This window comes from Gobio gobio (genome assembly GCF_949357685.1).
Source record: "Gobio gobio genome assembly, chromosome: 21".
Classification (NCBI taxonomy): domain Eukaryota; kingdom Metazoa; phylum Chordata; class Actinopteri; order Cypriniformes; family Gobionidae; genus Gobio; species Gobio gobio.
The window spans coordinates 12,519,643-12,652,044 of NC_137117.1; the positions used below are offsets into that span (position 1 = coordinate 12,519,643).

Consider the following 132,402-nt stretch of genomic DNA (forward strand, 5'->3'; position numbering starts at 1 on the left):
AACAGAATGAAAAGTGTTTCGCATCTCACACTAGAGACACACATCATATCTTATACAATGATCAATCACAATAATAAAAACAAATGTGTTGCCAAAGGGTTCTGAGTTAACTTTTGTTTGGATACTAGGGTGCTTTGGGTGGTTTCTTACTGGATCAAGTCAAAATAGTGATATTCTGGTCCCTAAATATGGTTTGGGTGCCGCTACAATGTATGTCTGATTTTTTTTCCATCCGTTTTATCAACCACAAGGCAAAAGTCATACGTCTGACTGCTTACAAAAGTAACAGCGCACCTCTCCTCAACAACACATATAGGGTAATTTGTCCATAGCACAAGGAGTTATGCACCTTCAATTTAGTTTACTTAGTTCTTTAATTTAAGGTTGATTATTTTAGTGTCACTAACTAAATACATAGAGACAGACAGACAGATTGTTGACACTGTTTTTTACAGTATTGTGCTGCTATGTGGTTGCTATAGTGCTCTGGGTGGATACCAGGGTGCCAGTTGCTAAGATGTTTTGAGCATGTTGCTTTGAGGTTGTTGCGGGGTTTCAGCACATTTTCTGTGCACTAAATGGTTTCTAGAATGTTCCTAAGTGGTAGTTAGGGTGTTCCGGCAGTTGCCAGGGTGTTGTTATGCAGCTGCTATGGTGTTCTGGATGGATGGATGGATGGATGGATGGATGGATGGATGGAGGGATGGATGGATGGAGGGATGGATGGATGGAGGGATGGATGGATGGAGAGACAGACAGAACGATGGTTGGAGAGATGGAGAAATGGAAAGCCAGTCGGATGGATGGATGGATGGATGGATGGATGGAGAGATAGAGAGACAGACAGAACAATGGATGGATGGATGGATGGAGAGATAGAGAGACAGGGAATGATGGATGGATGGATGGATGGATGGAGAGATAGACAGACAGAATGATGCATGGATGAATGGAGAGATAGAGAGACAGAGAATGATGGATGGATGGAGAGATAGACAGACAGAACGATGGATGGATAGATGGAGAGATAAAGAGACAGACAGAACGATGGATGGATGGATGGATGGATGGATGGAGAGATAAAGAGACAGAATGATGGATGAATGGATGGATGGAGAGATAGAGACAGACAGAACGATGGATGGATAAATGGAGAGATAGAGAGACAGACAGAACGATGGATGGATGGAGAGATAGAGAGATAGAGACAGATAGAATGATGAATGGATGGATGGATGGATGGATGGATGGAGAGATAGAGAGACAGACAGAACGATGGATGGATGGAGAGATAGAGACACACAGACAGAATGATGGATGGACAGATGGAGAAATGGAGAGCCAGATGGATGGATAGATGGATGGAGAGATAGAGAGACAGACAGAACGATGGATGGAAGGAGAAATAGAGAGACAGACAGAACCATGGATGGAGAGATAGAGAGACAGACAGAACGATGGATGGATGGATGGATGGAGAGATGGAGACAGACTGAACGATGCATGGATGGATGGAGAGAGAGAGACAGAGAACGATGGATGGATGGAGAGATAGAGACAGACAGAACGATAAATGCTTGGATGGAGAGATAGAGAGAGACAGACAGAATGATGGATGGATGGATGGATGGAGAAAGAGACAGACAGAACGATGGATGTATGGATGTATGGATGGAGAGATAAAGAGACAGACAGAACGATGGATGGATGGATGGATGGATGGATGGATGGATGGAGAGATGGAGAGTTAGACAGACAGAACGATGATGGATGGATGGAGAGATAGAGACAGACAGAACGATGGATGGATGGATGGATGGAGAGATGGAGACAGACTGAACGATGCATGGATGGATGGAGAGATAGAGAGACAGAGAACGATGGATGGATGGAGAGATAGAGACAGACAGAACGATAAATGCTTGGATGGAGAGATAGAGAGAGACAGACAGAATGATGGATGGATGGATGGATGGAGAAAGAGACAGACAGAACGATGGATGTATGGATGTATGGATGGAGAGATAAAGAGACAGACAGAACGATGGATGGATGGATGGATGGATGGAGAGATGGAGAGTTAGACAGACAGAACGATGATGGATGGATGGAGAGATAGAGACAGACAGAACGATGGATGGATAGATGGAGAGATAGAGAGACAGACAGAACGATGGATGGATGGAGGGAGAGATAGAGACAGACAGAACGATGGATGGATGGATGGATGGAGAGATAGAGACAGACAGAACGATGGATGGATGGATGGAGAGATAGAGAGACAGACAGAATGATAGATGGATGGATGGATGGATGGAGAGAGAGAGACAGACAGAATGATGGATGGAGAGACAGACAAAATGATGGATGGAGAGACAGACGGATGGATGGAACAATAGATGGATAGATCGAACGATAGATCGATAGATAGATAAATAGAACGATAGATAGAACGATAGAACGATAGAACGATAGAACGATAGATAGAACGATAGATAGAACGATAGATAGATAGATAGATAGAACGATAGAACGATAGATAGATAGATAGATAGATAGATAGATAGATAGATAGATAGATAGATAGATAGATAGATAGATAGATAGATAGATAGATAGATAGATAGATAGATAGATAGATAGATAGATAGATAGATAGATAGATAGATAGATAGATAGATAGACAGATAGTACTGCTGCACAAACACTGTAATTATTAATTCCAAAAATTCCAAACATGCTTTTGGAAGGAGAATCTCAAAGCGACAGCATGAGAAAGGTCCAAGAAGAGAGTGTGATAGAAATATAAAGCGGGACACTGATGATTCCTCGCTTCTTTTAAGAGCCAAATTTGCTCCAGAACAGAAAATGAATCACGCAAACAACAAAGGCTGAGACAGTGTGATTCACCAGAGGCAGTTTGTGCCAGCTAATAACTCCTAACATTCATTAAAGCTGAGTGCAGCCAAGAGAAGATGATCACAGAAACACACTGTGGGAATACAATATGGCTTCTTTGCACAGTGTATTATCACTGTGTATTATTCAGAGGAGGAGAAAGGGATGAGGAGAGATTAGGGGAAAGATAGAAAGAACAAAAGAGGAAACGGCAGTAGGAGAAATGAACGTAAAAGGAGGCAGAGAGCAAAAGACAGGCAGAAAGAGTGTGTTCATGTAGGAGGGAGAGAGGGAGAGCGAGAGGAAGATGTATTGTGTGTCTTCAAGCTGTATTTTTCTGCTGTGATTTCGCGGCGTACTGATGCAGAAGGCTCTGAACTTTAAATGAAATATTAAACACGTGGATTTTGAAGAGAGAATCTGTAGGGAAGGCGGACAGAAGCAGTGACACTCTATAGACAGGCCGAAGCCCTCTGAAAGAAACGAAACACAGATTATCATTATCTCTGGCGGTGATAACAGTCAACGGCACCATAATCCAATATATAATCATGACACGCTCTTTACACCGTAATCGCTTGATGGTGCGAGCTTCTCAGAGGGCACACGGCAGTCAATCTTTGTAGCGGTCGCCATCAAATGATCATTGTTTGGAATAAATATCATTATACTGTATGAGTATACTTTAGGGCACATCACTAGTCTCAAGGATGAATTGCATTAATATTTCACAATATTACGTTTTTTACTGTATTTTTGATCAAATAAATGCAGCATTGGTGAGCAGAAGAGACTTATTTTAAAAACATTTTACAGTGTTTAAATAAAACTGCAAAATCCTGGACAAATCCTTTATCTGGTTAAGGATATTTTCATATTATATACTGCATATGTTCACAAGTTTAAGACTTCTTTAATGTTTTTGAAATAAGTCTCTTCTGCACACCAAGTCTGTTTTTTTATCAAAACAGTAAAAACAGTAATATCGTGAAATATTATAACAATTTATAATAACTGTTTTCCATGGAAACTTGTTTCCGCCACTGAATAAAAAATTGCAACTTTTTCTCTCAAAATTTTGACTTTTTTTCTTAAAATTGCATGATATAAATTTGCAATCGCAAGTTATAAAGTCATTATTGTGAGAAAAAAGTAATAAATGCAAAATATAAACTCGCAACTGAGAGAAAGGGTCAGAATTGCAAGAAAAAGTCATAATTACGGGAAAAAAGTCAGACTTGTAAGCGAAAATAAGTCAGAATTACCAGATTTAAATTCGTAACTGCGAGAAAAAGTTTGAATTACAAGAAAAAGGTCAAATTATGAAATATAAACTCGCAACTGAGAGAAAAGGTCACAATTGCGAGAAAAAACTCATAATTACGGGAAAAAAGTCAGACTTGTGAGCGAAAAAAGTCAGAATTGAGAGATATAAACTCGTAACTGCGAGAAAAAGTCAGAATAGCGAGAGAAGTCTGAATTGTGAGAAAAAAGTCAGATTTACGAGATATAAATTTGCAACTGTGAGAAAAAGTTCGAATTACAAGAAAAAGGTCAAATTATGAAATATAAACTCGCAACTGAGAGAAAAGGTCAGAATTGCAAGAAAAAAGACATAATTACGGGAAAAAAGTCAGAATTGCGAGATATAAACTTGTTACTGCGAGAAAAAGTTAGAATTAAGTGAAAAGTCAGAATTACAAGAAAAAAGTCAAAATTGTTTTAAGTTTGTTTAAATTTTGTTTTTGCTAATGCTGCTTGCCAGTTAGCAAAAAGTGTGTGAATGGTTTTGGCAAGCACGTAAATACTGTCTCTCTTCTTCTTCTGTGTGACGAGCGAGTGTCAGAAGAGTAAAGTGGCGCAACACCACCTTGTGTACCAGGAGCGCCATCTACTGAATTTGCACGTTTACTCTGCGCATCGCCAGTGAAAATCACTTGGGTGTGAACACTCAAGACGTGCTGAAAAACTTAACGAAAAACGCTGGCGATAAGCGCACAATATATATTTGTCCCGGTGTGTACAGGCTTTTAGAAAGATTGAAAACTAATGAGAATTCTGTTCTCCTTTTTGAGTGGTCTCTTCAAAGATATCTGATCCTCTCACCCAAAACCCTTTTGTTCTGGTCTGAGTATATAAAAACGAAGGGTAACAGATCTGCCATTTGGGGAAAATTCTGTAACCAGAGCCCCAATGCAGTCTGTGTCAGTGTCTTTGAGGCACTCACAAATTTCGTTTAACTTACAAATTTAATGAAGTCAGATAAAATTGGAGTCAGATAAAATATTATTCATGGAGTCAGAATTAAAATTAGATATCAATAAATTAAGGGAACTTCACAGAAATGCTGAAAAGGCTTACACGCAGAATTCCTTCGACCGAGCCGTTGGATTCCGTTTTTGGGCCGACGGATTGACCCTTACAGAAGTAAGAATTGTGAGAAAAAAAAGTCAGAATTAAGATATATAAACTCGCAACTGCAAAAAAAAGTCAGAATTACAAGGAAAAAAAGTCAAAATTGTGAGATAAGTCACAATAATTATTTAAATTGTTTTATTCTGTTGCGGAAACAAGCTTCCATAGTTTTCTATTTGAATATATTTTTAAATGTAATTTATTCAGAGTCACATGATGCAAAATATAAACTCGCAACTGAGAGAAAGGGTCAGAATTGAGAGAAAAAGTCATACTGCAAGAACTGCAAGAAAAATTTTGAATTACGAGAAAAGTCTGAATTACGAGAAAAAATCTGAATATAAACTCGCAACTGCAAGAAAAAGTCAGAATTACAAGGGAAAAAGTCAGAGCTGTGAGAAAAAAATCTGAATTACAAAGAAAAAAGTCAGAATTATGAGAAAAAAGTCAGAATTACGTGAGAAAAAAGTAAATTGCGAAAAACATTCGGAATTACGAGATATAAATTTGCCATTGCTGGGAAAAAGTCAGAGATATTAAGTCATAATTGCTTGATATAAATTGAATTATGAGAAAAAAAGTCAGAATTGTGAGATAAATCACAATAATTGTTTAAATTGTTTTATTCCATTGCGGAAACAAGCTTCCATAATTTTCTATTTGAATATATTTTTAAATGTAATTTATTCAGAGTCACATGATGCAAAATATAAACTCGCAACTGAGAGAAAGGGTCAGAATTGTGAGAAAAAGTCATAATTACAGGAAAAAAGTCAGACTTGTGAGCGAAAAAAGTCTTTATGAGATATAAATTCGCAACTGCGAGAAAAAGTTTGAATTACAAGAAAAAAGGTCAAATAATGAAATATAAACTCGCAACTGAGAGAAAAGGTCAGAATTGCAAGAAAAAATAGTTTCGGGGAAAAAGTCAGACTTGTGAGCGAAAAAAAAGTCAGAATTACAAGGAAAAAAAGTCCGATTTACGAGAAAAGTCAGAATTGTGAGGGGAAAAAAAGTCAGAGTTAAGAGATATAATCTTGCAACTGCGAGAAAAAGTTAGAATTACGTGAAAAGTCTGAATTACGAGAAAAAAAAGTCAGAAATGTGGGAAAACAGATACGAGATATAAACTCGCAACTGCAAAAAAAAGTCAGAATCACAAGGAAAAAAGTCAAAATTGTGAGAAAAAAAGTGTAAGGATCGGTTTTACTGCTAAAACAAAAGCCCCCCTTCAATGGGACAATAAAACTCACTAATCTGGAGAGATCTCACAGAAAGACTGTGGGACATCAACCTGCCCAAACTTAGATTATATCCTTCAGAAATAATCTATATGCTGATTTGTGCACATGAAACATTTCGTTACCAATGTTGAAAACTGAAACTGTGATACATTTTTTTCAGGATTCTTTAATAGAAAGTTCAGAAGAACAGCATTTATTTGAAGGAGAAATCTTTTATAGCGTTATAAATGTCTTTACGGTCACTTTTGTTTTAGATCATTGTACAATTATTAAACACATTATAGAATGGATTTTATAATTTAATATTAAAAATCTAGGCCTGGGACAAGGGAAAACAATAAAATCCATAAAAGTAATTTGAAAGGCAGCAAAAATAAATGATGAAGGGATGGTAAAGTTTCCAAAAAACAATTGACCCTCAGGACATTAAAGTGTCTAAAGCTGAAGAAACACCCACATTTGACAGGTTTAAAGATTAAAGGCCAAACTACGATTTGCTTCTTGATAGTCAGCAATCTTATTAGAGGTTAATTTTTTCCAGAAGAGGCAGAAACAGAACGTTTTAAACACATAAATGTATTTTGTCAAGTGTTAGAGTAGCTACATTAGTCTAAAAGCTAACAAACACGCACTAAAAGCCACAAAACTTCAATTCCACGAGGTCCCCGAGAGGACAAAAAGTCTTCTCTGCGTCTTTGTTGTTGCAAACAATGCTGCGTGTTTCCTTGTTTCAGACTAACGAGGCGGAAAGCGAGCAAGCGAGAGGCGCTCCGGAACCAAACCCGGCAATTCCAACAAACACGAGCATTCTAATCTTTCCTGTAAACTTCAGAACGTTTAGACAAACCCGAAAAGGATGCCTGGAGTCACTCACAGACAAGACTGTTGGTTGGCATCTGTATTTTTTATCAGGGAAGCATTTTTTTCCTTCCTATTTTTAGGCATTTATGGTTCCATGAAGAACCTTTAATATCCATGGAATCTTTTCATTCCACAAAAGCTTCTTTATATTTGAAAAAGGGTGCTTTAGATTATTAAAATGTTCTTCACATTAAGAAAAAAAAAAAAAAACTGAAAGGTTCTTAAATGGTAGTGGTGTTCAAATGGCGTACCACCGTCCGGTTTCTGACCTGGATCCATCTGGACCACGGGACATAATTTCACACTTTTACCAGATTAAAGGTGCAGTGTGTAATATTTATGAGAATCTATTGACAGAAATGCAATATAAGGGCAAAATATTTCACACCTACCTTGTTTGGTCCGTATTTTCTGAATTTTCAGTTTGGTCCGAATCAAAATTACAGGTGTGAAACCTCCCCCGTACCACGGTCCGGACCAAACAGATTAAATTTGGTCCGATGAAAAGAGGTAGCCTCGGTCTGGATCAAACTGAACAAAGGTTCGGTTCGTTTCTAGTGTGAAAGCATTTTCTGTATGGTTCGTACTTTCAGACCATTTAAAGGAAGTTCCTGTTTATTTTTTATATTTTAATTATATTTTTAAATTTCATCTAGGCTACATTGATTATGAAAAGTGAAAAGATGCGCAATCTGTCAGAAAACACAAGGTCAGAAATGAATTAGAAAGAAATTTTGTATGAATTGCTTAGAAAGCCTTTCTTTAATGTGAATTTCGCTTTGTATAAATTGTATCTTAATTTTAATCAATGTTTCATCAGATAATTGCCTGAATTTAATAAATAAGAAACAAATAATCTATAGCAGACAATAATCGCGGGAGCGATCACATGCTTTGCACATGAACTGGAGCGCGTCTCAAATAAACCAGGCTACTTGTCTCACAAACATGAGAAATATGTGTATATAAAGCTTGAAATGTCCACTTTTAAACGTAACGAAAAGAAAATAGTCAAGCAATGCGCACTGTTCAATAGTGACAACGATATGCATCCGTTCATTCATTCATTCTTGTCAAAGACGCTGACGTCAGACGCACGTCCGTTTACAAACCAATCAATGTCCAGATGCAGCCCACATAGATGATGACGAGTGGACGCAAGTGTGTCATGTAAAGTTCTTTAGTGCGCTCGCATAATTGCAATGTGAAACCAAACCAAAACTAACCGAATGTATAAAATGTATCAAAACATGAACTTCGGTTTGGACCTTGGTGCGGACTTTCAGGTGTGAAAACGCCCTAATACACATAACTATGTTTTCAGTGGTGTATAAAGACCAAGCGGCAACCTCCCGCAGTTTCTCTTGAAGCAATACGGAAGTGACTTAAACTGCAATTCATCGACTGGCCACTAGGGACAGGCTCCAGAAGGGAGCAGAATCTGATTGAGCCCCATGTTAAAATGCCCAACTTTACAGCAGATTAAAACATGTTTACAGTCTGGGACAAATTGTGGTTTTGGTCTATACGGCTAATTTTGCCCTTCATGACAACTGTGAGGGGGGTGAATTTTTTTATAACTCATTCGTTTACATTATATAAAGCCATAAAGTTCTGCATAATTAAGGGCGTGGCCACTTTGAGTGACAGGTGGATAGCCGTTTATCTGCTGTCTGTTAGTCATCGCGTCACCTCAGCTCCGCCCATGTCCCGCCTCTTTGCCCATTTTCTATTATCCGGGAGTGACGCGTGATGTCGTGCTGCCAAGATGGCAACAGCCAGCTCATCCCTACTTTACGCATCAAAACTGCTCTTCAGAATCCTATGGGTGACTTCACGGACACTACGTCCATATTTTTTTACAGTCTATGATGAAGACCTTACATTATGATCCGTTATGTTTTTATTACCTTAGAATGAGGCATTTCTATCTCCATACACCACGGGTCCCCTTACAGTGAAGCCGCCATTTTGCACCACAATGTTTCTACAGTAGCCCTAAACGGACAAACTGCTCTACAGAGCGCTAGACACTCTCTGCTGTCTCAGATGACGACATCTTTGTCCTGTGTCGGCCACCATAGCTTCTCTATGTGCTTCGAAAGGGAGGGGTGAGCGGTGGGGTGGTTGCAATTCGACCATGGCGGATTCACTATTTTACATGGCAGAATTTGCGAGCGGAAAGATTGAATGCAGAGCGGAATTATATATTTTTTTATATTTGCCATGTTTGTGTGCTGTGTGTGTAATAAGCAGAGTGTACACACATTGTGCACCTGCCTATAGACGCATATTACTAACGCACCCTTTAAATAACACAAAAAATACTGCACTATTGACTTTAGACCCAGTTTGTGTTGGTCAATCGTTTTCAGTTCCTCAAAATAGCAACACACCAACAATGCGCCTGAACACACCTGGTTTTCAGACCAGCAGCCCATGGGTGAACAGATGGGCGCGAGTGCATTTGATATTTAAACAATGTGACGCTGGACGTGAAAATAATAACTGCGTCGGGCTGAAACTAGCAGAAAACACTTGTCGCGCATGCGCCGCATTGTGCCGGGTGTATGATAGCGCCCATAGCCTTTTGTTTGACAACGTTATCAAACAGCTAATAATGTGTTGCTAATGTTACAAAAACCATGTTCCTGTTTGCCATCTCAGTCTGCCTTTAAAAAATCAGCATCCTTAGAAATGCTTTGAACATCATAGTACATCAGTGGAGAAAGACATATAGTTCATCATAACATCGTAATATACACTCACCTAAAGGATTATTAGGAACACCTGTTCAATTTCTCATTAATGCAATTATCTAATCAACCAATCACATGGCAGTTGCTTCAATGCATTTAGGGGTGTGGTCCTGGTCAAGACAATCTCCTGAACTCCAAACTGAATGTCATAATTAAGCAATTTTGAGCATGGCATGGTTGTTGGTGCCAGAGTATTTCACAATCCTCTCAGTTACTGGGATTTTCACGCACAACCATTTCTAGGGTTTACAAAGAATGGTGTGAAAAGGGAAAAGCATCCAGTATGCGGCAGTCCTGTGGGCGAAAATGCCTTGTTGATGCAAGAGGTCAGAGGAGAATGGGCCGACTGATTCAAGCTGATAGAAGAGTAACTTTGACTGAAATAACCACTCGTTACAACCGAGGTATGCAGCAAAGCATTTGTGAAGCCACAACACGCACAACCTTGAGGCGGATGGGCTACAACAGCAGAAGACCCCACCGGGTACCACTCATCTCCACTACAAATAGGAAAAAGAGGCTACAATTTGCATGAGCTCACCAAAATTGGACAGTTGAAGACAGGAAAAATGTTGCCTGGTCTGATGAGTCTCGATTTCTGTTGAGACATTCAGATGGTAGAGTCAGAATTTGGCGTAAACAGAATGAGAACATGGATCCATCATGCCTTGTTACCACTGTGCAGGCTGGTGGTGGTGGTGTAATGGTGTGGGGGATGTTTTTGTCTTGTGCACACTTTAGGCCCCTTAGTGCCAATTGGGGATCATTTAAATGCCACGGCCTACCTGAGCATTGTTTCTGACCATGTCCATCCCTTTATGACCACCATGTACCCATCCTCTGATGGCTACTTCCAGCAGGATAATGCACCATGTCACAAAGCTCGAATCATTTCAAATTGGTTTCTTGAACATGACAATGAGTTCACTGTACTAAAATGGCCCCCACAGTCACCAGATCTCAACCCAATAGAGCATCTTTGGGATGTGGTGGAACGGGAGCTTCGTGCCCTGGATGTGCATCCCACAAATCTCCATCAACTGCAAGATGCTATCCTATCAATATGGGCCAACATTTCTAAAGAATGCTTTCAGCACCTTGTTGAATCAATGCCATGTAGAATTAAGGCAGTTCTGAAGGCGAAAGGGGGTCAAACACAGTATTAGTGTGGTGTTCCTAATAATCCTTTAGGTAAGTGTACATCATAATTCACTTGCTATATTGCTAAATGTACAAATTTTTCATATCAACAGAAAAATATACCGGGAAATATACCAATTTCTCTGGGTCTCTGACCCTCGACGCATGTGGCAGGGCATCCAGGCCATCAGTGACTACAAACCCCCCCCACTCCACCCCCGCAGCCACTGATGTCAACTTCCTGAACGAGCTAAATCACTTTTATGCTCGCTTTGAAAGAGAAAACAGAGAAACTGCCACCAAGCTCAAACCCTCAGCTGACCCACCAATCACACTCTCCTCCACAGATGTCTGCAAGGCACTGAGCCAGATCAGCGCGCACAAGGCTGCTGGACCAGACAACATCCCTGGTCGTGTTCTCAGGGCATGTGCGGAGCAGCTCGCTGAGGTTTTTACAGACATTTTCAACCTGTCTCTTGCCCAAGCAGCTGTACCTTCATGCTTTAAACGCACTTCCATTGTGCCAGTGCCAAAACACTCTAACCCGAGGTGCCCTAATGACTACCGCCCTGTAGCACTCACACCCATCGTCATGAAGTGCTTTGAGCGGCTGGTCCTGGAACACCTAAAAGACTCTCTACCATCCACATTGGACTCACACCAGTTTGCCTACCGCAGCAATAGGAGCACAGAGGATGCCGTTTCCATGGCACTGCACTCCGTGCTCACTCACCTGGACAATAAAAACACTTACGCACGCATGCTGTTTGTTGACTTCAGCTCAGCATTCAACACTGTCATCCCAACCAAGTTAATAGCCAAACTTGGAGACCTGGGCATCAACACCTCAATGTGTAACTGGATTTTGGACTTCCTAACTGACAGACCCCAGAATGTTCGATCAGGATTCACCTGCTCCACATCCATCACTCTTAACACTGGTGTACCACAGGGCTGTGTGCTAAGCCCGTTTCTCTACTCCCTCTTCACCGCCGACTGCAAGCCTGTGTATGGATCTAATTCTATCGTCAAGTTTGCGGACGACACAGCGGTGATTGGACTCATCAGCAACAACGATGAGACTGCCTATAGGGAGGAGATCCAGCACCTGGCCACATGGTGCACCGAAAATAACCTGCTCCTCAACACCACCAAAACGAAGGAGCTCATCGTGGACTTCAGGAAGGAGTCAAGAGGCACACACGACACCATCCACATCAATGGAATGGCTGTTGAACGTGTCTCCAGTTTCAAATTCCTGGGGATCCACATCTCGGCGGACATGTCGTGGACGACCAACACCTCCAGCCTGGTCAAGAAGGCTCACCAGCGCCTCTTCTTCCTGAGGACACTGAGGAAGAATCAGCTCTCCTCGGCTATCCTGGTGAACTTCTATCGCTGCGCAATAGAAAGCATCCTGACCAACTGTGTGGCAGTATGGTATGGGAGCTGCTCTGTTGCGAAGTGCAAGGCACTGCAGCGGGTGGTGAAAACTGCCCAGCGCATCACAGGGACTCCACTACCTGCCATCGAGCACATCCAGTGGAAACGCTGCCTGCATCAAGCTCGCAGCATCCTCAAGGACTCCTCTCACCCAGCCCACAGAGTGTTTTCTCTCCTGCCCTCCGGCAGGCGTTTCAGGATCCACCGGACCAGGACCAGCAGACTAAAGAACAGTTTTTTCCCCAGCGCTGTCTCCTTACTGAACTCAAACCCCCGCTGATCCACTTCCCTCATATACTGATAACTCTCCTACCTCACATCCACCTTCACTTTGTTATTTGCACTACCGACTGTTTATTACAGTCACAACTGTTTACTTATGCATTTTGCACTACCACACCGTAACTGGATGATGCTCATGCTGCCGACTGTTATTTACAGTACCAACTGTTTACATCTGTATTTTGCACCGTACTTCTAACTGTAATATGCAATCACTTCCACTGCACTTTTACACTTTTTTCAGATAGCTTCTGTCCATAATTTATTGCACTACCTTAATCCACTGCCATATTCCTCATTTTAGCCTAACATATCATTGTATACCTCTATCTGTAAAATTCTGTTTATAGTAATAGCCATCTGTATATTATATTATATTCATAGTACATATCCACCTGTAAATTCTGTTTATAGTAATAACCATCTGTATATTATTCACTGTACATATTCACCTGTAAATTCTGTTTATAGTAATAACCATCTCTCTATTTATAGATATATTTATATATACTTCCATGTACCATTTACCATTACATCCATGTCCTGCACTTATGCAAACGTTGTATATCCTGCACTTGCTGCTATTGCACTTCTGGTTAGACCTAAACTGCATTTCGTTGCCTTGTACTTGTACTTGTGTAATGACAATAAAGTTGAATCTAATCTAATCTAATTTAAACTGGTTTCTCTTGAGACTCCCCTGCTTGAGAGCATAGTTAATGATATGCTAAAGCCCGCCCACACATTGACGTGATTGGTTACAAGGTAGTTTGAGTCTTTAGATCACTGCATTTTTACAAGTATAGGTCTCTGCAGGTTAGTAATAGGAGTTACCAGATCAGTGGGCGTGGCCAAAAACAGAGGGCCGTTTTCCACTTTGTTACCTGATTTGCCATGTCAATGTGTGGATAGGGTTTAGGGGTGGGGTCGGGTGAAGGGGATCATTTTCATTGCGTGATTTATAAACACCCATCAATTTGAATTTTTTTTAGCAACGCCCACTTTTGTTCCGCAGAGACCTCATACTCCATTTTTAAGGGGGAAATACTCAGCGATTGTGTTGACTGATGAATGTGCACATGGTTTGTCTTAAAGCATAAAACACCACATAGACATATAAATAACATTTTAAAAAGTATTTTCACCACAGGGGGACTTTAAGAGTGCTATCAGGTTTTTTGCAGGTGTTTTATAAGCTCTGAGCAGTTCTGGGTGGTGATTTATATCGGCAAAATGAGCAGAACTGTTGAACTTGGAGAGCCACGTTGAGTTACGAGTCTCAGGCTCGCGCCAACTCACTGGACCTCTCTTGCTCAGAGGTGACTCAGACGCTGTGAATGGCTCCGGGCTTTGTTTACTCACTCGCTCACGCATTTATTAAAGTCGACAGATATGGACTGACAGAAACCCATAAGCCTTATCAAATCCACAGTCACTCACACTCACCTCTCAAACTTTGATATCTCACACACACAGCACATACCGCAATCGTCCTATCTTCATAGACACCGACAAATATTTCATCCGCACGTACACACACAGATGCTTCCCACCCCCATGACACCAAACACACTTTCATATCTCTCCTTCAAACACACAGCGCAGAGGTTTTTTAGCACTTTGAGAGAGCTGCACGGAGAATGAAAGCAGCCGTGGAGCACGGGTCAGTGGGCACAAGGCTTGTTTGAGAGATTCAGCGACACTTTTCACAACACTGTGAATCAGCTCCTGCTGAGAGTCGGGACACACCAGGACACAACGTCCGTAACAAAGGCCAGACCTGGAAATAAACCGCAGCATCCCAAGAGACATGCAGGATATAAGGTTAAGATGCTCAGTGACTTCACTCTGTGATCACTGTTAGATCTTATAGAGCGGATCACTGAAGGATCATCATACACAATCACTGGCCCAAAAATACACAATTCAGATGGCTTCCTAATCTAATGCACCTGATTTAACCCATTAGAAAAGCCTACATGATCTGATTTTTTTTCCTTTACGGCAAAGAAGTTTAATCAGCAGGGACCGTATTCATAACGCTATTTTCAACCACGCAGCTCCAATTTCAATTTCTATTTCAGTGGAGAAACACCAAAATTTGCATACTTATTTGTCTAAATTATGTTTGCATTTCAAATCTGGAATAAAATCTGGCAACAACGGCATTATATATTGTGCTTCTAAGCTTAACCTCTTAAGCTCTGGGACCATTTTTGGGATTTCTGCCTGGATTTGGCCTACCCAAATTGAAAAGCTTCCCATACCCACATACAGAGGTCTCTAAATACACAATTTTGGTGTCATTTTACAGGAAACCCATTGAAGTTTCATAAAACACTGGTAAATAAACATGTAAGTATGCGTTGTCTAAGCTGTAATAACCCAAAAAAAGAGGTGCTTTTTGACTTTTTGGTTATAAATTCATTCTTGAAAATGTGTAACTCAGGCCCTGTGTGCTCTAGCATCCTGCATACAGTTTGGGCTGTTTCCGCTAGATTCCAGAAAATAGTTGAAAAAATAATTTTGTCTGTATCATGTTGTGTGCAAGATTTTCCAGACGGAAATTACATAAAAAAAACAATAAGTAAGATTTACTTCATTTTTCTTTGTCAAGTTTTTGCATGCATATTTTTAAGTAAATCTCACATATGGAATTGAGTAAACTCTAAAAACTCTAAATAAGTAATTTATTAAGTAATTTATTTATTAAGTAAATAACACAATAGATATTGTGTAGATACCATATCAACATAATAGAAGTAGCGCAGCACCTGAACACAGAGACCTCAATACTTGGTACACAGTGACGGTAACATTCGATGGATCGTTTTTGAGTATGAATGTGTCATTTTGAGTAGAAAATGAATTCCAAATGCCACAAAATGGCAAGTTACTAAACCTAACAGCAAAAGCAACGATAAAACAGTGTAAGTAAAGCTGGAAAACAGCTAAAAAACAACCTTATTAATTATTCAAGCCCCAGTGCATGATGGGAACACCAGTACCAGAGAAATTGAGTAGTTTTACTTAATTTTATAATGTTGATATTTACGCTTTAATTTCTACAAGCTCGAATTGAGTACAAATCTGGAATTCACTTACTTTTATTAATTCTTGCCTGAACTATCTTTTTCATGTAGAAATTACGTTTTTTCTGTAGTATTTACATAGATTCACAAAATCATTTGTATCATGCGCATGCACTTTCTAGAGTAAACAAACAGGCGATTGACTCTTTAAATTGTAAGACGGGACCTAACACTCAATAGCCCTCATTTATCAAAAGTGCGTACACCAAATTTCCAGCGTACACCTGGCGTACACCCAAAACCACGGTGACTTTGAGATTTATCAATATGGACGTTGGCATACGGCACGCTCAAATCCTACGCCAGCTCAGGAGGTGGTGTACGCACGTTTTGAGTTAGTGCAAAAATGCAGAAAAACAATTCCTAACACCACAAAACGCACTGACAAAGATATGCTATATTATGACCCACTGTAAAAAAACAACAACAACAACTAAAGCCCTATCCACACGGGATAAGTAGGCTATTATCTGGGGACCTCGTGTGATTTAGAAATTACTCCCCCACATCTGAGTTTTGCGTGGCGCATTCGCACGGGATAAGTTGTGATTTTACTCGAATTTACTGACTTATCTCCCGGATATGATGTAAAGACTTGAAAATGTTTTTTTCGTTATAGATATAGCTGTATGAAATTATAAACAGTCGTATCGATATCATTTTTATTGTTTTATAGTAATAAAAATAATTTCGTTCAGTTAAAGAACAGACGCAATTAAAAACGTAACTGAGCAATAACAATATACGACGGATTCAGTTTCAAAGCTAAATGTAAAAGTGCCCATTTAAGCGAGTTGTCATTATACTGTTCTGTTTTTGTGTTTTTCATTAAGAATAATATTAAACACACCATTCAAGCAATTTACTCCCAAATTGGTGATCATTCTAAAGTGAAAGTATATCCGCGCGGCCGCACGGGAAGTCATAACGTGCGCATTATATGCAGCCTAGCTCCATTCTTCATGAAAGATAAAGATAGAAATGCGCACAGGACACAAAGACCTTGCAAAAATATACGATCTGCCTAATCCCGGCCAAATCACAGAGATGCCGATTCGCACGGGACTATATTATCACAGGACCTCTGTGTTTGGCGAAATATGGTAGGTCATTTGCGGGGGAATACATTACATATTACAGACATGGCCGATTCGCACGGGATTAAGATCACAGACATTCTCTGCAATTATTACAAATCACCAGAGGTCCCCAGATAATAGGATACTAATCCCGTGCGAATAGGGATATAGGCTAGTAATTATAAACTTCAGTGTTTATTTTTGTGCAACATGGACTTCAATATTTAATTTGTGTGACTTTACCAAAGCATTTGATTTGTAGCTCCTCCATGGACTGCCACCTTAACGTGGTGGAGGGGTTTGAGTACCCGAATGACCCTAGGAGCTATGTTGTCCGGGGCTATATGCCCCTGGTAGGGTCTCCCAAGGCAAACAGGTCCTAGGCGACGGGTCAGACTAAGAGCAGTCCACAAACCCCTTATGATGACAAAAAGAAGGAGGACCGTGACGTCGCCCGGTATGGCGCAGCCGGGGCCCCACCCTGGAGCCAGGCCTGGGGTTGGGGCTCGTATGCGAGCGCCTGGTGGCCGGGCCTTCCCCCACGGGGTCCGGCCGGGCTCAGCCCGAAGGAGCGACGTGGGGACACCTTCCCGTGGGCCCACCACTCACGGGAGGGACCGTAAGGGGCCGGTGCAAAGCGAATCGGGCGGCAGTCGAAGGCGGGGGCCTAGACGACCCGATCCCTGGACACGGAAACTGGCTCTTGGGACATGGAATGTCACCTCGCTGGCGGGGAAAGAGCCTGAGCTTGTGCGTGAGGTTGAGAGGTTCCGACTAGAGATAGTCGGAATCACCTCCACGCATGGCTTGGGCTCTGGAACCACACTCCTCGAGAGGGGATGGACTCTTTACCACTCTGGAGTTGCCCATGGTGAGAGGCGACGGGCTGGTGTGGGTTTGCTTATAGCCCCCCAGCTCTGCTGCCATGTGTTGGAGTTTACCCCGGTGAACGAGAGGGTCGTTTCCCTGCGGCTTCGGCTCGGGGATAGGTCTCTCACTGTCGTTTGTGCCTATGGGCCGAACGGCAGTGCGGAGTACCCGGCCTTCTTGGTGTCCCTGGGAGGGGTGCTGGAAAGTGCTCCGACTGGGGACTCCGTCGTTCTACTGGGAGACTTCAACGCCCACGTGGGCAACGACAGTGAAACCTGGAGGGGCGTGATTGGGAGGAACGGCCCCCCTGATCTGAACCCGAGTGGTGTTCAGTTATTGGACTTCTGTGCTAGTTACAGTTTGTCCATAACGAACACCATGTTCAAGCATAAGGGTGTCCATCAGTGCACATGGCACCAGGACACTAGGTCGTAGGTCAATGATCGACTTTGTGGTCGTTTCATCTGATCTGCGGCCGTATGTCTTGGACACTCGGGTGAAGAGAGGGGCGGAGCTGTCAACTGATCACCACCTGGTGGTGAGTTGGATCCGATGGCGGGGGAGGAAGCTGGATAGACTCGGTAGACCCAAACGTACTGTGAGGGTCTGCTGGGAACGTTTGGCCGAGTCTCCTGTCAGAGAGATCTTCAACTCCTGCCTCCGGCAGAGCTTCGACCGGATCCCGAGGGAGGCTGGAGATATTGAGTCCGAGTGGACCATGTTCTCCACCTCCATTGTCAAAGCGGCTGCTCGGAGCTGTGGACGCAAGGTCTCCGGTGCCTGTCGAGGCGGCAATCCCCGAACCCGGTGGTGGACACCGGAAGTAAGGGATGCCGTCAAGCTGAAGAAGGAGTCCTATCGGGCCTGGCTGGCTTGTGGGACTCCTGAGGCAGCTGACAGGTACCGACAGGCTAAACGGACTGCAGCCCGGGTGGTCGTGGAGGCAAAAACTCGGGCCTGGGAGGAGTTCGGTGAGGCCATGGAAAAAGACTATCGGCTGGCCTCGAAGAGATTCTGGCAAACCGTCCGGCGCCTCAGGAGGGGGAAGCAGTGCCCTACCAACGCTGTTTACAGTGGCGATGGGCGGCTGTTGACCTCGACTGGGGATGTTGTCGGACGGTGGAAGGAATACTTCGAGGATCTCCTCAATCCCGCCGTCACGTCTTCCATTGAGGAAGCAGAGGCTGGGGGCTCAGAGGAGGACTCGTCCATCACCCGGGCTGAAGTCACCGAGGTGGTCAAGAAACTCCTCGGTGGCAAGGCACCGGGGGTGGATGAGATCCGCCCTGAGTACCTCAAGTCTCTGGATGTTGTGGGGCTGTCTTGGCTGACACGCCTCTGCAGCATCGCGTGGCGGTCGGGGACAGTGCCTCTGGGATGGCAGACCGGGGTGGTGGTCCCTCTTTTTAAGAAGGGGGACCGGAGGGTGTGTTCCAACTATAGGGGGATCACACTTCTCAGCCTCCCCAGGAAAGTCTATGCCAGGGTACTGGAGAGGAGAATCCGGCCGATAGTGGAACCTCGGATTCAGGAGGAACAGTGTGGTTTTCGTCCTGGTCGCGGAACACTGGACCAGCTCTATACCCTCTACAGGGTGCTGGAGGGTTCATGGGAGTTTGCCCAACCAGTCCACATTTGTTTTGTGGATTTGGAGAAGGCATTCGACTGTGTCCCTCGCGGCATCCTGTGGAGGGTGCTGGGGGAGTATGGGGTCCGGGGTCCTTTGCTGAGGGCTGTCTGGTCCCTGTATGACCGAAGCAGGAGTTTGGTCCGCATTGCCGGCAGTAAGTCAGACTTGTTCCCGGTGCATGTTGGACTCCGGCAGGGCTGCCCTTTGTCGCCGGTTCTGTTCATAATTTTTATGGACAGAATTTCTAGGCGCAGCCAAGGGCCGGAGGGTGTCAGGTTTGGGGACCACACGGTTTCGTCTCTGCTCTTTGCGGATGACGTTGTCGTGTTGGCCCCTTCTAACCAGGACCTTCAGCATGCATTGGGACGGTTTGCAGCCGAGTGTGAAGCGGCTGGGATGGGGATCAGCACCTCCAAATCCGAGGCCATGGTCCTCAGTCGGAAAAGGGTGGCTTGCCCACTCCAGGTTGGTGGAGAGTTCCTGCCCCAAGTGGAGGAGTTTAAGTATCTAGGGGTCTTGTTCACGAGTGAGGGGAGGATGGAACGGGAGATTGACAGACGGATCGGTGCAGCTTCTGCAGTAATGCGGTCGATGTACCGGTCTGTCGTGGTGAAGAAAGAGCTAAGCCGTAAGGCGAAGCTCTCGATTTACCGGTCAATCTACGTTCCTACTCTCACCTATGGTCATGAGCTTTGGGTCATGACCGAAAGGACAAGATCCCGGATACAGGCGGCCGAAATGAGCTTTCTCCGCAGGGTGGCTGGGCGCTCCCTTAGAGATAGGTTGAGGAGCTCAGTCACTCGGGAGGAACTCGGAGTAGAGCCGCTGCTCCTCCACATCGAGAGGGGACAGCTGAGGTGGCTCGGGCATCTGTTCCGGATGCCTCCTGAACGCCTTCCCGGGAAGGTGTTTCGGGCATGTCCAACCGGGAGGAGGCCCCGGGGAAGACCGAGGACACGCTGGAGGGACTATGTCTCCCGGCTGGCCTTGGAACGCCTCGGTGTCCCCCCGGAAGAGCTAGAGGAAGTGTCTAGGGAGAGGGAAGTCTGGGCATCTCGGCTTAGACTGCTGCCCCCGCGACCCGGCCCCGGATAAGCGGAAGAAGATGGATGGATGGATGGATGGATGGCATATGTATTCCTCCAGTTGCGAGCCTGTGCGCTTTACCTGATGTTGGTTAGGCCCGGCAGCTGCGCATGGACTGGGACTGAAAATAATTCAGACTGAAAAAATAATAAAAATGACATTCTTCTTCTTTTAAATAATAATAATAAAATAAATAATAATAATAACGACATTCTTCTTCTAAATAACAAGCGTCATTAATAATACAAATCATAATAATAATAAGAATCTTACAAATTGTCATGCAATTATTAATGTGAATGAATGGTACTCCACATCACATCATCATCACTATTGTACACCCCAATACATGTGACGTGATACGAAATTAAATGCTAATTATTTCAAAACACGTGCTGTAAAATAATGAATTGTGTTAGGTAATTTCTCATCCAAACAGCTATTTAAACTGGATTTCCACCGTAGACCTTTTTGTGGGCGCCTTTAATCCCACTCTTTAAACTCCCAAATAAAACAATTTTGTTTTTTTCCACTTCCCTGGTGATGGTCTCGATCTCCACGTCAGAGAAGTGTCGCTTCTTTGCCGTCTTCCGTGTGTCCATGGCGTAAAATGAGGGTGTGGGGGAGGCAGAGACTTGAATATATAGGGGCGTGTTATTCTAATGACGACCGTTTTCAGCCGCGGCATTTATCAAAGGCAGGTATTGCGTACGCCTGGATTTCAGAGGTGCGCACAGCTTCATAAATCAGGCGGTGAGAGGAGTGTAAGCATAATCTTACGCCAATATATACGCCCGTTTCTACGCAAGATTGATAAATGAGGGCCAATATGAATTCAATTTACACCGTTCAAAAATGTGGGGTCTGTAATGCTGCGTTCACACCAAACGCGAATAGAGCGTCTGGCGCGAGTGATTTCAATGTTAAGTCAATGGAAAGGCGCGTTGACGCGCGTCTGGAGGTCCCGCGGCGCGGAAGGCGCGTTTCGCGCGGCGCGAAGGACGCAAATCCGCCTCATTCGCGCGTCCAGTTCGCAAGAATGACGTGAATTGGATGCGAATTGAGCGTCTTGCGCGATACGCGCGTTACACGCGAATGGTGCATTTGTGCATTCACGCGTTTGAAGCGAATTCGCGTCTGACGCCCGAGTTGAAACATTTGAACTTTGGCGTCAATTCGCGCCGCGTTAACCAATCAGGAGCCTGCTTGCTGCTGTCACGTGGTAAAGTGACGTCATGAGAAACCGCATAATTAAAAAATAGTACTATTGTGTCACAAAATCTAGTTTTAAGACTTTTTCAGGTGAGAAAGTAGTTGTTTAAAGCTCAAATCTGTGGTTTATTTATAAAGAGAGCGCCTATTTAAAAAAAAAAAGCTATCACCGGCCAATCACCGCTCATAACCCCGGCGAGAGATGCCTTTCCTCGGCCAGTCCTTCTGCCGTTTGCCGCTGGCTCTGATGTCCTGTAGTGGTGCATCTTGTGTAGATCTAACGGCCGATCTTTGCTCTCATGAATCTATATTTTGTTGTCTGCCAAATAGTTTTGACTGAGGGCAAAGAGAAGTTTCATAACTTTATATTTTAAGGATATTTAAATATACATGCAGTGAAGATAATGTAGGAGTTGCCTGGACCACATCTGTGTGGCTATTAATGCTTAATATACATGTTTAATGAAAATGAAAAGAGGCAGAGTGATGTTTTATGACATATTTCTCCTGGAGTGCCTTGAACGCGCGTCAATTTCGCTTCCAGCGCTCGATTTCTACGCGCGTCCAACTCGCTGCGGACGCGTGAATGCATTCAAAATGTTTGCGCGTGAAACTAGACGCGTTAGACACGATTTTTACACTCTATTCACGTTTGGTGTGAACGCAGCATTAGATTAATGTTTTTGAAAGAAGTCTCTTCTGCTCACCGCATTTATTTGATCAAAAATACAGAAAAAACTTTAATATTGCACTGTTGTATAACTGATTTCTAATATAAAATGTAATTTATTCCTGTGATCAAAGCTGAATTTTCAGCATCATCCAGAGCCGTATAGACACGACAACTCCATTGACTCCAATGGAACGTTTTTTTTACAGCAATGGCGGCTCGTGGACCCTCTCAATAGTTCCCAGAAGTCGTGGCTGCGAAGACCGTTTGTGGTGCACTTTTAAAAGGTAAAAAGTTTAAAAATAAAGATTGTATATTATCGGTACATCTGACTCAAATTTAACTTGTGTATTAAAGCATGCTAGTTGCTCTCTAAGGCCACATCCACACAAAGCCAGAGCTTTCCCGATCTTTTTTTCCCCTCGTCTCAAGAAATATCTACGTACACATGAAACCACTGAAACCGACTCAAAACGATGCAGTATACATGCCAGGCCAGTATGTGGCGCTGTAATTCTGCCACAGAAATCCACTAAAAACGGAGAAGAAGAGTTGTGGCTAGAAGGAGTACAGCAATGGTAGGAAGTGAGGCAAAATCTCACGATAAATTAACAATAAATAAATTGTGTTTTATTAAAGGTCCCATGGCATGGCATTTTTCTATTATTTTATAGTGTTTCCTGAGGTGTACTTATATTGTTAGTATGATTTTTACATCATAAAATGTCATAATTTAGAAATAAAAGGCATTTTTTCTATACTGCTGTTTGCCCTGTGGCTGACTGCCCTGCTTCAAGAGGCGTGTCTGCTGTGAGACTTCAGGAAAAACGCCCACTGTTGTGATTGGCTGACATCTTTGCATTTTAAATGAGCGGAGGGGGCGTGGTTTAACGAGGCACGAGCAGGCACGAGTCTGCCAGAGACAGATGGACCTGTGTTCACTTCACATCAGTTCTCTCAGCATGTCTCAGTTCAGGGTGAACTGTTGTAGTTACTAGAATATACTTCAGGTTATTAGTTTATTTCTAGTCAGAGGGGCTGTCACTCATGTCAGAAAGTTAGTAAATTATGGATCAGCGCTGACTCGAGACGCGAACCGTTTAGAACGATTCAGTCCGATTTGGTGAACTGGTTCGGTTCACTAAAAAGAACCGATTCAAAAGAATGATTCGTTCGCGAACCGGACATCACGGAGACGGAGCGATTGCTAACAAAGTTATTTATAGTAACTACTGAGTTATGAGAGCGTTGTCTGTCAGCGCGAGTTTATTGTGTTTGTATCTGAGAGTTCTGAATAAACACGAGTCCCAGTCACACCGAGTCCTCTTCATCATTATTCTACCAACTTTGTAACACATGCAATGTACCATTACAGCGAGATGAACGAGTTAGTAAGTTTGATTAAAGCATTATTTCTAGATATGTTCCAATCATATGAATAGCGTCAGTGATGCGCATTGAGTAACTTACACAGCGCAAACAAAGACACAACAGCAGTAATCGAATGTAATCCAGTTTATTGTGGGGAAAGCTGGCTAGCCTAGCCCAGATACCCTCACGCTTACCCCCCTTCTGCTTAATCTCACGCCGCGTTTGGTGCCTCCGCTGTGGGCCAGATGCAGTACTGGGGGTCGGGGATGTTGAAGGCCGAGCTTCGGCGTGTGTGAGGTTTATCTCTAAAGATGTTACTGCTGATGTTAAACAGAAAAGACTGTATGCACATTTTAGAACAGATAGACGCGACGAGGACGTACAAAACACTGACTCACAAGATAGAAAACACGAAAACACCGTTCTGTCGGGAGAGAGAGAAGCCGCAGCGTGTGCACGAATAATAAATAATTAGCTACACATCAGAAATCAATGATCACAGATCAGAAGGAACTGAAGAAAGACTTCTGTTTTCATTTGTACATCCAAACACTGAGAAACTGCCAGTTCACTCGTTCACAAGTAACGTTAATGATCTCGAGTGTTTGCATGGGCGTGGCAGATTCTCTGGGCGGGGGAAAGGGAGGAAACCGTTCCTGCTTGGACGTCAAACCAGGAGGCTTCAGGATTGGCTAGTCTGGCCTGTCATTTTCTCAAAGGCAGAGAGAGACAGCCAGAACTCGGGTTTACACCGATCAACATTTCTATCCACTTGGGGACAATATTCAGGCTAGGGGAACTCATATTAATGTTGAAATACCTCATAAAATGAAAATTTCATGCCATGGGACCTTTAACGCCTATACCTACCCCAACCCTAAACCTACACTCTAAAAAATGCTGGGTTAAGAGTAACCCAAGTTGGGCTGAAAATGGACTAACCCAGCAATTGGGTTGTTTTAACCCAGAGATTGGGTTGTTTTAACTCAGCAATTGGGTTGTTTTAAGCAAACATTTAACCCAAGCGCTGGGTTAAAACAACCCAATTGCTGGGTTAGTCCATTTTCAACCCAACTTGGGTTATTCTTAACCCAGCATTTTTTAGAGTGTACGGATTGGCTGTACACACGAAAACGCAAGGGTGTCGGTTTCAGACTTATCCACTCTGTGACCCGGTTTCAAATAATAACAGTTTCAGGCTCCCAAAACACCGGATCCATGTGGACGAAACGCTGATACGATACAAAATGTTTTACATATACAGCTAAACGTCTCTGTGTGGACGGGGCCTTAATTAGTAGTTTTAGGGGATGTTATCAGATAAAGGATTAGGCTAGGATAGGTTATTGGATAAAGTTAGTAGTGCATAACAAACCACCAACTGCCAATTCATTGTAAAAACCTGTTATATTAATGCAGTTTTATCTATTGATGTGTAATTAGAGGAAAAGACTTCTAAACAGGGGTTAAACATAACATTGGGATGAGTGATAGTGGTGGGTGGAAGTGGCAAAATGAGAATATCCATTTTACACCTTATTAAATGTGCAATAAAGAAAAATCCTTATTTTAGGATGCATATTTGAGTAAGCAAAACCTTATGGGTGGAGGTTTCTAGGCATTGTGATTCTGTTGACTAGTTACCTGTTTCAGCTCAGCCGATTTTTGTATTGATTGTAAAGGGAGAGGGAAGTTTATAATGAGATAAAACCATTTAAAAAAAGGGTTGTTTAAAGGGTTAGTTCACCCAAAAATGAAAATTAGCCCATATTTTACTCACCCTCAAGTCATCCTACACTCTAAAAAAAAAGGCTCGTAATCATAGGGGAACCTTTTTTAGTGCTATATAGCACCAATTTTGGTGCTTCAGTGGTTCTTCAGCGGTTCTTCAGAGGTGCTATATAGCACCTTAGTCAAAGAACCGGTGAAGAACCTCTGAAGAACCGCTGAAGAACCTCTGAAGAACCGCTGAAGAACCACTGAAGCACCAAAATTGGTGCTATATAGCACTAAAAAAGGTTCCCCTATGATTACGAGCCAAGAACCATTTTTGGTGCAATATAGAACCTTTTTTTTTTTAGAGTGTAGGTGTATATGACATTCTTCTTTCAGACGAATAATATCGGAGTTATATTAAAAATGTCCTGACTCTTCCAAGCTTTATAATGGCAGTGACTTGTTGGGTCATTTTTGAAGTCCATAAAAGTGCATCTATCCATCATATAACTGCTCCACACGGCTCCGGGGGCCTTCTGAAGCGAAGCGAGGCGTTTGTGTAAGAAAAATATCCATATTTAAAACTTTATAGACTAAAATAACTCGCTTCTGATGGTCAGCGACAAGTCGACTTACGCTTAAAGAGTAAACCCTGTATTTATTGACTTTAAATCCCTTCCTGGAACTATTTGAAGTCTACACGAATCACGAGACGATCAAGCATTTTGAACTTCCGTTGCCGTAACTCTCTCTCTATACGGCTCTGGCATCATTACTCCAGTCTTCAGTGTCACATGATCCTTCAGAAATCAATCATTCGAATATGCTGATTTGCTGCAGGATTCTTTGATGAATATTTAAAACAGAGATCTTTTGAAACACAAATGTCTTTACTCTCACTTTTGATCAATTCAATGCATCCTTGCTGAAAAAAAAGAAAAGAAAAATGAATGAATGAATGCCTTTTTCTACTGGCCCCAAACTTTTGAACGGTAGTTTATGTTAGTTAAATGTGTGTCAAATAATAGGTCGTCGTCTGTCTGATAGACACCATTTCTGTTAATACGGCATTAAAAATGAATTCATTATTTTTCAAACATTATTAGAAATGTCAAAATTATCCTTTTAACTTAATGTGTCTTAAAAGATTAGTTAAATGTTTTACCTCATCATTTTTAACATGGTTAACATGATTTTTAACATGGCTTAAGTTAAGTTGGCCCCCCTCAATATTTTATTTTTAGGCTTTTTTTGTCTTTTATTATATAGGACAGTGGGGGAAGAGAGAGAAAAAAGAAGAACAGGATCAGAAAATGAACATGCAAGCCGTATTTGAACCAGCATTTCTGTGATCATGCAATTCTTATATGTGCAAATGAGCGCATCGGCTGAATTCAGAATACCATACTCTATGATTTATGCCATGTCTATATATGTCAGATATAGTAACATCCATATGCTAGCATGTTCTCAAACCACTGTATATCACTGTGTGACATTATAACTGATTAATTCTCTTCTGTGGAATGAAAGAGAGCGTATCTCTTTAAAGCTGTCAGACGACTACATGAATTGAATTGACTTAATTATATATGTTATTTTATATGATGTAATAATTAAACAAATCAATTAAGATAGCTGAATAAAAAAATACATTGGAACTTCATTGGAACTAAATACCCGTCTCCCAAGCAAATTTATGAATGAGATGCAATTATTAGAGTTTGAGCCGCTAATTGCATTGAAACAACTTTTCATCTATAGTTATTCTGGCAGGCTGCACAATGTGACCAGTTTAGTCCGATTAGCGAACAAATGGCTCATATGAGCTGGTTCTTTTTTTGTGAATCAAACGTATACAGCGCAATCATGGTATTCTGATTCCCGAACAAATTAATCATACGGCACAGTTCTTTATAGTTAATCAAATACACACAGTGGCAGCACAACCATGCCACTCTCTGATTGCCGAATGAATGACTCTACACTCTAAAAAATGCTGGGTTAAAAATAACCCAAGTTGGGGTTGAAAATGGACTAACCCAGCAATTGGCTTGTTTTAACCCAGCGGTTGGGTTAAATGTTTGCTTAAAACAACCCAATTGCTGGGTTAGTCCATTTTCAACCCAACTTGGGTTATTTTTAACCAATCATTTTTTAGAGTGTAATGAGCCGGTTCTTATAGGTGAATCAAAAATAGTGGGCCCTATTTTAACGATCTAAGCTCATGGTCTGAAGCTCATGGCGCAGGTGCACTTACACTCTTAAAAATAAAGGTTCTTTGACGGGGTGTATGATTCCATGAATAACCTTTAATATCCAAAGAACCTTTCCATTGCACAAAAGGTTCTTTTGTAGCGCAGAAAGGTTGCCTGGCTATCACCAGACCAAGCTCAATTTAAGATTGAACATTAGTCTGGGGAGTCTGCTATGTATTTTCTACTGCACAAGAGGCGTGATAAACGAGCATAAATTAAAGGACAACTTCGGTGAAAAATTAACCTAGGGGTAATTAACACATGGTTACCGAGTAGATCGTTCTCGCTATACGCTAGTATATGGGGCATAGTACAAGTAAAATTAAATCGCTAGTTAACACTAACAAGGCTCAAAATAGCCTCACACTAACACGGTAGCATAATGAGGGTCCCTACATGCAAACCGAAGCATTAAGAACTTTGTAAGTGTACAAACAGTTAAATAAGAAGATACTTTATAAAGACAGTGCATTACGCGTATACAGACAGGAGCCATCTTGGAAAACAGTCTTGACAAGTCGAGCCACGAACACTGCTAAGTGATGAACTGTGACTTGGAATGTGTGAAACTGTGACTCATATGGTTCGTTGTTTTCGGAAGAAAGCACTGAACGCAACAGAGAAAATAAATACATACAAATATTTTTTTTTAAAAACTGAACGCAACAGAGACTAGTGCTTCCAAAGGATACACACTAAAGAGATGGCGGATTATTCAACCGTGGCTTGACTTGTCCAAGATGGTCTGTATACGCGTAATGTACTGTCTTCATAAAGTATCTTCTTATTAAACTGTTTGTACACTTACAAAGTTCTCAATGCTTCGGTTTGCATGTAGGGACCCTCATTCTGCAACCGTGTTAGTGTGAGGCTATTTTGAGCCTTGTTAGTGGTATTAACTAGCGATTTAATTGGACTTATTCTGTGCCCCATATACTAGCGTTATAAGCTAATCTGTTTTTAGAGATAAAACTCTTTACATTCGATTTTCATGAAAACGCATCCCAGAGAACGATCTACTCGGTAACCATGTGTTAATTACCCCTAGGTTCATTTTTCACCGGAGTTGTCCTTTAAATGACTCTGTAAGCCATTGGAAAGTCCTTCAACCAATCAGACCACAAGAGGCGTGATCAACGGGCAACGACCCATTGCTTCTCTATCCGTCATCGTGTTAAACCTGCCAATAGCGTGCCAGGTGGATAAGCCAGTCTGTGATTGGCTCCCGCAAAAGTGTAACAGAAGCAGTAGAAGTGAATGTACAGGTTTCCAGACTGAGCTGCAGGGCGAAATCAAATCGCCGGCAGATCAGGCTGGGTTTACCCAGTCTAGCAGGAAAGGTTCTTTAGACTATAAAATAGTTAGTAAAAATGGTTCTTCCGGGAACCAAAAATGGTTCTTCAATGGAATCGCTGTGAAAACCCCTTTTTGGTTCTTCCTGGCACCTTTATTTTTAAGGGTGTAGGGCATGTCCGAATCCACTTTTTCTAGTTTAACGGCGGAAAAAAACAGTCTGCGCGCCAGACGCATGGTCAAAAAGGGTTGTACCTAGTCTCTTAATAAGTCATGTGTGTGTTTTGGCCGTAACTTGCAATAAACCAATCAGAGTCTCATCTCCCATTCCCTTTAAAAGCCAGTTGTGCTCGCACCATGGCGGATTCGCTGTTTACATGGTGGAATTTGCGCGCGGAAAAACCGAACACTTCTCCAGAGAGGAATCCTTTATTTTTAATATTTAAAAATGTTTGTGTGCTGTTGCTGCTGTGTGTTTAATAAGCGGAGTGTATGCTCGTGTGCCCCCGCCTATAGACACATATTACTAACGCACCCTTTAAATAACACAAAAAATACTGCACTACTGACTTTAGACCAGGTTTGTGTTGGTCAATCATTTTCAGTTGCCTCAAAATAGCAACACGCCAACAATGCGCCTGAACACATCTGGTTTTCAGACCAGCACCACGTCCATGGGTGAACAGATGGGCGCGAGTGCATTTTTTATTTAAACAACGTGGCATTGGACGTGAAAATGATAACTGCGTCGAGCTGAAACTAGCAGAAAACACTTGTGTCGTGCCTGGTGTCGCATTGCGCCGGGTGAATGATAGGGTCCATAGATGCAACCAATGCAGTACCCCAAACCATTGACTCTTCTTTTAATTTATAGTTTAAACCACAATTTAGTGGTTTGTTATCAGTGCTAAGGGACACTCAAAAAGCTGGGTCCAGTACTGCTTCTTTTAATTAGAAATCCAGGGGAACAAATGGGAAAAAATATATCAGTGTAATGCTCTGGCATGTTTTTTTTTTTAATTATCCAATTTTAATTAGCTATTTGAAACTGCTTTTAGGCTGTAATTTTTAAGCATGACCATGTGGGTCATGCCCAGTTTTTATATTTTTATATTTAATATTAGTTGAGCAGGATTAGGTGTTAATGGAGTTTTTATTCTATGATTTTTACTTGATATGCTACATTGAAGCAAACTTTATTATATTACAAACTTTATAAACTTAAAAAAAAACTGGGTGACCAAGGGCAGTGAATTAAACAGCCCAATATGCATAATTTAATGGTTTTAAAATGAGCAGAAATCAACAACCGCAACTAATCTTAGACCAGCCTGATCACCTCATTAATCAAAACAGCAATAAGTGCTGGTTAGTCTATGAAAGACCCTGTTTTCCTTCATAACATGAAGTCAGTGTGAATTGTATTGTAAACATAATAACATAAATGCATTACCATTTCATCTTCAGATGCAAATATCTTCTTCATATTCAAGACAGCAAATTCACTATAAATTTGAGAGATGGTGCACTCTCATAGTAATTGGATGCAGTGGTTGCGGATTCAAGATTACAATCAAATGGAAAGATGAGACAAATTCATCACTCCATTTGGTTTTAAACATTTTTTTCACTGTCAAGCCGCTGTTGGCTTTGATCACAAACCTATGGGGCTAATATAGAGTTTAAAGGCACAATATGTACACTCTGGGTTAAAAACAACCCAAGTTGGGTTGAAAAGGGACTACCCAGCAATTGGGTTGTTTTAACTCAAATATTGGGTTGTTTTAAGCAAACATTTAACCCAACCGCTGGGTTAAAACAAGCGGCAACCTCCCGTAGTTTCTCTTGAAGTCAATACGGAAGTGACATATACTGCAATTCATCGTTTGGCCGCTAGGGACTCCCAGAAAGGGAGCAGAATCTCATTGAGCCCCATGTTAAAATGCCCAACTTAACAGCAGATTAAAACATGTTTACAGTCTGGTACAAATTGTGGTTTTGGTCTATATGGCTAAGTTTGGCCTTCATGACAACCCTTCGTGAGGGGGGTGAATTTTAAAAAAAATGTGTTTACATTATATAAAGCATTAAAGTTCTGCATAATTAAAGGCATGGCCACTTTGAGTGACAGATAGATAGCCATTTATCTGCTGTCTGTTAGTCATCGCCTCTCTTCAGCTCCGCCCACGTCCCGCCTCTTTGCCCATTTTCTGTTATCCGGGAGTGACACGCGATGACGCGCTGCCAAGATGGCAACGGCCATCTCGTCCCTACTTTGCGCTTCAGAACGGCTCATCAGAATCCTATGGGCGACGTCACGGACACTACGTCCATATTTTTTACAGTCTATGGGTTAAAACAACCCATGTACTGGGTTAAAACAACCCAATTGCTTAGTCTAGTCTAGTCTAGTCTAGCCAATTGCTTAACCCAGCATTTTTTAGAGTGTAAGATTTTTGGATTAAAATATCCCTAAACCACTAGAACCAACACATTCTCACTCCCAACTTGTCACATATTGACGTCGCTCAGGGTACTCCATTGATTTCAATGAGAAACCTTTGGCGTCATACACAGACGCGTTGGGCATGGGAATGTTATCGTCATGATGAAATTATATATAGATATTTGAGGTCTCTTACCCCCGTAGTTGTCCACAAAACTTCAGTACCGACACTTAGAAATAAAAGACAGGGAAAGCAATAAAGGGCATTGCTAACAACACATCCAGCCAGCCACCTACGTTTCTCATAACAAGCGCGTGGAGCTCCGAGTGCAGCTGCGTCCTGTCACTGGCCTGCTGCTGGATTTGTAAATCGCGTTGGTCCGGTTCGGGATCCGTTATCCTATTTTTTCTTCCAACGAACGCCTTGTGAAAGAATTTGGTTTAACTGCTGCCATCTCTACGAAAGTGATCATCCTCCTAACAAGGTTTTAGCGGAGTCGGAGTGACGTCGCCCGCGCACTTTCGCTTTAGTGGCCAAGAGCGTAAAGTTGAATGACAGGTGACGAGAACCAATCAGATTGGATAAAATAACACGCATCCAATTCTGATTCGCCAGGGACGCAGCGGCCTGCGTCCGGAGGAGGATCTTTAAGAAACCAATTAGAGACCAGCTTCAGGTCACATGCTGCCCGTATATTTTTGGACTCAGATAGACATCCATTTGTCCGGCGTCCCGCACGCATGAAACATATTGAAGAACATATAAAATAGTTAACCCATCAAAGCCAGTTTTTATTAAATGCTGAGGCTCTTACTAACAGCCGGCACATCGTATGAGTAAACTATTTTATTTTTATTTCACTTTTATATCATTTTTGTATACATGTATATTTCTGGAATTTTGATGGGGGCGGCGCCCCAGCGCCCTCTATTGACCAGCCGCCACAGCTCAAATGTATCTAATATGATAAAACAGCTCTGCGTTATCCCACGCACGCATGAGAGGAAGAAGCTTAAGTGTCGACTGTGGCATAATAAAAGCGCTGCGAGATCAAGGTGTCATCAAACTACGCCTTTGTTTTGAATAAGCGACCTCAAGCGGTGAAAAACTACATATTGTGCCTTTAAAGTATGCAGAAACAAGTCTTGTGTTATACATCTTTTCAAGGCAGAACGAGATAAAAAAGCAAATTTTTGCAAGAGAAACAAACAACAGGTGGTTTGATTGCTTGTGATTAGAGAGACTGATTCAGGGTGCAGATGAACACAAGTCAATCTATAACTCAAGCACAACAAATATGATACGCCGCAATATTCAACTAACATTATTACACATTTCTAGGGAAATAATCCATTTTGCAAAATTCTGACTGGGGATGCAATTTATGCGGCTAAGTAATTGTGCACGTCATGACTCTCTAGTGTACGACTGATAAGATCGCATCCCAATCAGACCGAGTATAATACAGCAGACGCAAGTCAGTCCCTCATGTGTCATCTTCTGTCATCACGCCCACAGTCTCCAAACCACCTCTCGCATCTTTGAGCTGCCAATCAATTACAGCAATAAGACCGCATCCGCAGCATGAATAGAATGTGTGTAATAAGCTCGCTGCGGCTAACAACTGGACAGAAGTGCAGTCAGGAAAATAGGACAAAAAGCAGGAGAGAAATAAAACATGAATCCATTTCAAAAGGTTACATCATGTCACACACAGACCTGAACGCCCACATCTCTTCTCTTCATGCTGGTTTGTCTGACTGCGGACGTGGAAACAGCACTTGTGATGTTAGCAAACAGAGCACTGCGTGTCATTAGAGCAACTAATGGACAGCGTGTGTGCACGCTGACAGGGATATAAAGAGCCCGCACCACCACTCTTTGATCTTCACAGCAAAATAGATATTGCATTCAAAAGTTATTCTCAGAAACAGAGTACATGGGGTTGGAATTAGACTAGAACAGAGAACTCTAGACGAGACTAGAAAATGACAGACTACTCTGAAATAAAAGTGGAATAGATTAACTAGTTTAGATCAAATAGACCGGCTAGACTAGAATATAGTAAACCAGACTAGACTAGACAAGAGTAATAAAATAAAGCAGATTAGATTATCAGAATAGAATAGAATATAACAGAATAGCATAAAATAGAACATAACAGAGTAAACCAGACTAGACTAGACAAGAGTAATAAAATATAGCAGATAAGATGATCAGAATAGAATAAATAGAATAGAATAGAACATAACAGAATAGAATACAATAGAACACTAGGCGAGACTAGAATATGACAGACTACTCTAGAATAGAGCATAACGGAATATACTAGACTAGACTAAACCAGAACAAATTAGATAACTAGAATGGAAAGAGTTCAATAGACTAGACTAGAATAGATTAGAATAAAATCGAGTAGTAAAATACAGTAGATTAGATTACAACAGAATAGAATATCTTAAACCGAACAGGACAGCACATTCAAGTGGACTAGGAAGACTACAAGACTAGGAAATAAAGTAAATTAGACTAAAACAAATAGACTGGGCCAGATTATAAAGCTATCTGAATAGACTAGACTAGAACAGATTATTAAAATACAGCAGACGATTGCAATTGAAATAAGAGTAACAAAAGTATATCAGGTTAGATTATCAGAATAGAATAGAATAGAATAGAATAGAATAGAATAGAATAGAATAGAATAGAATAGAATAGAATAGAATAGAATAGAATAGAATAGAATAGAACAGAACATTAGAGTGGAGTAGAGAGGATATGATCCTTCATAGAATGGAATAGAACAGTAAAGTGGAGTAGATTAGACTAGACTAGAACAGAACATAACAGAGTACACCAGACTAGACTAGACAAGAGTGATACAATATAGCAGATTAGATCATCAGAATAGGATAGAATAGAACACTAGAATATGTCAGACTATTCTAGAATAAAACGTCACGGAATATACTAGACTAGACTGGACTAGAACAAATTAGATGACTAGAATGGAAAGAGTTCAATAGGCTAGACTAGACTAGAATAGATTAGAATTAGTTGTAAAATAAAGTAGATTAGATTACAACAGAATATATCCTAACCCGAACAGAACAGCACATTAAAGTGGAATAGATACCAGTATATAGACAATAGAAATAAAGTAAAATATACTAAAACTAATAGACTGGGTCAGATTATAAAACTATCTGAATAGACTAGACTAGACTAGAACATATTATTAAAATACAGCAGATGATTACAATAGAATAGAATGCAATACAATAGAACACTAGACGAGACCAGAATATGACTGACTACTCTAGAATAGAACATAACGGAATATACTAGACTAGACTGGACCAGAACAAATTAGATGACTAGAATGGGAAGTGTTCAATAGGCTAGACTAGAATAGATTAGAATAAAATTGTGCAGTAAAATACAGTAGATTAGATTACAACAGAATAGAATATCTTAATAGAATATCTTAAATGTGCACGGCCGTTCAGGCATTGATAACGGAGCGGTGCGGAGCAAAGCGAGCGTTCTCAATGAATTCCTATGAAAGTTAAGCTTCCATAGGCATGAACTGATAACGTGCCAGACTGGACATGCACTGTGAAAGACTCTGAGGCCGTGAATGAATGCCCGTGCGGCCGTGCTCATTTCAGTTTCAGTTTAGAATTAGCGCCAATTCCGGGGCGGGTTGCTTGAATTGTGGGTTCATTAGCCTATTATTCTTAATGAAAAACACAACAACAAAACGGTACAATGACAAACTCACTTAAATACTCAACTCAACTCATTTTATTTATAAAGCACTTTCAAAGCCATTAAAATGGAACAAAGTGCTGTCCATAAGTGATAAAAATAGTAAAAAACACATATAGAGCAATAGGATGAGAAATCATACCAAGATGAAATAACAGCACATAACACCACGAAAATCATACAATCGATCACTCACAGTTCTCAGACCCAATCAAATGCCATTTGCTTGAAAGAATAAGTAAGTCTTCAAGTCTGTTTTAAAAACCAGCTGATTGGTGGAGAGGAGACTGAGGGATGATACCAATTGTATATATATATATATGGGGATGATTAGGAGGCCATGATGGACAGGGGCCAATGGGCAAATTTTGGCCAGGATGCCGGGGTTACACCCCTACTCTTTGACCTAATGACCACAGAGAGTCAGGACCTCGGTTTAACGTCTCATCCGAAGGACGGTGCATGTTACAGTATAGTGTCCCCATCACTACTGGGGCGTTCGGACCCACACAGACCACAGGGTGAGCGCCCCCTGCTGGCCTCACTAACACCTCTTCCAGCACACACCTAGTTTTCCCAATTTGGTCTCCCATCCAGGTACTAACCAGGCTCAGCCCTGCTTAGCTTCAGTGGGAAACCAGTCTTGGGCTACAGGGTGATATGGCTGCTGGTCTGTTCTCTAACTGAACTAAATGATTGTATTACTATAAAGATGAAAATGATGGTGCCCTGGTGTAACCGGTAGGCGTGGCTTGGGAGTGGCCTCATAGGGTAGCGAAGCAAGTGCATTATAAATGACCCAATTTAAATACACATTCATCTTTCCAGCGGTCAAGTATCCCTTTAAATTACAACAGAACAGAACAGGACAGTAGAGTGAAGTAGACTACAGCAGACAGACTAGATTCGACTTGGTTTTTGATGTGCTCTGGAGCAGAGCTGGGTGTGTGACTCACTTTGAGTGAAGCGCGGCGGGTTGTCATTGACGTCACTGAGGTGCACAGTGAGAGTGGTGGTCCCTGTCAGACCCCCTTGATGGCCGCCCATGTCTCTTGCCTGGAGCATCACCTGGTACTGCGCCTGAGCTTCTCTGTCCATATCTGGGACCGCCGTGCGCACTATACCTACAGAGACACACACAGAGAGAGACAGAGACAGGAGCCGATCACTCACAGCATTTCTCACTTTGGCAATACTGAACCATTTCTATGCCAGTAAGAAAATTAGGTTAAACTGAAGTGAATTAAAAGGTATCACATCGAACATCCTACACCATCACACAGCTGGAGCAGAATACAGATCTGACTGCTTGACTGATGGACCAAACCAATCTGACAGTAGATGGAACAGTCACTTCTGCTTAAGTACCAGTACCGCGTTTCCTCTGAATTTATTGTACATACATTTTTGTGACCAAGATAATGTTATTTAGCTGACACTGATGAATCAGCAGAAATTACTTCAGAATGTTGACAGAATGTATTGTGTGCCACTGTTTTCCAGTAAAAATATGTATTTACAGGGTTAAAATATATAATAAATTGTCGGCTCCGGGGGGTTAATAAAGGCCTTCTGAAGCGAATCGATGCGTTTGTGTAAGAAAAATATCCATATTTAAAACTTTATAAAGTAAATTATCTAGCTTCCGGCCAATCGCCTTCTGTATTCAACTTACAGAAAAACTGTAACTCCTCTCGCAGTTCAAAATTCTTACGCTACATCTGACGACATTGCACACCAGTTATGTTTTTTTTTCGAACTGGCGGAAGCTAGCAGCCTGGATGCCAGTCGCACTTAGCCCCGCCCACAACATTTGAGGTCGGGAAGTTCGGTCTGGACTTGATCCGTTGTGGAGCAACTATGCCCGAACAGGAGCTGTTCGGACCAATCAAATTGTCAGGGTGGGCTTTATACGATGATGGACAGATGATCAACAGTAACGTAACCATCCCCGTCACCAAAGAGCGCTAGGGTTGAATTTCTAAACGGAGAACTTGTTTGTATGCATTCATCTTTTCTATTTCTCTCAAAAATGATGATCATGTTCATGGGCGTCGGAAAAATTGTATGTGGGTGGGACAAGACCCACCCACTTTTTACGATCAATGATATTGGACCCACTCACTTTTATCGTCTCTTACATTCAGCTCATGTCTGTTTACCTACCCCTAATCGATAAACACTTATTATTAAACACATATTAGATGCTTTATTTCCACTTTTCTAATATTTTCTTATTTTTTATTGAAAATAAATGCCTTTCTGATTTGATATGTGATGGGAAAACGGAGAAGATTGAGTTCGGCGAAAGCCGGACTCGAACCTCGGGTCGATTTGTGACTCTCAATGATATGGCGATTTCCGTAATTTTGTCTTTCCGAACTATACGTTTAGCAAGTAAAGCGGTATATTTGTACTTAATGTAATTGGCATCTACTCCAGTAAAAAAATTCTGAGGACCCATCCACATTTTTTTTGCTTCCGACGCCCATGATCATGTTGGTAAGTACTCCGTGTATCCTTAAATTATTTTTACAACACCGGCAAAGATAATTTAAACTCATCTTCTTCTTCTACTTCTTTCAGCGTGTGTGCAGTTGAGTTCTGTTGGCAACTATGCGTCGCTCCGTTGCTCTGATTGGTTGTAGGTCTATCCAATTGAGTGAAGAGGCATTTTCTTTCTTGGTTCGGGTGAAACACGCCCCATAATCACAGCCCAATGGATCAGCATCAGACTCGTTTTCTGACTAGAATTGAGTATGAGGACGTCAGGATAGTGTGCAGCAGTTATTTGATGTATAGATGCACTTTTATGGACTTCAAAAACGAAGCAACATTCACTGCCATTATAAAGCTTGGAAGAGCCAGGACATTTTTAATAGAACTCAGATTGTATCCGTCTGAAAGAAGAATGTCATATACACCTGACTTGAGGGTGACTAAATCATGGGCTATTTTTTCATTTTTGGGTAAACTAACCCTTTAAGTATTTTACTTGTACTGAATGTAGGCTCACAGATGCACTAGTCCTCAACATCTAAAACATATGCCAGTGATTATAAGAAACAGTTGATTTGTGAGAAGAGTAATCACATATTTATTTTCTAAAGTTGAAGTACTGAGCACTTCAATATGGCAATAAATCAAGGTCGACACATCCTCTTAAGCGTCTACAAACACTCAAGTCTAAGCTAAGCTCGAGTGCTCATAAAGGGCATAAGTAAACCAAAATCATTCAAAAAGGTCTCTTCAATGTAACAGATAAATAAAAGTGTTACGAAGAATTAAATAGTCAACTGAACGTGCTGGTTTCGGTCTCATCACCGGCAGCAGCCACGTCCTCATCTCATATATGAAATAAACATGATTCACAACTACCTGCTAATGCACTTACATTTGCTTTGAGTAGCCATGTAGAAAAAATTGGTCGAGTAAGGGCAAAAAGCACAAAATATAGTACCATCAATTCCCTGTAGATGGCGATATTGCTTCTTTTGCAACAGAAATAAATCGCTGCAGAAGAAGTTAGGTGCCATGCAAAACTTATGCTGCGTCCTAGTTCGAATATATCAGTCCTAAATAGTATTCAAAATTAGAATTAGTGCATCCCAAATCATAGTATGTAGAAATGAGTATTCCAAAGATACTCAGATGGTCTACTTTTTCCGGTTAGAATCCGAAGTGCAGATCGGTGCACACTATAACGGCTAATATTGCTAATTAATAACGGCTCAACCCATTGCGTGTTGGACAAGGATTTGATTAGAACTACAAAAAAGGATAAAAAGTGTTAAAAACTACAAACAATGGCCTATGTGCGAGTCTGACGGTTAAGTAGAGAGGTTTAGATTAAGGAGTTTGAGTGATTAATCATCAGTATCTAACCTGACGAAAATATATTTATTCAATGTTATCCACATTATATTTCACCTGCAGCAGCATTGTGAACTTTTATAAAAGATACGTTTGGCCATTAACTTTTAAATGCATTATTATATTCAGATTGTGCACACATAAGGAGAGACTCTGCATTAAAAGACCCCCAACTGGCAGATCAACCTGCTACTGCACTTCTCTCCGAAACGGTCGGGAATTAAATTAAATTGAATGTGGAAGATTTTAACTGTGACAAGATGATTGACAGGGCAGTTTAAACGGTGACAGGATGCACGTAACTAAGTGACAGAGCTGTCTGTTGAAGATGACGAATTAGTGTCCAAAACAAATTACTGTGCCAAAAGCTTTCCTACTCTTCTGCAACACACTCAAAAGTATGTACTTTTTCTTCACAAAAAGAGTACATACTTTTAGGGCGTAGTATAAGTTGGTGAATTGGGGCGCAGCCTTAATTATTTAATGCATTACTCATTACAAATGTAATGGAGTAAAGAGTACATATACCTCTTCAAAATGTAGTCAAATAGAGAATACAAGTCAAAGTACAACAGTAGCAAAAAAGATACTTGAGTACAGTGACTAATTACATTTGCTCAAATACTTTACACTACTGTGCACTCATATAATGGGGACTGTTCATTTGCTCACTGCAATGATCAAGCCCGACTGAAATGATCAAGCCCGACTGAGCTGTGGTGTTTTTAATTATCACTCAGCCTTATTCTTGCACTACAAATGAGTACATACACACTCATAATATGATTATAATGGGATTTTGGCTTTACCACAAGCTTTACCACATGTAAACATAATACTCCATTTAAACAAATGTGATTCATAATCGTAGTAACCATAATCGCAGTATTAACCCTCTGAGGCTCTTTGGTCATTACTGACCCGATTTTTTTTTCAATAAAATGTTTTAAAAATTGTAGCTTCATTGGAATGGTCCGAAACTTTGTGACTTTATTGGTACTTGGTATATGAACGCCCCAAAAAATTGGGGACAGGATTTGAAAAGTCTAAGTGGTCGTAAAAAAAATAGTCACACTTTTAGCTTTTGGAATGGCACGCGTTAATTTGTGTGTGCGTGTGTTTTTGTGTGTATAAGTGTGTGTGTGAGTTTTTTTGTCTGTTTTGCACTCTTGATGTTTTAGAGATTCACCCCTTCACTGTTGAGTCATTTTTTTCTGCATCCTGGCTGATTTGTAGATTGTATGCACAAAAAAACTAATTTCCCATTCATTTCCTATGGGGGTAATTTTTGACCCGAAGGTCCTGAGTGTGACTTTTTTTTTTTACGACCACTTAGACTTTTCAAATCCTGTCCCCAATTGTTTTGGGTGTTCATATACCAAGTACCAATAAAGTCACCAAGTTTTGGACCATTCCGATGAAGCTACAATTTTTTAATTATAAAATGCAAGATCCACTATAGTGGTAAAAATGTGCTATTGGGTGATAAAAATGCTCAATGTGTCCACCGGATAGCACCGAGCTCATTTAAAAAAATTGCTTTCATGAGGCCTAGGCTTGACTCTAAAATGAAATACAGCTTTAATAAAAATAAAAAAAAAGAATATATATACATATTTTTTTTATTTTCAATTTGAAAAAAATTGGGTCAAAATTATTGCATAAATATTCATTATAAATCATAAAATTATCTCAAAACAAAAAGAAAAAATATTATTGAACAAAAATATATTTCATTGATTTTACTCTAATCTTTTTTATCTTAATCCCCCCCTCCGGGTCATTTTTGACCCGAAGGTCCTGAGTGTGACCCATAAATGAAGAACCCCAGAGGGCTCTGACCAAAGTGTACATGCTCAGACGTACAAGGATGCTGTGTGTTGTTCACACAACTTCATGAAAGAAATCTGTGACATTACTCTGAAGTTTTCCTTCTACTTTCCTTCGAATCCAGCTTGGAGAGGGTCGAGTAGGACCGGTTACATTTGGTGCCGTTGACCCGGATGCAGGTGAGTGTAACGAGTGTATCTTACTTGTTTTGCCAGTAAGATATTCGTGTATATTTACATTTATGCAGACTTACAGTGCCCTTATTACAGGGACAATCCCCCTGGAGCAACATGGAGTAAAGTGCCTTGCTCAAGGACACACTGGTGGTGACCCTCATCCGCTGGGATCGAACCAGCAACCTTCTGCATATCAGTTCCATGGTTTAACCCACTGGACCACCATCTCACATAAACCTCACTCCCCTTGCCTCAAGAGGCGCGAGAGACTGTGGTCTTTAATGTCCCACTACATTTTCAACTAAATATCCAAATAAATGTAATTACTAAACTAAATTAAATACATCATCTAAATTACTGATCTGCCCACATTGTCACTGTATGATAATTGAAATGAGCTAGATGACATCACCGTTTTCTCCAGAGCGGCTGTACAGCCGAATCAAATTCTGTTGCATTATTTTCCTGTTTAACACTGTGAAGCTGCTTTGAAACAATCTGCATTGTAAAAAGTGCTATATAAATAAAGTTGACTTGACTTGTTAGTGCACCCGCCTCTCACGTCGGAGACCCCAGTTCAAATCCCGGATGGGAGTGAGGTTTAGGGGGGTGAGTGTAACGGGCATAGGGCAATAAGAGCTGTGCGTGTAAACCTCACTCCCCTGGCCTCAAGAGGCGTGAGAGACTGCGGCCAGAGACCCCAATTCGAATCCCACTCAGAACGGGTTTTCGTTTCAAAACGCTCTCCGTCCACACTAGCGTTTTCCAAAAGTTCCTCATCCACACTGAAACGTCAGTACACGCCATCTTACTTCACATGCGTAAAAGCTCACTGAGATGATACAGACATCATAAAGTTATCACACAATTGTTCTGGCAGGATCATTTTATTTAGCAAAATATCTCACCATTCATGCGCCCAGGTCGCACTCGGTCAACCATTATTATGTTTGGTCTAAAACACAACTCCACTCGTGTTTTGCTGCAGGACAGCAAATGCGAGTAGATATGAAGTACCGGTATGTAACATATTTTAGCAACTGTGTGAAAGTGAATAGCACATAACTGGCACAATAGCGGTGTAAACATACAAATCTATTTGTACAATATGCGTCACATGACTAAACATGCGTCATTGTTTTCAAATACCTCCGTCTTCACAGTCCACACTGCGACGCAAAGACGGCGTTTTCAAATTTATCCGCTTTGGAGAGAGTTTTCAAAAAGCAAATTTTCCGTTGACTTAAAACGTCACCTCAGTGTGGATGGAAGGCCAAAACGGAGAGAAAAAGATGCATTTTCAAATGTGTTTAATGATGCTTTTGATGCCAACAACCCTGGTTCGAATCCTGCTCGAAGCAGGTCGAGAAGGACCGGTTATATTCGGTGCCGTGACCCGGATGGGGGTGAGGTTCAGGGGGGTGAGTGTAACGGACTTAGACCAGTAAGAGCTGTGCATGTAAACCTCACTCCCCTGGCCTCAAGATGCATGTTAACGACTGTGGTCTTTAGTCTCCTTGTTGGTGCGCCTGCTCCCACTAAGGCGCCTGCCTTTGACCCCGGTTCAAATCCCGCTCAGAGTGGGTAGAGTAGAACCGGTTACACATAGAAATGTGTTTTGCATTTGAAAGGAGATTAAAAAAATGGCCAGTAACACACCTAGTTCATCATTTGTGCTGTGCATATGTGAATAATGCAGCTAAAAATAACCACACTACTTAGCATAATCAGAATAATGAAAATAGCATGTAAACCGGAGAGAAGAGGATTGCTTGTGTAATGTAAACATCTTTCTGCGATAAATTGCATTATAGGTGCATATTTGAACATAGTCATTTGTTAAGAGTTGAGTGAATGTGTTTAATGATGTTTTTGGACCACAGCCCAATAGTCAATAACCCTTTACATAAAAATTAGAAACATTGCATTTTACAGAATATACCAGAACACACACCTGACTGTGGGTCCACAGTGAAGTACTGCTGGCCTTGAATCACTGAATAAACCAGTTTGGCACTGCTCCCATAGGTTGGGTCATCAGCATCTGTGGCTGTCACTTGAATAACCGACGTGCCTAGGGAAAGAGAGAGACGAAATAAGAGATATTTTTGACAAAGTCATGGTTCAATAAGCATGTGACCCTCCATCTTTTCTTCCAAACACTGCTCTCCCAGTGACAGCAGTCAGAGGGCATTTGCGTGCGTGCAGCCGAGCGCAGTACCGATGTTGGCCATCTCAGGCACGGTGGCGCTGTACGGGCCGCCCTGGAACACAGGTGGGTTATCGTTGATGTCTTGAACGCGGATGATGAACTGGGAGGATGGCTCCAGGGCTCGGCCGGTCTGTCGGTCTGTTGCTGTGGCCATAAGGCGGTACTGGTCCTTCTCCTCGCGGTCTAAGGGCTTGGTGACGTGGATATTCCCTGTCCTGCTGTCAATCACGAACACCGAGCCGGCCCCTTCACCTTTTAAAATGTATTTCGTTCGGCCATCACCCCTGTCCACACTCGAATGAAGCTGGAGGAATGAATAAAAGGTAGAAAAACACAAAAAATATGCTAAGAAATTCACAAAATGATCAGCAACGATGAAGCCTGTATAGTATAAAAGGTACTCATAATGATACATGATACATATTGTATTACAATATATATATTTTAAAAGTAATAAATTGGTTGAAGACTTTAGCTAATCAATATATTTTTGCACAAATTATTTATGTAAAACTTGTTCAAACACATAATATTCCTGACAGCTCAAAGAATTAGTATCATGAAAAGATGAAAATGATATATTAATATTTATTAAAGCAAGGCTATTTCAAGATATTTTATACTGTATGTGGGCTCATTTAATTCAATATTATGATCGATCAAGTCTCTCTCAATATAATATTAAATATACTATTACTGTTGGCACATACATTCAAAATTTTGAGGGCGTACGATTTTTATGTTGTTGTTGAAAGAAATTAATCAAATGTATTCAGCAAGGGCACATTCAATTTATCAAAACTGACAGTAAAAGACCAGTTTTGGGGGTAATGCATTACAAGTAATGTGAGTTATGTAATCGGATTACTTTTTCAAGTAACTAGTAAAGTAACACATTATTTTAAAATTTGCCACAAAATATCGGAGTTACTTGTTATATTGTTGGATTTGCCATGTATTGACTGACAGCTCTCCTGTCCCCATGTTGAGAGAAATCGTGAGTAAGTGCAGAGGTGTTGTGTGTGCTGTGTGAACATGATGCTAATTGTAGATTTAGACTAAATGTGAACATGCATTTACTCATATCACTTGCACAAAAACAGATTTAGTGTTCCTGCATGTTACGCAAACCTGCAATAATTAAATATGTTAACACAAATACAATGTCACGAGTGGCTGACAACACACACACAACAAAGGAGATTAAAGGTGCACTATGTAACATTTTTGCAGTAAAATATCCAAAACTAGGCCAGTGTTATATATTTTGTTCAGTTGAGTACTTACAAAATCACAAATGTTTTCAACTATTTGTAAATCATGAGAAAATTGCTATTTTAACCAAGGAACCGGGACGTGTGAGGGAGTCGCCTGTCGATGGCGTCATACCTGCGTTACCCTCGGTTTCCGGTTTTATTCTAAAGTGTCCAAGCCGCTGAGTGAACACACAGAGTAACGTCATAGCATCATTTTCAACACACTCAGATGTATCGAATATGATAAACAGAGCTGCGTTACCTCATACTCGTGACCGGAAAAGCGGAGATGGCGCCTGCGACTGTGGCATAATAAAAGTCCCGCCAGCGACTGTGTCATAATAAAAGTCCAGCTGCTCGCGAGGCGTTTGTTGCCTTCATCTTATTAACAATCGCTCCAGCGAACTTGCTCAGCTCCACAACACTCGGTGTTCATACTACAGTGACGTTAATAATCACATCCATGAACATGATTTCTGCCAGAGTCCTATCCTGATTATTTTCCACTGGCTGTGAGGTGAAGACCACACGTTTCAAGATTCTGAGCTCAAACGTGGCGTCATCAAACTATGCCTTTGTTTTGAACAGGCGACCTCTAGCGGACGGAAAAGTTACATAGTGCACCTTTAAGGAAATAATAGTCTTTTAATAATGAATGCAACTCAGAACACAACCACATTAAACATACAGGACAAGGAACTAAGAATAACCCAGGGTTTATAAACACAAGAGGCAATCAGAGTAGAAACTGAACAGGTGTGGAGAATTAATTAGCAAATCAATGAGACTAATTAGTGAACTAAGGCAATCAGAATCACAGAAACTGAGCATACATGTTACACATACTTTATGTATTTAATCTCACTTTATTAACCAATGTCTTTGCTGCTGACCTTCGATGATCCAATTTAACCATACTAATCAGCAAAAATTACTGTAGATAAACATCACATTTGTGTTTGATTGTTTGGCTGAAATAAGAGTGTTGGGCTGTGTCTGAAATCGCCCTCATAACAGCCATTTATACTGGTGTCCGAAACCATTGTGGATGTTATTGAGTGCACTCATTCAATCCAACAATGCACCGCAATAACGATGCTGCGTTCCAGTTGTTTTTTTTTATCATGCCCTTCACTTGCTAACTTCCCTCCATCTTGTTCACTCAGATGTGTGTCATTGCTTACGTTGTATGAGTGCCCATTACTGGCGGAACCTTTGCAATGGACTGAACTGGAACGTCCTACGCCCTTGATCACTTGGAACCCACTATGGAGTTGATTTATTATTTCCTTTTTTTTTCCTTTACGAAATTGTTTAAAGCAGCATTCTATATGTATATATAGGTGTGTTTGGGTTGTTCCCTTCCCTCATCCACTTCACAAAGTGGAACGCACTTCAAAATGGCGGCAGGGATTCCCCCGAGGGGAAGTGCTTAGGGAAGTTCGCAAGTGCGTGTCTAAAAGTAGAGTGGAACGTAGCCTGGGTGTACAACTGATGTACGCTCAACAGCTAGAGAATACACATAATACACTGAGAGTCATGTGCCGAATTAATTCCCGTGTCTGACCATAAGATGGTGCCCACAGCTGAATCATCCATCCATCCATCAATCCGTTTTCCAAATCATACAAGTATCAATTCCTTTTTAATCGATTATTAAATTGTTTAATTAAGGTTTATACATAGTTTCAATGACAGAGTTCAAGATATATCTTTTCATTACTACTGGAGCTGCCAGTTTGCTAAATTTTAAATAGTCAGTAAACATCAAGCACAAACTATGCAAAAGCGTCAGCCCTTCCGGCGCACTCAGTGTACGATTTCACACACTCGTTTTCATTCACAACCTCACTCAAGTGATCTATATTAGTGGGCGATTTCGGACACATCTTTGAACTCTCTCGATCCAGAATGGCAGCACAGCTGAAAGGTTTATTTGAGCGGCAACCTCTACTGTACAGACGTAAATTTGCATTTCCTCCAGCCTGAGACTTCATTTCACTTTTGGTGTGAAAGGGTTTTTTCATTTGCCAAAAATAGAACTTTTGTTTTAAAAAAACTAGACAAACAAACAAGTAAGCCCGGTGAGAAAAAGTAACGCCAAAGTAATGTAACAAATTGCTTTCCATAAAAAGTAACACGATTAGTTACTATTTAGGATGAAATGCAATATTCAAGATTCAAGATTTCAAGATTCAAGAGTTTTATTTGTCACATACACAGTTATATACACAATATACAACTGGCAGTGAAATGTAAACAGGTCCGCTCCATGGACAGTGCAAATAACAGTTACAAGAAATTAAATAGAAATAGAATAAAATTAGAATAAAAAGTATTAACATAAGTAGAATTATAAATAAATCAAGTTAAGATAAAAATAGGAAATAAGATAAAAATAAAAATATAAAAAATATGTGGATATGATAAGTGAGATAAACTGTAGACTTAAAAATAAGTGGTTAACATAAAATATATAATATGTATATATAAAGAAGTATAATGTGCAAGGTTTATTACAGGTTGTTACGCAGTAACAATAGGGACGTAAAGTGCAGTGCAATTGCAGTATGTGGATGTTAATGTTAAAAGACTGGATGTTTATGTGTGTGCGGGGGTGAAGTGAAGTCACGTGACTGAGTTCAGGAGTCTGATGGCCTGGGGGAAGAAACTCCTCCTGAGTCTTTCAGTCTTTGCCATCAGGCTACGGAAGCGCTTACCAGATGGCAGCAGGGTGAAGTGAGAGTTTGCAGGGTGATTAATGTCTCTGATGATTTTAGTAGCTCTACCTCTGCAGCGTTTGGTGAAGATGTCCTGCAGAGACGGGAGAGCTGAGCCTGAGATGCGCTCGGATAAGCGCACCACTCTTTGCAGGGCTTTGCAGTCGTGACTGGTGCTGTTCCCGTACCACGCTGTGATGCACTGAGTCAGGACACTTTCTATCGCCCCTCGATAGAAAGTTTTCAGGATGGCTGGTGAAACCCTGAATTTCCTCAGCTGGCGCAGGTGGTACAGTCTTTGCCTGGCTTTTTTCACCTGTGTCTGGATGTGTGTAGTCCAGGTCAGATCCTCGGAGATGTTCACACCCAGGTATTTGAAGCTGCTCACTCTCTCTACCGGTGTCCCGCTGATCATGAGAGGGGAGTATGACCGATGCTGTCTCTTCCTGAAGTCCACAATCAGTTCTTTGGTCTTGTTAACATTCAGAGAGAGACAGTTGTCCTGGCACCATGATGTCAGTTGCTCCACTTCGTCCAAGTATGCCGTCTCATTGTTGTTGGAGATGAGACCCAGGACAACAGTATCATCAGCAAACTTGATGATAGAGGTGGAGCTGTGTGTGGACAAACAGTCATGGGTGTAGAGAGAGTAGAGCAGGGGACTCAGCACACAGCCCTGTGGAGCTCCAACACTCAGGGTGATGGAGGTGGAGGTGAACTGGCCTACTCTCACCGCCTGGGGTCTGCCAGTGAGGAAATCTTCAATCCAGAGGCAGAGAGAAGAATTCAGGCCTAGATCCAGGAGTTTGTGTGTTAGCTTAATGGGAACTATGGTGTTAAAGGCTGAGCTATAGTCAATAAATAGCAGCCTGACATAGTTCCCACTTTTGCTGTCGATGTGAGTGAGGCAGGAGTGAAGGACGTGAGAAATGGCATCTTCAGTCGATCTATTGGGACGATAGGCAAACTGAAGAGGGTCCAAAGTGTCAGGAATGGAGGAGCAAATGTTGTTTTTAATGAGTCTCTCAAAGACCTTCATGACTAAAGATGTGAGAGCCACTGGACGATAGTCATTTAGGCAAGAGGGTTTACTGATCTTAGGTACAGGGATGATGGAGGATCGTTTGAAGGAGGTGGGGACAACAGATGTAGCAAGGGACTCGTTGAATATGGATGTAAAGAGCCCTGCGAGCTGATCAGCACAGGAGCGCAGAACACGACCTGAAATACCATCCGGCCCAGCAGCTTTCCTGACATCCACACGTTTGAGTGCCCTCCGAACCTCGTCCTCCGAGACAGAGATCACGTGACCGTTGCTGCTCTGAGGGACTCTCTCTGACGCGTCACTCGCCGGAGTCGCGCTGCCGCGATTACCATCAAAGCGAGCGTAGAAAGAGTTTAACTCGTTCACCAGTAACGGATCAGCTCTCACCTCTGCAGAGGATTTAGTTCCAAAAGCACAGATGGTTCTCAGTCCCTGCCACATCCGCCGGGAGTCGTTGAGTTGGAAATGAGATTCCACTCGGTCTTTATAGCGGAGTTTTGCGGCTTTAACGGCGCGCCGGAGGGCGTAACATGAAGCTTTGTACTCCCTCATATCCCCCGTTAGGAGACCGGCATTGTAAGCGGTGGTGCGCGAGTTTACTGCAGTGCGAATTGAACTGTCCACCCACGGTTTCTGATTAGGGAAGGACGTTATAGTTATTGTTTGTGTGGCTTGCTCTGTCAGTGTGTTAATAAAGCAGAGCGCCACTTCTGTGAACTCGCTGACGTCTTCAGAACTCGCGCGGAACATGTCCCAGTCGACGTCATCAAGAGCTGCCTGTAGCGTGATCTCTGAATGGGATGACCAGCGTTTGACTTCCCTCCTCACCGGGGGCTCTTGAACGAGCCTTTGTTTATATTCCGGTGTGAGGAAAATGGCGGCATGGTCCGATTTGCCAAAAGCTGGCTGTGAACGAGCTTTGTAGGCGTTCTTAAACGGAGAGTAGCAATGATCCAGTGTGTTTGCTCCTCGTGTGGGACAGGAGACATGCTGGTGAAAGTTTGGCAATACTTTCTTTAGGTTTGCTTTGTTAAAATCACCCGCGACGATGAAAGCAGCGTCGGGGTGTTTGTTTATGAAGCCGCTGGTCACATCATGGAGGGCAGATAAAGCCAGCCCCGTGTCTGCTTGTGGTGGAATATAAACGGCAGTGGTGATGACCGAGGAAAACTCCCTCGGCAGGTAGAAAGGCCGGCACATGATAGTTAAATGTTCCAAGTGAGGCGAGCAGGATCGCGAAAGAATGGAGATGTTCCTAGGATCGCACCATTTCTTGTTTATCATGAAACACACTCCACCGCCTTTAGATTTCCCGGCCTCGGCTGTTCTGTCCATCCGAAAAACAGAGAAGTTCTCGGACGGCGTCACGGCTGTATCCGGGACCGCTGGCGTGAGCCATGTTTCGGACAGACAATAGATGTTGCAGTCTCTCATGTCCCGTTGAAAACTTATCCTGGCTCTAAGATCGTCCATCTTATTCTCCAAGGATTGGACATTTGCGAGCAAAATGCTCGGGAGAGGAGGACTGAATGCTCTTTTTCTCAGTCTGTTGCGGATCCCAGCGCGTTTCCCGCGGTGTTTTTTGAATCTTCGCCGTCGACTCGAGTGGCCATTGTTCAACTCGGCGTCCCGGCGAATCTCAGATGGAAGATTGGAGAAAGTGTCCTGAAACAGGTCAGTGTAGCGGTAACCAATTTCCAGAAGTGTTTTGCTGTCGTAACAGATCAAAGCAGATGATCCGTTGGAAAAAATAGAGAGTAAAAGAGAGTAGAATAATAAATAAAAGCAAAGTCTTAGCGGAGCGACCTGAACGGCGACCGAGCACGGCGGCGCCATCTATTGTATCAATATTGACAATCTATTGTATCATCTATTGACAATATTGTACTGCATTACTTTTAAAAGTAACTTTCCCCAACACTTGTAAAGACTTTTAATATTGTTCATTTACTCTAAAATAATAAGCAGCACAATTGTTTTCAACATAATGTTTTAAGCAAACATTTATCCCAATCGATGGGTTAAAACAACCCAATTGCTGGGTTTGTCCATTTTCAACCCAACTTGAGTCCAGTTATTTTAAATTGTAATAATACTTCATAATATTGCTGTTTTTACTGTATTTTTTTTCTTCAAATCAAATATATCCAGCCTTGGCGAGTGTAAGAGAATTAAAGTTCTTTTAAATGGTAGTGTACATGTATTTTGGCCATTCTTATTCATAAATATAGTATGTTGCAAACCAGAAAGGCAGCAGGTAGATCTGAAGTAGACTTTGAGATATGAAGAACAATTTCCTCTAAATTTATAATGCATTTTATACAGAACACAGGCACCACAGAAGGTGTTACCTAAATCTAATGCTATTTTCTCACTTGGATAATATTCCTTTCTAAAACATCCCATGAAGATAATGACTTGAGAGACCGTCTGGCTCCATGTGAATAAATAACTCCATGAGGTAATGAGATGTGTTTGTTGTTTTCAGTAACTGAGATCCTCCAAGGCCTAACCTCACAAATTTAATATCCCCAGTATAAAAAATTATATGAAGAAAAACTGTCCGTAATAAACGTGCAACTTCCTCGTTTTTGCAGCCATTACTAATAAGAAGGCATTTCCTTTTTAATACTTTCTGACAAAGTCATAATTGCTATGGTTGAGCTTTGGGCAGGCAGACTAATCCAGGATCACTGTGAAAGGGCACCTTTCACCAGGGGCTAAAAAAGACCTCTGTATCCACATATCCAGTGTGGCTGATACGAGGAGCACCAGGTGTTTTTGGACTGATAGGGGGCTGATGATTGGCCGGGCAGAAAATTCATTAGCTCAGCCAACCAATAAGGTCACAGGGGACCTGTAAGGAACATGGAACATAGATGTGCCAAATAAACCTGTAAAAACAAACATGCTTTGGCTATGAAGAACATAATAGAATAGTGTTCTGCTTACTGCATATTGCATTCAAAAATGTAAACAGCACAGCCTTTCATTACCGCGAATAAATAACAAAAACAAAAAAAGCTTTTTTATATCCAGTATGTTTAAAAGCTCTTGTCAATCTGATTAAACACTTGATATTAGTTGTATCTGAAATGGTTTTGTATTCCATAAATGATGCACTATATCAAGTGTCAAACCATATTTTCAGTGAGCAATTTCATTCGCTTTGTTCATTCTTTTATACCCATAATCAAAGTCTCTTTCCAGATAAGTCTGTTTACTCTGCGGACGTTTTTGCAATGCCTCCGAGCCAGAGCCGGCCCAGCCACTAAGCGAACCTTGCAATTGCAAAGGGCCCCGTGGCCAGCAGAGGGCCCCCTAGAGTCATTGCTGGAAAAAAAATCATACATCAAAAGTAAAATTAAATAAATAAAAAGAAAGAAATGGGCCTACAGCGCTAGTTATCAGGCATCATGATAAGCACAGTTGTTATTTAGTTAGTTCTTTATTATGGCGAGTTCCCCGCTAATCTTGACCCCTGACTGACCCTGTGATGTCAGTCACATCATGTCACTCGTCAGTCAGTGACTCCGACGTCGACGATGTCTGACAACAAGAAACGAAAATATCTTTCTGGCCATGAAAAACGACAAAAGAAGAGGCTGGAAGAAGAAAAGAAACAAGAAGATAAAGGTACGTAAACCTGTAGGCTTAATTTGCCGATACCTATGTATGTATGGATAATCTGCAGTCTAAATATAAGTTAGTCTCTCTCGCTCGCAGTATAGCGAGGCGGTTGTTATAGCGAATAAAAACCGCCTCGCAGCTCGCTATAGATTATCCCTCTTATTACATGGATACCTACCAAATCAATAAATTATTTGACACAAAATATTGATTCAAAAAGGAGTTTATTGATTTAAAAACGATTGTATTGCTTCCGCTAAAGAAAATAGTCCGTTCCGCGTCCATAGCAACGCTCTGCTCAACGGTGTGTTATAGCTACTTCACAGCGGGCTGTTATCAAGACGTAACAGACCCGCATTCTACATTGGAATTCAACCAAGCCATGTAATAAATGCTAATAACATGCAGCATAAAATTGGTTTAGTATTATACCATTTGCTGTGATGTTAAAGCATTTAACAGAACAATACAACCCCAGTTTGGCTTCTTCACTAAAGGGCTAACATTAATTTACTCCTTATGTCCCCTTTCCAGGGGCACTATTAAAGTATATGCTGCCAGTAAACAAAGCTCCAGCTGTTGGTGAGTATAAAGGTACTGTAAAATGATAACCTTCTGCATTTTAAAAAATTAAGTCTTACTTTATGTATAATTATTTTCTTTATTGCAGCTCCATCAACCACTTATTTTCCTGGTTCACAACACAGTCATGTCACCCAAGAAGACACAAATACACAAGTTTGGATTTTAATAGTTCTATTGAAATGTTACCTAATTCTTATTATTGTTACTTTTAAACTTGTTTGTGGTGTTTTAGATATTGTTAATTTTGTTTATTTGAAAAGTTAAAACATTTAAATGTTCAATTTATTATTTTATATAGTAGTTTATTTAAATGTATTAAATATTATTCTATTTGCTCTATTTCATTTAAATTATATATAGGCTGTTGTTTGTGCCTCTTAAACTCTTGTGTCAATTAAAAATGTTTCTTTGATTGTCAGTGAAAATCACTTTATCAGTCTTTTTATTCAGCAAGTTCATCAGTGTGTTCATTGCACTGCACTGCCATTCAGCTCAGTGGTATCATAATTATACTGTTAGACATCAAACATGGAACTCAACTCAAGAACTCAAGGTCTTTTATTGTCATTCTGTACATGTTGCCACAAAGAACGAAATACGTACTCAGGACCAGCAGCGTTAAAAAGAAAATGAACATACAGTATACATAGAATAATTAAAACATAATTTAATAGACTAAAAAATAAAATAAAAAACATAGTAGATATAATATGTACAGTATAGTTATAAGGTAGTCATTGCTTTTCTTTAGGCCTTACTTAAAACGGTCAAAGGGGCCTCCAACCAAATTTTGCTTAGGGTCCCCAAAGGTCTAGGGCCGGCTCTGCTCCGAGCATCCAAGACCAAGTCCTATCTATTTGAACGGGGAATCCTGAAATATCAAAAACTGCTTGACGAACTCACAATTAAAGGAACACGCTGACTTGTTGGGATTTTATCTTATTCACCGTATCCCCCAGAGTTAGATAAGTCCATACATACCATTCTCATCTCCGTGCGTGCCATAACTCTGTCTGACGCACCCACCGCTAGCCTAGCTTAGCACAAAGACTGGAGGTAAATGGCTCCAGCTAGCCTACTGCTCAATAAGTGACAAAAGAACGGCAACATTTTCCTATTTACATGTTGTGATGTGTATAGTTTAGGGCTGTCAAAATTAACGCGTTAATAACGCATTAACGCAAATTCATTTTATCGCACATTTTCTGTTTGATCCGTGGCCTAGCCTGTAGTTGGAGAAATTGAGAGCAGCCATAGACGTAAAGGATGCAGCAGCAAACAGAAATGAGGAAAGGAAAGGGTTAACATTAAGTGCAGTTAAAGCCTACAAAAGCGACCATTTTTTTTCTGCTTAACTTTTATTAGACTCCAGGTTAAAATAAAAAAAGGGCGTTTATACACTGAGCACGTTTGCTGCAGTCCAAGTCCGAGCGCGCATACACTGCAAGCTCACTCTCGCACATATCCGACATAAATCATTAACACCATTACCATTTACAGTACATGTGTTTCATACATTACTAAACTAAATAACTAAACTAAATACATTACAATCGGCTAAAACGAATGCGCAGGTTACTTTTCTGAACAAGAGCGCTCCAGAGTCCGTGTTTCTCACACTGTTCGCGCGAATCACGGCACAGTTCCAGTGGAACCGAACTCAGAGCACCTCCTCCAGGTAGTCTTGGGTGTGGTATCTGTGGTGCGCTCCCAGGTCCGCATGACAGCTTTCACATTTCCAATTTTTCATACGAACCTTGCCCCGTTCTGAACTAAACTGCCAGTGTAAAAACACCCTTTATTTCTATTTTTAAAATGAGAGAAATCACTGCTTATTCTGAATTTTTAAGCTTAGGCTTAAGAGATGAACAAGTTCTTTGGAAAACATCTATGACCTTTGATACATGTCTAGTCTTCATGCTCTGTTGAGTATGGTTTTCACTAATAATAAACATACATTTGCATAAAGCATGCATAGTTGTACATAACCATGTTGATTAGAGTATTAAAAATTTGAAAAGTATTAATTTAAGGTACATTTAGAACTGATAAAAATTTGCGATTAAGCTGCGATTAATCGCAAGTTAACTCATGACAATCATGCGATTAATCGCGATGAAATATTTTACTCGATTGACAGCCCTAGTATAGTTACATCGTGTACTAATGCTGCGTTCCAGGCAGGTTTTTGAGCCCGTAAATTACAACTTCAAACCACGACTCATGGCTTTGTAGTGTTCCAGGCAAAGTCACGGCAAACTGCCTGAGCGCAAGGAATTGTGTGGTAGTTAGATGTAAACAAAGCATGGCGGACCGTACGGGGTGTATGCTCATTTACAATCATTTCTATCGCCAAAGGTGCTTACTCCTTGCTTATTTGAGGGAAACGGAGGAGAAAAACGGCGCAGATGGCAAGAAAAGCTGTTATACCTTTTATTTTACGTTATTTGTATATTTGTTTCATAAACACTGCATCCGTGGGAGGCTGCCGTTGTTGCTTCGCGGGCTATGTGACGTCAAAACTCGTAACTGGGAGTACATCGATCTAGTACGAGTTCACGGGTGGGAAGTCACGGGTTTGGCTGCCGTTTCAATGCACTTTCACGGGTAGAAGGTTGGAAAAACACGGGTTAGGGGTTGCCTGGAACGCGGCATAAGACTGATGGAAAATGAAAAGTTGCGATTTTCAAGGCCGATATGGCTAGGAACTATTCTCTCATTCCTGTTTAATGATCAAGGAACTGTGTGCCGTACCATGAGTGCCGCAGCGCAGTGATATTATGCAGCGCCTGAAAATAGGCTAACTTCCGTCAACATAACCAACCTAGCCATATCGGCCTAGAAAATCACTACTTTTCATTTTCCGTCGGTCTTAGTCCACAATGTAACTATACACTTCACAACATGTAAATAGGAAAATGTTGGCGTTCTTTTTTCACATATTGAGCAGTAGGCTAGCTGGAGCCATTTACCTCCAGTCTTTGTGCTAAGCTAGGCTAGCGTTGGGTGCGTCAGACAGAGTTATGGCACGCACGGAGATGACAATGGTATGTATGGACTTATTTAACTCTGGGGGATACAGTTAATAAGTTAAAGTCCCAAAAAGTTAGCGTGTTCTTTTTAATAACATATTTCATATCAGCAACAAAGTCTGAAATTAACTGTCCCAAATGTTTTTTCTTATGCTCAGCCGATGCGCATGTACAGTCCTAAACTCGAATCTCAGGAGCCGGAGCTTCTAACGGTGGCGGCAGTGACGCAATGACTTTATCAATCAGCGATTGGCTCTTTTATTTAAAAGGTAGGACGTATTGCCATTGCACGTTGCAGTTTCTCCCATTCATAAGTAACAGGAGTGCACCGTCTTTGTATATCTATAGGGTAAAAATCTCTTTATCTGCATATGTACTATGAGCAGTATGCGAGTATATTATTGTGATAGAACCGTTCTCTGGATTTTCCCCACTCACTCACACACACACACAAAATTGCAGTTTGCATGTCCATCTGTGTTGTCCTCATCTTCTCTTCTCAGCTGTTTGCCTCTCACCCTCTTTGTCCATCTGTTTCACTCTCCCTCTCTCTCTTTCTCTTTCTGTTTGTCCATCTGTTTAACCCTCATCTAACACCACACTGTCATGTTTATCCATCTTGCACGTTTCCGACAGCTAATATTCTGCCTTTGTCTGATTCTGTGAGTATGCGTAAGGGAGGAGAGGAGAGTTTAACGAGAATTAAGTATTTCTAAGCTGGGTCAGGGTGAGAGAGAAAGAGAGAGAGAGAGAGAGAGAGCTGACGGCCAGCTAGAGGCAGCTGAAGGGATTATTCATCCTTCAGTCGGGTCTCTTTCTCCGTCTTATCTTTGTCTTGTTCTCACAGCTTTTTGGAGTAGTACTTTAGTACAGAAAGATAGAGTGTGTGTGTGTGTGGTCAGAAGGCGGCTTTATGGTGGTTTCCCATCCTGTGATCACGCTAAAGCTCAGCATGCTGGGAAACTGAAGTGGGTTGAGGGAGCTTGTGATTAAAGGAGCTCTTAGGTTCTTTCCTCCTGTGTCTAAAATCTCTTCCCCCTGCTTTCAGTATTAAAACAGTGACAACTTTCCATCTTTTTCCTTTGTTTGACTCACTCCCAACCCATTTTTCTGTTCTTTTTAGACTTTCAGAATGCTTTTTGTCTCTCAATTTCCAAGATGACAAAAACACCCCCACATCTTCAGCTCAAATATCCAGTAAGTACACACATCCAGTCAGCCCTGTGCTGTAGATATAGGCCTACTAGTTTGGTGGAGGCTAGTCTTGACTGTCTAGTCCAGGGGTTCTCAACCCTGGTCCTCGAGGGCCACTCACCTGCCTCTAGCATCATGAAGAGCTTGATTACCTGGTTCAGGTGTGCTTGATTACGGTTGGACCAGGACAGTGGACCTCGAGGACCAGGGTTGAGAATGCCTGGTCTAGTCCATACTCCAGATTATTCTGGTTATAGATCAATCACAGATCACATTGTTTAAGGGTAGGATTATCTGGTAATAACAGCACGGCAATCTCAAACTAAACCAAATATATTCTCATATTTGACGATATTAACCTGGCAAACTTTGGCAAGTCCAGTGATTATTTTATTTAACAATTGTGTACATTTAATTGTCAGTGTAACACTGATCCACTGGAGGCAAGTTGCAGAACCCAAGTGCAGTTTTTATTAACCACGTGAACAGATACAAAATTAACAAAAGACTTGATTTGACAACTTAGTTTAAAGGTGTCATGAACTGGCTTTTTTTATTTTTTTATACTGTTGTCTGAGGTCAACTTATGATGTCCGCGTGTTTTTTACATTCAGAAATGTCATAATGAATAAGTAATAGGCTATTTTCTACTCTGGTTTTGAGGCTCTCTAGCCTGGCGTGGCCATACTCAATTCTAGTCAGAATATGAGTCCGGTACCGCTCCATTGAGCTTTGATTATGGGGCGTGTTTCAACCGAGCCAGGAAAGACCTCAATTGGATAGACCTACAACCAATCAGAGCAACGGAGCGACGCGTAACGTTAGTTGTCAAATGTCAACAGAACTCAACTGCACTCTGTTACCAAGTCCGTGTTTTTCTCCATGTCCGCGGGTTGAAGCGACCCCAATTATGTGATTATATAAACCCAGGAATGCAAATTTTAGCAGGCAACCTTGCCAAAATAACATTTTGCCAACCAAACGCCATTTTTTTCCGGAGAACCCCCCGGAAAGTTATTGTTTTGGGCTATAGTTTTGAGTAGCAATTGTGCCCGACATTGCAAAAACACTTGGAACGCACGCACGCTGGATTAAGTAACGTTACAAGAAAAAGATGAGTGTAAACGATCTTTGCCAGTAATAAAATAATTTAAGGATACACAGAGTACTTACCAACACGATCATCGTTTCTGAGAGAAATAGTGAAGGTGAACGCATATACGAACAAGTTCTCCGTTTAGGATAAGAGCAAATTCAACCCAAGAGCCTTCGATGACGTGGATGATTACGTTACTGTTGATCATCTGTCCATCATCGTCTAAAGCCCGCCCTGACAATTTCATTGGTCCGAACAGTTTCTGTTCGGGCATAATTCCTCCTCTATGGAGCGAGTCCAGACCGAATTGCCCGAGCAAAAAATTTGAGGGCGGGGCTAAATTCGGCTGGCATCCAGGCTAGAGGCTCTCTGAAAAACGATCAGTTTTGATGGGCGTGCCACACTGAAGTAAACGCCCATGGCTAGGATTGGAAGTAAAAATGCCCATGGCTAGGATTGGATAAGATTTGCATATTTAATGAGCTTCAGCTCCCCTCAGAACAAGTGGATATTTTTTTTTAAAGCGTCTGGAGAAATGCCCACAGGGCTCGAAAAATATCTTTATCAAACAAACACAATGATCTCTCATCCACCTGTGATTGATTGGAATGTTATTTCTACATTACTTGGTTGGCCCGATTATCAGTGAATATAACCGTGAACCGCACACACACACACACACACTCGCGCAAGAAAGGAATGTTATTTCACTATAGCCCCTCGGCAGGCCAGTGATAGCCTGTCTGAAAAACACATAGCCTCGGGACTTTGGGCTTTGCGAGCTGGCGTTACAAGTCTGAGTGTGATCACGATTTTCACGAATGAACCAATAATACCTTCTCCAGCCTGTGACAGCGTGCTAAGGTAATAATAAGTTTAATAATAAGTTTAATTTATATAGCGCCTTTCCCAAGCTCAAGGACGCTTCACAATACAGTAAATAACAAGCAGTTTACACAAAGACGGACAGTGGACATTTGCCCAGTCCAAGTAATGAGCGATTGCAGTTGCAAATCGCACTACATTTGCAGTACAACATGAAAAACAAAGGCAACAAACATTAATTACAGACAGCATGGTGGGCAGTTAGAGTAAAGATGCAACAGATTATTGGTAGTCAGTTAACATTGTGGTTGTGTTATGTCAAGTTAACATTGTCATGACTGATAATACTGATTAAACAAATGTGTTTTGAGTTTACTTTTAAATTCATTTAACGTGGTTGTTGTCCTGAGAGCCAGGGGGAGAGAGTTCCATAGCTTAGGGGCTGTAACAAAGAAAGACCTGCCACCCATAGATGATAAGCGAAATCTCCGCTCACAGAGGAGTTCACAGCCAGAAGATCGGAGAGTTCGAGGGGGAATATAAGGAGAAAGTAATTCAGAGAGATAGGCTGGAGCAAGACCATTGAGTGACTTAAAGGTAAGCAGAAGAATTTTGTAAGTGATACGGGATAACACGGGTAGCCAGTGCAGTTTGAACAGAATTGGAGTGATATGGGCAGTTTTTTTTGTGTGAGTTAGTAGTCTTGCGGCTGAGTTTTGGATATATTGCAAACGTGAGATAGAGTGTGCTGGTAGTCCAGAAAAAAGAACATTACAGTAGTCGAGGCGAGATGTGATGAACGCGTGGACTAGTGCTTCAGCGTCTTTTGGGCTGACATAGGGGCGGAGTTTGGCAATACGGCGCAGATGAAAAAAGGACGCTTTACAAAGTTGACTAATGTAAGCGTCGAACGTCAGTGAAGGATCAAGAATGATACCCAAATTTTTGACAGTGGCAGATGGAATTATTGATGTAGCTTCAAGGTCAAGTCTGGGAATATCACTTACATTCTTTGTTAGAGATGGAGGGCCAATGATTAATATTTCTGTTTTAGTCAGATTCAGACTGAGAAAATTGGAGTTGAGCCAGGTCTTTAACTCATTAACACATGATGATAGTGATGTGGTCTGGTAAATATACTCCGGTCGGCAAGCAGTATATATCTGGATATCGTCGGCATAGCAGTGATATTGAAAACCATGGCGGTGAATAATTTGTCCGAGAGGCAAAATGTAAATAATAAATAGTAACGGGCCAAGAACTGAACCCTGTGGAACACCTTGTTTGAGAGTGACAGTGGGAGATTTGTAATTGTGCATAGTGATGTAGTATTTCCTATCAGTTAGATAGGAGGAAAACCAGGATAATGCGGCCCCTGAGATACCAATCTCTGATAGGCGCATGAGTAGGACTTTATGACAGACAGTGTCAAAAGCTGAGCTGAGGTCGAGTAGTAGAAGTAAGGAAATGTTTCCCGAGTCACCAGCGAGTAAGAGGTCGTTGATAACCCTTGCTAATGCAGTTTCAGTACTGTGGTTTTGGCGAAAACCAGACTGAAATAAATCAAAACTATTGTTGAGAGATAGATATGACTGCAATTGAGTGGCGACAACCTTTTCCATGATTTTTGAGACATACGGTAAATTGGAGATTGGGCGGTAGTTAGCGTATTCAGTTGGGTCCAGATTAGTTTTTTTAAGAATAGGAGTAACTGCAGCCGTCTTTAGTGAGACTGGAACAGAGGCAGAGAGAAGAGACATGTTTACAAGATGTGATATAGGTGCAGAAATGGCAGAGTTACAGTGTTTCAGAAGTGTTGTAGGTGCAGGATCCAGCCGGCAAGAAGAAGAATTGGATTTCTGTATCATTTCACTAATCAAGATGGGATTGGTCAACATAAAGTTATTAAGTGTTTGTGTCTGAGCTTGCTCACAACTAGAAGTGGTCGGTTCATCACTAAAGGTCCCACGTAAAGCATCCAGTTTCCCCTGAAAGTGGTGCAGAAAAGAACAGCACAAGTCGTCAGATTCTTGTAGACAGGCATTGTGCACGGGTGCCTGAACAAGCTTATTTACAATGCTGAATAGTGATTTAGGCCTGTTGTTTGCGTTATTGATTAAATTAGCGATATAAGAAGAGTGAGCTGTATTTAAGGCGGTTTTGTAAAGCGTAATATGGTCCGAAAATGCTTGGAAGTGTACAGTTAGATTGGTTTTCCGAAAGAGACGTTCCAGCTGTCTGCCTCTTGCTTTCATAGCCCGTAGCTCAGCATTAAACCACGGCGAAGAGTGGGACAAGGGAACAGACCTAGTCCTAATTGGAGCATGCTCATCCAAAACATCAGCAATGGCAGAATGGTACAAGTCAAATATTTTGGATGGACAGGTGGAATCAAAAACATCAGAAATAGCAGAAGAAGTAATCGATGCGGCAAACATGCTAGCATTAATAACATTGATCTTACGATAAGAGATGTTAATATTGTCAGTACATTTAGTTGGACAGATTAGTGTAAAATCAAGGGTAATAAGCTTGTGATCAGAGATAGGAGTCACCAGACCATTGATGGAGATGTCATTCAAGCCAGATGTACAAACTAAGTCAAGTGTGTGGCCGTGAGTATGAGTTGGGAAGTTAACATTCTGATAAAGTTCAAAGCAGTCCAGAACAGTCATTAACTGAGTCCTATTAGAGGAGGGAATATCAACGTGAATGTTAAAGTCACCAAGCAAGATGACCTTGGATGATGAATCACAGGCTAGCGTTAGTAGTTCACTTAGTTCAGAGAAAAAATCGTTTTGCTGTTTGGGTGGTCTATAAATCAGGATGATTGTAAGGGGACTGTTAGAGGAAGTTTTCAAAACCATATATTCAAATGACGTAGTAGTGTGGAAGTCCAGTTGAGCAAGTGTTATGGAGTTGCGATAAATGACCGCAAGGCCACCCCCTTTAGTAGATAAACGTGGCTTAGACAGGTGCTGGTATCCGTATGGTGTTAGCAGATTAAGATGCATGAAGTCATTCGGTGTTTGCCAAGTCTCAGTAAGGAATATCATATCCAGATTTTTGTCAGTAATAAGTTCACTTAGGTAGGGGCCTTTGTCCGAGATAGAGCGACAGTTCAGTAGAGCAAAGTGGTTTTGCAGCACTTCTGAGTTATCAGCTAAATTGACATTGAAATCTGACTTTCTTACGCAGACAAGCGATCGCGGTGGACGACAGTCGCTTAGGCGTTTCGGATTGACCATAGTTCTGTGGCTTGACCAGATGCACGGGATAACAGTTGGTGTTGATTGCTGATAGTTAAAGGGACTTCGGACTGAACGGTGCACGTAGCGCGGGCGCCGGGTGATCCCGAGCGAGCGGCAGTGCTCGTATGTTTCAGAGTTGAGGCGTGGGTGCCGGTTAAGCGCCCTGAGTTCGCGTGACAGATATCCAAAATCCATGTTGGAAGGAAACCCAGTAAAAATAAGGGAGGCCAGAGACAGCACAAGTGCTATAGCCTTTGGTGTGTTTGTAATCGCCATGAGAAAATCAACTACCAGCAGAGTTACGTTAGCCAGGACCACAACCATCACAACATCTATAAAAGCAATAATCAATAGATCAATAATCAATAGATATCAAACGATCTGTAACAATGCAATACTAACACATAAAAAAAATAAAAAATCTTTTACTCACATAAGTGTGTTGCACCGTTCCTTTCGGATCCAATATAGAAGCCACAGCATTGTGTTTTAATCTCAATATGTCTGCAAATCCAGTCTCGACCTCTATCGTGTTTACAATCGATTCCACGGTGAAATGAAGCAAACAAACGCGCAATGTCTTACGCACGTGAGCTGGAACCGCCATGTTTATTGGTCGGTAGCGCGACCCGTTTAGCTCCACGAGTCACTGGGCGGGCTTGAGGCGGCGCTTCTGCATTCTATGACGTCAGTGGTCGACATATATTCTGAGAGCTCTCGTTTGCTGGGCCTGGTGTCTATAAAAGCTTTTCTTTGACTAACAAGGACGTTTTCAGCTCTGAAACTTACAGGATATTCTTATATCACAATGAACTTTTATATACCAAAGGCTCAAAGGAAAGTACTCACAGGATGCGCTGTCTGACATCCGGCTTTCTGTGTGAATGATTCGGGTGTGTGCGCTCAGAAAACCATATATCAGAAGTTTAGACTGATATGGCTTTAAAACGCATGCAGATAATAAACTTGCATTATGTTAAAGAACTGCAATGTTCATCTCTGTCGTGGATGATAATAAAAACCAAACAGATGTTTTCGTTTTTGGCAGAGTATCCGAGGCACGATCTGTAAAGGCTCCGCCCTCTTCTGGATAGGGGGGCGGGGAGCAGCAGCTCATTTGCATTTAAAGATACATGCACAAAGCATCTTTCTCCTTCCACTCAAAAATGGGCATCATGATATAATAAATTATCTGTGGGGTATTTTGAGCTGAAACTTCACAGACACATTCTGGGGTACATCTTTTAAAAGGGGCATAAAAGATCTGTCAAGATGTCAGGATTAATGGATCTGTGCATTGATCATCCCTCATTACCATGTGCGTATTCCCTCTGTCTCATCACCACACAAACACCACCACTGTACCGCTGTGCATCTGACAGCGTGGATATTTAAATCTACAAATTACCACTGAAAGTACCTTACACACACACAAATGCATTTGCATACGTCAGACCAGAGCTGTATATTCCGACATGGCAGTGCTCAGCCGTAGCAGAACACGAGTGCACAAGCTGTCAGAGTGTTTTAAATAAGTGAGGTAAGAACATGGATTCATAATCTCATATTAACACTCGCCCTTCTATGGAACACAAGCTTGCTGGAGGAACAGCCCTGCATTAGCTACATGCTTTGGAATGATGTGTGGAATGGAATACTAGCACTAATTTGCATAATATAAAAAATAGACACAAGTAAAAGAGTAAACTTTAAGATAAGTCAGCTCAGAATGGGGAAAGACCTAAACTGTTGGTCAAGTTTGGTATCATAAATTGAGCTTTTTTAGCTCGAATGACACAATTAAACATCCCTGTAAGGCAGGATTGCCAGTGAAATATGGTAACTCTGCCTTTTTAAAGGGATAGTTCACCCAAAACCGAACACTACCCCATGATTTACTCACACTCAAGCCATCCTAGGTGTTTATGACATTCTTCTTTCAGACGAATACAATCGGAGTTATATTTAAACAAAATGTCCTGGCTCTTCCAAGCTTTATAATGGCAGTGAATGGCAGCCCAAAATTTGAAGCCCAAAAAAGTGTATTCCTCCATTATAAAAGAACTCCACACAGCTCCAGGGGGTTAATAAAGGCCTTCTGAAGTGAATCATTGGGGTTTTGTAACACATTTAACACGTTATAATGTAAAATATCTAGCTTCCGGTGGACCACCTTCCATATTCAACCTAAGGTAAGTTTATTCTGTTGGTGTCTGTGAATATTAAACCGCAAAAAGATTGTTTAAATATGAGTCTGCTGCAACATAAAATGTCATAGACGTAAGACTGTTTAAAGAAGATTTATTTGGCCTGTTTTGGACAGATTATGAAGTGTTTACTGTAAAATAGCCTAGTGTAAAGCTTTTTTTCGCAAAAAATATGTTTACATCACTGAAATAAATTATATTTGAAAGCATATTAAAATAGAGAACCATTATTTTAAATTGTAATATTTCACAATATTATGTATTTTTGTTCAAATAAATGCAGGCTTGATGAGCATGAGACTTCTTTCAAAAACGTAAAAAATAGTAATGTGTCCAATCTTTTGAATCTTTCGGTACTGTATAATTTAAAATATAATAGGCATATACAAAATTTTGTTCACATGCTGTACAATATCAGCAATCATGTTTTCTGTTAAAAGTGGACATTACATTAAGGTTAATACAATGATTCTGTTATCAGTATCCTCACAGATGTTTGTTTTTTCTTTTTCTTTTATCTCACATATTTGAGAATCATAGTGACCTGATACTGGCCCACATAGGACATTGTGCCTTTAACTCTCACTTTATATTGTTGACCATATTCTAAATAAACTACAAATAATATATACATATATTTATTTTGTCCTGTTTTGTCCTCATATTCTTGTACTTCCCTCTCACTCACATACCTGACTCAAAGGCTCATTCATTATGCGGCTCATTATGTGGTTCTTTTGTTCTCTCAGGAGTGAATCACAGCATTATTCATGATCATTCACGCCTCTTCGCATATGGGCGTTGTAAATAAAAAGTGTCTTACAAAATTTAAATCAATATATTGTGTTATGTGAATGAGCAGGCGCAATGATTCTCACATCAGTTTGAAGCAAAAACTCTAGGCAACAACATCCATTAGTCAAAAGTCTTGTGGACACACATTTATTGTGTTTTGTGGCCTTAATTCAGTGACTTACATTTGTAATAATGTAATTAATTGGTTAAAAACAAAGCAATTCGCTAAACTGAATTTCCTAAAGTCACTTGAAAGGAGTGTTTCATTAACTCGCTCAACTGTAAAACCTCATGCACAATCCAATGTGACATTAAAAAACAGCTATGTAGCATTGTGTCAGGCTATACTACTACTAGATGGGGAAAGTAGCTTGTTATTGACTGAAGTATTTAAAAACTTCAGCTGAACTGTAGTTATTATACTGAACACATGTAGTTAAGTATACAGCATCACTACTTTTACAGTTAGCTGCTCCTCAACACTACATGGTAGTGTGCTATTCCGAACACAGCAAGAGAAACTCATAAAATCCACTGGTTAGCTCAAATTTCGAGAGGCATGAAGGCTTTTGATCATAATAAGAGCTCTGAGGTACGGCGAGTGCTTTTCTTTAGTGCACTCTGAAGCCATTTGTAGTCAGAGAGAGAGGATGTATGTGCAACAGTGAGAGGCAGAGGAGGAGTCGCTCCTCTGAAAGAAAAAAGAAAGAAAGAAAGAAAGAAAGAAAGAGATAATAACACAGAACAAAGTGTTCAAGTAGATCTCAGAATCAGCTCTAATAGATATTAGCACCAGTCAGAGCAGCAAGACCCGGCAGATCTGAGGGCCATGAGAGACAAACGCTTTTATTCTGACATCAGAGAGAGGATGGACATGATCAGCGGGGCTCCAATTACTCAGAGATAGTCAGGCAGTGCTACTAAAGAATACACTATTAATTCTGAATGGCCGGAAATGGAGAACAGTGTAGGTTGTTTGCCATTCAGAACTCGATTAAAGTGGTCCTATTAGGAAGATTTTTTTATGCTTTATTGTTCAAAAAACGCATTATTTTTCACATATTTTACATTACAGCATCTCTGAACGTCGTTCAGATCCTGTTTTGATGAAGCCCCTCCTTCCGAAATATGAAATGTGTTGTGATTGGCACTGCTTAGCGTTTGTTCGATAAATGTCCTGCCCCTCCATAACCGCGAGTTCTGCTCTAGTGTAAATATTAAGGATGGCATTAGTTTCAAACCAATTCGAGCCTGATTCAGACCCAGACAATGTTAATGAACAAGAGGACTGTGCAGAACGGATTTTTGTGCACAGACTTTGCAAGCACGGATTTCACAGGACGTTTCAGAGTGGTCTGTTGTTTGTAATGTTCTTGTACATTATAGATATGATGTTATCCACCATTTAATTGTGATAAAACGATGGTAATACAAACAGTAATCGATCATAAAACCATGTTTAATTTTCCAAAGGGGCGGTCTTACAAAAACGAGAGCTAACAAAAGCAACAGAAAACAAGATGTTCTACATAAAATGTGCAGTGCATAGATAAACGTAGATAGCGCCATAAAGCCATAGATTTAGGTAGGGCCATAAATGTAGGTAATCTTGGTGTGGAGTGAGGTTTATGTGAGGTAAGGCCTTGTGAAAATGAGCGGGGTAGCCAGAAACCTGCATTAATGGCTCTCTATGAGAGTGCGCTGCAGTTCCATTTTTCACTATAGATTTACATTGGAAATTTGTGGGGCGATGTAGAGCTGGGGAGGGCTCAGAAACCTGCCCTTACAGGCGAGCTGCGGCCACTCAATTTGAACCACTCTAAGTTCGTCAGCCTTTGGAAGGCCACACAAATGAGATGTGGAAACGTTGTGGAACGTTGACATGGCGACAATACGGTGTTCTCTAATGCAGCTCAACCACGCCTCGTCCCTTTTTTACGTATTCCGTGGGCGGGGATTATTTAAATAAGTAACATAGTAATTTCACAAGATCCGGAAAAAACGCATTGCAGTCCAAACGAGCCGTTCGTTGTAGTTCGTGGAAAGTGGATTCTGCATTTCATGCATTTGAACTGAATCTGAAATGAGGAAGTAAGCAGGATGCAGAATTGTCTATCTATCTATCTATCTATCTATCTATCTATCTATCTATCTATCTATCTATCTATCTATCTATCTATCTATCTATCTATCTATCTATCTATCTATCTATCTATCTATCTATCTATCTATCTATCTATCTATCTATCTATCTATCTATCTGTCTAATTGTCTGTCTGTCTATCTGTCTGTTTGTATATCTATCTGTCTGTCTGTCAGTCTATCTGTATGACTATGTCTATCTGTCTGTCTGTCTGTCTGTCTGACTGACTGTCTGTCTGTATGTCTGTATAACTGTCTGTCTGTCTGTCTATCTGTCTGTATGACTGTCTGTCTATCTGTCTGTCTCTCTCTCTCTCTCTCTCTCTCTCTCTCTCTCTCTCTCTCTGTCTCTCTCTCTATCTGTCTGTCTATCTATCTGTCTGTCTGATTGACTGTTTGTCTGTCTGTCTGTCTGTCTGTCTATCTATCTGAATGACTGTCTGTCTGTCTGTCTGTCTGTCTGTCTGTCTCTCTCTCTCTCTCTCTCTCTCTCTCTCTCTATCTATCTATCTGTCTGTCTGTATGACTCTGTCTGTCTGTTTATCTGTCTGTCTGACTGACTATCTGTCTGTCTATCTGTTTGACTGTCTGTCTATCTGTTTGACTGTCTGTCTGTCTGTCTGTCTGTCTATCTGTCTGTCTGACTGACTATCTGTCTGTCTGTCTGTCTGTCTGTCTGTCTGTATGACTGTCTGTCTGTCTATCTGTCTGTCTATCTGTTTGACTTTTTATGCCTGTTTGCACCAAACCCATCTGGTGGGAAGACCACAGAAATCCCGTTTGAATCTCCAGTCGTGTCTGACAACTGAATATGCTGGAGTTTGTTTCTGGATGAGCGAGGAGGATTTTCCTTGAAACCCTCCTGAACAATGTGATGATGTAGGGGTTGTGTGATATTTTTTTAGTCTTTCTGACACTGAGACTCAACTAATCTCTGCAATTCTTCATCTGTGAACCTTCTCAATTTGACCACTCAAACTCTCCTCCTCGTCGTGCATTAGGACGATACAGACACATGTGCTCTTCCAGGCAACATCTTTAGTTGATTGGACCTTCTTAATTATTGCCCTGATGGTGGACATTTCTTACAGCCACTTTCTGTTTTGTGAAGCTCAACAATCTTTTGCTGCACATCAGAACGATATTCTGTGGTTTTACTCATTGTGATGAATGATTAAGGGAATTTGGCCTTTGTGTTTCCTCATATTTATACTCCTGTGAAACAATAAGCTAGACAATTTCATGTTCCTAGTCACCCTGGTGTGCTGAAAATGTAAAAATGAATGGGAATATTTTTCAGAGATATTTTACAAATAAAAATTCTAGGGGTGCCAATAATTATGGCCAACGTGTTTTGGAGAAAAACATTTATTTCATAATGTGATTTTTTCCCCGCACTTTCAATTCTTTTACTTCAATGAGAGGTTGCAGATTTTTTGAGTGAAAGATCAAAACGGATAAACAATGCAGATTTATTTTCACAGCCGGGTGAATTTACCAATTTAACCGAATGTACTCTTCACTCATCACTGCCTACCCGCCCATGTAACAAACACCCTTTCATTTGTAAAATTTGCAGATAATATAACAATCGTTGGCTTGATCACGAACAATAATTAGTATGCATGCAGGGACGAACTACAAAATCTGACAGCATGTTGCTCAAGCAATAATCTCATCCTTAACACCAAGAAGACAAAAGAGATAGTGGTGGATTTTAGGAAAACAAGGAAACCTGTGTTCATAAATGGAGTGGCTGTGGAGAGAGTCCCCGGTTTTAAATTCCTGGGTTTGAACATTACAGAGGATTTTTCTAGGACTCCCTCTCCTTTCATTGGAAAAGCATTTTCTTTATTTTAAAGATATCAAGATTGAAGAAAGCAAGATTGCCTCAGAAACTTTTATCGATGTGCAGTGGAGAGTGTACTGACATATTGCATCACATCCTGGTACGGTAGTTGTACAAGAGAGGAACAGAGGGCTCTGCAACGAGTAACCAAAATGACACAAAATATCATCAGCAGAGTTACCATCCGCTCAGGACATTTATTTGTCCAGATGTCGGAGCAGAACTTCCAAAATTATTAGAGATCCCTTGCACCCTGCACGCTACCTCTGATCTCCTCCCTTCGGGTAAATGTTTTCTTTTTTAATTTATATTGACTTTTGCGTTGTCTTTTTTATGCTGACTGTCAAACAGACAGACATACAGACAGACATATAGACAGACAGTCAGACATACAGACATATAGACAGACAGACAGACAGACATATAGACAGATATATAGACAGACATACAGAAAGTTAGACAGACATATAGACATACAGACAGACAGACATATAGACAGATATATAGACAGACATACAGAGAGTAAGACAGACAGTCAGACATATAGACAGATATATAGACAGACAGACATATAGACAGATATATAGACAGACATACAGAGAGTTAGACAGACATATAGACAGACATACAGAGAGTTAGACAGACATATAGACATACAGACAGACAGACATATAGACAGATATATAGACAGACATACAGAGAGTAAGACAGACAGTCAGACATATAGACAGATATATAGACAGACAGACATATAGACAGATATATAGACAGACATACAGAGAGTTAGACAGACATATAGACAGACATACAGAGAGTTAGACAGACATATAGACAGACGGACATATAGACAGATATATAGACAGACATACAGAGAGTAAGACAGACAGTCAGACATATAGACAGATATATAGACAGACAGACATATAGACAGATATATAGACAGACATACAGAGAGTTAGACAGACAGACATATAGACAGATATATAGACAGACATAAAGAGAGTTAGACAGACATATAGACAGACAGACATATAGACAGATATATAGACAGACAGACAGAGAGTTAGACAGACAGTCAGACATATAGACAGATATATAGACAGACAGACAGAGAGTTACACACACAGACAGACAGACAGACAGACAGACAGACAGACATATAGACAGATATATAGACAGACATACAGAGAGTTAGACAGACATATAGACAGACAGACATATAGACAGATATATAGACAGACAGACAGAGAGTTAGACAGACATATAGACAGATATATAGACAGACAGAGAGTTAGACAGACATATAGACAGACAGTCAGACAGACAGACAGACATAGTCAGACATATAGACAGATAGACAGACAGACAGAGAGTTAGACAGACAGACAGACATATAGACAGACAGACAGTCAGTGAGACAGACAGACATATAGACAGATAGATAGACAGACATATACAGTCAGATAGACATAGACAGTCAGACAGACAGACAGACATATAGACAGACAGACAATCAGAAAGACATATAGACAGACAGACAGACAATCAGACATATAGACAGACAGACAGTCAGACATATAGACAGATATATAGACAGACAGACAGAGAGTTAGACAGACAGTCAGACAGACATATAGACAGATATATAGACAGACAGAGAGTTAGACAGACATATAGACAGACAGTCAGACAGACAGACAGACATAGTCAGACATATAGACAGATAGACAGACAGACAGAGAGTTAGACAGACAGACAGACATATAGACAGACAGACAGTCAGTGAGACAGACAGACATATAGACAGATAGATAGACAGACATATACAGTCAGATAGACATAGACAGTCAGACAGACAGACAGACATATAGACAGACAGACAATCAGAAAGACATATAGACAGACAGACAGACAATCAGACATATAGACAGACAGACAGTCAGACATATAGACAGACAGACAGACAGACAATCAGACCGACAGACAGACCAACAGTCACACAGTCAGACAGACAGACAGACAGACAGACAGACAGACAGACAGACAGACAGACAGACAGACAGACACAGACAGACAGACAGACAGACAGACAGGCAGACAAACAGACAGACATAGACAGACAGACAATCAGACCGACAGTCAGACAGACAGTCAAACAATCAGACGGACAGACAGACAGTCAGACATACAGACAGTCAAAATATTGACACAATTAGCCAACTTCTTGCTTGAGTTTTTGCTGTACCATGTATCAACGAGGATGTCAGAACATGACATGATTGATGAATATAAGACAGTGCGTAAACACATCAAAAAGACATCAATCATAAAGACCGCCGTGAAAGACGCAGTGATGTTGCACAGCCTACCTTAGCTTTTACCCAAAATCTCATTGGGGTCATAACATACAATCTGACAAGCCACAGCTGTAACGGACAGAAACCAATCACACAGTCCTCTGTGTTTCATTCCAGAATATTGGAGCTTCTGTAATATATTTACAACCCCGCTGACAGCGGTCCCAAACCCGACAAACTGACAAATGTTCTCTGAAATTCAGGGAATTCATCCTTGAATTCCTAAGAGCGCAAAGCCAAAGACAAATTTAGCCCCGAGTGATGTGAAGTGGGAAAGATTTACACTTCCTGCAGTCAGAGAGACTTCCTGTCCTGAGGGGGTCACATAGGAGGCACGCTTGGTTGATTTTGGGAGGCAATAAAGCAAACATTGCTGTGTGTCAGACAAGGAAAAAAAGCTCAGCATCAAAGAGCAGCTTAGAGGAGCCTCTCGTTCACTCTCTTCTCTCTCTCTCTGTGGTGAGCTACATGAAGCCCTAGGCTGAGCAGTCTGCGTTCACGCGTGTGTGAGTTCCAGAACACAGCATGACCATGATGTCAAAGCACATTCACTGCCTATTACTCTAACCAGTCAAAACACGCACACAAACACAGATGTACGCGTATTTAAAGCAAACACGAAATCCAAATGCACCCCATTTACTTTTGTGATTCTGTTTTCAAACAGGTAATCGCATCCCAAAGTCACGTGATTGGGTGAATCATCTCGGATTACACACTTCACATTTTATGCAACACACATTTTCAATTACAATGTGAAATTTTAAAGCATCAAAAAAAACAAAAAAAAAAACAGACAACAACAGAAAAAAGATGGCAGTGATGGCGGTAAAAATAAAATTACAATATTACCAATAAATTATAATAGTTACAGACAAACTAAACATACAATAGATACGTGAATTATTGAATGATTAAGAAATAATCAATCAATAATTGAAATATTTAATGTCTTTTATAGTATTTAATTGTTTCCAATACGGCCAAAGAAAAGGTGCCAGTGATAATAAAAGTCTAATTATTAATTGTTTAATAATTAAAATAACTTATCAAATGATTTATTAATTCCTTATTTGTTCACTATTATTGCTAAATCATCAATGCAAATACCAGAAACAACAGACATTATTTTATGTTTTATTTTACTATTGCCAAAGCATCTATAAAATAACAGAAACAATGTGCAAAAAAGGTTCCCATGATAATAATTAAAAGAAAACAAATTACAAATGATAGTAACACATAAATGAATTTACACAACAAATACATTAATTATTTAAAAAAATTTAATGATTAAGTAATAATCGCTCAATAATTGAAATATTTAATGTATTTTATAGTATTTCATTTGTTTTAAAAATAGCCAAAGCAAAGGTGTCCATGCAAAAAAAGGTTCCCATGATATTCATTAAAAATGAAATTAAATGTACAAATGACGGATGCACATGCATTTATGAAGTGAATGAATTTACACAGTATAGAAACACACACACATGTACGCAGAACACACACTGTGCAGGGACTGTATCGCGCAGCTCACAGAGCGTGTCGAATCTGACCACAAGCTAAGAGGGGCTTCAGCTCTGCTCATGGTCCAGTGATGGGCAGGTTTACTGCCTTCAAGACCCTAAGCTTAACAGACACACACACACACACACACGCATACACACAGCAAAGAGCTGCCAAAAGTGCCAACCTTAAGTAAACATGCAGAGATTAACCCACCAGCACTAGCTCAGGACCGCCAGAACCATCTTAATCTTTCTCTCTGAACGATGACAATTGGACGCCCTTTAACCTGCCAATTAAAGGCACGCTGACAGAACACACACTGCCTCCTTTAGCTCTAGTATTCAGAGTTTTAACCTCAGATGTGTTCGGAATTGCTCTAAATATTTTCTGAATTTGTATGACCTACTAGCAGGGGCGGGGCCAGAGGGGGGCCTGGGGTGGCACGGGCCACCCCCAAAATGTAATTGGCCACCCCAAGTGCCCCCCACCCATCAGAGTCGGAAGGTAATATGTTGTTGGACTTGCCAGTTTGAATTCTTTACAAGTAGTTCCAGCGGTTTTCTTAACTAAAACTAATATTTTACAGAGCATTGATTTATTTATATTTTATTGTATGCATGCAAGTGGCCACTGTACTCCTCGCCCTGTTGTTGTTGTGGAGCGCCTCCGCACTGGGGAGGAACCACTCTACCATGATGTGCTGTTATCGGAGTAAATAGTGGGCGCAAACGGACGGCGAAGTGCGGTGGTTGGTTTCTCTACTTTAAAGCTTATAAAAAAACATTTGAGCACAAACATAAACTAAAACTAAGCCAATTCAGGAGTTATAAAACGCGAATGAGAAGTTGTGCACGCTGTAATAAGTGTGTGTGTGTGTGTGTGTGTGTGTGTGTGTGTGTGTGTGTGTGTGTGTGTGTGTGTGTGTGTGTGTGTGTGTGTGTGTGTGTGTGTGTGTGTGTGTGTGTGTGTGTGTGTGTGTGTGTGTGTGTGCTCATCCGAAGCGCGCAAACTCGCGTCTCGAGCAAATATTGAGTTCTCTTTAAAGTCTTGCGCTTAAACGGACAAATTCACACAAAAATTGTCAACATGATCGTCTTGAGTATTCTAGCAAACTAATATTCCTGCTGTCTGTGTTTTTAATGTTAATCAAACTACAAAAGACAAGTAAATCACTCACTGCTTTAGCTTTTATAACTTTAATAACAGTCTTTAATTTATACAGTCAAATATGCAATGTCATTTTACATTTGATTACTGATATTCCATTTCTGAGAACTAATGTTAGACCTACCAGAAAAACCTGAAAAGCACTGTTTATTTTATAAGTATCTTTGCTCTGATTGTATTTATTTGTGCTTTTGCACAGTTAGATTATTTGTTTTTATTTTCTTTATTTTTATTTGACAGTAGTTCTTTTTTCCCTGAATATAGCACATACAGACTGAACCATGAGTAATTTGAACAGTAAGACCCTATAGCCTAAATATTCACATAAAAAATATGTATTACAGGCCCCCACTAATTATTCTAGAAATAAGTTAATTCAACGAAGGTAACCTCTTTTACTGTATTTTTTTGATGGTTTGAATGCATACTCTCCATGTTTTACCATTTATGAAATATCATTTATGTGCCCTATACCATCACCATTCATATCTATGCAACCAATAAATAAATTACTACTAAAGTAAAAAATTGTTTACAAAAAACAAATTTCTTTATGGATCTAGTCACTTAATTTTTCTCTCAAAATGCACCAGATTTATGCATTTAAATTTAAAATGAACAAAATTTTCTTTTGGGGAGCAACCCCTAGCCTATAGGGACCAATGTCTACCCAGCACAGTCTCAAAAAATCCTGTGGGAAACAAAAATAATATATTTATAATGTAATATGAATATGAATAAACACTGCTACAGCTTCTTGTTGAGCTCAAAAGCCTTTCTACTGTTGTCTAATGTTGGTCCATCTTGTTTACAACTATATATGATGGAAAAAATCATGCTTGCATTGCATTTACTACAACCCATGTTCTTCTACTACTGTTAAGTTATTTGTTATTTCATATCACATTTGAAGTTGCTCATTTTTAATTCCTTTTCACTCATTATAATACGTTTTGTTATCAATAATATACAGTATTATTACCTCCAGTGTAGGGCTATTTATACTGGTTCACTGTTTACATGTATTTAAATGTGCCACCCCTCTCTGAGTCTGTGCCCCAGCCTGGCCCCCCCACGAAAAATTGTCTAGACCCGCCCCTGCCTCCTAGATTTGCCAAAATGTGCGGTATACAGGTTTACATACTTATTCACATACTTATGCACTGATCTATACCGTTTTTTTAGTATACTGTAAATAGTAGTAATGTGTTCACAATGAAAATTAAAGTGAAGAAAATTAAGAAAAAGTGCACTTTAAGTAGGCAGATGATGCACTTTAATTAACCCAAAAAACTATGCATGCATTCATTACGATGTTGAATGACAAAACAACCTTATAAAATTCATACATTACACAATTGAGTATAAATATAGCCACCTTGCACAGACATTCTTCTAGTGCATACTTGCGAAACACACTGCGACTAGTCAAACTAGCAACTGCAATGACCGCCGGCCAATGAAACGAAGGCCGTTTTCATACCTGAAAGTCCGCACCAAGGTCCGAACCAAAGTTCATGTTTTGATAAGTTTTATACATTTGGTTAGTTTTGGTTTGGTTTCACATTGCAATTATGCGAGCGCACTAAATAACTTTACATGACACACTTGCGTCCACTCGTCATCATCTATGTGGGCTGCATCTTGACACTGATTGGTGTGTAAACGGAAGTGCGTCTGACGTCAGCGTCTTTGACAAGAATGATTGAACAGACACATATCGTTGCCACTATTGAACAGTGCGCATTGCTTGACTTTTTCTTTCCATTGCGAGTTGTTTCGTTAATGCTGCTTTCACACCAAACGCGAATAGAGCGTCAAAATCGCGTCTACCGCGTCTAGTTGGACGCTTGAACATTTTACATCCATTCGCGAGTCCACAGTGAATTCGACGCGCGTATAAATTAAGCGTTTGAAGCGAAATAGACACGCGTTCAAGGCGCTCCAGGAGAAATATGTCATAAAACACCACTCTGCCTCTTTTCATTTTCATTAAAAATATATTTTAATCATTAATAGCCACACAAATGTGGTCCAGGCAACTCCTACATTATCTTCACTGCATGTATATTTAAATATCCTTAAAAAAATTAACTTATGAAACTTGTGTCTAATAATGTGCCTAAAATGTGCCTAATAATACCATGGGTATTATTAGGCACAATTATCCTTAAAAAAATTAACTTATGAAACTTCTCTTTCCCCTCAGTCAAAACAATTTGGCAGACAACAAATTATAGATTCATGACACCAAAGATCGGCCATTAGATCTACACAAGATGCACCACTACAGGACATCAGAGCCAGCGGCAAACGTCAGAAGGACTGGCCGAGGAAAAGCTGCTCTCGCAGGGGTTAATGAGCGCTGAGCGCCCGGTGATCGCCTGGATCTCACAACTAAAAAGGGCCCTAAGAGAAACGAAAGAAAAGCCAATGAAACTGAGAAAACGAAATAGCGCAAGAGAAGGCCATGACAGTGGGAAGTGTGAGTGAAAAGAAACATCACAAACTGCTGCCCACGCCTCCTCAACCACAATCTCGTCCATATTTTTCAGCTGTCATAGCCATTCTGTGCAACTCGCACGATGACAAGCTCTTATTCTATGTTGTCATGACTTTACCATGGGTATTATTAGGCACAATTATCCTTAAAAAAATTAACTTATGAAACTTCTCTTTGCCCTCAGTCAAAACAATTTGGCAGACAACAAATTATAGATTCATGACACCAAAGATCGGCCATTAGATCTACACAAGATGCACCACTACAGGACATCAGAGCCAGCGGCAAACGTCAGAAGGACTGGCCGAGGAAAAGCTGCTCTCGCAGGGGTTAATGAGCGCTGAGCGCCCGGTGATCGCCTGGATCTCACAACTCCACAAACACAAGATAATTTTTTCATAATAGGCGCTCTCTTTATAAATAAACCACAGATTTGAGCTTTAAACAACTACATTCCCACCTGAAAAAGTCTTAAAACTCCATTTTGTGACACGATAGTGGTATTTTTAAATTATGCAGGGTTTCTTATCACGTCACTTTACCACGTGACAGCAGCAAGCAGGCTCCTGATTGGTTAACGCGGCGCAAATTAACATTAAAGTTCAGATTTTTCAACTCGGGCAGCAGACGCGAATTCGCTTCAAACGCGTGAATGCACAAAAAGCACCACTCGCGCATATCGCGCATATCGCTCAATTCGCGTCCAGTTCGCGCTAATGATGAATGAGGCAGAATCGCATCCATCGCGCCGCGCGAAACGCATCTATCGCGCCGCAGGACCTCCAGACGCGCATTAACGCGCCTTTCCACTGACTTAACATTCCACTGACTTAAAATCACTCACGCCAGACATTCTCTTCGCGTTCGGTGTGAACGCAGCATTAAAAGTGGACATTTCAAGCTTTATACACATATTTCTCATGTCTGTGAGGCAGTAGCTGCTGAGTTTCACTTTATTTATGAGACAAGTTCAAGAGCAATGCAAGTGATCGCTCCGGCACCTCCATGTCACGATTGTTGTCTGCTATAGCCTATTTGCTTCTTATTTATTAAATCCAGGCAATTGGCTGATGAAACATTGATTCAAATTAAGATACAATTTATACAAAACTAATTTCACTTTAAAGAAAGGCAAAACTTGACGAAGTGGTCAAAATCAATTCTGACCTTCTGTCTTCTGTCATATTGCGCATCTTTTCACTTTTCATAATCAATATAGCCTAGATGAAATTTAAAAGTAACATTATAATATTTAAACACAAATAGGAACTTCCTGTAAATGGTCTGAAAGTCCGAACCATACAGAAAATGCTTTCACACTAGAAACAAACCGAACCGAACCTTAGTTCAGTTTGATCCGGACCGAGACTACGTCTTTTCGTCGGACCAAATTTACCAAATTGCTCCGGGAGAGGTTTCACACCTGTAATTTTGATTCGGACCAAACTGAAAAGTCAGAAAAATCCGGACCAAACAAGGTAGGTGTGAAAGGGCCCTAAGAGAAACGAAAGAAAAGCCAATGAAACTGAGAAAACGAAATAGCGCAAGAGAAGGCCATGACAGTGGGAAGTGTGAGTGAAAAGAAACATCACAAACTGCTGCCCACGCCTCCTCAACCACAATCTCGTCCATATTTTTCAGCTGTCATAGCCATTCTGTGCAACTCGCACGATGACAAGCTCTTATTCTATGTTGTCATGACTTTACCATGGGTATTATTAGGCACAATGTGAAGCAGCGGCAACAGCAATTTGATGAAAGACACCAAAGTGCACTAGAAGTGAAATGTAATGGAATAAACAACTCTTCCACCAAATAATATACTGCATTATTCTAATCTTTAGCTGTTCGTCGAGATTGTCATGCAGCACAGTCACAGGTAAAGTATGAATTTAAAGTCATTTCACAGTTTAAGGTTCCACTTTAAATTAAGTGGCCTTAACTACTATGTACTAACATTTCAATTATTAATAAAAACAATGCACTTATTGTGTACATACATGTTTTTACATGGAAAACATTTACATTTTCCAAAAGTTTTGGGACGCCTGCCTTTACATGCACATGAACTTTAATGAAATCCCATTCTTAATCCGTAGGGTTTAATATGGAGTTGGCCCACCCTTTGCAGCTTTAACACAAGAACATAGAACAAGGCTTTCCACAAGGTTTAGGAGTGTGTTTATGGGAATTTTTGACCATTATTCTAGAAGCGCATTTGTGAGGTCAGGCACTGATGTTTGACGAGAAGGCGTGGGTCTCAGTCTCCGCTCTAATTCATCCCAAAGGTGTTTTATCGTGAGGTCAGGACTCTGTGCAGGCCAGTGAAGTTCCTCCACACCAAACTCGCTCATGCATGTCTGTATGGGCTTTGTGCACTGGTGCGCAGTCATGCTGGAAAAGGTTCTGCCCAAAGGTAGCTTCTGCTCTAGAGTCCAGTGGCCGATGCTTTGCATGGCACTTGGTGCTGTAAGGCTTGGATGAGCTGCTCGGCCATGGAAACCCACTCCATGAAGCTCTACACACTGTTCTTGAGCTAATCTGAAGGCCACACGAAGTTTGGAGGTCTGCAGCTGTTGACTCTGCAGAAAGTTGCAGACTTCTGCGCACTGTGCACCTCAGCATGCGCTGACCCCGCTCCGTGAAAAGGTTGCTGCATGTTTCTAGCATGTTTCTAGCATGCATGTTTCTAGCATGCATGCTGCATGTTTCTAGCATGTTATATGTTTGGCAACAGTTCCTCTAACCCTAATTGATTGAGTATGTAGCTTTTCATTTCTTAAACAACCATGTAGGAAGACACATCATGGCCATGTTCCAGGATGACAATGTCAAGATTCATCAGCTCAAACTGTGAAAGAATGGTTGGGAGGGAGCATTAAGAATCATTTTCACACATGAATTGGCACGTCTGAGTCCAGACCACAAATTAATTGAAAGTCTTTGGGATGTGCCGGAGGAGACTTGACAGAGTGCTGGACTCTTGCATTATCAATACAAGATCTTGACCAAAAATGAATGCACCTCTAACATTTATTTCCATCAAGAGGTGCATACATTTGTCGGTTTTGTTTGTAATGAATTTCTTTGTCATTATTTTATTGCCATTTACTTCTTCTATAACTGTTTTGAGGACTTTTTACTTACATTAATTAACCTAGTATTAGTTTTTGCTGAAGTATCGATAATTGTGAAATTTCAATGACATTTAAAAAAATCATGAAATAAGACTTTGATAATTTTACCCACCAATAATCATGTTAATTAATCGTGATTTCAATATTGACCACAATAATCGCGATTATGATTTTTGCCATAATCAAGCAGTCCTAATATAAATAATAGTCCAAATGTTTTTGCACTTCGTCAAAAAAATGAAACTAAAAGTATTGACGATGAGTTTGTGCAAAAGATGAGAAAGTACGATGTTAAGTATGCAAATTCTACAAAATGTCGCCTAGTCTTCAGGTCCCAGACCACACAAAAAATGTTAATGAATTTTTTTTTTGATTTCCTAAACAATGATTTTGAATTTCAATCTATATGTGTGTATGCCATCTTACAGACATACACATCTTAGTTAACAAGTTAATGCTGCACAATCAAATCAACTAAAGCCATTTTCCCTCAGTTTGTAGGGCAGAACTGTTGAGAATCTCTAGTATAGTAGAAGTATGTGATTTGAGACACCATTGTTATCCTCTATCTGTATTTCCGCATCCCATTTTCTCTGGGTTTTTTTCACCTCCTCTCAAATCTGTTATATAAATCTCCTAATCATCCGCTCTCAGATTTGTGCTTTAATTGCTCTACCGCAGTCATCTGTACACCAAAATGTTTCACTGTGGGAATTCAATGAATCCAATCCGTAAAACAACAAAACAAATTTAGAGACACAAAAGGATGGTAAAAAAAGAATGAAATTTGGGAAATGATCTCTGATGAGTTTCCCAGCAGGAAAAGCCCCTCCCCGCTTCTCATTTTCTTTCACTGTACGCTCTTCTCCTTGATCTCTCCGGTTTTCTTCTTTTTGATTCTCCAGTGTCCACATTTGTTCTTTCAGAAACACCACATGCATTTCTCTCCTACGCGTGATTCCTCCACTAATGGGCTCAAACGAGGCAAAAAGCACACATTGCATAAATACCTAAATCTGCACACTCTCGACTTCTCAATAATAAATACAGGCCTTGAGATCCTTGGAAAAATAAAATAGTGAATAGACACTTCTCTACACTTTTTTACAGCGTAACTTTTAAATTGACCTAAGTGTTTTGTGTTTGTAGAGCAAAGGCAGTGATGGGTATGAATCTCTTAAAGGTGAAGGGTGTTATTTTCTGCACCGCTTGCATTGATTGGACAAAACTCACACAACTGGTCAATAAGTACACTACCATTCAACATTTTTCAGTATTCTTTTAAAAATCTCGCCAAGGCTGCATTTATTTGATCAAAATACAGTAAAAGCTTTAATATTGTGAAACATTATTACAATTTAATTTACAATTATTAAGCCTTTATTGTAAAATGTAATTAATTCCTGTGATCAAAGCTGAATTTTCAGCATCATTCCTCCAGTCTTCAGTGTCACATGATCCTTCAGAAATCATTCTAATATGATGATTTGTTTGGTGGACATATTGGCAGAACTCTCCCCCAGAAATCTTTGATGAATAGAAATGTCAAAATAACAGCCTTCATTTGAAATATGTAACATTATAAATGTCTTTACTGTCTCTTTTGACCAATTGTATGCATCCATGATGAATAAGAGTCATAGGGCCAGGTTTACTAAACATGGCATATTATCATCAGAGCACAAAAACATAAAAGAGCCATGCAACTGACGGCATGCAAAGTAAAGAACACAGAAGCAGCCAGATCATTTCCATAAAAAGTGTAACGCCTCGCGCAGTTCAAAATGCTTACGCCACGTCTGACGAGCGTAAATGGTGTGCAATGTCGTCAGATGTAGCGTGAGCATTTTGAACTGCGAGAGGCATTACACTTTTTCCGTAAGTTGAATACGTAAGGCGATCGGCCGGAAGCTAGATAATTTACTTTATATAGTAGGGCTGAACGATATATCGTTATCGTATCTATATATAGATATGAACTTTCAAGATATTACTATCGAAAAAAGTAACAATATAGACGATATAGATTTCCCCTCTCGGCGCTCGCCCTGCATACAACTCTGGCAGTCACAACAAACATCAGTTTTACGAGTGCCCTTGAATGCACCGCTAAAGCCAGCGCGCACACTACCAGGGATGTGGGAACTATATTGTGAGAGGGGGGGCGGCGTTTCCATGGTGACGCGTCATTGCTTGTCACGTGACACACCGCAGCAGCAACAGCGCTGAATGAATGATGATCTGCTTTTATGTCATTTTTTCCCTTTTTTATTCAGAATATTCACAAATGTGTTAGCTATGGCATGAAATATCTGATATTCCGATTGTCAAATACATGCAAGTGGAAGTATATTGTTGTTTAAACACCTTTATAACGATGGCGTTAGCTGTATGCGCGATGGGCGCCGCCGTGTTTGTGCTGCAGACGCAGTTCAGAGAATCGGATCTGTTGGATTTACAACCTCTATGTTTACAACACGTGAATTCATCCACTTCTCCCGAAATACTTAAAAGTAAGTGGCTGGTGAACTGGGAATAGAATAGAGTAAACATTGAAGTTACTTACACAATGTGTAAGAATATAAATGTTGGTGCACTTCAATGCACTTTCAATGTTCCACCAGCTGCTGCATTTGTTATTTATTGTTAAAGCAGAGCTGCAGTAAAAGGTTTGATTTGTAATTTATTTTTTGGTAATTTATGTTAATGTTGATGACTTGTTCTTAAAAATAAAACTATACTTTCCACATTTTTTTGTATTATGATCTTATTATTTTTCTGAGAAATGCTTGGTTTTCACCGAACACGTAGTCATATCGTATTGTATCGATATAGAGATATCTGGCATGAAAATCGAGATATGAAATTTTGTCCATATCGTTCAGCCCTATTATATAGTAGATATTTTTCTTACAAAAACGCATCGATTTGCTTCAGAAGGCCTTTATCAACCCTCCGGAGCCGTGTGGAGCAGTTATTTGATGGATAGATGCACTTGTATGGACTTAAAAAAAGACCCAACAAGTCACTGCCATTATAAAGCTTTGAAGAGCCAGGACATTTTTAATATAACTTTGATTATATTCGTCTGAAAGAATAATGTCACATACATTTAGGATGGCTTGAGGGTGAGTAAATCATGGGATAATTTTCATTTTTGGGTGAACCATCCCTTTAAATACTCTCCTCCCATGAATTGGGAAACACCCCCATGTTAAAATGCCCAACTTTACCGCCTGGTACAAAAAGTGGTTTTGGTCTATAAAGCTACTTTTGCCCTTCATGACAACTGTGAAGGGGGTGAATTTTTTTATAACATCCCTTTAAATCATCCTGCATAATTAAGGGCGTGGCCACTTGAGTGACAGGTGGATTGCCACTGGTCGAGCTAGGCAGGCGTGGTTTTCAGCAACCAGGCACCTCAGCTCCACCCATGTCCCGCCTCTTTGTCCATTTTTGTTTATCCAGGACACTTTACCAAGATGGCGACGACCGGCTACGCCCACTTTGGGCTTCAAAAATGCTCTTCAGGTGACATCACGGACACTATGACTACTGTTTTTTACAGTCTATGGTCTTTAGTAAATCCTGACAGTAGTTTTTTAATGCCAAAAGAGGGTTTGCGCTAAAAAACGTACCCCAAAGTTTTGAACAGTGATGTATGTTTATATAGAAAAAATTAGTTACAGCCGCCACAAAATGGGCTGAAACACACAATGGGCTGTCTTTTGTAGATATACTTCCTATTTAAACAGGAAGTTGGAATGGGGCATATCAAAAAGCTTGTCCTTTTTATCCAAAATAGCAAAAAAGCCTTGGCAAAAGCGCTGTGTAATATCATTGCGCCGCTGCACCCATGGTACGGCAGCAAAGTTCCTTGATTATTACGCAGGAATGAGAGTATAGTTCCTAGTCATATCAGCCTAGAAAATCACAACTTTTCATTTTCCGTCGGCCTAAGTACACGATGTAACTACAGAAGAGTCAAGTTTTAAATAGGAAGAATATCGAAACTCTTTGGAAATTTTTTAAGCGAGATGCTAACGGTCTAATCAGATTCAATGAACTATGCTAAGCTATGCTAAAAGATCGGCTGAATGGATTCGAAAACGGTAAAACTCAACTGTTTAACTGTTTAGGGGAGTTGGAAAATGAGCCTATTTTCAAAAATAGTGGAGTGTTCGTTTAAGAGGTAAACCCTGCACCCCCAGTATTAGGGCTGCGCAATATATTGAAATTATCGAAATATCGCAAATGTACATATCGCAATATGCATATCGCAAGGGTACGCAATATCTGAATGATTTTAATAGGCTACTTCAACATTGTGAAAAGTGTACGTTTTAGGTCGACGCATATAGCAGAGAATAGACTGGGCACACGATTGTTACTTCTGTGACTTGTCAAAAAAAGAGTTATTAAACGCAATAATTTGCGAAAAACAACTTACAGTCTCGCTCTGTCTGCTGTCTGACACACACACTGAAACGTGCGCACAAGCCGTTCTTTTATTCGTGTCTTGTTACACACTCGAACTGTCAAATACACACACAGTTATGTCAAAATGGCTGTCTTGATGAGTTTTCATGTAAACACAGTCGGTTATGCTTTAAGTGAAAGATATCAGTTGGGGAAAGAAAAAGATTTTACACACTTAAAGCAATATCGTATAGCATATCGAATATCGCATTATTTAACAAGGATATTGCATATCACATTTTTCTTCAATATCGCACAGCCCTTCCCAGTATGTTTTCTCAGGGTGCTTTCACATCTCTAGTTCGGTTCATTTGGTCCGAACCAAGGGCAAACAATTATACATTGTAGCATTTTTCAGCTTTTTTGGTTCCTTTTCACACCACACTAATTGCTTTGGTCCGAACCAGTTGAAACAAACCAAAATGCAGTCACATGACATCCACATCACTCATTGGCCATGGCGTATTTCCTAAACTGCGGCTGTGCGGGCTGGTTTTGTCCCTGGCCATAATCTATTACATTGTTTGTATACACCACAATATGCAAACAATACATTTCTATAATGAAGGTTGCGGATGCGGCTTGAAAGCAACGTTCTAATGCACTGCAAACGGCGAGCGCGCATCGCTCGTCACTTCAAGCGAAGATCGTGCTGTTCTTGTGAGTTTTCAAAAGTTGGGACCTAATATGGTCATATGGTCACCTCCGAACCTCCTCACTACTCCAACTTTGTCCGCGAGCTGCCATGCTAAAGTGCAAACTGACTACGACAGCTGGTTTAGTCCAAAAATGATCAGTACTTTTTGTAGTTGGGTCTGTTCGAGGTCGGATCACGTTCTCACCACAAACGAACCGCTCCAGAGTCCGTTTGAAAGCGCGCAGAGACCACCTCTTCAAGGAGGTCTCGGTCCGCTTGTTTAGTCTGCTTTTGGTGCGCACCCGAGTGCGATTGCTGCTTTCACACCTGACCAAACGAACCGCACCAAAGGGGAAGACGAACTCTAGTACGATTCAACCGAACTAAATGAGGCAGGTGTGAAAGCACCCTCAGTCCCAAAGCCTTCCATGTGCAACGTCTGTATGTAAAAAAAGACATAATAAAAACAATAGTAGCCTGATAAAACATCTGATCTTACCTTTTTATATGCGGTGAATTTGCAAAACCTGCCGGCGAGTCAAAATCGGGGCTAAAATCGTGCAGTGTGAACTCGGAATAACTCTCATTAGAGTATTAGTGGAGCACTAGCAAACTGTCTACTTTATATATGATAACAATTTATTTTGATGGTCCTCAAACAGACATTATACTGACAATAAGTCTCTTTGCAAGTGCATGTTAACTAACCCTAACACTAGGCTTGCACGATAAATCGTTATAAAATCGTGATCTCGATTCACCCTGTTCACGATTACATTTTTAAATGACTTTGATAAAAAAAAAAAAAAAAAAAAAAAAAAATCGGCCTTTATTTTGAAAGGACAGCTTTCACAAAGTTCAGGGCTTCACCCTCAGCCAATGACAAAGCGCCTTTTAGTCACGTGTTTCACTCGTTGTGCTTGCGCGGTAGTTCGGAAATAAACAAAATGGATATTGATGAAAACTCAGGTCCAAGTGACCAGAATCAGCCAACCACCGAACTTGTTCCGAAAAAAGCTGCATATTCGGTGGTGTGGAAGTATTTTGGATTCAAGCAAGAAGACGAGGGTCAGTCTGATGTGATTTGCAAGGCATGCTTTGCCCTTGTTGCAGCACCGCAAGGTAACACCACAAATCTTTACCAGCACCTCAAACGTCACCACAAAGTGCAATATGATGAAGCCGTACAAGTCAAGAGGTCCGAAAGTCGTCCAAAAACGCAGACATTACGGACACCTTGCACAATGCGACGCCATACCCACATAACTCCAGAAGGAGTATGGAAATAACAGAAGCCATTGCTTACCATCTAGCAAAAGATATACAACCGCTGGGTTAAAACAACCCAATTGCAGAGATAGTCCATTTTCAACCCAACTTGGGTTGTTTTTAATCCAGAATTTTTTAGAGTGTACAGGCGTGTGATGTGCAATGTTCTATGTGCCAAAACAAATATTTTTGGTGCTACCAATTTGTTTTGTCATGGTTCATGTGTGCAATAGACATTACACTTCATGAGAAAAAAATTGTTGCAGAGAATCGTGATATCAATTCTAAGCTAAAAAAAATTATGATTCATACACTCTAAAAAATGCTGGGTTAAAAATAACCCAAGTTGGATTGAAAATGGACTAACCCAACAATTGGATTGTTTTAAGCAAACATTTAACCCAACCGCTGGGTTAAAAAAACCCAATTGCTGGGTTAGTCCATTTTCAACCCAACTTGGGTTATTTTTAACCCAGCATTTTATAGAGTGTATTTTTCCCAGAATCGTGCAGGCCTACCTAACACCTTATTACACTAACCCTACCCATACTCAACTAAAACTCTAATGAGAGTTATGTGCAGCGTTACAGTCAACAGAATGTCTAAAGGGGACCATCAAAATAAAGTGTAACCGAAGTGTTTTGTTTCAGTGTCGTGTAAACGCCACCCCCTAAAAGCCACACATTTTTGTTTGCATGACATCTAACACAGCCGATATGTCATGTTCAACAACCCACTGATTCAATTGCATTTACTACAAATCCAATAGGAAAGTGCCTAGTTCATACATCAAAGTCAGTGCTTGTGTTTGGCCTTGTGTTTTGACTCATGGTCAAGTTCAGCTTTGTCTCCGAGACAGTTGCCCTCCATTCAGCCATAACTGATCCCCAATGCAGTTCTCTGGCTCGCACACAGGTAAACGGTACATCGTGATGAACAACAACACTGACAACAGCATGTCCTGGCCCATCGGATAAACATTTACTCGGATACAGTGTCAGCACAGTGACAGTCAGAGAAGTGGATGCAACATTTATGAGGTGCGCTCTCTTGATCTTGTGTTGGTTCGGCGCCAGACTCTTTTAAGCCTTGTGTTCAGTATAAGCAGCTGGCAAACTTACTCAGTGTGAATCGCCGCTAATGCGACCTATCCAGCGCAGCTCATTACCGCAGAGTGTGTGCGAGCATCTGTGTCTTTTAGTGCATGCCTATGTCTGTGCATGTGTTACTAAATGTGACCACAGAGCATGTAATTGCGTTTTGCAGTGGTTGTTTTTTCTGGTGACATCTAATAATTACTGTCCAAATCCCACGTTTAACAACCTAATGCAATTGCTTTAGTTTATTTATAAAAGAACCTTCCAAATTGACCTGCTTAGCGACAAGGAGAGTGTGGGCATGTTTGCAAGCTTAAAACGTCTTGGGAAAAAACCAACAGAACCTTAAAGGGATTTGTGTGATCATTTACTTACCCTCAAGTCGTTCCAAACCTATGCATTTTGGTAATGTTTTTCTTTGGAAATATGGATGGACAATGAAAGACATTTTTCAAAATATTTTATTTTGTGTTTCATTGTCATTAGAGGCTTAGAACAATATTGGGATGTCCAGAAATTATAATTTTTGAGTGAACTATCCCTTTAAAGTCCACACAGAAACATTGTGAACAATCATTTTGGAATGTTATTCCAAAAATAAAAGATGCATTTGTAATTCTTCCTATTAATCACAATTTCTACCTAAACCTCTTATGTCACCAACACTCTAAAAACACATTTTTTCTACCCAAATCCTGGGTTGAGCCTTTTGTCAGACGTAACAACCCAGTGTTTGGGTAGTTTTTGTGTAACTCAGATACTGGGTCAGACGTAACAACCCAGTGTTTGGGTAGTTTTTGTGTAACTCAGATCCTGGGTCAGACTTAACAACCCATTGTTTGGGTAGTTTTTGTGTTACGCAGATCCTGGGTCAGACGTAACAACCCAGTGTTTGGTTTGTTTTTGTGTAACACAGATCCTGGGTCAGACGTAACAACCCAGTGTTTGGGTAGTTTTTGTGTAACACAGATCCAGGGTCAGACGTAACAACCCAGTGTTTGGGTAGTTTTTGTGTAACACAGATCCAGGGTCAGACGTAACAACCCAGTGTTTGGGTAGTTTTTGTGTAACACAGATCCTGGGTCAGATGTAAAAACCCAGTGTTTGGGTAGTTTTTGTGTTACCCATATCCGGGGTCAGACGTAACAACCCAGGGGTTGAGTTATTTACCACAGGCTTCTTGTGACCTCTTCAGGAGTGAGCAGAGCAGCTCCATCAAATTGGTGCATGTCTTCGGTAAAATACAGGTTTGTGTATATTTTATTGTATAAATCCATTATTGTGCTGTATATCATTTAATTATATGCAAAGCAACATGGGCCAATGTGAGTCACCTAAACGAGTGTGGCGTCTTTTCGCGTGATGGAAACGCCTGATTTTATTCAAAAAGATACAGAACATAAATTCTTATGATGTTAAAATATGTTCTCAGAGCTGTACACTGATTGTTTATGGACAGGTTATGGAGTCACCGCATATTTCGTCTACAAGTGAAAAGCAGAGCGATGGTCTGAAGTTAGAAGTTCCCCCGCTGAACATGAGACAACAGAGACTGATCGATTCCACTTGAATTACTTCCAAATGTTTCATTTTTACTTCTAATATTTGTTAAATGAGCTTAAATGTTGGCAATATGTATTAAAAGCTATATAAAATATGGTATGCTGTAAAATATAATCGAAAATAAAGGAATTATCATGCAAGCCAGGGGTTGTGTCAAGCATTTTAAAAAGGTTTAGAGGATTTAAATTAATCTGTAGAAATTAAATCATGTATGAAGTAAAAAAAAAAAAAGAGATAGTATTATAGTAAAAATGAATCAACTATGCTGGGTTAAATAAAGAACCCAATTTGATGGGTAACATTAACTAAATTGGGTTGTTTTTAAGTGTTTTAAGAGAGAAGCATTTATTTTTCACATTGAATATTTCACTCAATCCGTTGCATTGAAGAAGTAAAATTAGTAGCAAACACTGTTTCATCAAATGAAGTTGGCCATCATTTTCAAAATAGCATGCAAGCATAACAATCAGTTAAACAAATGTTCAACTTACCCGTCCAATCAGCACCGGTTCTGGTCCACTATATTCCTCTATCACGAAAAACTGGTTCCATATCCAGCTTCTCCGGCTGCGGGATTGTAAAGGCATCTCATCCAGATTGGGTCCGGCAAAGGTCCTGTGAAAATCACCACTGCTCTCTGCATCTTGGCTGCCAATCATTATAGTTTGCACTTCCTGTCCACTGTTTTTTAACCCAGAAGGAGGCTTGAGCAGGATCCCGCTGGCATCTGAAGGGCCATCCAGAGTAGATCTGTCAGGTGCTTTTTCAGTTCCAGTTTCCTCTACTGCAGGAGTTAGTTCAGCGGGAACGATACGAGATATTTTGGAGCTCTGTCTAAGAGGTGCTACTGTTGTCTTTGTGATTTCTGGGATATCTTTGGATTTGGGATTAAATTTATTCCTGGTATGTGGAGTAGAATCTGTGTTCACACTTGCGCCAAACAAAACTGGAGTCACTGTGATTTCAGGTTTTGCAATTCCTTCAATCTGTGCGTGCAGTCCTGATACAGAGTCGATAGCGCCATTGTTGATTTTCGGCAAAACGATCAAATTATCCTCATTTTGATGTGCTAGTCTCAAGCTTGGTGTTCCTGCCGTGATGGCAAATGGCATCTCACTTTGCCCTTCCTCCACCTGACTGTCTTTCCTTGCAGTTTGCAAACGGTCCTCATTTTTCCATCTTCTCAGACGAGCACTACTTCCCCCGAGCTCCAAGCACATGCACAGAAAGAGCAACGCTGCCCAGATACTGCCACTCATCGTGCCTCACTTTGTTATTAGTCACAATGTTTGCCACGGGGGGAAGAACAAAAAGATCGACCTTCACTCACGCTCTGTCTCGCTGAGTGGGTGGCTGCTCCATTCATCTCCTCTTCCTAATTCCCTATTCTTCATGAGGCTCAGTGGTCACTTAGCATCTTAACCGTTCCTGTGGATTACATTTCTCTCTTTGGGTCGGGTTAAACTCGGAGGGCGATTCCCATGGTTTGGGTTTGATTGGGCAAACCTGTTCAAAGAGATAAGGGGATGAGAATCAGTGCTGATCATGAGTAAACGGAACTGGGATTTGCAGTTGGGATTACTGGAAAACTAGCGCAGTTTCAATTAGGTAACAGTTTTGGGTCTCTGCAGAGAATCATGGGTACAGAAACGTGCATGTCTAGCCAAGGTTCATAAAACTTTCAATCACTTAAAATCTGGGACTGCTCCAAAGAAGCCTTCCAAAGCGCATAATAAAAACACAAGCAAAGCGGTTAGTTTCCATTACTTCTTTAAAATGAGGTAGTTGAGGATTTCAATGTCTTTTAGAGCATTCAAATTGAGGACAAATCCTGATATCCAATACTTGATTTAAGCATGTGCCTGCTATTAAAAGTAAAAATGGCAAAATCAGAAAGCTTCTCTAGTCTAAACATGTTCAATATAAAATTTCAATCATGCATCTTTACAGCTTTAGAAGCAAAAACCAATATTGCAATATTCCTTAAACTGCTCTTGGCGATCTCACAAACTTTATGCTCGTGAAATGTAATTACTGGCTTGCGTTTTAGGTGGCTAAGCACTTTGAAACAGTCAATCACTCGGGTCTTGAAAATGTGTTGATTTGCGTGATTGAGCATTTTACAGGGCTGTTTTTAACTGTACGGACGAGGCTATTGCCATCCATATTAACAGGCTCAACCATTTCAAATTCTGGCACCAAAACCATATCCTCATTCACTTTTATGCGGCACATTTTAGAGGCTCTAAACTGCACTACAGCTCGACTATTTCAACAAGCAATACAGAATCTATCTTTAAACAAGACTATTTGTCACTAACTGTCCTTTTAAAATATTAAAGCATACAACTGGCTCAAGAATTTTATAATAATCCAGCTGTACAGCAGCTGTCTTTGACTACAGCTGAAGCTTTATCACTGATGTTAAAAAGTACACTTAAGCACACTTTTAAAAAGAACAATATTTACAGAAAAAAAACACTTTAAAAGAAGTCTTAAGTGCAAATGGAATGGGATTTTTTTCTGACACTAATGTATAAACTAGTATTATAGTACAAATGAATCAACTATGCTGGGTTAAATAAACAACCCAATTTGATGAGTAACATTAACTAAATTGGGTTGTTTTTAACCCGTTTTTTGAATGAAGCATTTATGCACTTATGCTAAGCATACTATAAATACATTTACATATTTATGTACTTAAAGGGTTAGTTCACCCAAAAATGAAAATTCTGTCATTAATTACTCACCCTCATGTCGTTCGACACCCGTAAGACCTCCGTTCATATTCGGAACACAAATGAAGATATTTTTGTTGAAAGCTGATGGCTGAGAAAGGCTTCAGATAGGCCTCCATTGGCATTCAGTACATTTATACTCCCAAGATGCATAAAAGGCACTTAAAACTTCGTTACAAAGTCCATCTCACCACAGTGACTCTACAATAATTTTACGATGCGACGACAATAGTTTTTGTGCGCAAAAAAAAAATCAAAATAACACCTTTATCCAGCTTGTTTTTGTCTTCCGTGTGTGCCTCCACGACGCATGCGCGAGAATATGACGCAGATCCGGCGTTCGGACACATCACCCAGAAGCGATTTGTTTATGAGCAGAGGAAGACGCGCGTGTCTAAGCTGTTGGATTCTACATTGATCGTGCTTTAGGTCTCGGCGTAGTTCTCAAAATGGGGCTTAAGTGTGCATTTCATGGATTCCCGAACCCCGCTCCTCCACGTCATATTCTCGCACATGCGTCGTGGAGGCATACACGGAAGACAATAACAAGTTGGATAAAGGTGTTATTTTTAAAAAAAAATTCGCACAAAAACTATTGTCGTCGCATCGTAAAATTATTGTAGAGTCACTGTGGTGAGATGGACTTTGTAACGACGTTTTAAGTGCCTTTTATGGGTCTTGGGAGTATAAATGTACTGAATGCCAATGGAGGCCTATCTGAAGCCTTTCTCAGCCATCAGCTTTCAACAAAAATATCTTCATTTCTGTTCCGAATATGAACAGAGGTCTTACGGCTGTCGAACGACATGAGGGTGAGTAATTAATGACAGAATTTTCATTTTTGGGTGAACTAACCCTTTAATATAAATACCCTGTTGGTATACTAAAATTATATACTTTAAGTCTGCTATATTGGAACAACTCATTTTGTCCTTAGCACTATTTCTGGGAAACTAAAGTGCACTGAGGGTCAGATAAAGATATACTAAAGTATATTTGATTGTGCTAAAGTGGAACTATTGCGAGTATACTTTATGTACACTTTAAATATCTTGCATTTAAAGACTGATGTTATACAGAGATCATACTGTCCTTACTAATAGTGATATTAAAACAACATTTAAGGCTTAATATTAAGAAATGTGCATTGTGTTGTAAAGAAGTACTCCAAATAAAGTTTAATTATAATATTTATATCAGTTAGTCTCAAGCGATATGTCAGAAAATATGTTAATGCATTTGTAGTATACCTAGTATGAAATAAATGTATTTTTAATTTTGGTATAGGTTTTTTTTCACTAGGGTTAATTGAAATTAAATAGAAATATATTATAATTTTAATTTATATTTTTTTTACAGTTTTTTTAACCACTTATGTAGGGCTTAAGTTGCTACACCTTTATATGTAATAATCATATAATCATATTTACTTATATTATCTTTTAAATATGGTCTGCATTTTTGGTCAACTAAAATATATTTTAAATGTAATTTCTACTGAAATTAATTTCTGACCTCAACCTGATAGAACACCTTTGGGATGAATTAGAGCGGAGACTGAGAGCCAAGCCTTCTCGTCCAACATCAGTGCCTGACCTCACAAATGCGCTTCTAGAAGAATGGTCAAAAATTCCCATAAACACACTCCTAAACCTTGTGGAAAGCCTTCCCAGAAGAGTTGAATCTGTTAAAGCTGCAAAGGGTGGGCCAACTCCATATTAAACCCTACAGATTAAGAATGGGATGTCATTAAAGTTAATGTGCATGTAAAGGCAGGCGTCCCAAACTTTTGGCAATATAGTGTATATTATAGCTAACGCTACAGGTACACATTAAGGGCACCTTTTACATACTCATCTATTTTAGCATATTCTCGTTTACCTGTGCTGGTAACTGTAATTTATTCTCTGTCTCTAAAATCGTGTTGTTGTCTAAACATTTAGACAGCTTTTCCTAAACAGATTAAAAGCAGGAGAGAAACGGCCATGATGCAGCCAACCCTGTCGCTCTCTTCACACATTTACACATCCAACTCTGGTTTTCCTGCGAGACGGAAGATAACAGCACACTTTCAGAAAATGTAATCTTATGGCCTTGGCATTGGAGCTAAATTTAAGAGCTGTTATTTTGCCCTTTCCCCTGATTGTCTAATGAGTCTGAACTCATTACGCAAAAAAAGGTTAAATCCATCTTCAAATGCCTTGCTTAAAGTACTTAGTGTTTCTCAGAAAAACAATACGGTCATATTGAACTGGGAGCATCTCTCAAGAGACCACAGCGGTGTAAGTAATCTCTGATCAATGATTCAGACGGAAACCTCAAATGTCAGCTTTCACAATCTGGACTGTCTCTCAGCTCGGGGCTAGTTTCCAGGCCAAATCCAAACTTTCAATTATCAGAGTCGTGTGACTCGTGAACCTCGATGTTTGCACAGAGGTGACATTTTGTAATTGTATTTCTTTACAACCGGGAGCAAGCCATAGGAAAAAAAAATCAAAGAGAGGAAACTTTGAAAAACTAGATTTGAACATTTACTGAATAAAATGTGAGTGGTGCTTGTCTGTGCAAATTTTACTGCTGATTTGCTGCTCAAGAAAAAAAAAAATATATATATATATAAAATGTTATAATGTATTTAATGATCCCTTGCAGAATAGGGTGGCTATTTCCATAACACCAAAAAGGAGGACACTTTGCGGCATATAGTGAAGCAAGAATAATTACATAGGACTCTGTTGTACTCGCAACTAATACAATACATCATATCGATGGTCTCATGATACAGTGGTTCTGAAATAGCCTACTCTATTCATTGCCAGACCATTTGATCTACGATACAGTGAGGAAAATAAGTATTTGAACATTCTGCTATTTTGCAAGTTCTCCCACTTGGAAATCATGGAGGGGTCTGAAATTGTCATCGTAGGTGCATGTCCACTGTGAGAGACATAATCTAAAAAAAAAATCCAGAAATCACAATGTATGATTTTTTAGCAATTTATTTGTCTGATACAGCTGCAAATAAGTATTTGAACACCTGTCTATCAGCTAGAATTCTGACCCTCAAAGACCTGTTAGTCTGCCTTTAAAATGTCCACCTCCACTCCATTTATTATCCTAAATTAGATGCACCTGTTTGAGGTCATTAGCTGCATAAAGACACCTGTCCACCCCATACAATCAGTAAGAATCCAACTACTAACATGGCCAAGACCAAAGAGCTGCCCAAAGAAAAAAATTGTACACCTCCACAAGGTTGGAAAGGGCTACGGGGAAATTGCCAAGCAGCTTGGTGAAAAAAGGTCCACTGTTGGAGCAATCATTAGAAAATGGAAGAAGCTAAACATGACTGTCAATCTCCCTCAGACTGGGGCTCCATGCAAGATCTCACCTCGTGGGGTCTCAATAATCCTTAGAAAGGTGAGAAATCAGCCCAGAACTACTTCTGGTCAATGCCCTGAAAAGAGCTGGGACCACCGTTTCCAAGGTTACTGTTGGTAATACACTAAGACGTCATGGTTTGAAATCATGCATTAAACCAGCACATGTCCAGGCCCATCTTAAGTTTGCCAATGACCATTTGGATGATCCAGAGGAGTCATGGGAGAAAGTCATGTAGTCAGTTGAGACCAAAATAGAACTTTTTGGTCATAATTCCACTAAACGTGTTTGGAGGAAGAAGAATGATGAGAACCATCCCAAGAACACCATCCCTACTGTGAAGCATGGGGGTGGTAGCATCATGCTTTGGGGGTGTTTTTCTGCACATGGGACAGGGCGACTGCACTGTATTAAGGAGAGGATGACCGGGGCCATGTATTGCGAGATTTTGGGGAACAACTTCCTTCCCTCAGTTAGAGCATTGAAGATGGGTCGAGGCTGGGTCTTCCAACATGACAGTGACCCGAAGCACACAGCCAGGATAACCAAGGAGTGGCTCTGTAAGAAGCATATCAAGGTTCTGGCGTGGCCTAGCCAGTCTCCAGACCTAAACCCAATAGAGAATCTTTGGAGGGAGCTCAAACTCTGTGTTTCTCAGCGACAGGCCAGAAACCTGACTGATCTAGAGAAGATCTGTGTGGAGGAGTGGGCCAAAATCCCTCCTGCAGTGTGTGCAAACCTGGTTAAAAACTACAGGAAACGTTTGACCTCTGTAATTGCAAACAAAGGATACTGTACCAAATATTAACATTGATTTTATCAGGTGTTCAAATACTTATTTGCAGCAGTATCATACAAATAAATAGTTAAAAAATCATACATTGTGATTTCTGGATTTTTTTTTTTTTTAGATTATGTCTCTCACAGTGGACATGCACCTACGATGACGATTTCAGACCCCTCCATGATTTCTAAGTGGGAGAACTTGCAAAATAGCACGGTGTTCAAATACTTATTTTACTCACTGTATATCTTGAAGTAGACCTATGTGTAAGAGGCAAAAAAGTGTTTGTTCACAGTATTTGTATTTATTCAAGACAATGTGATGTGTTTCAAAAACTGACCACTGTCTTGCAAAGTGCACAGTGCCTGAAAACATAAAATTTCTGGACTTCTGGAAATAAAAGAAATACATAAATAAACAAATAATCTGGCGCAGTGCCAAATCCATGAAAAGCGTCTCTACTGTTTTTTGATATAAATTCTTGCTCTTTTGTCCATCCTGGATTAATGAGGTCAGACATTTAGGCATGTTAACGTTATGATATGACGTCGCCAGCACGTCGTGGAGGCTTGTTTACGTTTTTAAACCAATGATATATCAGATATTTATTTGACATCGCTTTCAGCTAATCATTTGTTTGACCAGAGATCTTACGGCATTAGACGCTATGCTGCTGCGTCCCAATAAAGATTCTAGAGCAGGTTTTTTAGCAACTTTTCAGCGCAACTCCAAAAAGGAGAACAAATGATTATCCGGCTTGAGGCTGTGCACTGTAAAAAAAAAATCAGGTCTCCAATTGAAAATTTTTGTAGTGACCGATCACATCACCATTTTTTAGTTGGCCAAATTGAATTTCTGTGAATTAAATTGCATCAATTCACAGAAATTCAATTTGGCTAACTAAAAAATGCTGATGTGATCGGTCACTAAAATTTCTTCAATTGGAGACCTGATTTTTTTTTTACAGTGCACAGCCTGGACAGGGGCTTAAAATCTGGACTGTCCAGCCAAAATCCGGACGTATAGCCACCCTATTGCAGAATAAAAGTTTTTTTTTTCAATCTTACCCAAGGCTCAAAATTGCGACCATTGTGGTCGCATATGCTCCCAAAATTGAATGTGTGCGACCTCAAACTGTATCTGGGAGCATTTGTGCGTGTGCAAATAATAGTTGTGGTGCAACCTTTTTTCTAGATATGCACCGGTCGACCAGTTTCATTTTAGCTGATCTTTATTAAGGAATTAGTTTTTCTTCTCAAGTCACGTTTGATCTCGCGAGTCTCTGTGAGATCTTGGAAATGTTCTTAAAATTTATTAAGATTTAAAAATCGTCTAGTGTGTCCCAGGCCTTACTGCAATCGGCAGGTTTAGTGGTCCGGTCAAATCTTCTAGTGTGTGCATTCAGAGGATTATAATGCTAAAAATCGGTTGAAACTGGCCTTATTTCTGTGGTCTCCCACAGTTTTATAATCAGGTTAAGATTTGAAAAGCGCCTAGTGTGTCCCAGGCCTTGCGCAGCTGCTTTGTTTACAGCGGTACCCAAAGAAACAATTATTTTTCGTAAGCGCCACCTACTGTCAAGAGAGTGAATTTGCATTTTCATTCAGTCTGTTTCTGTTTTGTGCAGGTGTGTCTTATGTAACAATTTCACAAAGCTAAAGTCAAACCATTCTGTATTTTCTCAAAGTCTTGAAATTACGCAATCTAATTTAAATTTAAATTCAAAAACAACTGCTCATGGTACATGTGTGTGTAGCATCTTTGTTTGGATTGTGATTAAAATGCAGTGGTTGCCTCTAATTTCAAGTGGCTACAGATGTTTGTATGTATTTATTTTGAAGGCCAGTTTGGCCTGTTATAGAGCAAATAAACCAAAAAATATATAAATTGGCAGAATTTGCTTGTAAAAAAAAATTCGGAATCGGCCATGAAAAATCATGATCGGTCCATCACTGCCATTTTCATTTCTCTACGAAACTTGGTGTTGTTTTCGAATAAAATAAATATTTAAATTTTATTATAAATTGTAGTTGTGCTCCTACATTTTTGCTGGTGCTCCTAACTTTTTGAAGTGCTACCACGTAAAAAATTCATTTTGAGCCCTGTTACCCCAAACTTTTGAATGGTACACTCTCAAAAAAAAAAAAAGAGTACAAAATTGTACCTTTTAAGGGATAGGCAAGTTCGTTCCTAGAGAGCTGATATCCTGAAGAGTTTAGCTCCAACCCTACAAAGCCACCACAGTATAAAACTCATGGCTCCCAGCATGCATTGCAGAATTAAGTGTGTCACCATTGTTGAGATTCATATGCTGATTCTTGATATCTGTGTGCGTCTAAACTTTTTCCCCCTAGAATGTATTTAAATTCAGAATTCAGAATGTTTGATCTGTGGCAAGAAAGTATTGTTGGCTAAAAATTTGTATTAATATTTTTAGTCAGTGATGAGTTTAGTCACACATTTTTCTTCATGACAATTTTTGTTTATGGCTTCTTTTGATTTGAACAGATTATGGGTTTTGTTAGCACTGCAACAAAAACCACAAACTCACATAAAAAGCCAAGAGTTAAACTGCCCAACTAAAGGAAACACTGATCGCCATAATGGTGACACAATGGTGTTAATTCTCAATAAGAACTAGAGTATGGCTGTCTTTCAGGGTTGGAGCTAAACTCTGCAGGACAGCGGCTCTCTAGGACCGAACTTACCTACCCCTGCTCTAAGTAGAGGAAAACAATGGTACAATTGTACCCCAAGGACCAATTGTGTGGTACAGTTATACCTTTTGTTCCCCAAGGAACAAAATTGTACCTCCACTGTACCTTTTTTTCTTAGAGTGTAGTGCACCACAGTTTCCACAAAAATATTATGTAAATATATATATATATAAACTGCATACTACGGAGCCCTGCACATGAAAAAATATGTAGAATATATCGTGGCCAGAAATTAACAGTTCATTCCCACAACTTACTAATACATCAGCACGTTTAACTAATTCGTTCTCTCATTTTAACTAAATTGTGCAGATTATATAATAATCAAATAATTCCCTCATTTTACTAAATCGTGTGCACATTATAATAATTTGTTCCCCTTTAGTTAAATCAAAACGAGGGAGCAAATTAGTACAACATGGCCATAATTCACTAAATCGAGGGAACAAATTATTATATTGTGCACACGATTTACTAAAACACATATATAAACGCTATATATTTTTGTCAGCGTGTAATGTGCAGGGCTCTGTAGTTTCAATATTGATAATAAAAATATATTTCTTGAGCAGTAAATTTAGCATTACATTTTCGTTCCAAACTTTGCACGGTTAGGCGTTTGTTCAAATGACTAAGTAATAATAATAGTGATTCTCCCATCTCAGAGATTTTAAAACAAGTCATGTCTGGAGCCCAACCCAAAACTTTGTGACAGACCCTTTGATTGCTCTCAGGAGGAATATAAAGACAGAACCTGTGCAGGACAAGAACATTAGACCTTGACTAAGATTGCTTTTCGATCGCAGTGAATTGCAATTTAGTTGAAACTCTGCAATGTCCGAGATGAGCAAACCTTTTGCACCAAGCCGCAGCATTGCCATGACACCTCTGCAAAGTACATTAACTTTAATTTATTCCGAAGCACTCATGCCAGCACTGAATAAAACATATGCGATGTACAGTACAAATCCCCATGACAGTCTTTCTTGCCCTGGGTCTTTGTTCACATCGTCAGAGCTTGTACCTTCGGCCATGAAACGCATCATTAATAGAAAGCAATAAAGTGGCTGTACGGGCCGCCGCCTCCCCGGCTGTGGATCAATATTGTTTCCACACATCAGCAGAGGTGACAGCAACAGTATCGCGGGAGAAAGTAATAGAGACAGGTGGAAGTGGGTGGGCTGAAGATGGTTGTAATGGAACGCCAAGGCCAAACATATGCAACTGAATCCAATTCATCAGCAGCATTTGATGGACGTGACAGTAAACAAACAAAGATCAGGACAAACGGATCTGTGTGTTTCTTCTTGTCACTGCGTGTTCAGTGGTTAATGCTGAGAAATAGGGGATTGTGTTTTTGCTTCATTACATCTGATGCATTTGATCATATTCCAGTTAGTAAATTAAGACTTTTACACCAATTTAGCTCCAATACATCAAGAATTTTACCATATTTCAGCTTTAATACACTTTATGTCAAAAATGTCCCAATCATGTTGCATATTACATCTTAAGCCCTATTCGGACGGTAATTGTTTCTCATGTGGACGCCTGTAAAAATACATTTGCATACCAACTCAGTGATAAAACGAGATGGTGGATGGTGGTTTATTCACGGTGGAGGACGGAGTTTTATGATACGAAACTGGGAACGTGCTCCTCACGTGGTCAGTCGAATGATTGTCTGCTGTAAATAAAATGTCGGCTTGGAATAATACGAATAAATTCATGTAAATTCATATTTAATTTAATAACAGGAAAGTATGTATTATTTAAATCTCCTGTTTTAGGAAGATACGATGTCATTTAAAAAATGTGGAAATGAGCGGAAATAAGTTAATACAGCCTCTTTATTTACATGAGGTAGACATAATGCTGCTAATAATGCTCTTTTTGAAAACTCAGAGATGTGGATTGGGACGGCAATTAAATAACCACACGTTCTTGGTGTTTGTCTAAAAACAGTAGGTAATTTGGCCGGGGATTTTTACATGGGTGGGGGGGGATACTGACATTCTGGATTCGGACAGCAATAAAATCACAGACTAGCCCCTGTTAATGATGAAAATACCTTACAACCCCACGAGAAACTATTACCGTCCGAAATAGGGCTTTAGGCATCTTTCCATATGTCAGCTTTGCCACACTACCATACTATTTGACCATATTCAGGGCTCCAGAGTGCGACTTAAGTGGTCGCATTTGCGACAAAAAATATTACTTTGTGAGTGATATTTTTGCTGAGATCGCCACTGGCAACCATATAAATTTACATGTTATGATTAAAAATTGCGTGCCTTTTACCAGCATGTTCTGTGATGAGTAGCCCATCACATATTTTGTTGTTTTGATGTAATAAAATGAGACCTCTCTGAGTCGGATGTCGAAAACGGAAAATATTAGGCTTTTTCAAAGTCCTCATCTCTATGGAGCAACAACGCTGACGGCTGTGCCAGCATGAGAGAGAGAGAGAAAACGACAGAGATGTGTCAATGAAGGAACATCCAAATAACATTACTGTAAAAGTGCAGGAAGGCAAGAGTCTATTTCTTGTACACAACGTGGTTAACCACAACAGATAAACATGTCAGCTGTGTGGAACTAATCGGTAACAATTCTCCTTTTTAATTGATACTGATTTTGATTCTTATTCTCAATATATCTTTGCTGTTTTCTGTTACTGTCTGAACTTCACGTTATTTGTAGCGCAGCCATCCATAATCGCAGGAAGTTTGTACTGTCACCTTTAATATGTCACTTTTAACTTGTTTGTTAATTTTAGTAAACAATTAACAAACTTTAAATTTTACCATATCTCAAGTATTTTACCATATTCCAGCTTTACATGTTAATTATTTTACTATATTTCAGATTTATTACATCAAGCATTTTAGATTTCAGCTTTACTACATCTCAAGTATTTTGCCATATTCCAGCTTCATCACATCCTGTATGAAGTATATTTGACCATATTCAAGCTTTACATGTTAAGTATTTTACCATATTCCAGTTTTACCACATCTCAATTAATTTTTATATATTTTAGTTTAAATCTCAAGTATTCTCAAGTATTCTCATCTGAGGTATATTTTACCATAGTCCAGCTTTCCATCTCAAGTATTTTATCATATTCCTACTGTATGAAGTATATTTTACCATAGTCCAGCTTTACATCTCAAGTATTTTACCATATTCCTACTGTATGAAGTATATTTTACCATAGTCCAGCTTTACATCTCAAGTATTTTACCATATTCCTACTGTATGAAGTATATTTTACCATAGTCCAGCTTTCCATCTCAAGTATTTTATCATATTCCTACTGTATGAAGTATATTTTACCATAGTCCAGCTTTCCATCTCAAGTATTTTATCATATTCCTACTGTATGAAGTATATTTTACCATAGTCCAGCTTTCCATCTCAAGTATTTTATCATATTCCTACTGTATGAAGTATATTTTACCATATTCCAGCTTTACATCTCAAGTATTTTACCATATTCCTACTGTATGAAGTATATTTTACCATAGTCCAGCTTTACATCTCAAGTATTTTACCATATTCCTACTGTATGAAGTATATTTTACCATAGTCCAGCTTTACATCTCAAGTATTTTATCATATTCCTACTGTATGAAGTATATTTTACCATAGTCCAGCTTTACATATCAAGTATTTTACCATATTCCTACTGTATGAAGTATATTTTACCATAGTCCAGCTTTACATCTCAAGTATTTTACCATATTCCTACTGTATGAAGTATATTTTACCATAGTCCAGCTTTCCATCTCAAGTATTTTACCATATTCCTACTGTATGAAGTATATTTTACCATAGTCCAGCTTTACATCTCAAGTATTTTATCATATTCCTACTGTATGAAGTATATTTTACCATAGTCCAGCTTTACATATCAAGTATTTTACCATATTCCTACTGTATGAAGTATATTTTACCATAGTCCAGCTTTACATCTCAAGTATTTTACCATATTCCTACTGTATGAAGTATATTTTACCATAGTCCAGCTTTACATATCAAGTATTTTACCATATTCCTACTGTATGAAGTATATTTTACCATAGTCCAGCTTTACATCAAGTATTTTACCATATTCCTACTGTATGAAGTATATTTTACCATAGTCCAGCTTTACATCTCAAGTATTTTACCATATTCCTACTGTATGAAGTATATTTTTCCATAGTCCAGCTTTACATATCAAGTATTTTACCATATTCCTACTGTATGAAGTATATTTTACCATAGTCCAGCTTTACATCTCAAGTATTTTACCATATTCCTACTGTATGAAGTATATTTTACCATAGTCCAGCTTCACATCTCAAGTATTTTACCATATTCCTACTGTATGAAGTATATTTTACCATAGTCCAGCTTCACATCTCAAGTATTTTATCATATTCCTACTGTATGAAGTATATTTTACCATAGTCCAGCTTCACATCTCAAGTATTTTATCATATTCCTACTGTATGAAGTATATTTTACCATAGTCCAGCTTTACATCTCAAGTATTTTACCATATTCCTACTGTATGAAGTATATTTTACCATAGTCCAGCTTTACATCTCAAGTTTTTTATCATATTCCTACTGTATGAAGTATATTTTACCATAGTCCAGCTTTACATCAAGTATTTTACCATATTCCTACTGTATGAAGTATATTTTACCATAGTCCAGCTTTACATCTCAAGTTTTTTATCATATTCCTACTGTATGAAGTATATTTTACCATAGTCCAGCTTTACATCAAGTATTTTACCATATTCCTACTGTATGAAGTATATTTTACCATAGTCCAGCTTTACATCTCAAGTATTTTATCATATTCCTACTGTATGAAGTATATTTTACCATAGTCCAGCTTTACATCTCAAGTATTTTACCATATTCCTACTGTATGAAGTATATTTTACCATAGTCCAGCTTTACATCTCAAGTATTTTATCATATTCCTACTGTATGAAGTATATTTTACCATAGTCCAGCTTTACATCTCAAGTATTTTACCATATTCCTACTGTATGAAGTATATTTTACCATAGTCCAGCTTTACATATCAAGTATTTTACCATATTCCTACTGTATGAAGTATATTTTACCATAGTCCAGCTTTACATCTCAAGTATTTTATCATATTCCTACTGTATGAAGTATATTTTACCATAGTCCAGCTTTACATATCAAGTATTTTACCATATTCCTACTGTATGAAGTATATTTTACCATAGTCCAGCTTCACATATCAAGTATTTTACCATATTCCTACTGTATGAAGTATATTTTACCATAGTCCAGCTTTACATATCAAGTATTTTACCATATTCCTACTGTATGAAGTATATTTTACCATAGTCCAGCTTTACATATCAAGTATTTGACCATATTCCTACTGTATGAAGTATATTTTTCCATAGTCCAGCTTTACATCTCAAGTATTTTACCATATTCCTACTGTATGAAGTATATTTTACCATAGTCCAGCTTTACATATCAAGTATTTTACCATATTCCTACTGTATGAAGTATATTTTACCATAGTCCAGCTTTACATCTCAAGTATTTTACCATATTCCTACTGTATGAAGTATATTTTACCATAGTCCAGCTTTACATATCAAGTATTTTACCATATTCCTACTGTATGAAGTATATTTTACCATAGTCCAGCTTTACATCTCAAGTATTTTACCATATTCCTACTGTATGAAGTATATTTTACCATAGTCCAGCTTTACATCTCAAGTATTTTACCATATTCCTACTGTATGAAGTATATTTTACCATAGTCCAGCTTTACATATCAAGTATTTTACCATATTCCTACTGTATGAAGTATATTTTACCATAGTCCAGCTTTACATCTCAAGTATTTTACCATATTCCTACTGTATGAAGTATATTTTACCATAGTCCAGCTTTACATATCAAGTATTTTATCATATTCCTACTGTATGAAGTATATTTTACCATAGTCCAGCTTTACATATCAAGTATTTTATCATATTCCTACTGTATGAAGTATATTTTACCATAGTCCAGCTTTACATCTCAAGCATTTTACCATATTCCTACTGTATGAAGTATATTTTTCCATAGTCCAGCTTTACATCAAGTATTTTGCCCTATTCCTACTGTATGAAGAATATTTTACCATAGTCCAGCTTTATATCTCAAGTATTTTACCATATTCCTTCTGTATGAAGAATATTATATTTTATATTCAGCTTTCCATATTTCTTCTTCACTATATCTTCAATACTTCAATACATTTTAAGCATTTAAACATATTCATGATTTCCACATATCAGGTAGTTTACCCATTTCAGCTATAATACATCTCAAATATTTAACAATAACTGAAGTATTTTACGACATTTAAACTTTACTCCTTTTTAAGTATTTAATCATATTCAAGCTTTCAAATAATTTGCCATATTCATTATTCAACCTTTACTGCATTTACAATAGTTCTCAATATTCAAGCTTCAAAATTAGACAGCAATATTCCAGTTTTACTATAGCTACAGTATTTTTTATTTGTATTTTCTTTTACAAAGTCTTACTTGCGTAACTGAGAGGAATTAATCAACAGACTCTGTCGGAAGTGACAGAACAAATGAATAAAGCTTGAGACAAACTATGTTTTTCCTTGTCATTGTTTTTCCAGTTAATGCTTTCTGAGCAACAGGGAATTGTGCGAGTCCCTCTGAGCTGATAATATTGTTTCTGACTGTCTGAGGTTGCTTTGCATTCATGCTCGCTACACCGGCTATAAGGCCTTTTTACGTGCCAGCGAATTCTTTATACGAGGTAGCATTTTCTGATTAACATGAGACCTGATTTTGAAAGACATTTCCCACCATGATGCCCAAACACAGCAGAATCCGCAGTAACTTTAAGATTCTTCCTCTTAAGTGTTGCTCTACTGGGCCGAGAATTCAATGCGGTTCTTGTCATGGGTCCAAATTGAATCTACTGACTTAGGACCCCTCGGGCTAGGCATCATGAGAAGTGCGAACTATCAGAAACATCTCCTTGAGCTGATAAATTGAAGCCATAAATGGCATAATTAATTCCTGTGTTCTGCACCCATACATTTAATGATCTGACGTTCGTTAGCAGTAGAGTCAGGTCCCAGCCATTGATCTTAAGACCCCCGAGGCATGATGGAGCCTGTCACCAACATAACGAGACTTAAGAACTATAATTACCAGGCATTTCTCTTCCTCAATCCTTCTTCCCATCTCCCTCATCCATCCATCTTATCGTTCCCCCACAATAACGCTCTTAAAGGTGAGACTATATTCAGAATATACACACTCCCATTTACAAATCTGGGGTCAGTAATATATATATATTTTTTTTTTAAAGAAATTAATACTTTTATTCAGCGAGGATGCATTAAATGATCAAAAGTGACAGTAAATTTGTTAAAAAGAGAGTTAAAGGTAACATTTGAATGGTAATGTATTAATCGGTATGCCGGACATACTGTTCAAGGTCTTAAATTTGATGTGCAGTATATGCATTTGTGCTTTATTACACTTAATAATTTAGTATTGTCTAAACAGACCAATTCCCGCTGACTGTCAGTGTGATAACCAGATCAAAGGATCAAAAGCAAAATCAGCTTTATTGCTGAGCAAATATTACAGCTTCTTTATATAGTATATACACAGCTTCCCTGCTGACTAAGACCTTCAAAAACATCTTTTGATTGTGATTTTTGTATGCCATATGACTCCCATGCTGATATACTGCATTTTAATGAACAATTGAATTATAAATATTGCATTATATTGAAATAAATAAAATAAGTTTGTGCTCTCTCCATGGCTTCCGGGTTTCAACACATGAATTAGACTTGTATTGTAATGATTTATGACTGCTGTGTATGCCGAATAATGATACCGATTTTTAATCAATGAAGTTAAACAAAATATAAAGATTTTAATAAATACACATTCTTTCTATGGCTTCTAGATTTTAACAACTAAATTACAATGACATTTTAAGTGACTAGTATCCCCAGGGAATAATACATGTACCAAAATACATTTGAAATGCATTTATGTTATGCTAAGCATACTACAAATAAATTTACATGTTTGTGTACTTGATATAAATACCCTGTTGGTATACTAAATTGATATACTGAAAGTCTGCTAAATTCACATTTTTAAATGTTTTACTTCACTTTAGTTAGCCAGAAATAGTGCTGAGGGACAAATAAATAAGTATATCTGATTGTGCTAAAGTGGAACTATTGCGAGTATACTTTATGTACACTTAAAATATCTTGCATTTAAAGACTGATGTTATACAGAGATCATACTATCCTTACTAATAGTGATATTAAAACAACCTTTTAGGCTTAATATTAAGAAATGTGCATTATGTAGTAAAGAAGTACTCCAAATAAAGTTGAATTATAATATTTATATCAGTCTAAAGCGATATGTCAGTAAATATGTTCATAAATGTGTAGTATACCCAGTATGAAATAAATGTATTTTAAATACATTTTGGTACGTGTTTTTTTTTTTTTTACTAGAGATCACTGCTACACTAAATTGCCAAAAGTATTGGGACACCCCTCCAAATCATTGAGTTCAGGTGTTCCAATGACTTCCATGGCCACAGGTGTGTAAAATCAAGCACTATGCATGCAGACGCTTCTACAAACATTTGGAAAGAAGGGGTCGATCTCAGGAGCTCAGTGAATTCAAGCGTGGTGATTGGTTGCCACCAGTGCAAGTCCATTTTTGAATTTTCCGCACTACTATTCCACGGTCAACTGTTATTATAACAAAGTGGAAGCCATTGGGAACAACAGCAACTCAACCATGAAGTGGTAGGCCACGTAAAACCACAGAGCGGGGTCAGCGCATGCTGAGGGTCACAGAGGGTCACATTGACAACTTTCTGCAGAGTCAATAGCTACAGACCTGGAAACTTCATGTGGCCTTCAGATTAGCTCAAGAACAGTGTGTAGAGCTTCCTGGAATGGCTTCCTCTCATCTCTCTATAATAAGACAATACCTATTTGAATACATATATAAAAAGATGTGTCATGTTTGCTTGAAATATTTGCTTTCGGTGTAAATAGGCCTCTAATTTCCAATATAAAGCCTCCACACGCTGTTTTAAATGTCACATATTTTAAAGCATTGGCTAAATTAAAGCGCACCGCTGAACCTGTGAAATATACAGGAGCACACCACACTTTTACAAATCCTTCACTTTTGCAGGTCTCTACACCACAACACAATTATAACTTGCTCAATAGCTCACTAAGCCTCATTCATTAAAATGGAAATGAGGAAACGGCCCTCTGAGTGTGTACAGCTGCCTTTTATTGATCCAAACTGGAGTGTTTACCAAAGAGATGAAAAAAGACAACAAATTTTTGTTTATTCTATAATTCACAGAGCTGCTTTGTGTCATAGGGGAGCGTGGCGCGCCTTCTGAGCTTCTGATCATAAAACTTTGACTATCTCGTCCCATTTTTCTAGCCCTTCTCAAAGGTAAAAAAGGGGGGGATATTGTCATCTCTGCTAGAGCTGCTTTTAGGATCACATTAACACTTGCTCATCAATATTAACATCAAACCTTCTTCTCCAAATGTATCTATCTTTCTCATCTCATCTCATCGCATGCCCCTTCTGACACACTTTAGTTTTGCTGAGGTCTAAACCGCTTTCCCAAACCCATTAAACTCACTTTGGCTCTTGCTATATTTGGAAGAGAAAACTACCCTGCTACTCGCACTATTTCTGCAGTATATAATTTCGCAGTATGCAAAATGCCTAAATGCACTGCATTCCCAGATGACCTACTGCATTTGCCAAAATGTGCATTACACAACTCGAATACACTTAACAATGCAATGCATCTTTTTTCTCTTTACATAAATGTATACAGTATTCAAAATATCAAGGAACCAGATACCGTATCATAGAGACTTGAGTCTCCATTTGATTACCAGAAAATACACCACACAATATTTGTGAAAAAAGAAAAACATTTCATAGAATAATGTGTCAGTGCATTATGGGTAACTGTTGAGTGCGGATGAGTGTACATAGTGTGCATTGTTGTACATAGTGTGCATTGTGGGATTGAATGAGTGCACTCAATAATGTCCACTATGGTTTCAGACACCACTACAACTAGCTGTCCCTTCAAATAATGCCCTATATAAAGGTATAGGGGGCAAATTCGGACACAGCCACTGATCTATATAGAGAACTGGATTGCTCATGACATCATACAAAGTGAAGCCGCCGCCATATTGGCATTCCCAAGTAAGTTCACACGTTCTATTTAATCAATAGGAAATTATATGATTTAACTGAGAGACACCGTTTTTATATCTGAAGTCTCCCTGTACATTCTCACAACACAAACGTCCTAAGTATGTAAATGGTTATTTGTTTAAAGACATGAATTTCCCCTGCTTATTAAAAAGTTACATTCATATTCATTACAGTAGTGAATATCAGATCAGCTGACGGACGAGACACTTCAGCGTACACTCTAAAAAATGCTGGGTTGTTTTAACCCACATCTGGGTCAAATATGGACAAACCCCAGTCGTTGGGTTACATTTTTTGATTACAGTTTTTACCCAACAGTTGGTTTTTCCATATTTTACCCAAATTAGGGTTAAAACAACCCAGCATTTTTTAGAGTGCATGTATTACAAATGTCAAAGTGCGCATTCTGAAATCGGAATAAAGATTTATGCCTGGTAAACTGAAATCGTTGTGTTGTGTTTTTGTATTTATGTTGTGTTTTATTCATAAGAGTAGGCTAACTGCAAGTGTTTCAACAATGATTTCATACAGCATGCATTTCAAGCAGTTAATGATTTAAACGATGGTTCAATTAATAATTAATTCAACAACATGGCATACATAACACTTTACTCATATGGAAACCTGTCTTTTAGAGTCTGAAATAGATGTTGCTCAATCAGGAAAAAAATACACGCATCATAACTTATTCAGACAGATAACACTGACTGCTTTATTTCCGAGATGATGCATGACAAACTTAAAATTTGTAATACAATATAGCGCAATATAGTAACAGAGGCTTGTATTAATATTTATTGTACAGGCTCATAGACTGTAAAAAAGATGGACGACGCCCCTCCACTATCATCTATTGGAGAAAAGTGAAGCCGGCGCCGCAAACGTCTGAATATGGTGCTGACATCTTGCACTGATTTGGGACCCGAGTCTGCACAGAAGAGAGCAGGAAGTAGAGATATCAAAACCCCGCCCACACTCGCGCAGTAGCTGTTAGCTGCTGAACAACTCATTATGTCGGTGTGAAATAAACAGTTGTGGAAATGTAGAAATTAAAGTTAAAGCTCCAATCTCCTCCCGAAGATCCTGGAAAAAATCTGTTGGTGCTTCAGTGGCTACTTCGCTCAGAGAAGCACACCCACAATCACAACGTTACATCCCCCGTTTTTATAGCATCAAATAACTAAAACCAAACTTATTTAAATGAACGAACACTTGAACTAACATCAGCATGATAAAAACGACGTTTTTTTTAAGTGTAATTGTTTAGTTTGTCTCGCGTCACATTAGAATACATGGAGGGGCGGGGTTTATGAGCTATAACCTTCGATTGAGACGCCTTGGCTTCACTTTTCAGGACGTGTGCGGCATGCTTGTATAGGCTTTTTCGAATCAATTTCTGCAGCTAAACATAGATCTTAATGTTTAATATTTCCCCCATAATTACATACATAAAGAAATATATTTTGTGTTAGTTCAGTTACGTTACCTGTGTCTGTAGTGTGCAGTAGACACCCCCACATTAACGATTTCAATTTATGACTCTCCCCGAAAAGACCATAAACATTACAGATAACATCTGAAGTTACTATTATTGTAAAACTAATCCTGTGAGACTGAGACGCTGCAAATCGTGTGATTTTAGGTCAATGTTTTGGCTGTACGTCAATGATGCCCTCTGTCGGTAGGGGATAGTAAGATGGCCGCTGGAACACTTCCTGTGGCTTTGCTCCTGATGGCAGTTTAGAACGCAATGGGCAATCCAGTCAGTGGACACAGCCCATATTTATCTCCATAGCTATAATCACACCTGTTCCTTGTTACTGTACATCCCTTTGTGGCGAGGTTGACGAGCGAGAGACATGGGAGGAGCGAGCGAGATCGGTGTGGGTGATTGAGAATGAGCATCACCTGCGAGGCACACCGGCCTCGAGTCCTCTCATGAGGGAGCATAGAGGCATATAAGGACGAGCGACACCAGTGAAGGACGAGAGAGGACCAGGCCTGGACTTTACGTTGTGTTATGTGTGTGCGCGGCAGTCGTCCGTAAGCTTTTACTTTAATTTTGTGTTTATTATTTGATTAAAGTCTTTTAATGTTCGCCGGTTCCCGCCTCCTTCTTCCCTGAACATACAAACCCCATTACACCCTTGTTATCTTGTGCATTTAAAAACCCTAGCATTTTGCTATGTTCTTGGTCTGTTGTAGTCCTTGATGGATGTTACATGTACATTTGTTTTAGTGCTGGTTTTGCCTTTTTTGCTTGGATTTACTTCTGTGCTTGTTTAAATAACGTCTTCTGCTTGGATCAATGCTCTGTCATTTCTAAAAAGGCCACATTACAAATGTTACATTTTAAACTTCTGAACAAAAGACGAGAGGTTTGCTTTGGAATTGTTTAACTTACAAAGTGTAAAGTACATAATTTATCACAACCTCAAAAACACAGATTCTTGTCAGTATGAATACCACGCCGTCTTCAGACCGAATGATCAAAAACAAACTCAGCATTATTATGGAGAGCAGATATTAGAGCTCTGTTCATTTGGGATACATACAGATTCTCCGGTGCATAAGACATTTGATTTTGATTTAATCTGTAATGGGCAAAATGTGTTTAAAGCGAGTGGGTATGCTGCTGTGGGTGAAGGTTAAAAAGATAATTAACAGAACAAAATAAGAACTTCAGAAATATATATAATGCTTCAAAGATACATATTTTGAATAATAAAAAAAAACTCTCATCCCATATTGTCAGTGTATCACGGTTTGTTTCATGTTCATGTTTCACGTTCTTATTTTGTCATGTTCATGTTTCCTGGTTGTCATGTGATTCCCATGCCCTCATGTGATCTTGTGTCATGCTGTCATTGGTTCAGTTAGTCTTGTGGGTTCTTATGCCGCATTCCAGGCAACCCGTAACCCGTGTTTTTCCAACCTTCTACCCGTGAAAGTGCACTGGAACGGCAGTCAAACCCGTGACTTCCCACCCGTGAACTCGTACTATATTGATGTACTCCCAGTTACGAGTTATGAGGTCAAAATACGAGCGTGGTCATAGATGTATACGTAGATGCCTCATTAGCGCTTGCACGGATCAGTAGAATGAGGCATCTACCATCGATATATATCTATGACCACGCTCGTATTTTGACCTCACTTAGAGGAAGTAATGGCTGAGCTCAGAGATGATCACACTCTAAAAAATAAAGGTTCTATATGGCACCAAAAATGGTTCTTGGCTCGTAATCATAGGGGAACCTTTTTAAGTGCTATATAGCACCAATTTTGGTGCTTCAGTGGTTCTTCAGCGGTTCTTCAGAGGTGCTATATAGCACCTTAGTCAAAGAACCGGTGAAAAACCTCTGAAGAACCACTGAAGCACCAAAATTGGTGCTATATAGCACTTAAAAAGGTTCCCCTAAGATTACGAGCCAAGAACCATTTTTGGTGCCATATAGAACCTTTTTTTTTTAGAGTGCACGTTCGTCTGATAAGAGCTAAAATAATAGCATAAATACTGCTCTGTTTCTCGCAGAAACTGATCGCTAGATAAGACCCTTATTCATCGTCTGGTATCGTTTAAAGCCCTTTGAAGCTGCACTGAAACTGTCATTTGGACCTTGAACCGTTTGGAGCCCATTGAAGTCCATTATATGGAGAAAAATCCTGTAATGTTTTCATCAAAAACCTTAATTTCTTTTCGACTGCAGAAAGAAAGACATGGACATCTTGGATGACATGGGGGTGAGTAAATTATCAGCAAAAGTTTATTTAAAAGTGAACTAATGCTTTAAAAGACCCACGAATGGCAGATCAACGTGCTGCTACATTTCTGTCCGATACGGTAGGAAATTAAACTAAATGTGGAGGATTTGAACTGTGACGATGATTGACAGGGCAGTTTAAACAGTGACGGGATGCACGTAACTAAGCAACAGATGCCATTAAAGATGACGAAGTAGTGTGTCTCAAAGCTTGAATACTTCACAAAAAGAGTACATACTTTTAGGTCGTAGTATAAGTAGGCGAATTGGGACGCAGCATAAATGTTACAATTATTGAGCCATTTGAAGGGTCATTTCCCTGTAAAACCAATTTAAACAATGTCAGGAAAGAAAGATATGGGGGGGAAAGATAAAAAATAATTATATTCTTGTTTAGAAGCAAAACAAAGCAGTACGATTTTTTTATTTTGTGATTTAATTAATTATTTGACTAAAATAATGCATCGGCTTGTTAAAACTTGTTAAATGATGAAATGATTTTAAAATAATAAATCATTAAAAAAATCATAATAATATAATATTAAAAAAAGAGAGTTATGGAAGTGGCCAAAGAATAAAAAGGAATAAATGTTAGTGTGCATGTTAGAGCGAGTGAGAGGTTTATGAATATTTTTGATTCATGCAGGCTCAGATGGGTAACGATGAATGGTCACTGCATCTCAAATGGCAAATCGCTGTTCCAGTCTCACTTCACTGGACTCAAACACAGCCGCCAGTAAAAATAACCCACAAGCTTGTCAGATTCACGCAGGCAGACGGCAGGAGACGCACACATATTGCATGTGAGAGATTCAGAGAATGGTAAAGCCTTAAATGGCTGACCCACAAAGGCACTGGAAACGAAACTCACTTGAGTATCTCATGCAGATCGGAGCTTCTGCTTACAAACTGAGCTGCATGGCGGTTTCCATCCTTAACAGGCAGACCGGGACTGATCATTTGCAGAACGTTTGTTGAACAAATTTGTTCTTTAATGAACAAGCTGGAGCAACGTATAGGTCTACACACACACCCTGACTGGGCGAGAGTTTAATTACAGCGAGTTGTTGATGTAATCTTGCTTTAATGCTCAGACTGATGCATAGAATCCATTAAGAGAGACAAACTAGAAATCAGGGAGAAGGCAAAGCACTTCCCTATTAATGCCAGTTTACCAGTGTCACGAATTTGAGATGCATGACGTAGGTCATCCGTCGAGATACTTTTATTAAACACAGAGAATTTACACAAGGGATTAAACATGCTAACACCACACCAGGACAGACAAGGGACTGAACAGAACAGGGAATATACACCGATCAGGCATAACATTATGACGGGTGAAGTGAATAACACTGATTATCTCTTCATCACGGCACCTGTTAGTGGGTGGGATATATTAGGCAGCAAGTGAACATTTTGTTAGAAGCAGGAAAAATGTAGCCTGACGTCGTCATACTCAATTCTAGTCAGAATATGAGTCTAATACTGCTCCGTTGGGCTGTGATTATGGGGCGTGTTTCAACTGAACCCCTCAATTGGATAGACCTACAACCAATCAGAGCAACGGAGCGACGCATAACGTTAGTTGTCAAATGTCAACAGAACTCAACTGCACTGTGTTGCCAAGTCCGCAGGTTGAAGTGACCCCAATTATGTGATATACAAACCCAGGAATGCGATTTTTAGCTGCCAGCCCTGCCACAATAACACATTTTACCCCCCAAATGCCTTTTTTTCCCGGAGAACCCCCCCTGGAAAGCTATTGGGTTTTTTTTGGCTAGTTTTGAGGAACGTTTTGGGCGGGTTTTGTTGTAAAAACTTGGCAACCCTGTCTGCACGCACGCTGGAATAAGTAGCCTTATGTTAGAAGAACAAGATGAGTGTAAACGATCTTTGCCGGTGTTGTAAAAAAAATAATTTAAGGATACACAGAGTACTTACCAACACGATCATCATTTCTGAGAGAAATAGTAAAGGTGAATGCATATACGAACAAGTTCTCCGTTTAGGATTAGAACAAACTCAACCCAAGCGGCTTTTGATGACGTGGATGATTACGTTACTGTTTATCATCTGTCCATCATCGTCTAAAGCCCGCCCTGACAATTTCATTGGTCCGAACAGTTTCTGTTCGGGCATAATTACTTCTCTACCGATCAATTACAGACCGAACTGCCCGAGTAAAAATGTTGTGGGCGGGGCTAAGTTCGGCTGGCCTCCAGGCTAGAAAAAAGGGTTTGACAAGGGCCAAATTGTGATGGCTAGACGACTGGGTCAGAGCATCTCCAAAACTGCAGCTCTTGTGGGGCGTTCCCGGTCTGCAGTGGTCAGTCTCTATCAAAAGTGCTCCAGAGAAGGAACAGTGGTGAACCGGCGACAGGGTCATGAGTGGCCATGGCTCATTGATGCACGTGGGGAGCGAAGGCTGTCCCATGTGGTGCGATCAAACAGACGAGCTACTGTAGCTCAAATTGCTCAAGAAGTTAATGCTGGTTTTGATAGAAAAGGTGTCAGAATACACAGTGCATCACAGTTTGTTGCGTATGGGGCGGCATAGCCGCAGACCAGTCAGGGTGCCCATGCTGACCCCTGTCCACCACCGAAAGCGCCAACAGTGGCACGAGAACATCAGAACTGGGCCACGGAGCAATGGAAGAAGGTGGCCTGATCTGATTTTACATCACGTGGATGGCCGGGTGTGTGTGCGTTGCTTACCAGGGGAACACATGGCACCAGGATGCACTATGGGAATAAGGCAAGCCGGCGGAGGCAGTGCGAGGCTGCAATGTTCTACTGGGAAACCTTGGGTCCTGCCATCCATGTGGATGCAGACCATGTACACCCTTTCATGGAAACGGTATTCCCTGGTGGCTGTGGCTCTTTCAGCAGATAATGCACCTGCCACAAAGCAAAAATGGTTCAGGAATGGTTTGAGGAGCACAACAACGAGTTTGAGGTGTTGACTTGGCCTCCAAAATCCCCAGATCTCAATCCAATCGAGCATCTGTGGGATTTGCTGAACAAACAAGGCCCCACCTCGCAATTTACAGGATTTAAAGGACCTGCTGCTAACATCTTGGTGCCAGATACCACAGCACACCTTTAGGGGTCTAGTGGAGTCCATGCCACGACGGGTCAGGGCTGTTTTGGCAGCAGAAGGGGGACCAACATAATATTAGGTCATAATGTTATGCCTTACTCTCTCAATCAGCTCAGTAGTCAGGGCACTGATCAGGAAGTCGGCCATTTTAAGGGCTGTGTAAGTCGCAGAATCCGTCCAGTGCGCTGAAACGTTCCCTAAAATGTCCCAAAATGCACCGCAAAACCCGGGTGCCTATAGGGTGCATCGATGCTCACTATGTTCCCTTAAGGGAAGTTCTGAAGCGCGAAAATTAAATCACGCGAGCCACCTCACTAGACATAATGACAAACGATAGATTTTTTTTTAAATACAAACATTATTTTATTCTATTTAACCATAAACATACATCGCTAGGGTAATGAACATAACAGGCCCGGCTCCAGCTTTGAGATGCAGGGTGGGTGAAATTCCTGGCGGGCCCAGACTTTTAACATTATTTTTTCCCAGTAACAAAATGCAAATGCAAAGGAGCTTTTCAACAGGTTTTTTCTGCCCTGCAAAAATTGTCACTGGCCCCACCACAAAAAAAAGTCTTATTACTATTTTATTAAATATTAAGACAAGTCAACAGTCAGTAAGCAATAGCACAAATAAAAAGAATCAGGGCAGTACTGAAGGGCCTGGGGGCCCTGAACTTGAGTTTATGTTTGGGCTCTGCCAATGCTACAAATGACCTCAACTACATAATTATATAGTAGCAAAAAATACACAAAAACGAAAATATAATTTGAGGTTCCTAGAACAAATAATATGCAACATGTCTAGCCTAGTCAAAGTTTAGAGGTATACTATAATACAATAAATTACAGGACGTGTCTCTCAGTCAAGAGAAGATCAAAACCGTGAAATAACATTGAGCAATAAAGCCAGAGATGAACTGTATTTTTAAATGTATTGTTATATCTGTGTCCTCTTATGTCAGCAAAAACAGAATGTGTCTATGGGAGTTACTCAGTAACATCTTTTTTTCTGTTGTCACAGTGCAGATGTTCGGAAAGACAGCACTGTTGCTTGTGTGATAACTCATATATCATCTCGATTTATGTTATAACTACAAAGAAAAGGAACTCATTAAATAGTGTTTTCCTTCACAAATTTTGATGACATTTTTGCCCCGCTATAGTGTGATGGCAGTGAGATGGGAGAGAGCGCTCAAAACTATTCAGATCACATAGTTTAGCGGAAAAATAACAGAAATTATCCGCAGGGAGTCTTTTTGCGAAATGATTTAAAATCGTTTGAATGCTTAAACTGAAAAAAGAGACTTCAATCAGGCTTTCTAGTTTCTAAATAACAAGCAGAAAACCATGATCTCTCTCAAAATCTGGAGCTGAAATATTGAATTTGGTTATTTGACGTGAGGCCAAGCTTATGATTGGTTGGGTGGAGCCGGCCTGGAACACAGCTAACATTTATCATTTATTTAATACGACTTAAATGTTGCATGTAACAAGCAAAGTATTTATTAAATAACATTGCAAGTAATGTCAGAAAGATATCAGCTCTGCTGTTGATCATAAATATCCGTGTATGATGAAATATTCATCTCTCTCTCACACACACACACACACACACACACGAATATCACTAACAAAGTACCTTCTTATAATAACATGGTATATGAATATTGTAATTATACAGTACTGTGGTAAAAATGTTATGATATTTGAAATTAAAGATATAATTGTAATTTTACAGTTGTAATGTAAAATGAAATTATTATATTCTTCTACACTGATAAAAAATATTATGTGGTGAAGTAAATACTACAGAAAAAACGAATGTAATTTCTACATGAAAAAGTTCAGGCAAGAATTAAAAAAAACAAGTAAATTCCATATAAGTACTCAATTCGAGCTTGTAGAAATTAAAGCGTAAATATCAACATTATAAAATTATGTAAAACTGCTCAACTTTTCTGGTGCTGGTGTTCCCATCATGCACTGGGGCTTGAATAATTAATAAAGTTGTTTTTTCGCTGTTTTCCAGCTTTACTTACACTGTTTTATCGTTGCTTTTGCTGTTAGGTTTACTAACTTGCCAATTTGTGACATTTGGAGTTCATTTTCTACTCAAAATGACACATTCATAATCAAAAACGATTCATCGAATGTTACCGTCACGGTCATCTCTGTGTTCAAGTGTCGCGTTACTTCTATTATGTCGATATGGGGTCTACACAATATCTATTTCTAAATAAAGCATACACATTAAAAGTGTAGTTTAATTCAGTGCTGTGATGGGAAGTCTGGTTCTTTTCCGCAAACCGGTTCTTTCGGACAGTTCGTTTCAATGAACCGGTTCTTTTATGTCCTCACGTAATAATGTCAATTCTATCATCCCGGTGGATGAAAATGCATTCAAACACATTCATATAAAGTCATTTGTAATCATAACATCGTAAAATAATAATAATAATCATCGTCATCATCATCTTGGATCAATTTCTTACATTTATGTTTTGCAAAAGCACTCAATACAGCCACTGTCGGGCAAACACGGAAGTTTTACACAGATTAAATAAACTTACATTGACAAACTTAACATAGACGTAAACTAATGATACATTCATACTCAAAAACGATCCATCAAATATTACCGTCACTGTGTACCAAGTATTGAGGTCTCTGTGTTCAGGTGCTGCGTTATTTCTATTATGTAGCTATGGTGTCTACACAATATCTATTGTGTTATTTATTTAGATGTTCTTTAAAAGTGTGGTTTAATTCAGTGTTACATTGTTTGAGTAAAAAGTAATTCAAAGGAAACTTCAACTGAGTAGAAATTACTCAACCGTTTACTGGCCAAGTTAAAATGACTTATTTTCTTTGTTAATTGTACTTACTTAGTAGAGTTTACTTAATTCCATATGTGAGATTTACTTAAAAAAATATGTGCAAAAACTTGACAAAGAAAAATTGAGTACATTTTACTTGGGTTTTTTTCAGTGTTCTTCTTAAATACTTTTTATTTTTATTTTACTGTGAAATATTGCAAGAGTAATATTTCTTATTTTGTTTTTATTAAGTATTTTAATTTATAGTAAACAATAATTAAAAACACGTATTATTATTATTTTATAGCCATATTAATATCATAAAGTTTTCACCAAATTTTGCAGCCCTACAATCCAACACAGCAAACCTGGAATTTATTTTTGTTTTACTGTTAACTATACTTTTCTCTGTTTTAAACCTAGTGAGCTGCCTTGCTGTCTGCTGCCTACATAGGCTATCCTAAATTAAATGAAGCCTCATAAGTGGCCATTTTGGCGCATCTAACATTTTTTTAATCAATACTTTTCAGTACTGAATCAATTTGAATGAAATTCTATACATTACTATATTGCTCACATACATATTTGTATATAAATGCATAAATGTTAAACTATACTCACTTTCTCTTTCATCTTGGATTTTACTCACAATGCATTCCCTCAAAGGATTCTGGCTTAAACATGGCTCAAAGGCGGCATCTTTTGGGAAAGCCTTCACGTCTGGAACGTTCTTATGATGCGGCCCACGTTTGCAGCTTGCAAGGTTTTTGGAACAGAGCCCTAGACTTCTGATGACCTCCCATAAACTTCAAATTGCTCTCACGTCAAACAATTTATAATTACTGCAAACATACATCTTTAAACTTTACAGACGTTTTTGGACTTTATACATAATGTGATTGATTTATGAATCCTTCCTCAAAGCCCTAAAAAATTTTAAGACGTCTGTGAGGATATTTTCAGAAATTCGTCCACCTCAAGTAGAGAACAGATATACACTCTAAAAAAAAAGGTTCTATATGGCACCAAAAATGGTTCTTGGCTCGTAATCATAGGGGAACCTTTTTTAGTGAGCACCAATTTTGGTGCTTCAGTGGTTCTTCAGAGGTGCTATATAGCACCTTAGTCAAAGAACCGGTGAAGAACCGCTGAAGAACCGCTGAAGAACCACTGAAGCACCAATTGGTGCTCACTAAAAAAGGTTCCCCTATGATTACGAGCCAAGAACCATTTTTGGTGTCATATAGAACCTTTTTTTTTTAGAGTGTATAGTTGAGGAAGTTGTCATCTATCTACCTATCTATCTATCTATGTGACTAATTTGAGTCAGGGGTGTGACAACTTGCCCCGGAGTCTCCTATAGCGTGATATGCACGCGCACACAGCTGTTCACTACAACAACTGAGACAGTCCGAGCAGCTGCTGAGGTTGTGGGTTCAAAGCCCAGAAGGCTTGATGAACTATCCACTATTGTTCATGAACTGGTAAATGAATCATGAACTACAACCACGTGCCTTTGATCAAGACAATTGACCTCATATTACTCAAACCAGGACTGTGCCTGTAACAAGTGACCCACCGACACTACGACTGGAGCACTAATTAGTAAACGAGCAGCTTACAGTGCGCTGCGAGTCCGTGCGCTCCGGTAACCGGTCACCAGTGCGCGCGGCGCGTCTCCATCTGTCAGAAATTCAGCCGAAGCGAAAGCAAAAGATGTATTTCCCATATGTATCCACATTAAACACATCCACCCAGCTCACATCTGTCGTTTTCCACAGTCGCAGCATATGTCTATTGACCCACCATAAGTGCCTGTAGATATCCAGCGCATGTTTCCGCTTTGATAAGTTTGATGTGCTGATGATGTTATGCATGAAACCTGCCGCTTATAAAAGGTATCAGGTCTTACCTACAGGAGGCTGATTTGAAATGACAGCTGGGGAGTCTTGAGTCTTGCGTTGGTGAAGGTCTGACAGACAGACACGCGCACATAGAGGAGCGCGTACTGTCTCCCGCGCGCCCGCTCTCTCTCTCTCTCTCTCTCTCTCTCTCTCTCCCTCTCTCAGCATCATCGCTATACAGCGCTCAAATCTGCGCGCGCACACTCAAAAAAGAAAAAAGAAGGCTGTATTTCCCTAAATTTATGGTGGGAAATTGTGAAAAAGCAGCTCTGGAACCCAGAACGTAACCTGGGGATGTCACAATCATTAACGTCACGTGAGGAATGTTGATTGTATATTTAACTATTCATACAAAATGACACATTCAATATATACAAAAAAATATTTGTTTTTAGTTTGCTATAGTACATTATTCTGCTTGCTACACGGCTACTTGTCAAATAAATAAATTCGTGCATATGAAATATTGATTCGCTGAAACTAAAGTAGGCCTACAATATAAATTCTGTATATAAACATTAATATGCAATTTTCAGCTCTTTTGTGCCTCGTACCGGTTCGTTGTTTTTATTTTCTCAAGCGATGTTTCACTTTTTACACAAAACTATACTTTACCACAGTCAGAGATAACCTTTAGATGGCGCCAATTAGCTATTCAAACTTCTGACGTAGCTATTCCGTGAGCGGCGGCGCGGAGTTCGAGGATGGATAAGCGGCGATTTCAGAAATATTTTATCAATGAATGTGCCGATTGACAAAACCAAAATTTAAAAATGCCAGGGAATCGTTTAATAATGATACTGATGTGACGAAATATTTGAACTATTAGATTACGCATTGCTGATTACCGTAAAATGTCCTGATAACAACACAAATAGATCCAGCAACCGAAGAACCACCATCACAGTACACATGGTACCAAAATAATGTGCTGAATATAAACTAAATGATATAAAAATACAACATAGCCTAAATCAAGTGTACATAACTGATAACAAAGATATGAATAAACTCACTTAAGTGACGATCATTTAACCCTCTAATGCTCTTCGGTCATTTCTGACCCGAATTTTTTTTTAAATCGTAGCTTCATCGGAATGGTACGAAACTTGTTCACTTTATTGGTACTTGGTATAAAAAAATTGGGGACAGGATTTGAAAAGTCTAAGTGGTCGTAAAAAAAAATTCTCACTCAGGGTCTTCGGGTCAAAAATGACCCCCATAGGAAATTTATAAAAAATTTAATAAAAAATATGAAAATACCGAGTTTTTTGTGTGCGTACAATCTACAAATCAGCCACGATGCAGAAAAAAAGCACACAACAGTGAAGGGGTGAATCTCTAAAACATCAAGAGTGCAAAACAGACGAATACACTCTCTCACACACACACTTATACACACAAAAACACACACAAATGAACGTGTCATTGCAAAAGCTAATTTTGTGCAAAGTCATTGAATTGTACAAAAAATTATTTTAATGAAATGTTTATTATAAAAGATTAATAAAAAAATGTTTGACTGAAAGAATTGCATTTTTATTAAGTTACAATTAAAACAATGGGTAACAAAATGCTTTCCATTTGTTCTCTTTCTAATGCAATGTTCAGGTTTGACTGTATTATAAAGTAAAACTGGCACTTCAAACCAAACAAACAAACAAAAAACTTGACAAAAATAGTCTTTGAGAATCTCTTATTATATATTAAAATCCACAACCTGAAAAAAATAGGCAAATATGTGCAAAAACTACTAGAATTCACAAGCCTTTCTACAGAGAGCTGTAAATCCATCTAGTGGTTAAAATGTGATATTGCATGAAAATAATGCTCACTGCTTCCACCAGATGGGATCAATCTGATTTCAAAAATTGTTTTCTATAGGCCTAGTCTCTACTTTAACCTGAAAAACAGCATTCATAAAAACATTTTAAAAAATTATATATATATATATATATATATATATATATATATATATATATATATATATATATATATATATATATATATATATATATATATATATATATATATATATATATACATTTTCTATTAAATTCAATGGGAAAAAATTGATCATAATTATGGCATAAATATTAATTAATATCATAAAATTCTCTCAAAACACAAAAAAAGAAAGAAAAAATATTATTGAACAAAAATACATTTAATTGATTTTACTGAAAAAATAATAATTGATTTCAGGGGTCGGGTCACTTTTGACCCGAAGGCCCTGAGTGTGACTGGAAAACGAAGAACCTCAGAGGGTTAAACAATATTTTATTGGGCACACGGCACCCGAATTAAAGACACAATATGTTGTTTTTCGCCGCTAGAGGTCGCCTATTCAAAACAAAGGCGTAGCTTGATGGCGCTGAGATTGAGCGTGGACTCTTGGGAGTTGTCGTCTTTACCTGACAAAAGAATCGGGACGGGACTCATGTTCATGGATGGGATTATTAACGTTACTGTATGAAGCAGAGCAGGGCCAAGTGCTGTGGAGCTGAACGAGGAACTTTTATTATGCCACAGTCGCCGCTTCCGCTTCTTCCGGTCAAACGTACCAGACACGGTCCGTGTCCTGGTTAAAATTGCTTATTTCTCTGAATTTAAACATTCTTGGAAATATTTGGGATAATGTAAGTACACACGTCAACAAAATATATAACATTGTTCTAGTGGTTTTTGGATATTTTAATACAAAAATCTTACATATTGTGCCTTTAACTTGTTAAATATACCGTAATGGCTACACATTTTCTTTGTAAATGATTAAGTAATTAATGCTTTCATTCTTTAAACTTTGACCAGTTGGATGATGAAACCAAACAATTCCACATTAATACAGTGACCTGAATATAGGGTGGACATTTTTGACAAAACAATCACCCAAAACACCCTAGCAACAGCATAACAATTCCTTATAACAGTGTTAATCATAACAGTTATATATTTATAACTTAAACACAAGAAAGAATCATTCTACTAACTCAAAAACTATTTGGAGATGTAAAGTAACCATAAATGTTTAATATTCCACATGCATAATATTCAGTTTAATGCTGCTCTTTTTTGCTGAAGTTTCATTGCCTTGAAGTTTAAATTCTGTTATTAAATGCTCAGATTTATACACACACACAGAGCTCGGGTTGTTTTATATACCACATCCTAATTATCATTATTGTTCCACAAATTACCTGGAATATAATGCTCATTGAAAACGATTCTCAACATTAAACACAAGTAAGAAAGTTTGTTCTATTTAGAGATTTTATAGGGCCATAAATGTTTTAACATTAAGCAAGCATATTCTTGATGTTACTCTTTTTACTTTTAAAATCCGAAATTGAAGCCTAATTGCCTTTGAATTGCCCTGAAGTTTATAGTCTGTCACAGAGGACGTTGCTTGGGAGTGTTGGTGCACTGTAAACACTAACGCTCAAAATAAATAATTGGTTTGAGTAGAGTCAACTCTAATTAAACAAATTATTTCCAAAAACTTTCTTTTACTTTTTAGCTCACAAAACTGACACATTTTAAGTAATATGAATTGTTTTGAGTTTTATGAACTTGCTTCTTTTAATTTAGACAAACTGGGTTGGGATTTCTATTTCCCAGCATGCTTTGCCATGACACTCAAAAGGGACAGTGAATGCCAAAATTAAGTGTTATTTTATGTTTCTTTTTTCAACCCGATCTCACGGCAATTCATACGTATTTGACGAGGTGGATAATTGGTATGAATTTGTACGACCTCACTTGTACGATTTTTGCTAAATCGTACGTATTTGACGTGTTGGTCAATTCGTATGATTTTGTACGAATGACTTACCCCAAACCCTGCCCCTAAAACCTACCCATCACACGAGTGAGTTCGTACGAATTCATATGAATTAGCCACCTTGTACAAATACGTACGAATTGGTCGTGAGATAGCGTTGTTTTTTTGTGCAAGACTAATGTTAAGTGGGAGATTTAGTAGTAATTCATGTTTTGCTAGTTTATAAGAGTTTCTGTTATGTTTTGTTTTTTGTAGGGTTATCATCATGGTGATGAGTTGAGCCTGAGCTTAGTTTGAGAACAGATGTATGTTAAATGTTTTATATTGCTGTACTCATCTAGCAAGTGCTATGCTACGCTAATGCTACCAAAGCATTGCGTTACCAATTAGCAAGGTGGCATTTATAGTGAATCGAAAGTTATCCAGGGATAATGTCATGATGTAGTGTGTGTGTGTGTGTGTGTGTTCGTGACTCTTCAGCTCTGCACGCCTGCATGAGCTCGGGTGTTTTCGAAAAGAATCGGTACAGCGTTATAAATATGATCTAAAGACTCTACAGAGATATGACTGATGCAACACTACTCTATAGGTACTCAAGATTAACATGAGATTGACAGAAACTGTGTGTGTTATGTACCCTTTAAGTTGTGTGTGCATTAGCTTACTCAAATATTTCAAGTTCAGAGCTATTAAAATGTATGAACAAAATAAGTTCTGCTTATGTAACTTTTTTGAGTTTTGCCAACTTATTCTGGTTTACAGTGTGCAAGTATATCTAGAACTTTATGCTGAATAAGTATACCGTGCCTAATAATCTACCTGTGATCTACTACATAGTATGTAATGATGAATGTGTGCCATGCAAACTGTGACCTGGGTTTGTAAACGGGTCCCACGTGATGTTGCCGCCAGCTCATTCCCCCGCGAGTGTAATTTCAGCAGGGATCCAGCTCCAATATGTTTATTTCTAATTTTACCGTATACATAGAACAACAATGACTGGGAGAATATTCGCCTCGCACGCAGCCCCAATAACGGGAGAAGATGAATGTGTGGCATGGTACTTTCATACCTGCGAGTCTGTGTGTGCGAACTTCATTACAACGCCCCAGTTTAGCTGCCTCCTCTCCTCCGCCGTTGATGGTATCTTATTGTTACCAGGTGGCTGCCAGTGACAGGAGCCTTGAAAAACTGCTGACAATAAGCCACGGCTCAAAGGAAAACGCGAAAAAGGAGGACACGCGAGCACCGCGGTTCTTCCTCGTGAAGGCGTAGGGGGCGAGGAAACCATGTTAGAAAGGGAAAGGAACGAGATCCCTGGGGAAAGTTCCTGTGCTTTAGATGATGGTTCATAAACTACCATCATCCTCGAGGGCCCGGGGAGGCGAAGCTGAAATAGTTTAGAAGTGCCAATGAATATAAAAAGTGGGAATTAGAGGGAAGTTTGCTGAGCAGAAGGGTGAAATGGAGACCGATGGCGCATGGGAAAGAAACCCTCCTGAGGAAGTCTCGTGTGAAAGATCTCTGCCGTTCACACTGAGAGGGTTCGTGTGCCGTCGTGTACTAACAGCTGTGGAAAATGAGCACTCATTGATTTCATGCATATGGCACCCACACATGTAAACACGCAGCCATCCTAGCGTACAAAGCCACAGGGAATAAAACATTCTTTTCCGTTCTAATTTAAGAATTTCTCCCATTTAACGCCGTGTATTACACGCGATTGCACGCCTCGGCTGATTATCTCTGCATCACGACGCCAAGACACCGAGAAGAGTTATTTGATCCTCTCTGAAACAACATTCCCTTGAGCACAGATGTGACAAAGAACATCCAACAACAGGAGATTTTACAGTGTGATACAAGGCTACAGATGGACTGCGGTGTTATTAAGCAAAATCCTGCAGGCGTGCAGTGTGAATATCATATTTTAGGATAGACACGGATCTGTTTATTACTGTGCTGCCTGCTATAATTGAGATTAATGCAGTTCGGTGAGCATAACAGGAGCTATGCCAACTTTATAGTGCCAGGTGCTGAGTATCCAATCACAGTTTCAATAGAAGAAGAAAAAAAAATGCTTGATTCGAAGTAGAACTTCAATCGGAAGTGGTCTTAACCTACTTGCAGCAAATAAAAATAGATTCCTTTTCTAGTTGAATTAGTTGGTTATGTAGACAGATTTGCTGCTAATCCCCAAGGGACAAGCTTCTGTTTCTCTCTCTCTTTTTAACACAATTGTGCCATCTAGTGACAATGTTTAGAAAAGAAAGCATAACACAAGTGGTCATTAGTCTTAGCACCATGATCATTTTACACTATATGAAGGTTTGCACAAATCACAACTAAATGTTTAAAATGATTGTGGTATACCACCATGATACAGTAATTGAATCAGATGGTAATACTATGGTATCCTGCACTGTAAAAAGAGCAAAAACAGAAGATGTAGCCTACTGGGAAGGACATTATCCAGTGATTTGATGGAAATATCCGTTAACCCTTAAAACACAGCCTAAAGCAATGTGTAATTCAAACCTGTATCACCTGTAAAAAACAAAACAAAAAAAAAACAATATGAAAATTTCCTTCATATTTACAGTATAGTGTATCTGTAATCTAATCAACTTCAGATAAAAGTTGATATATTTCACATATTTACAATATTCGGAGGGAATTTGCATGTTTAAAAAATTGTTGTTAAAGGCACAATATGTAAGATTTACCACTAGAACAGTGTTATATATTTTGTTGACTTGTGTACTTATTATCCCAAATGTTTCCAAGAATTTTTTAATCCAGAGAAATAAGCAATTTTAACCATGGACACGGACCATGTACCCTCGATTTCCGTTTTTATTTTGTAGAAACCATGGAAACACCCTTTAATATAAAGTGTGTGTTATTAGACAAGGGAACAACTGTTTGGAGACATTTATAAAGAGAAAACGAATTATTGTACAGTAATACAGCATTTTCTCCATTATACAAAATGTTTTAAAATGAATTGCATACCATTTAGCAACACAAGCCATCCAGCATTTATATTAATATGATATTCTAATATTGATCTAGCTCACTGCAGTGTGCAACAAGTGTCTCATTGCAGACACAAGAGCGTTATAACATTACTTTCAACACACTTAATGTATTTAACAGGGTTGCCAACTTTTAAGTTCAGGTTGGAGTGAGCCTACAAATTGATTGGCACAAACATTGATTTCGATCTTGATTCAGTATCAATTCATATGTATATAGCCTACTGTACTAGCCTATAAGGAAAAATAAGTTTAGCACTATTTTAGCACTATTTTAAACGTTACTTGGGTAAAATTATTTGTGCTTGCATTCATTAATATTCACTTGTGTGTGCTTATATAGCTAAGTATCATTAAACATGTTAGGATGCAAGTTAAGATTAACGTTTTAAAATGTCACATTTAAAGAAATCTATTGTTTGATCATGTCTAAATATTTATTAAAATGCAAAACCTAAAAATAAGTAAGCAGTTATGATCTGCAATACTTTTTTGAGCAACTAGATTAGATACATGTATATTTATTAAAGAGCCATACAGACACCTGGTGGATAATGGCCTTACAAATGAAAATTATAATTTTTTTAGCCACAAAATGACTCTAATTTGCCTCTTTGAATTGGAATTCTCTATTTTAACCTTAATTACTATGTTTTTAATTACTTAATTACTAATTACTAAGTATTTACAAGAGCAATATTTCATCACCAAAAAATAAAAAGAAGAAAAGCACGTAAACATTTGAAATGGGCCGTTATTACGGCAGCAATTATATGTTAAATATAATATATGTGCAGGTCTTAAAAGCTTTCAAATTGATTTTTTAAAAAGGTACACGTACAGGTGATTTAATAAATAATTTTGCATATTTTTAATGCCTAACAATTAACATGTTCATATATTTTCATTTAATTGGAAAATTCATGTATACAACAATATCTCTATATTTTGATGTTTTAATTAAGTAATGATTTATAAAAAAGAAAACTAAAACTAGTGTGAAATAAATGTTAGACTGCATCTCTTGTTAAAGCTCGCTCTTGTACACCAGCCTCTTTCCTCATTGGATTTTGTAAAATTGGAAATTTTTCCTCATTGGAAATTGTATTTTAGTTGTCAGTATATGCTTTAGCGTTACTGCATTAATGATAGACCCAGGTACAGTAGGTATTTGATTTATTGGCAGTAACACACCAACCTTTATCGTATTACGCTTGATTTAAAAAAAAAGGTGCTTTAAAAAGTCCTTGAAAGTCCTTGAATCTGGTGTTCATGAAAGAGTGGGAACCCTGACTTGGCCACACGTCACTCCACTTCACTTAATAATCCCATCCATGAACATGAACATCCCATCCTGATTATTTTCCACCGGCTGTGAGGTGAAGACGACAACTCCCAAGAGTCTGCGCTCAATCTCGGAGTCATCAAGCAACGCCTTTGTTTTGAATAGGTGACCTCTAGCGGCGAAAAACTACATAGTGTGCCTTTAAGCGTTATCGTATTACGTTTATATTAAAGTTGTCTGCATTTAATTTGTATGCTTCATAATCTGTCTGTAAATGTTTGTATCTCAGGGAGATGTGCACCAAAAGCCTTTTGTGTATATTTGGCATTCAAATTAACATTAAATTCAAGTTGCTTTAGTCAAATGTTGATCTTACATTTATAAAAAGCCTGGGAGATAAACATTAAAATAAAAATAAAATAATTTATACTGAAAGAAATCATGAAATTGTATTACTTGTGTCCTAATAAGATGGAAAATACATTAATTTCCTGATGTCTCTTTATGGTCATGCCCCTTTCATTAGGGTTAATGTCAGTGTTGCCAAGTCCGCGGTTTTCCCGCGGAATTGGGCTACTTCAACACTGTTGCCGCAGGCTGTTTTTCGTGTCCGCGGGTTGAAGAGACCCCAATTATGTGATATTTAGCCCCGGGAATGCGATGATGACAAAAAAACACATATTTGCACATATTCAAATGCGATTTTTTCCAGAGAAGCCCCCCTGAAACGCGATTGGGCTGGTTTTGGGCTAGTTTTGAGTAGCAATAATTGGGCTGGTTTTGTTGTGAAAACCTGGCAACCCTGGTTAAAGGGACAGTTCACCCAAAAATGAAAATTCTGTCATCACACCCTCAAGTTGTTCCAAACCTGTATGAGTTTCTTTGTTCTGCTGAACACAAAAGAAAATATTTTGAAGAATGTTTGTAACCAAGCAGATAGAGCAACCATTCACTACCATAGTAGGGAAAAACATACTATGGTAGTCAATGGTTGCGCAATCTGCTTTGTTACAAACAGTCTTCAAAATATCTTATGTTGTGTTCAGCAGAACAAAGAAACTCATACAGGTTTGGAACAACTTGAGGGTGAGTAAATTATGACAGAATTTTTATTTTTGGGTGAACTATCCCTTTAATGTAGCTGCCATATTGACATGGTAGGCTCCATGACAGGCCTCAAATCGGTCTGTCAACAATCTATAAAACTAATACAACTATATTGCTAGATTAGGTAAATTAGTACATAGCTAAATGCATAAGGGTAGTTGACAAATAAGCAGTAAAAAAAGGTGTAAAACACAGCTTTTGAAAATGCATTATGCTATGTAGTGTGAAGTCTGATATAAAAAATATACATACAATATACAAAATATACATATTATATACATATGATGTATATAAAAATATAAGGGGTCACTAACTTTGTAAATTCTTTCACTGTTTTTATTTTTATTTGTATTAAAAATTCTGAAATGTGTCCTATGTTGTGACATAGAAAGAATTAAGAATATTGGAGTGTCACACCAAACAAAACTTTACACTTTAATAGTGGTTCCAAAAAAGTTAAATATTTGAACAATTCTGAGACAAAAACTTACCATGTGCACATGTCATGGGCTTCACAGTAACGTAAATGGGGTCCTTCAACTAGTTAAACTTAGTGCCTGATTTAAAATCAGGATGTGGTGTCACACCGGAGGACATCAGTGACAAAATGTTCCTCTTTTAGAAATATGTGGATGCAAAAAATTAGGCCTATTGTCATTTATTAAAATAGACACTTGTGTAAAATTATGCCTGGGGTATTTATTAACATTTGTATGCTTTTCTTTTTACTTTATAAATGTTGTTGGCTAATTGAACCTTGAGACAGTCACACCATAGGAAAAATGTAAGATTTGACTCAAAAATGTAAAGACAAAGCTGTTTTTATGACAACAGGCCCATGTAAGACAAAAACATGTTTAACCATTTTCTGAATTTTAAATTATGACAATAATAGCCTACTAATTATGTTCATTTTTATCTTGTGTGACAATGAAAATGCCCTGTCACGTCAATAACCCATAATAGGTCGATTTAACTGTTGCTTGAGATGAATTATAGAAGTAGGCTACTAGCTATAATGCTTGCTTTTTTGTTAGCACCAAATACTATTATGATGTAAAATTGCTAAATGGCAAAATAATTCAGGATGATACGGATCCCTACACGTTAATGTAATGTTTCTCAGCCATTTAAACACTATTAAAACACGAACACGTATTTGATGTTATGAGAGGGACGTATTTTGTGAGGTTCTGCGTAAGTTATGCGCAGAGCGGATGCGCACGAACACATCAGCGGTTTTATTATCACAGAGGAGCCGTGAAAACATTATTGTGTTCATCTGCGTCGAGCGAATTCTAACGTTACCGACCGATTTACGCCAATAAACGAACAATGATCCAGCATCCGGTGACTAGCAGATGAGCCAAATCTGATCGTCGCTGAAAGAAAGAGGCGCAATTTCGGTTATTTTGTCAGGTGAGTAACAGTTAAACTGAAAGGCATTCAGACAACACGCAGCAAAATCACCAAATATCTTAAAATATATTCAAATAAGCCAGTCGATGATGAAGATGTGTCATTTTACATGTTTGTAGCTTATAATTAGATCATTCCGAAGGGTCCAGGTATTGTGGTTTAGTGTGAAATAAGGCTGTTTTCGCTGTGTTTTGGTCAGGGGTGTTGTCCTGTGTTACAGGCCTCAGTCTGATCCATCAACATCAGCGCATACAAAGCCTCAGAAATCTCATTCATAACTGTGTGTGGAGTGAGATAATTTGTTAATGTAGTAGATTAATGTATAAATCGATAGATTTCCGTTTTTATTGTACGAGTTGTTGAGGGATTTGGGCCTGTGATGCTATTTAAAAACATAATTATCCCTGTCAAACGCAATTTTAACCCAGTCGATTTTTATTACAATATACATATTTATATATCAATATTATGTCTATGATTCCCCCAAACCAACCATCTTACTTTTGTTTAGCTTCTGTTAATATCCTGTATGTAACATTTTACTGATTGAATGTTGTTTTATGTTTTTTGTTCTTTTAAACCAGTCAGCCATGTTGACATTTTATTGTAACTTTTGTTAACAAGCATATAACGTTACATGCAGCTGATTATTTATGGCTGATATTTATTTAAATGTTTGCTTATAAATAATTTACTAATTATTTTACTAATATTCCCAAAAAAAATTCAATCATTTTTATCTTTTGTTAATACATGTAACATGTCACTGATTTATATATTATAAATTGATTATTTAAATATACATTGTTAAGTATTAATATACAATTGTCATTTAAAACTATTAATGATAATAAAATAATAATAATAATATTTAGTCAGCCTATTTAACATTTTATTGTAACTTTTGTTAACAAAAATAGACCTGCAACTGATTATTTATGGCTGATATTAATTTAAATGTTTGCTTATAATGTATTAATTGTTTTACTAATATTCCTATTTTTTCAATCATTTTTAGCTTTTGTTAATAAATGTAACATTTCACTGATTTATATATTTTGAATTGATTATTTAAATATATATTGTTAAATAATATAAAATTGTCATTTAAAACTATTAATAATAATAATATCATCTAGTCAGCCTAGTTGACATTTTATTGTAACTTTTGTCAACAAAAATAGACATGCAACTGATTATTTATGGCTGATATTTATTTAAATGTTTTCT

At 39.3% G+C, this 132,402-nt stretch overlaps 3 protein-coding genes across 3 annotated transcripts in view; 1 reads left to right on the top strand and 2 right to left on the bottom strand.

The window, feature by feature from the left end:
• cdh24a (cadherin 24, type 2a) overlaps positions 1 to 36,741 on the bottom strand; it is a gene marked incomplete at its 5' end in the record, with an annotated part of 63,303 nt that extends 26,562 nt beyond the window's left edge. Inside the window, 2 exons of the mRNA XM_079802008.1 lie at positions 36,494 to 36,661; positions 36,723 to 36,741. Of these exons, the coding sequence (XP_079658134.1) occupies positions 36,494 to 36,661; positions 36,723 to 36,741 (187 nt within the window). The remainder of the gene's footprint in view (positions 1 to 36,493; positions 36,662 to 36,722) is intronic.
• A 5,832-nt stretch (positions 36,742 to 42,573) lies between these two features.
• LOC307117218 (uncharacterized protein) lies at positions 42,574 to 120,645 on the bottom strand (the record flags this gene model as incomplete). Its single annotated transcript, XM_079802009.1, has 5 exons — positions 120,551 to 120,645; positions 89,468 to 90,482; positions 43,638 to 43,932; positions 43,371 to 43,490; positions 42,574 to 42,620 (listed from the first exon to the last, which is right to left on the bottom strand). Exons 2-5 carry the CDS (start codon positions 90,233 to 90,235, stop codon positions 42,574 to 42,576), a joined length of 1,230 nt encoding a protein of 409 aa, XP_079658135.1. The 5' UTR covers positions 90,236 to 90,482; positions 120,551 to 120,645.
• Positions 120,646 to 130,961: 10,316 nt separating this feature from the next.
• Positions 130,962 to 132,402, top strand: part of rnf146 (ring finger protein 146) — a 4,734-nt gene continuing 3,293 nt past the window's right edge. The window contains exon 1 of the mRNA XM_079801994.1: positions 130,962 to 131,172. The gene's annotated coding sequence lies outside the window, so the exon portion shown is untranslated. The remainder of the gene's footprint in view (positions 131,173 to 132,402) is intronic.